The 144,179-nt window shown below is 41.4% G+C and overlaps 2 protein-coding genes and 1 long non-coding RNA gene across 3 annotated transcripts; all 3 read right to left on the bottom strand.

Moving 5' to 3' along the window:
- Positions 1-17,229: 17,229 nt before the first annotated feature.
- LOC126303635 (chymotrypsin-1-like) lies at positions 17,230-51,275 on the bottom strand. Its single transcript, XM_049991789.1, has 6 exons — positions 51,182-51,275; positions 40,432-40,588; positions 28,931-29,069; positions 26,676-26,792; positions 24,363-24,512; positions 17,230-17,425 (listed from the first exon to the last, which is right to left on the bottom strand). The coding sequence occupies exons 1-6, from the start codon at positions 51,261-51,263 to the stop codon at positions 17,288-17,290; spliced, it is 783 nt and encodes a 260-aa protein (XP_049847746.1). The 5' UTR covers positions 51,264-51,275; the 3' UTR covers positions 17,230-17,287.
- Positions 51,276-79,856: 28,581 nt separating this feature from the next.
- LOC126303801 (uncharacterized) lies at positions 79,857-110,725 on the bottom strand. The gene is made up of 3 exons (XR_007553156.1): positions 110,626-110,725; positions 101,838-101,987; positions 79,857-80,039 (listed from the first exon to the last, which is right to left on the bottom strand). It is a non-coding gene; the product is annotated as an uncharacterized LOC126303801 (long non-coding RNA).
- A 1,980-nt stretch (positions 110,726-112,705) lies between these two features.
- Positions 112,706-143,951, bottom strand: LOC126272559 (chymotrypsin-1-like). Its single transcript, XM_049975517.1, has 3 exons — positions 143,948-143,951; positions 124,913-125,069; positions 112,706-112,925 (listed from the first exon to the last, which is right to left on the bottom strand). Exons 1-3 carry the CDS (start codon positions 143,949-143,951, stop codon positions 112,706-112,708), a joined length of 381 nt encoding a protein of 126 aa, XP_049831474.1.
- Between the last annotated feature and the right edge of the window lie 228 nt (positions 143,952-144,179).

Raw genomic sequence — 144,179 nt, 5'->3', positions numbered from 1 at the left:
AGCGACGTGTTTTCAAGAAGTATTTCATCCCCCGTCTCATCCCATTAGGGACTGAATGTAGAAAAATTGTTCTTTAAACAACGACTAGAGTATAAGATAACGCCCTCTGCAAATGCCAAGTTTCTGTCCTTAGCGGTTTCAGCTGGACGATGACGAGTCAGTGACTGCGTCAGTCACGCGAGACACTGCCTTTTGGACAGGTTATGCAGATACTAGCTTTGAGCCTTCTGCTTCAATCGCGTTTACTGTATGGCGTGCAAGGATGTTTTTGTTTTTCTTCAATCGAATTTTCATGTTGTTCACAAATTACACCACCTTCTGACGTATTTATCCTAATCAGCGTCATGGAAGCATGATCTTTTCTGAAAGCACTTCTGTCCTTAAAGCAATTCTGATAGCTCGAGTCCAAGTTTCCTTTAATCATGCCTTTTGCGTTCTTGTGGTGATATTTCCGTAGAATCCTTCTTTCCATAACACATATTTCTTCACGTGTAACCCAGAAATCAAATACTGATATTCATAGATTTAGGTTTAAATCTTTTTTTAATACAAAGTAATTTTTTCCTAAAAATATTCATCACTTATTTCGCCGCTTAGGGGCTGAATTTTGGAAAACAGTGAAACATTTGTTCTTTTATTTCTAACCAAATAGTCAAATATCCATTTTCACAAATGTAGCTTTAAGAATAGTTTAGTATTTTTCATAAAGGTTTATTTAAAGAAAATACTTTCACCCGTTGTTTTACCCCCTTAATGGCTGAATATCGAAAAATACTGAAACGCGTATTTTCCTTATTTCTGACAAAAAAATCAAATACCAGTTTTCGTAGATCACCTTCAAAATTGTATCAATGGTTACATATATTCAAAAAGCCTTCCATTTACTATTTCAATCCTTCTAAGTGGAATTTTGAACAACCCCTTCTTAAACGACGCCCTCTCTGTATTTCAAGTTTCTATCTTCAGTGGTTTGGTAATGATGTGTCAATGAACCCGTCTGGCAGTGGCTGAATTCTCAAAAATAGTGAAACATGCATTATTTCACTTCTAACTGAGAAGCCAAATACCAGCATTCGAAGATTTAACTTTAAAAATGATATCGCAATGAAATATTTTCATAAAATATTTCAACCCCTGTTTTACACCATTAGGGGCTGAATTTCCAAAAAATAGAGAAATGCGTATTTTTTTAAATTTGTAACAAAGAATCCGAATACAATTATCATAGATTTATCTTCAAAAATGTTGGCATAATGAGATACATCCTTAAAATTTTACATTCCCTATTTCACCCGCATAGGAGATGAATTTCCTCCATCAGTGAAAGGTATATTTATTTGTTTCTGAGAACTCAAATTCAAACTTAAAAACATACAAATTTCAAGTTTCCATCCTTATCGGTATGTACTCGAGGGTTATGAAAGAGTGAGTGAGTGAATCGATCAGCCGGGATATTGCCTTTTATACTTTAGAGAAGATAGCAACAACTTTTTTGATTTTTATCTTCAGAAACTTTTCTTTTGATGTGAAGCAACGGACTATTGCGAAGCGTTTGAAGGCGGAGCTGACGCTGTTCGGCTTAGATGGGAGCTGCTAACATACCTGCGTGCTGCCTCACTGTTACGCGGGCGGATGCCACGGCGGCTGCGGGTGTGGCCCAGCTACCTGCTTGGAGCCGTAATTGCAGGCCGAGGCTGCGCCGTGAGAAAGTGTGTGATTCACTGCCGCATTTAATCCAGCCACCTCTTAATTAATCCGGGCGGAGCAGCGGCAACAGTAATCCCACCGTAATAGCTGAGAACGAAAGCGCAAATAGCGGAGCGTGCTGTTCGCTGAGTCGCCAACATTCGGTGCCTGACGATTTCATTACGATTGCAGCCGGCTTTTGTATTGTTTGCGTTGCGTACAGAATGCCTGTCTGTTCAGCTTTGTAGTACCAAGAGGCGCCGCTATCGGCTGCTGTAGTGCTTATCTCACGGACTGGGGTGAAACTGTACCTTAAGGAAATCACACACTCTAACACTTCTCATCCACAATGTAATGTTCCTCGAAAAATTCGTGTCTACCGAAAAGCATGTCCAGAAGGCCGTGGCGGTTAAAGCAACCGTTCTAGTGAAGCGGAGCATCTGGGTTCGAGTTCCGGTCTGGCAGAAATTTTTCTCTCTCACCGCTGCCCTGCCGCAGTACGCCGTGCGGCTGTAAGTACTTACTTTCTTCCCATCCCGCTTCACTTACGTTCCTTTCAGCCCCATTATTCTTGACCGTGGATTCTGTCAGCTGTATATCTAACAGAGAACATGTAATCAGCAGTATGATCATGAAATCAAGAGTGCCCTTTCTTTAGTGGTTGCTAAAAATGATAAGCTTACAGCAGAAGTGATACAGTACGTCGTCAGCGCTGTCTTTCTCACCGTAACAGAGAGCTTTAAGCACTAGCTGATTTGAAATGACGTCCAAGTAAACTCAAAACAGAATCTTACAAGAACAATAATTGCAGCTAAGAAGGACTTCAGAAAATCCTCTCCGGACTACCAAACCATTTCCATTAATCCGCAAGTGTTCAGCCGCTTACAGTCAACTATATAATCACTAATAACCTTGCACATTAACACACGTCAGCTTCTGTAAAACTTCGGAGCACGTCTTAAACTCTGGAAAACGTGACGGACTGTCTGAAACTAGCTATAGGTACACAGTAGTCGTTCATTATGTACTTAATGTTTCTCTTTTTTTTTAACAAAAGAAGCTCACTTCCTCTGTCGACGCTGTCGGAGTCAACATTTTGCTTGTCAAACCGACAAGAAAAAATACTTTTCGAACTACTGAACAAACAAAATTGGCTCTGAGCACTATGGGACTTAACTCCCAAGGTCATCAGTTCCCTAGAACTTAGAACTACTTAAACCTAACTAACCTAAGGACATCACACACATCCATGCTCGAGACAGGATTCGAACCTGCGACCGTAGTGGTCGCGCGGTTCCTGACTGTAGCGCTTAGAACTGCTCGGCCACCCCGGCCGGCACTGAACAAACATTTCGTTCGCATATTGCATCCTACAAATACTAGGAAATGACCTGAAGAGCAATACATAATGAAGGTGTATAGGATTAGGAACCGTATAGGGATCAAGACAATGTCCACAATTCCTGTTTTTCAATTTTATCCATGTGTCAACTGTTGTAACTCACTGCCGGTATCAGTTATATGCTGATAACCATCAGCTGTACTTAACTCCATTATAACTTACCTTTAGGCCCTCACCCAATTTTTCAAAGGCACCTCTACCAAACTCAGTTTTAGTTGTTTGCATTAGACGTGGGGAATCGACTATCGGATCCATGGAAGATACTTCCCTTAATCATCATGATATTAAATATCCTTTCTTCTACTCTAAAAACTTCAAAGAAAGCTCTGTTATATTATTGGTACATCGTAGACGTTATCGTATCTTCTTCGTCCCTTCGGTCCACACAGGTGGAATTTAGTTATACATTTTTTTTTAATAACCCATTTTCTGGTCCTTGTCCGTGGATCTCAGGTCATGCTAATTTCACTCAGGTCTTCGATAGTGAAATACAGAAATAATTGTTATTTCTACACTCGTTAGCAATACCTGACATGTTAACTGATGATGAATGAAAAGCTCTTTTTCACAAGAGCTGTGCGGAATTCTCTGATTGGGAACGACAAATTCTCGTTTTTGAATGAAGACTGTCCTCCTAGGCTAGATGAAACTGACTGGTAAAAAAAAAAGCATTGAGGTGCCGTAGGAGTAGCTAGGAGAAGATAACGTCCTTGACAAGAGAATTCATCTCACTTCGAAGATGTAGATGATGTAGGAATCGTGAATAAAAAAGGCAACAAAAACCGTGTTGCAACCCGTTTCAGAAGTTAGGTTTTAAATAATACCAACTACCACAATTTTTTGAGACAAGGAATGCCTCAAAATGCAGAAACCCTGGCTGTAAATCCAAGATAAAGAGACTTGTGCGTCAAATGTGGGGTGTTTTTATTTATTTATTTGTTCTGAGTCATCAGTTTTTTTACTGTTTGATGCGGCTCGCCACGAATTCCTCTCCTGAAACAACCTCTTCACCTCAGAGTAGCACTTGCCACCTACCGTCCTCAATTATTTGCTGAATGTATTCCAGTCTCTGTCTTCCTCTACAGTTTTGCGCTCTGCAGCTCTATATAGTATCGCAGAAGTCATTCCCTAATCTCTTAGCAGATGTCCCATCATCCTGTCTCTTCTCCTTGTCAGTGTTTTCCACATATTTCTTTCCTCTCCGTCACTGCGCAGAACCTCATTACTAATCAATACACCTAATTTTCAACATTCTTTTCTGGAACCATATCTCAAATGCGTCGACTCTCTTCTGATCCGGTTTCAAGTTTCCCGGTGTTGTCATTTCTGCTACTTCTCATTACTTTCATCTTTCTTCGATTTACACTCAGTCCATATGCTCTACTCATTAGATTGTTCATTCCATTCATAAGATCCCGTAATCTTTTCCACTTTTCCTGTGGATAGCAACGTCATCAACCAATCGTATCATTAACATCCTTTTATGCCGACTATTCTTTTATTTCCATAATTGATTCTTCGATGTGTAGACTGAACGATAGAGGCTATAGACTACACCCCTCTCTTCGTGCTTGGTCGTCCATACTTATTATTTCCTCTTGGCTCTTGTACGTGTTGTATATTACCCATCCCTCGATAGGGCTTGCCCCCATATTTCTCAGAATTTTGCATCTTGCACCATCTTATATTGTCGAACGTTTTTACCAGGACGACATATCCTCTGAATGTGTCTTGATTTTCTTTAGTTTGTTTCCGTTATCAACCGAAACGTAAAATCTGCCACTCCTGTGCCTTTAGCTTCCCTAAAGCCAAATTGATCGACATCCAACACACCCTCAATTTTCTGTTCCATTTTTCTCTGTCTTATTCTTGGCAGCGGCTTTGATGCATGAACTGTTAAGCTGATTGTGCGATAGTTCTCGCACTTGTCAGCTCTTGCAGTCTGCGGAATTGAGTGGATATTTTTCCGAAAGTCAGATATATCGCCATACTCATACATTCTATATACCAACGTGAATAGTCATTTTGTCGTCACTTCCCCAATAAAGCACTCCGTCTTCATGCCACTAGTGGCCTACCGGTACCATCCGACCGTCGTGTCATCCTGAGAGGAGGATGCAGATGGTAGGGGCGTGGAGTCAGTACACCGCTCTCCCGGTCGTAAGATGGTATTCTTGACTGAAGCCGCTACTATTCGCTCGAGTAGCTCCTCAATTGGCATCACGAGGCTGAGTGCACCCCGCAAAATGGTAACAGCGCATGGCGGCCTGGATAGTCACCCATTCAATTGCCGACCACGCCCGGCAGCGCTTAACGGGAATCAGTGCACCCACTGCGGCAAGGCCATTGCTGCCACTTCCCCCAATGATTTTACAAATTCTAATGGAATGTTATTTACACCTTCGGCCTTATTTGATCACAAGTCTTCCAAAGCTCTTTTAAATTCTGATTCTAAAACTGGATACCCTATCTCTTCCCTGTCGACTTTTTTCTTCTATCACATCAGGCAGATCTTCCTCCTCATAGTGGCCTTCAATTTACTTTTTCTACCTATTCGCTCCCTCTTCTGCATTTAACAGTGATATTCAAGTTGCATTCTTAATGTTACCACCCTCGCCTATTTTTAATTCTACATTGTGTTCTGTGTCTATATCTGGTCCTGGGAACGCCTTTCAATCCTATATCGGATTTCGGAATTTCTGTCTGACAATGATACAATTTAACTGAAATCTCCCCCTATCTTCTGGATTACTCCAAGTATACCTCCTCCTATTGTGATTCTTGTACAGAATATTCGCTGTTACTGGCTGAAACTGACTGCTAAACGCCATTAATCTTTCTCCTTTCTCAATTCTTGTACCCAGCCCATATTCTCCTGTAAGCCCTTCTTCTACTCCTGCCACTACAGCTGCATTCCAGTCCTCCCATGACTATTAGATTGCATCTCCCTTTATGTTCTGTATTACACTTTCAATATCCTCATATACTGTCTGCAACTCTTCATATTCAGTTTGCGACGTCGGCATGTATAGCTGAACTATCGTTGTCGGTTTGTTGTCGATTCTGACAAGAACACCCTGTCATTACACACTTCATTGTGACGCACTCGTTGTCCTACCTTTCTATTCATAACGAATCCTGCTCCCACTATACAATTTCCTGCTGCTGTTGATATTACCCTATACTCGACGACCAGAAATCCTTGTCTTCTTTCCATATCACTTGAATGAGACGTACTGTATCTACACAGAGAATTTGCATTGCCATTTTCAGATTTTTTTATCTTCCCGACTACGTTCAAACATTTGGCAACGCCACATCTGGTAGAAAGTTATCCATTAGTCGGTTAACCACAATCTTTTTCGAATGGTCATCTTCCCCTTGGTAATTCCCTGCCGGAGATCTTAATCGGGGACTATTCCGGAATCTTTTGAGAATGCAGAGATCATAATGAGACTTCTTCAATTACAGGCCAAAAGTCTTGTGGATACACGTTGTGTGTCTTTAATGCAGTGGTTTCTATTGACTTCTGATTCCTCATGCCATTGATCATTTCTGATTCTTCCGCCTCTAGGGGTAGTTTCCCAACGCAAGGACAGAGAGTTCCCTGAACCTCTCTCTCCTCCTCCTCCCTCTGTGACAATGAGGGTGAGTCCTTATGCCAGAAGTGTTCGGCTGCCAATGTTGATTATTAATCAACATTTAAGCGGTGGAGGGTTTCCATCGCAGGACCTATGGTGTTTTGGTTATTAATCAAAGGCGCTATCCCTAGAGCACAAGTTTTACGTATTGTAAAAAATAATTGTTTGAAACTTATCACAAAACGTACCGGAAAGATTAATTTAGTGTCGATAGCAAATTAATACTTGCCAGAAATAATTATATGCTTATAATTTTCTTGCATTTATGGGTATTGAACATCTGCAGAAATCTATATTGGAAGTCATATATTCGAAAAATATTAATGTTAAGAATTCTGTTTTCTGTGTGCATTCGCATATAAAATTTACTGTTTCAAATAATCTTATGTACATTTTTGCTTTGCACTTTCTTTCCCCTTTCTTCAGTAAAAACATTTTCCCAGTTGTCCAGTAGGAGACAAACTCCCTAGCATATGAATATTTTTAGGCGATCATCATACATAATTTTCGTGTGATGTTTCTAGAAGGTGAGTCGACTAACAGAACAATAGTAAATGAAATATCCGAGGCTATTGATACTAGAGCTTCAGAATCAATGGAAGGAACACAGCTACTGTCTAAGCACTTCCAGCGCTACACACCTGTGGGGACCATCAGTACATTTTTAACATTGGCTTTGGTCTGTCATGTACGTGGTTGTGTGTGTGCTTAAACAGGGGTACATAAAATTACTACCCTATCCCAGCAGTGTTGTGTGTATTCTTCTGCTAGACATTTAAATGTTTTAGAAAATTCATTTTAACCATCGGTTGTTTTACTTGACCTATATATCATCTATTGGTTTCCGTTAGACCTTTATCGCTGAATATGAGGTAGAAGAGATGTTGAAACATATCCCATTTTCCTTTTAGGTTGATACAATATCAAGTTTGTCATAGTGAAATCTCTTTTATCAGCTTAAAAGGAAAATGCGATATGTTTCTGCCTCATCTGTTTTACCTCACATCCACTGATGTTGGTCTATGACCGAAACTGGTAGATGATATATAGATCACGCAACACAACTGGTCATTAATACGCGTTTTTGAAGTACTTAACGGCTGTTGGTTCTCACCTGATGAAAACATTGAACTTTTAAAACTTTTCTACAGGTCCGTAGGCCATGTATCAAGCGGTGTCTGAACCAGTCGTACTGTTGTTGCAATTCTGCCACTGCGTGCTCTAGTGCTGTTGACTCCCATTTACTGCGTTTCAAGAACACCTACCTCATCAGCGACCGGAAGTTAACCTGTTCCCGTCGTCGTCTGTCCTTTGTCTGTGCTACTGACTCTTGCAGGTAGTCTTAGGCCTGCAAATTTCCAAGAGGTCCGTAATACTCAGATTGTTCTAACCTTGTTGGCCCGTGGCTACAAAAGACGGTCTCTGCGCTATGAAGATTGTCACTACTTTACCAATTGGGTTTTTCTACTTTTACATTGGCTTTTTTTCAGATAAAATTATTTAACATAAGATCCACCTGTTACACAAAACCTTTTTTCACATAGACCCAAAAACTGTTTCAAGATCTTTCTGCCATTATCAGTAGGTTTCCTTTATTCAAATCTGTAAAAATGTAAACACGTTTTTGGTGATACTTAATTTACTAGCAGAAGTTGTTTGTTGTTGTTGTTACTATCTTTGTTTTACATTAAGGGATATTGCAGGACTCTCCTTTCTTTATCAGAAAATTGTAGCTTCTCATTCGCCACTAAATGATGTTAAAGTGAATTTGGTTTGTGACTTAACACGTCAATTTAATACTGAACGTAATTTTGTTGTGCAAAGATATTTTACGACTGTATTTGATATTACTTACATCCGGATTTTGTATATCCTTTTTCGTCAGGCCTCTCATCAGTTTTTGAGAAGCACACACATTATGTAGAACTTCCTTTGTAAACACTACTTTCGAACTTTGCCAAAACACAGTGTAAATGTTGCTGTTGTGTGTACAGACCAGTTATTCTCATGCGAGTTCGGTGCCAAATTTGAATTTTGTTTACTCCCTCCCTCTTCACACCCTCTCTCCGTTTCCCTCTTATCTCCCTCTCTCTCTCTGTGTATGTGTGTGTGTTTTAGCCACTACTGTCATCCTTTCCATAAAGTTCCTTTAATGTGTGTCACTGAGTAGTGTGGTGTGGTTGTTTGTAAGCAGTTTTCCTCCTGCTAATACCTTCTGCAATGCAAGGTTTCTTCTATTGGAAGTTTATGGTCTACACTGTGGCTGGAGTTTAGTATCTTTATATCTGTTTTTATTGTAATAGGGCGATGGTTGTTGGTTATTAGGCGGTCAGCAAATGTTCCATGGAAGCAGCTACTTTTTAGAGCTTCCAGGTGATCTGAATGTCTTCTTCGAAAATTCGTTCATGTTGATCCTATATATACAGACTGATTAGTGTTTCATTTAAGTTTATATATGCCTGATCTATTTAATTTATCTGCGGGCTTTTCCTGTGTTCATCTACCCGTTCTGTACTGTATTTGAAGTACCTGTTTCTTTAAAATATCGTCTTTTCCGTTCATTATTTTATTACTGTATGTGAGTATTTTCCATTTTATTTTGTGCGTGGGCTGTAGGTCTGTTGTGTCTGACATATCGTCATTGTACATTGCGTTCATCTGTGTTGTCGTGCAAGGTCTTCAAAAGGCGACCTATTCAGTCCTTCTACGTTTACATATTTTTTGCTTTGGTGTCTGTATATTGTGGGTATGATAACAATTTTCGATTACTGGTTCTATTTTATTGTCTTTAACCCTTACGTGTAGTTCAGTCCTTCTACGTTTACATATTTTTGCTTTGGTGTCTGTATATTGCGGGTATCAATAATTTTCGAGTACTGGTTCTGTTATATTGTGTTTAGCCCTTACGTCTTGTTCAGTTTACTTATGGGGTTCTGTTAAACCTGTGGACTATGAATCTGAAGCTTACTTCTTTGTTTGTCAATTGATGGTTTGACTGATTGTGATTGGTTGTGCTCAGGGCTGCCGGTTTCCTGGTTATTATGAAATCGTTAGTGCTTTTTAAGTCTGTGTGTGGACAGAGCCACAAGATGTCTGCTTGTGTTTTTAATATGAAGTGAATTATTAAGTGCACTTCTGTTTTGGTCTGCAAATGAGAGACTGTAATCTTCAATTTTCGTTACTGAATAATTTAAGCTGCAGACACACACATATCCAGCGATAACTATCCCTGCAGACCATGCGCTACTTCCTAAAATTGCTTCCATTGCTTTCTGTTTTGTGCTAGATTCCTTCTGGTATCTTCAGTCTTCAAGGTTGCCAGACCCTTCGCAAGGTCGTCCATACTGCGCTGCCTGTTCATCCTATGTGGCATCCGGTGTTCGCTTACTTCTAACGCACCTTCATCTGTCTTTCTTGGTGACTGCCCACTGCATTGTTTTGATCTTCAGCTTCTGAAGCATTGTTGCTTGTTGCATTACATCTACATCTACATCTACATCCATACTCCGCAAGCCACCTGACGGTGTGTGACGGAGGGTACCTTGAGTACCTAAAGAGGAAGATTTTCTCGTTCTTCGCCCTGCTCTGTTATCCTTTATCTAAGAAATGTCACCATATCTCCCTCATTACTCTTCTTTCAAATATTAATAAATTTTTAGTTTTCTCGTTGAGTCATGCTCCATGTTTCGGAACCGTGCAAGACTGCTGGGCAAATCACTGTGATCTAGATTCTCATCTTCGTGTTTTCTGATACTGATTTTAGCCGAATGTCTACCTGGAGGAACACATGCATTTCATTCCAATTGGTGTTCTTCCATTATGTCCATTTCTGTGCTGTTGTCACTGGTAAAGCAAGACGCGAAGTGCTGGAGCTGGTGAAATCTCTTGACCCTAATGCCTTACACCTCAAGAAATTCTTCCTGTTCTTATTTTCTTCTTAATTGCATGAACTCTGTTTTTTCTTGATTTATCTTTAGCTAAAGTTTTTGCGCATAGTACGTTTCCTTGTACATGCCTTTCAACCCAGGATTTTATACATATAGCAGTACTACATCGCCCGCTTAGGCGAGAGAACTGAAATTACCACTCATCTGTTCTCCAGCCCATTCCAGCTGCCTACATCACCTTATTACTTTCCTTAAGATGACTTGAACAGAACACTCGGAAACGCACTGCTGCCTTTGGCACATCCGTACAAGTTCGCACCATTCTCACTAGCTTCTCAGGGAGTCTGAAGCCAGGCAGTGCACTGTATAGGCTGTTCCTGTGAAAGGTGTTGTATGCGCGTTGAAAATCGACGAACAGACTGTAGTTAACCCTGTCATATATCCCGCTGTTGTTGACATTAAATTCAGAGTTAAAACATTGAAGTTTTTTGTCATCAGTCTACTGACTGGTTTGATGCAGCCCGCCACGAATTCCATTCCTGTGCTAACCTCTTCATCTCAGAGTAGCACTTGCAATCTACGTCCTCAATTATTTGCTTGACGTGTTCCAATCTCTGTCTTCCCCCCAGTTTTTGCCCTCCACAGTTCCCTCTAGTACCATGGAAGTCATTCCCTCATGTCTTAGCAGATGTCCTATCATCCTGTCCCTTCCCCTCATCAGTGTTTTCCACATATTTCTTTCCTCTTCGATTCTGCGTAGAACCTCCTCATTCCTTACCTTATCAGTCCACCTAATTTTCAACATTCGTCTATAGCACCACATCTCAAATGCTTTGATTCTCTTCTGTTCCGGTTTTCCCACAGTCCATGTTTCACTACCATACAATGCTGTACTCCAGACGTACATCCTCAGAAATTTCTTCCTCAAATTAAGGCTGGTATTTGATATTAGTAGACCTCTCTTGGCCAGAAATGCCTTTTTTGCCATAGCGAGTCTATTTTTGATGTCTTCTTTGCTCCGTCCGTCGTTGGTTATTTTACTGTCTAGGTAGCAGAATTCCATAACTTCATTGACTTCATGACCATCAATCCTGATGTTAAGTTTCTCGCTGTTCTCATTTCTGCTACTTCTCATTACCTTCGCTTTCCCCGAGTTACTCTCAAACCATACTGTGTACTCATTAGACTGTTCATTCCGTTCAGCAGATCATTTAATTCTTCTTCACTTTCACTCAGGATAGCAATGTCATCAGCGAATCGTATCATTGATATCCTTTCACCTTGTATTTTAATTCCACTCCTGAACCTTTCTTTTATTTCCATCATTGCTTCCTCGATGTACAGATTGAAGAGTAGCGGCGAAAGGCTACAGCCTTGTCTTACACCCTTCTTAATACGAGCACTTCGTTCTTGATCGTCCACCCTTATTGTTCCCTCTTGGTTGTTGTACATATTGTATATGACCCGGCTCTCCCTTTAGCTTACCCCTACTTTTTCCAGTATCTCGAACAGCTTGCACCATTTTATATTGTCGAACGCTTTTTCCAGGTCGACAAATCCTATGAACGTGTCTTGATTTTTCTTTAGCCTTGCTTCCATTATTAGCCGTAACATCAGAATTGCCTCTCTCGTGCCTTTACTTTTCCTAAAGCGAAACTGATCGTCACCAAGCGCATTCTCAATTTTCTTTTCCATTCTTCGATGCATGAGCTGTTAAGCTGATTGTGCGATAATTCTCTCACTTGTCAGCTCTTTCCGTCTTCGGAATTGTGTTTATGATGCTTTTCCGAAGGTCAGATGGTATGTCGCCAGACTCATATATTATACACACCAACGTGAATAGTCGTTTTGTTGCCACTTCCCCTAATGATTTTAGAAATTCTGATGGAATGTTGTCTATCCCTTCAGCCTTATTTGACCGTAAGTCCTCCAAAGCTCTTTTAAATTCCGATTCTAATACTGGATCCCCTATCTCTTCTAAATCGACTCCTGTTTCTTCTTCTATCACATCAAACAAATCTTCACCCTCATAGAGGCTTTCAATGTATTCCTTCCACCTATCTGCTCTCTCCTCTGCATTTAACAGTGAAATTCCAATTGCACTCTTAATGTTACCGCCGTTGCTTTTAATGTCACCAAAGGTTGTTTTGACTTTCCTGTATGCTGAGTCTGTCCTTCCGACAATCATATGTTTTTCGATGTCTTCACATTTTTCCTGCAGCCATTTCGTCTTAGCTTCCCTGCATTTCCTATTTATTTCATTCCTCAGCGACTTGTATTTCTGTATTCCTGATTTTCCCGGAACATGTTTGTACTTCCTCCTTTCATCAATCAACTGAAGTATTTCTTCTGTTACCCATGGTTTCTTCGCAGCTACCTTCTTTGTACCTATGTTTTCCTTCCCAACTTCTGTGATGGCCCTTTTTAGAGACGTCCGTTCCTCTTCAACTGTGTTGCCTACTGCGCTATTCCTTATTACTGTATCTATAGCGTTAGAGAACTTCAAACGTATCTCGTCATTCCTTAGAACTTCCGTATCCCACTTCTTAGCGTATTGATTCTTCCTGACTAATATCTTGAACTTCAGCCTACTCTTCATCACTACTATATTGTGATCTGAGTCTATATCTGCTCCTGGGTATGCCTTACAATCCAGTATCTGATTTCGGAATCTCTGTCTGACCACGATGTAATCCAATTGAAATCTTCCCGTATCTCCCGGCCGTTTCCAAGTATACCTCCTCCTCTTGTGATTCTTGAACAGGGTATTCGCTATTACTAGCTGAAACTTGTTACAGAACTCAATTAGTCTTTCTCCTCTTTCATTCCTTGTCCCAAGCCCATATTCTCCTGTAACCTTTTCTTTTACTCCTTCCCCTACAACTGCATTCCAGTCGCCCATGACTATTAGATTTTCGTCCCCCTTTACATACTGCATTACCCTTTCAGTATCCTCATACACTTTCTCTATCTGTTCATCTTCAGCTTGCGACGTCGGCATGTATACCTGAACTATCGTTGTCGGTGTTGGTCTGCTGTCGATTCTGATTAGAACAACCCGGTCACTGAACTGTTCAAGTAACACGCCCTCTGCCCTACCTTCCTATTCATGACGAATCCTACACCTGTTATACCATTTTCTGCTGCAGTTGATATTACCCGATACTCATCTGACCAGAAATTTTTGTCTTCCTTCCACTTCACTTTACTGACCCCTACTATATCTAAATTGAGCCTTTGAATTTCCCTTTTCAGATTTTCTAGTTTCCCTACCACGTTCAAACTTCTGACATTCCACGCCCCGACTCGTAGAACATTATCCTTTCGTTGATTATTCAATCTTTTTCTCATGGTAACGTCCCCCTTTGCAGTCCCCTCCCGGAGATCCGAATGGGGGACTATTCCGGAATCTTTTGCCAATGGAGAGATCATTATGACACTTCTTCAACTACAGGCCACATGTCCTGTGGATACACGTTACGTGTCTTTAATGCAGTGGTTTCCATTGCCTTCTGCATCCTCATGTCGTTGATCATTGCTGATTCTTCCGCCTTTAGGGGCAATTTTCCACCCCTAGGACAAGAGAGTGCCCTGAACCTCTATTCACTCCTCCACCCTCTTTGACAAGGCCGGTGGCAGTATGAGGCTGACTTCTTATGCCGGAAGTTTTCGGCCGCCAATGCTGATTATTTATCAAAATTTAGGCAGTGGCGGGGATCGAACCTGGGACCGAAGACGTTTTGATTATGAATCCAAGACGCTACTGCTATATCACAGTGAATTACTGTCATTTAACGTTTTTGTGCAATTTTGTGCACCAATTAATGTACTGATGCGAATTTAAGAATCTTGTTTCACCCATAAAGTTAAAAAAAAGCTTTGTTAAGGTTCACTTTCAAATGAAATAAAGCGAATTTTGTCATCGCTGTCATCAGAGAAGTAGGAAAGGCGTTGAAGTGTGTTTCAGTAATTTGTGCAACCTTTTTTAGTCTAGTTTATTCACTTTCAAATATTACTTCACACAATGTTGCCTACATTTCAACATACCTTCATTGATAAGTTGGAGCGTTTTCGTATTCGAACGTGAAATAAAATGATAGATTTATAACTGAAATGAAATTCGTAGTAGGCAACTAGATATTTGTTAAATAAATAGTCTATCCTTAAGATATAAAACTTAATTGAGGTCGAGGTCTACTTGATCCTAAAAACACAATACAACACCAAGTTTTGACGAGTATTTTAAAAGCAAAATATCGTACCAACCACCTACGCAATGTGTTTCACATATAACAGTTAGCAATCGAAGCAGGAGGTATGAGCCGGCAAACACGTTCCAGGACGTAAAGACCACAAATTAGCCATTTACGAAACGGCGAACTCCGAAATGTAATTTCGAAGTGCCAAAAACATTTGGTTCCACTATCACAAACAGTATGAATGCGAGTTATGAAAATGTTGGTGTTCTAAAAAGATTCAGTTCCATTGTCACAAATTGTTTCGAAATCGTTGTTGTTGGAAATGTAGGGCGCAACACAATGATAGGACGACCAGTGAAGGTTCAGACAAGTTGGGAGGAAAGGTGTCTATAAGGTACTGGATGGGCAGGAACGTGACGCAGCCTCATGTATTGCAAGATATAAGATATGTAAGATATGTATTGCAAGATATAAGATCGTGTTATAAGTAGAACGCTGCCGCCACCTCCCTAATCACAAATTATCTCATGTTCATAAACAGTGCAGACTAAAATAGGTCTTTAAGCTATTAACGTAAATAAACATTGTTGAGTAGAGTTGTTTTAAGTAAACAGAAAATAGCAATTAAAAGCGCTCGGATTTGCCTCACCTCCAGATGCAACCAAGAACTCACCTCCTTAGGATATTGTAAGTGACGGATGAAAGTGAAATCAAATAGATGCTAAGTAAAACAGGATAGAAACCACAAAAGCAACGCTTCATGTGGTTAACAGAGCCCGTGTTATGTTTGGAGTAACATTTAAATCTAAAAGAAACACTCTCCTTTACAAGAATGTTTATACACATCTCCAAGTAGCTGTTATCCGTCTCTTGTAATTCTCGATGATCTTTCAGTTGCCTGGACACTTCTTCACTGCGAAGAAGTAACTGTTTCAGAGTTTTAACATTAACTGTGTAAAAAAATTCTTTTAAATGATGCCATGCAAAGATATCCGTGAAACCTAGAAAACAATAATATACGAAGCCTCTGTATATTCTGTAGGCACCATATGGCACAGGTAACCAACGAAACACAGCGGGATGGAAATGTGAAGCCCTTATCGCCACGAGCAATCTACCTTTTTAGTGGTAGTTGTAACGAAAGTGCGGAGATGCTTCTATGCAGAGAGTAGGCCGTTATGTAACAACCACCTCTGCAGAAAAAATGTCTTTCATACATTGGGTTAACAGTCCCTGCCATACAGTCACTTATTAGTGTCCACAGAAGGTTGCAGAACGTAAAAGGTGCGTCTTGATACTCCGTAACTGTGGACTACACTACCACACTCTTACGTTGAAGCAGGTAAAGTATCTTGTTTTATGTCCTTTTGAACCGCCTGCCGTTTTCGATTGTCATGATATAGATAGTGATTTCAAACAATTCTTTGCATGGTTTTTCAAAATTAATATTATCTTAACTGAAAAGTATGAGTCTGTACTTCATATCATTTTCCGGTCATCTGTATAGAACATGATCTGTAATGACGAAACAGTGACTGCAGTTAATCAACAGGAATATACTGCATATAGTGCACTAGCAGAACATTAAACGGTCCACGAAAAGTGAATAGTCCGTTTATGTGTAGAGATACATGACTTTAGTTAATACACATACGAATAATATGAGCGAGCTTAGACATATGAGACTACTGTTAAACCATGTACGGAAGCTATAATTTGTAAATACTTTGTATCATATCCTGAAACATGCTCCTTATTCTACAACAGATGGATGACAGTGATGTGGGACTGTGATTTTATTGATCCTTTTTCTTTTGTAATCAGCCTTTCTTTTTCTTCTCGCTTCTGTTTCTGAGTAGCTCTGTTGCATGTTTTGCTTTTTAATCTATATTGCTTGATTTCAGTGCCCTAATACCAGGCAGTAACTGTATCCTATTCCCAGTAGAGCTGACATCGTATCTTTCAGCTACGAGAAAGCTCGGCGTATATTCTCCGTCGTAGTCACTACTGGCTTCCCGTATTGTGTTACACACATTATTGTGCCGGAATGTAGCTCAAATTCTGCAGCAAAGTATACGCTATAACGTAACATTCGTCAGCCTGAACTGGGGTTAGTTTCCGCAGTGGAGCTCTACCGACTGAACCATTTAAACAGTATCAGAAGTTTCAGTCTGCCAGAGTAAACTCCACTACCCTCCAAAAAAATCTTCTGTCTGCCAGTATACATGTCAGAGTGAAAGTCCCCGTCAGTCACACAATTTCAGTTTCATACAAACTATAAAAAAAAAAGAAGGAATTACATAGCAGTGTGGCTAGTACAAAAGAAGATAACATGAACCCGAAAAATGATTGGGACAACATATAATGTAAAGAAGCTGTTAATTATTACGACAGCCAAAGGAAAACGATATAAATAAAACACTCTTCAAGTCGCCTATATTTCTCCTTTATTTATTGTTTGAAGGCGATCAACTATTGCGCGTTTTCTTTGATCCAGTCGACAAACACGGGGACCCTGGTGTAGACGCTCGGCGATTGAAAACAGTAGCGACTGAAAGAAACCAGGCCCACAAGTTGCTCGTTCACGTATAGAGGTCCTCCAGAATCACCCTGAAAACATATCATCGTATTACAAAATTGAAATAAAAGGCAAAACACTTGAGACTAATTCGAATGGTATTAGCGCAACAACACACTGTATAAGTTGCGTGCGTGGCTGCGATTGTTCTAATGTTATGATCCCTTGAACGCCAATGTATACTCATTACCTATTATGGAGCGGTGTTCACACTCAGATAGAAATTTTTATGAAATATCGCTGTCCCTTTCGATTGTTCTTATTCAAACTTAGTCATTTTCCAGGAGGAATTCTGCTACAGATTTCGTGCTTTAGCACATGTCAGAACTTAAAAAAGCAGTATACATGTTGAGGGATATTTTCAAATTTTTGTTTACGTTAAAGCACAATCCTCTTTTTCTGTTTTTACTTGATAATGCGCAAAGATCGAAGGTGCAGACGTGGAAATGATATATAAATAATTTTAAAAGTCGGAAAGAAGAATAGTGTATTTTAAAATGTAATGTTTTTCTTTGCATACCGAAATATACGGTTGCCGAGGTGTCAGTACCGTAAAAAATTTAATAATACCATGGACTAAATTATGTACAGATAAGAAAGAGAATGAAAACATACAATAGTCGTCGTAACTGTAGTAGCCAACTTGTCATAAGGAAGGTAACGTTCGAACTGAAGAAATGTTTACTGTGTGAGTGTTTCGATTGGTATTTGAGTGCTACATCCTCGTACATTATAATGGTGAATTTTCAACAGTCTGCCCCAATGAAGCGTAATAGGACGTCTGTTGCTTTCAATGTAGATAAAGACTTGTCAGTCAGGATTAAGAAGAGTCCTATTTCATCGAAAACTGACATTTTGACGCTGTGCTTCTGCATAAAAAGTAGGTTGATTCTTTCGAATGCGATAAACTAACACAAAAATCCCACAAACGTCAGACAACAAAGCGTCACATCAGACCATCACGCTGTTAGCACAAAAGACGGGAGAAAGCAGCAGAAAATATGTCCCACTACTATTTTATTACAAAATAAATTGTTTAAAAACACAAATTGTGCTTCCACACAACCGCAAACGTGGGCAGCCAGCCGTTAATAACTCAAAAAATAACAAGCTCCACACGAAAGATCGGGTATATGTAAACTCAGTTGCCAAAATTGTCGTTCCTACTATATGGGACAAACTAGTAGAAGCTTAGAAATTCGGTTCAAAGAACATTTAGAGTCAATAAGGTTGAACAAATCATTAAAATCTGCATTTCCAATGAATACAACTTACAACTGAAATGGAGTAAAAAGCATTAAAGACCACATCCAAATACTGCACCATGCTTAGAAAAGTAGAAATGAAGGTACATAAAAGCCAGTTACCACATCATCTCCTCAATGTACAGACAGAACTAGGTACAAACTTTCGATCACCTGCTTCCTACTTTGAAACGTGCAAAAACACTACTCCCTTTGACAACAACATGCAGTCAGTAATCCAACATATACACTACACTAAAATATAGCAGCTCTCTCAGTCACACCTTAATACAAATGTTAACTTTACTTAAACTGAGAACTAGCCATCTTGTGTCAATATAATTTCTACTGTTGCAATATATATTTATTTCTCACTACTTGGTTGGTTCCCTCTGTATACCACAGAATTTACATAATATTATTTAAGTAACATGTCCTAAGAAACTGGTTGCTACATTCGTTGACTTTATTTAGAGTTAATGCTCATTGAATGATAAATGTATGTAATGTAATTTTTATTCTTTGTAAATTTTCTTCTGCCAAATCAACGTATATATTGTAATGTCATTGAGAGAGAGTTTCTGTGGTAATGTTCAATTCGTGATATCGCCCTCTTTGTTTACACTTTCGTATGTGGCAAAAAATTCTTGCAAGCGCGCGCATGTCTGAAAGTGTGCGTATATATATATATATATATATATATATATATATATATATATATATATATATATATGTGTGTGTGTGTGTGTGTGTGTGTGTGATGTTTTACGCCTTGTGGTCATGCACAAATCAAACTAGTGCTGCATATACTCTACAGTATTTTGTAAATACAAGGCAACAACATACCAACACAATAACAGTGGATTTTCAACGTAAGTAAAATATAGCAACACCTTAGGCTTAAAGATATGGTCACACTGTGTTCGATCGTTATGGAGGATGCTTAAGTCCAGATAAGTCATTTCTAACATAGTTTTTTTATTGTAGGGCTTCATCATCCCAAGAATGTTTCATCACGAGGTGGAATAGACAGCCTAAAACTTACGTAAACTTCAGCAGCAGCACATCTTGACGTGAACTGCCGTCCGACGATGAAACTGTCGGTTCTAAACGGGTTACACGGTATTTAACACATAGCATTATCTTAAATTGTTGCTTGCTGTCTTCTTCTCTGAAATAATCCATTTATATTAGCTAAGATTGTTCGCTGACGAAGCAGTTGTTCAAGGACAGTATCGTCACTGAACGACCATAGGATATGCTGGGGAAGAATACAAGATAATGCTTACAACAAAGACAAATAACCTGACAGTAGCTGATTGCAGGGTTAGAGTGAACGTCACGTCGTATAAACATTTATAGGTCGGCACGAGAGTCTTTATTAAATGTTGTGTACACGTAAACTTAGCACTATGAAAGGGGAATAGAAGATTTAGAATAGTTGGAAGGATTCTGATAAAGTGTAGTGTTTTTGTGAAGGAAAGTACATAAAAGACAATAGTGCAATCGTTTTTACAGTATTAATCCAACGTCTGGAATCCGTGTAAAGTATGCATTACAACAGAGACCGTCCAAAATCAAAGATCGCAGCAGAATGGCATATAACAAAGAAGTTAAGAGGATTTAATTGGAAAACATGGAAAAAGGTTCTTTAGTTATTCCTGTTATATATATTTAGAGAAAGCTGAAGAATTCGCGACCCGTCTGCTGCCACCGTCAAATATCTAGTATAGGAATCATGAGAATAAGAGACATTAAGTCACTCACATAAGCCCCTGTGGACTCAGGATAGCGTCCTTGACGTCATAGGTCCCGGGTTCTAATCCACTCGCTGCTTAAATTTTGAGTATAAACCATCAGCAATGGTGGCCGAAGATATCCAGTATAAGAAGACACCCTCGTACTTCTAAGGGTCTTGTCAGAGACGGCAGGGGAGTGGACAAAGATTCACGGCACTCTCTTGCTCTTGGGGTGGTAAATTGCCCCTAAAAGGAGGAAGAATCAACGATGATTAATGGTAAGAGGATGGAGAAATCAATGGTAATCACTGAATTAAAGATACATGATGTCTATCCACAGGACTGTGACCTGTAATTGGATAGTGTGATGATTATATCTTCATTGGCATAAGATTCCGGAATGGTCCCCCATTAAGTTCTCCAGGAAGGAGCTGTCAAGGGAACGGTGACAATGAGAAAAAGACTCAATAACTAACGAGAGGGTAACGTAATACATTTCGGGTGGTGGAAACTCAGAATTTTCAACTTAGTAGGGAGGCTAGAAAATTTAAAAAGGTAAATGCTAAAGCTCGGCCTACAGGTAATGGGGATAAGTGAAGTGAAAGTGAAAGAAGAAAAGAATTTGGTGGTCGGGAGAGTATAGTGAAATATCAACAGAAGTACAACATTGTACAATGGGGTAGGATTTTTGTTAGAATAGGAAGATACGGTAAAGAGTGAGTTACTGTGAACAGTTCAGTAGCAGGCTTATTCTTGTCAGAATCGTCAGAAACCAACACCGACAATACGAGTTCAGGTGTACCTGCCGACATCGCAAGCAGAAGATGAAGAACCAGAGATAGTATACTAGCATCTGCAACGGGTAATCCACTATGTAAAGAGAGACCTAATGGTCACGGCGGATTGGAACGCGGGTTTCATGGGAAGGAGGACAAGAATGGTCTATGAGAGGACACATGCTTGGTAGTAGGAATGAGAGAGCAAAAATACTAATTGAGTTATTCAATTAATTTAATTTAGTAACAGCGACTACTCGGTGCAAGAATAGCAAGAGGCGGTATCTTTGGGAAATATCCGTACATACGGGAATATTCCAGTTACGTTACGGTCAGGCAGAGATTCTCAATTCAGATATTGGCTTGTAAAGCTTACCCAGGACGAGATATAGACATATATCAGAGTATATTGACGACGGAGAGTAGGCAGAAGTTTAAGAGATTAGTCAAGAAGAATCAGTGCTCAAAGATGTGGGATCGAAAACAATAAGGAATTGAAAGGCATGCTTGAAGTTCTCTGAGGTTACAGATATTGGAATAATTAATAGTTCAATAGGCAGTTCAATTGAAGAGAAAAGGATATCTTTACAAAGGCCAATCACAGAAGTTGTGAACAAAAACTTACGTACATGGAAGATAACTACTAGAAACCACGGGTAACAAAAGAAATACTTCAGTTGATCCACGAAAGAAAGAAGTACAAAAATCTACAGGAATACAGAAATAAAAGCCACCTAGGAATGAAATAAATAGAGAGTGCAGGAAAGCTAAGGGGAAATGATTACTTGAAAAATGTGAAGAAATCGAAAAAGAAATGATTGTCGGAAGGACTAAGTCAAAACGCAGAAAAGTCAAAAGAGCCTTCAATAAAGTTAAAACTACGGGCGGTAACGCTAGGATTGCAATGGGAATACCATTGTTAAAAGCAGCATATATAATGCATAGATGGATAGAGTAAATAGAAGGCCTCTATGAGTGGGAGGACTTCTCTTATCACGTAATAGGAGAAGAAACAGAAGACGGCAGGGAGGAGATAGGGTATTCGGTATTTCAATGGGAATTTAATAACTTGGGACGACCTAACGTCAGATAGGGCAGAAGGGATGCACAACATTAAATCGGACTTTATAAAATCGTGGAAGGAAGTGTCAACAAAGTGACTATTCACATTGGTGTGTAGCGTGCATGAGACTCGCGATATACCGTCGGACTCACCATCGTCCCCACAGTTCCAAAACCAGTAAGAGCCGACTTATGCGAGAATAGTCTAGCAATCAGCCTAACAGCTCATTTGTCTATGTTTTGACAAAAATAACGAACAGAAGACTGGAAAAGTAAGCTGAGAGTCCGTGAGATGACGATAGGTTTGGCTTTAGAAAAGGTAGAGGTAGCAGAAATGCACCTCTGACGTTCCGGTCGATAATGGCACCAAGACTGAAGAAAAATCGAGAAATGTTCAAAGGATTTGTTGACAAATTCTGAGAAAAATAGGGTTAAGCTGTAGGGAGTAGGGAAAGATAGATAATACCCTTTCTGTACAACAACCAACAGGGAACAATATGGAAGACCAAGAACGAAGTGTTTAATCTTTGCATCGAAGAAACAATGACAGAAATGAAAGAAAGTTTCAAGAATGGGATGAAAATTCAAGGCGAAAGAATGTCAATGATAAGATTCGATGATGACATTCTTATCGCTAGTTAAAGTGAAGAAGTAATACAGGATGTGTTGAATGGAATGGTATAATGAGTACAGAATGTGAACTGAGATTAATAGAAGAAAGTTGGAAGTTATGAGAAGTTGCAGAAATGAGAACAGCGAGAAACTTAATACGATAATTGGGAATCACGAAGCAGGTGAAGCCGCGGCATTCTTCTACCTAGACAGCAGAGTAACGCATGATGGAAGGAGCAAATACCAGAGCCAAGAGAAGTCTGTTAGTATCAACACTGGCCTTCATTTACGGACTAAATTTCTAAGATTGTACGTTTGTAGCCCACCATTGTATGGAAATTAGATATTGACTGTTGGAAAACCGAAACACAAGGGACTCGACACTTTGAGACATTTTGCTACAGAGGAATGTTGAAAGTGAGATGCAATGGAGGGTAAGGAATGATGGCGTGGAATAGAATATATGGAAACCACTGGCAAGAAGAATGGACAGCATGATAAGAATTCTGTCAATACATCACGGTATAGCCAGCATGGTACTGGCGGGAGCCACAGAGGTTTGAAACTCTACGGATGGACAGTAGAGGATAACAGAGATTGAAATACATTCTGAGAAAGATTGAAGACGTAAGTTGGATGTACAGTTTGTCGCAGGAGAAAAATTTGTGGCAGTTCGCATCAAAAAAATCAGACGACTGATGAGAAAAAAAAATACAGAATTTATATGTGAATGTATATGTGTTCTGTTTTAGAAATACGTATTCTGGACGCTGGTATTGAAAGGGTTATGGATTTATATTAAATTTGTGGTTGAATGGTTGATGTTGAAGGATGAAACGGGAGGTGAGGAAAGGTAACAACTAAATAAAAACCTGGTTAGTTAAGCCATGTAATGGTAATGTAAGTGCTTATATGTTCGTACTTAACATCCAGTCATTTGCACACACACGAGCATGTATGCACACACACACACACACACACACACACACACACACACACACACACACACACACACACACACTAAGGAATATAAAAATACAATATACATAAATAGCAAAAAAGTTTTAACATTTTCTTGCAGTTCGTCCAGATTTCAGTTTCATTTCTTCATTTCTGCTTTTCTTCGCTGATCTTCCTTTTTTCGTATCTTCAGAGTGAAATAAACGTATTGTAAATAAGAGAAATGGCAGAAAGTTTTGAACTTTTTCCAACAACCGGTCGTAAGTGGCCGCGCGGTTATAGGCGCTACAGTCTGGAACCGCGCGACCGCTACGGTCGCAGGTTCGAATCCTGCCTCGGGCGGGATGTTTTTAGGTTAGTTAGGTTTAAGTAGTTCTAAGTTGTAGTAGACTGACGAATTTAGAAGTTAAGTCCCATAGTGCTCAGAGCCATTTGAACCTGTTTCCAGCTATGTTTATTTAATTTTAACAATCTTCAGTAGAACAACTATTAGTATACATGGCAAATATTGGTCTCAGTTTATAAAAATGTTCATTTGTATAACTGTGAAAGTAAAAATAATTGAAATGGACTTACCCCACAAATCCCGGAATAACGGTCTGCTGCGCAAATGTGCTCTGGTAGGATTTTATTAAATTTGTATTCTTTCTGACATTCTGTGTTGTTGACGATGGTTAAGTTTGTTTTCTGAAGCCATGGCGCCAGCGTTTCGTTCCCATATTCATACTGCAAAAAATATTTGTTATTTAAGTTCTGCATATAAATACGAAATGTGTTGACAGGAACTCTGTTCATATGTTGACTTGGAAGTCAAAGATTGCGTTTTTTAGGTAAACAATTGACTTAAATATGGACACGGTCCCTTTTTAGCTCAGTACACATTGGAACAACGAAGGTTTTGCAGTAAGTATATTTCCCCACAACTGAAGTTCCAGAAATACTGCAAAATACGTAGCTACAGTTTTCATGAAGTAATTACTGGACCCAAAGTAGTGGCAGTCACAAGCTCTTTAAATTTAAACAGGGCTGGTAGTCATAGGGGTTGACATCCATTCATTTGTTTTGTCCAACTGATACGGAATACTTCCATTTATTGTTTTATTCCGTGCCAGAAAACTTCAGCTCCTTTGATGCAGGGTCATTGGCTCCCATTCTCCTTCGTCTGCTATTTCTGGGGTCTTGTTTCATCCATAGGGATAAACAAACATACTTTTCCAGATGCATTTTCCTTTCATGAAATTTCACTAAAGGCGCACCCTACATTAACAAAACATGCTCCTACTTAATCTTCATGTGAGATGCTTCTGATTCATTTATTTCAGCAGATATTTCATTACACTTTCAGTAATTCAATATCGTACTGTACATTGTACAGATTTTCTCATCCCTAACAGCAGTTTTGAAATATACAACAAGTGGAACATCTTTAAGAAAATGATTAACACTTTTGAGTTCAGAAGACAATGTATGTTCTGGAAATGAAGGAACAGATTCTTCATAAGACTTCGTTTGGTATTGCATTCTTACAACCAACTTGCTTTTGTGCTTCTTTATAAACTTCGCGGAAATACGCATAAAACAATCAGTCAAAAGAAACTTCTTTTATTATGCAATGTAAAAATGTGTTTTCCAAAAAATTTATATTTCTCATTTGGTAGAAGAATAAGTAAATAAAAATTTTATGCCTGTATCTAGCTTAAAATTATCCTTGGCAGCATACCACTTCACACGCATACCCATGCCCTATCAATAACAGAAACCAAATGTCACTAATATTAGTATCATATTTGTGCTGTTTGAGCATCTCTTCACCTTCCTTTGTATAAATAAAAATCAAAAATATAATACTTATAAAGCTGAAAAATCAAACAATTATAGTTGCGAAGGGCATATTCTTTCAGGAACTATTGTCTCTGCATATTATCAGTCTCTCTAGTTAAATATATGGAATTCAAACACACAATAAACTGGAATAAAAGAAAAAGAACTTTCAGAAATTAAAAGATGCACTGTATCTCATGAACTTATACAATTGAACCTTGATGTTTCAGGTCTAAGACATACCTGTAGAGTGATAAATAGAGAGCTATTGATCAACCGATACCAGATGGTGCTAAATAACTTTTACATGTTTCATCGATTCAGAGATGTAAACAGCCTTACAACTCTATAGTCTTAGCAACGATGTAAACAGCAATGACGACTTTTTGGGACCAGTAATACATCTTATCTTTCAATCTGCAAACACAGTCTTGAACGGTATCTTATCTTTCGCATATCAGAAAAGCGGGAAACCAAATACCACATAGAAGTGGTCTTTCAAAACATTGAAGAGATCGACTTACATTGTAAAATTATTTTAATATAAAATTTTTCATGGTTTTAAAAAAATAAGTACTTGTTTTGCAGAGTATTTCCATTTTGTTAAACAAATTTCAAAGAAAAAGTGAGGTGAAAACAGAGGATATATTTTGAAATTTTTGTACCTGGGTTCTATGTCTGAAATCTATTTTTCTTAGAAATATTGGATAATATTTGAAAACTCTTTGCTGAAATGATGAAAACCTTCGAAATTACTGTTGAAAGTACTTGTTAAAATGATGGAAAGTACGTAAAGAATAGTAAAAATACTTAAAAAGGAAGGATCATTTATCTTTGTTTAGATTTACCTTTGTTTAAATTCTGTGGTCATATGCTAGAATAAAAAAAAGTGAAATTCTGAGGAATTTCCAAGGAATTTTGTTTATTTGACGATTTGGAGAAAGTGAATTAGAACAAACATTTATACTTTACTCTAGGAGATCAGAGAATGTCATGTGGCAACAAATCATTCTTCCATTATTACCAGTCTAGCTGTTCAATATTCCAGTAAACTGCAGCTCTGCTTACCGACAGTTTGCCCCATCCAGCGGCGACAGCATTCGCCCCATCCTCCACCTCCTGGCCCTGCACTGGCAGCGTCACAGTAGAGATTGTTACTCCATCCACAGGTAACGGAGAAGACACCTGTACATGTGCATGATCAACGCTATAGCCAACTGCGTATGGAAAACAATGCTCCACAGTATCGGAAATTTACAAGTCTGCTGTGCTTATATATTAATTTAAAACTTCATGTCTTTTATAATCTTGCCTACAATGAAAATTACCACGTTCTCAAAAAGAGAAAAATAAATTATTTTTATCATTCTCAGATGTTCTGAGAGTGAACCTCTAACCAGATACAACAGATGTTAAGGCACTGTTTCACTTTCAAGAGATGCACTCAAGTGGGATAGAAGAGCTGTACTTTATGATTTATACTTTATCTTACCTGCAGTAATGGGACTCCTGAACTTCAGCTAAATCAATAAAACGAAATGAATGTAAACATCATCCTTGATAAAACAATAACTAAATGTCAGGCACATGTGTCCAGCAAAATTTTCCAATTTTTAGCCAACGGGTCAGAGAAATTTAGGAAAAATTTCAGCTTATCTAGCAAATTTCAGTTGCACTGAATTCAGCCTCTGTTCTCTAAAGTAAGTACCATGTGCTTCAAGCATTTCATTAAACGTAACTTTTTTTGATTGGGCACGTTTGTAATGCCTTCGTTTAATCTAGTTTCTCTTTCTTCCACTCACATATTACTGATTCTTCAGATTTTTCCTTTTTTCTTCCATTTTGTAATATCAAATAACACTAGCAACATTACTTCATTTTTATAATGTAAATAGACTAACAATATTAATTTACCAATTCAAGTTGTTCTATGAGTTACATCGAGCAGAATTTATCTCTTCAGACATAATCCAACCTTTCTAGATATAGATGTAACAGTTACTCTTGTCTAAATTTTCTACACCACCCAATAATTACAAAACGAAAAATCTATAAATTGACAGTATAAGCACAAAAAACGTATTTTACAAGTTTGGTTCTCTCTTACTGGCGCTCTCGTAATTTTCCTTGTGCTTCAAACTTACCTGCATTTCAGTTTGTCTTCCTGTATTTAACAGATTGGTGCAGGGTAAAATCAAATATTTAGGATATATTTCCCATTATATTCTATGAAATGTGAAATATGAATTCTTTGCTTGGTGTTAGCATGTAGAACTGCTAAAATTGCGGGATTTAGGGTTTTTTACTCTATATACTGAAATACTAAATTTCTTTTAATTCTGAGTAAAATTCGAAAATTTATTGAAACTGTGTTTACAAATGTGATACACAAGATATTTTTAATTTTTTTACCTCTTTTATAAACATCTAAATTTTCTGAAATTCTGTTTAATAAATTTGGTTTTCTCAGACTAAAGTCACCCAACTCCGATAATTTTGTGGTATATTAAATTTTTATGTAGAAATGTTTTTAAATTCCATAAAATTCTAGTTAACAATAGGGAAAACTTATCTGCCACAATATCAGACTACTAACCAGAGAAAGAATGACTGTGGGATAACTACACAGAAAAGGTGCTTGAAGAACCTGTTTTCTGACCACGCCAATGATCTGGCAGCCATCACTTTAGGTGCGAATGGTTGTTCTTTTACAGCTGGGGAAATTTTGAAACAGATTTGTGTTGTTTCTTCGCCATCATTAGTTGCGACAGTGCAAATACGAGTATGTCTGTGTACACACGTTCTGTAACAGCTCTGTTGATACAGAATAACTGACCGAACATGTGTCACCTAGAAAAGGTACTAATTGTAATCACTTTTGGAAGTAGGAGGAAGATTGAGTGAGTTTAAATATGATCATTACAAAAAGGCCACATAATTTCATTGTGTACAGAAAAGAAAGAGATGTCGGCCATGAACTTATCAAAAGAATTATCCAAACGATTAACGCGAGCAGTTTATGGAAGCCATTGAACACTAAATGTGAATGACTTGATGGCGATTTCAATAACTATCCTCTCAGATGTATGTCCAACTAGAACTGTTATAGGAGACGTGAACGGAGGATCCACATTCCACTATTTCGATAGTGACAAGTAAGTAACCATAAATTGACGATACTTAAAATTGGCTTTTGCATTATGATCTCGAAACAGTGAGTGATCTGCGACATTTCTCCTGCAGTATACCCTAAGTGAATACAATAACGGAATGTAAATAATTGTATGAAATCCACCATATTTGATGCATATTTGTAAACTCACCCGCAGCAATGCTATATCTGCAGATGAGGCCACTAGACCAGTGTAGTTCACATGTACGATGTTCTGCTCCACTTGGTGGATGGACCCTCCACTGGTCTGTGAGTTTGTGCCAGCCAGTATGTACTGCTGAGACGGTACGCTGGAAAAAATCATTAATTGTCAGAACGAGATATCTGCCAGAACACTGCCCTCACATATGCACTAATAAGACAAGCTGTCCGTAACAAGTGATTGTGACGATTCGCAAGCTGCAATTACTATTTTTTATTTTTTATTTTTTTCTGAGGAAATACTGCGATGTTAAGTCAAGACCAGTCTGATATGTACGTTTCGTTTTCTCCCACAGGTTAGCTTCACTGGCTCAAGGTGGTACACATCCTTGTCGTACCGAGAGGTCGTACTTCGCAAGTCCGGAATAGTTTTAAGCAGCGCACAAACAGGGAAAAGAGGTAGTGTTTTGACTTTGGAGAAGGGGGCGGAGCGTACGATGGTCAGGGAAGGTAGCCTCCGCTTGACGGGGTCAAATGCTGATTTCAACGCCCGAGACAGACAGGGAACGAGGGTCAGGCAGCCTTGTAACCGCCGCTGACCGGAACAACAAAGGTGAGTGCAACGTGCTGCTGCTGTCCAACAGCCCGCCGGTGCGGGGCGTGTAAACAGCATCGTGCTGAATACTGTGGAGCTGAAGTCATGTGTCCCACTACGAAAAGTACAAATAAAAATATTTACTGGTGAATAACGACACATCTGTAGGTAGTAGTAGGAAAGCAGAGATACTGCCATCAACAGAATAATGCAGATAGTCTACCTTCGAGCAAATCTGCCAATAATCCATAGAACAGCGGTTCAAAACAGAGTCTACTATACAGCCAAGTCACGAAAGTACGGTGAAAGAGAGGTAGAGCCTTCGACACAGTAGGATTCGAAGTACCTGCCAGCCGCCTGGCGTCCGTGTTTTCTCACCGATTTGATGTCAGTGGCCAGGTCAATATCACCGCCCTAGTAACTCTCACCGTCCGTCCGCCGGCTCAGACGTTGCTAGTTTACGTCGTAGGGTATCGACCTCACTTTCGGATGACAGAGATATAGCAACCCACCACCCTTGAATCGGAGCCCGGTCGATATCGTGATACGGGAAGGGAAGAAGTGTGAGTGGGCAAGACAGCCAAATGTTCGCAGGTCATCTCAACGTGTGGTATCACCGTGTCCTCTGCGGGCGCCATGTAAAGAAGTGCTGATCTTGGAGCAGGCTGGAAATGGTTTTCCGGTCTCCGGATCCATGCTCGCAATCAGTGGCGCCAGAGGTGCAAAAATGACCGATTCCACGAGTTTCCAACTCAAACGGTGCTGAATCTAGGGATGCAGGGATTCCAGGTGTGATAGTTATACCAAGACAGCTTTATTGGCGGTGTTGCTTACGTCGAGACAGATACAGGTAGGTGTGCTGCCAGTTGGTTGGGATGAGGCTTGCAGCCCCTTCCGCATCTATGTACATTTTAAAGGTCGGGACGAACTACACAGCTTCGCCGTTGGAGGTTGGGTGGAACGACGCTACTATAAAGTGAACTATTACGGTACGAGACACGGAATCGTGAAACATTCTGGGTCAACATTGATGCCTGTTGTCCGAAAGAATTGTTTCTAGAGTTTCTCCTTTGCTGGAGCGCCTCCATGGGTGCTACTATTTCGCCAAGCTTGGAATTCTTGCAGGGCATACTGGTCGCTTTGACGTGCAAGTCATGCAGGAGTACCTGCCCTCTCGATGTCCTGCAAGATGGTGGGGTGGGAGGCATGCCACCTTGTTATGGCCTACATTCGTGTCGTCACGCAGTGGACACCGTGCATGAGATTTTCACGTGCTCGTTATGTGGCAGCGAAAAGATCATTCGGCAGCGATCGTTGCTTGATGTAATCATCACTGCTCCTTGTACCATGAGGATCCTCATTTTTAGGGAAAAAATTCTTGGAGTTGCCGAAGGAAGTTGGGTAGTTGGCATAAGGAAAATATGGTTTGTTCAAATAGCTCTGAGCACTGTGGGACTTAACATCTGAGGTCATCAGTCCCCTAGAACTTAGAGCTACTTAATCCTATCTAACCTAAGGACATCACACACATCCATGCCCGAGGCAGGATTCGACCGTAGCGGTCGCGCGGTTCCAGACTGAAGCCCCTAGAACCGCCCGGTCACTCCGGCCGGCCACAAGGAAAAAAACATTATTAATTGTGCCTCATAATGTGAGGATAAGGTCTTCAGCTGTATCCTTAAGAACAGATGCAGCTGAGGAAGTTAGTTTAGTGTTGTTGACATTGTGTTCCGGAAGGCGTTTCTTTGGGCAGAACAAGAAAATTAAGTTACGTTTTAAGACGACGTTTTGTGTTGTGAAGGAGATATCACTTTTGGAAGCAAAATGTGATGACTAGTGCTTTTTTTCGATCTGTCAATAACTGATGACCTGAAGAACAATTTGGACGTGTATGCGTTGGGCTCTTCATGCTCATCATCGGTTTTGTGATAGAGATGGCGACGATCCATGAGACGCACAGGTAGCCAGATTAGGATTCTGATGAGTCATAGGTCACCTTACGAGGAACTTACTTCAGATAATGTTTTAAATAGTGGAAAGATTCCTGACATTGCCGTGGGCATTCATATTTTGCAGCGTTCTTGCTTAGGTAATTTAGATGTCTGGTGTTCTGTACGACAATTGGCATCAATAATAATTATTATTTTGCCAAGAAATTACTGAATGTCTTTTAAGTTCGTAGGCAACTGGACTTTTCCTATGGCTTCCGCACGTTGCTGCGACGGTTGAAGTCCTTTACAACTCAAAATATGTCCTAAGTACTCCACTTACTCTTGAACGAATTTGCGCTTTTGTAGGCTGCAACTTAGTTCATTGTCTTGTAGTGTCTGGAACAGCAGACGTCTTTCTTATTAACACTTACATATATCATCCAAATAAGTGCCTGTCTTCAGAACATTCTGAGTCAGCTTCTCCAAAAAATGCTGGAGCACTAGCAATTCTGAGAGGCAGCGCATTGTATCTGTACAATCAAAATGAAGTGTTGGTGGCCATGAATGGGCGTTTAAGGGCAGTTGTAAATAAGTTCCTGATAAACCAGTATTAGACAACCAGAAGGTCTAATTCGAAATTCAGAACACCTCTTAACGGTTCTGTCACTGATCTATCTCTGAAGTAGCGAGGCGCTGCAGATGCGTTAACTTAATGTCAGCTATATAATTATATGCGCACGTTAAAGCTGAATGGTAAAGCTGCTAATACGATGTTAACGTTGTCTATTATTTTAAAACTGAAAGAAGAAAATGCGTTCATCCCAAAAATATTTTGTGCATGAATTGACGGTACAGCCAGGAAAGTAATTGGACAGCTAATGTTTTTGTACAACGCCCTTACTGTGCATTTATCCTACAAAGCTGTGTGGTGCTTGCTGCAGGATTGCAACCTTTGCGATGTCTGCTGATGAAACGGAGAACCGATCTGAGGGTAGTTTTCCTCAGTCTGTGAAAGGGTTCTGCTATTTTTATAACCTATTTGAGCTGCGTTGTCGATGCTGTGCGGCTGTTGCAAGCTGCTGATGCTTGTCCCTCTTTACAGCACTACCCACAGAACGTTTCCCTACTCCGGGAATGACTGCGCTTATGTTTAACAAAACAAATTGAGCAACGTCCTGCTATTCCTATAGCGAGGCTGGGCAGGATGTACTCGCCGCTGCTAATTAATTGTTTTGGCTTTATGTCAAAGTCGATGCTAGGGATTGATGAGGGGGAAGATAAACTTCGTCCGCCTCAGTAGCTGCTCGGTGTCAGAGCGGCAGATTGCTCACCGGAGTACCCTGGGTTCGATTCCCTGGCGAGTAGGAGACTGGGTGTTGTGTTGTAATGTTCGTATCATCATGACTGACATTCCACTGTTGAACGGGTGTATGGGCACGTCCCAAAAGCCTGAAGATAAAAAGAAGAACTTGACGAATCTGTAAGTGGGGGATGTTGCTAGCAGACACCGGACAATATATGATGGCTGGTAAGACGAGCTTAATTGAAAAGGGGCGTTTACAAATCAAGGGGATGGTTAGAGAGTTCTCCTAGGAGGTGGGAATGAAGGTCATTGATATTTTGGCCACTGACTGTATTTTGCACCAGACGGCGTGCGCAAGGAGGCATGATGGTAGTGACATGTGATGAGTCCAAGGTGGAAGTGGGTAGTATGTGAAAGACGGAATCGTTAGATCAGCAGTTAGCTCTTTTAGAAGACTTACTGAAATATAAGAATAAAGCCAGTGTGTGCGGAGTTTCCGGGTGTAGTAACTGAGGTACTGGGGGTTCCGCGATTGTTAGAGTACTGCATCGAATTAATGGATAATGTTCCATCCAACAAACCATCCCAGATATAAGCACATCCGAGGATGAAGTTATTAAAGGAAAAATTGGAAAGGGAGTAGAACATAGTATAATTCTACCATATAAACCCTCATAAGCTGTTCCTTGGTTCTTGGTTCCTATATGAAAGGGCGAGACCAGTCCTGCATTAGATTACCGTGAATCAAACAAAAAAGGTAATATTGAGATAAGTACCGTTACTAGATTTGTAACCATGTTTCATATCGTTTAAGGGAGTGCAGTATTTACTTTATTAGGTCTTAACCAGACGTACAAATAAGTAACTTTGGAGGAGGCTTCAAAAGCGGTTACTGCATCCATAAAGGACTGGAACTTATTTTAGTTCAATCCTGTACGGCTCGGATTGGTGACATGGACGGTAGTTCCATCCAAGTTCGTGGATGCTGCATTTTTTAATTTAAGATTTAAGTATGTTTACCATAGTACGAGTGATTGGGTCGTCTAAAGTAGCTTGATCCCGGAACATATACAGAACTTGCGGGAGGTGTTCGAGCGGTTAAGGAAAACAGGACCATCAGTAAATCCTCAGAACGTGGTTTTTGTATGTTCTGTGAATTTCCTACGACACATGATTTTAGGGGAAGGAATCTGTATTGTAATGTTTCCGTAAGGTGAGGTTCAACAACCGGAAAGTAGTTAATAAAACGCATTTAACCATCAGCTGTTTATTTGTATCATTAGTCATCTGTTAGTTTTGGTTATTAACCATCATCCAAGATGTAGAGTACAACAGATTACCGGTAGTTGAAAGCATCCCATATTCTTTTGAAGCTGAATAATATCGAAATTATTCACATAAATCGCACAAAAACAAAATTTTTGTCAGGTGTTTGTTCAATTTCACTGGATAACATCGACACTGTTGTGCTTCAAAGGAATCTGTTGTACCCCTCATGCTCGATGATAGTTAATAACCCAAATCGGTAGATGACTAACGGGAAAAATAACGAGCTGAAGGATAAAATGCATTTAATAAAAGAATTTATGTTGACCCGGAGAAATTGCAAGCCCTAAATCAATTGCTTATAACTTCATAATATGAGGCAAGTTGCCATGTTTTCTAGGTTTGTCACGATATCAATTTTCTGTCAGAAATTTATTGTGGCTTTACACAAAATGACGCTCTCCTTAATGAACTACTTAAAATGGGATGTGAATTTCTGTGGAGACCTACGCACGAAGATAAGTTTATGGCCTTAAACAAGCGATAATATCCGCATCAGTACTGCAGAAATTTCACAGGGAAGCCGTTACAGATCCGTCATACATCCTGATGCCTCTCCATGTGATTTCCATACTTTTAGAGCCGTGAAGAAAGACATTCGTTGCCGACGAGATAAATGTGTTAACAGTTATGGCAAATTGTTTGGAAATAATAAACAATTTAACTAATTTTTTCCCATCTGTCTCTATGATATTTTATTGACATCGCCCCCCCCCCCTTTATTTTGTTGTTAGATTCATTGATATAGATGGATATGTCCACAAAATGTACTGCGAATAGAGTTAGTAGCGGAGTGCCGCTATCATTTTGTGAGCAAATCTGTGAGTATGTGTGAAGGAGTATTCCAGCAGTAGCTTGTAGTTGGCGAATGCGTTGCGGTGTCATTTCAGTTATAGCTACCGAGCTGTTGAATTTTTGCGAGAGAGGCCAGGTTCACTCGGCGAAACCCCCTAGCGCAGCATAATGCACAGCACAGGCATGGGGAATTCTGCACCAATGGGTTTCAGTCGTGTTGCCAAGAACATGACTAGGGGTGGCTTCAAAAATGGTTCAAATGGCTCTCAGCGCTATGGGACTTAACTTCTAATGTCATCCGTCCCCTAGAACTTAGAGCTAATTAAACCTAACTAACCTAAGGACGTCACACACATTCATGCCCGAGGCAGTATTCGTACCTGCGACCGTAGAGGTCACGCGGTTCCAGACTGTAACGCCTAGAACCGCTTGACCACCCCGGCCGGCTGCGGGGGGAGGCGCCATGATATAACATATGCTTTGCTATCTTGTGTACAGGGTGAAAAGTATTTAAACTGACAAACTCTAATGTCTAATTTCCTATGAGGATTATTTAAACCGGTGGAGGGCGCATTGCAATCTTCTGTCGTTAGAGGGCGTATTATTCTCTTCTTTTGTAGGCAACTGTTGTCCTCCAGTGTAGTAGTGCATTGTCTCTATTTACTAATGTTGCGATATACCTGGAGTGAGTACAATGATATGGTTGGTGCGTAATTCGTAGCGAATCAAAACGTACGAGCTGCACAACGGGTTTATCAACAACAATATCCTAATCGCCGTATCCCACATCATACGACCTTACCTGCTGTGTACCAACGTCTGCGTGAGACTGGGTCATTTAGCACATTACTTGGACAGGAACGCCGTCGCATGGTAAGAGGGCTGCAATTTGAGGAAGCTGTCTTCAAGCACATGGAGCGGGATCCTTCAATTAGCTCTCTTGCAATTGCACGTAGCATGGGGATGAATCAGACGAATGTAAGAACAGTCCGTCGAGAGCAATTATTACGATCATTTCACTTACAGCGTGTCCACAACCTGGTACCAGTTCATTATCCACCCAGAGCACAGTTTTCGCCCTGGTACCTGGAACAGTGTGAAATGCATCCTACATTTCAATCCTCTGTGTTGTTTACCGATGAAGCAACGGTCGGGTGTGATGGAGTCTTCAGCATGCACAACTCGCATGTTTGAAGTGAGGATTACCCACGTGCCACAGTTACTAGCGCCCATCAAGTGCGGTTCTTCGTTAATGCGTGTGTCGGTGTTGTTGGGGACTGTTTAATTGGGCCGTATCTGCTACCTAGGCCATTAAATGGCAGGCACTATTACAGTTTTCTCGCCAGATCATTGCCAGAATTGCAGGAAGATGTTCCGCTCCCTACAAGACAACGTGGTGGGGTGCCGCCACATTACAGTCGCCGTGTGCGTCAATTCCTGGACCGACGGTTCCCAGAAACGTGGGTTGGCAGAGGTAGTCCTGAACCATGGCCTGCTCGATCTGGACTTTTTTGTGTGAGGAGAGATGCGCAACCTTGTTGATGCAACTCCTGTTACATCAGAAGAGGATCATGTTGCCCGGATGGTAGTAGTAGTAGGAACAATTCAGGATACTCCTGGGGTTTTTGCCCGTGTCAGACAGAACATGATCCGATGGTGTAACCTTTGTTTACGTGTCAATGGAGGCATTTTTGAAAATATACTGTAACTGAAATTGGGTTGTGTTGATGTGTGGTCTCTTGATCATAAAAAAAATGGAAAAGTGTTTGTTGGTTTAATTAATTTCCCGCCAGATAAATTTTCCTTTGCCGTTTTAAATACTCCTCATAGGAAAAAATGATATTAGGAAAAAATATTTCTTTTGATGACCCGTACAACCTTCAAGAATTCGTCGGTTTAAATACTTTTCACCCTGTAAATAGCTGTCATTTTTGTAGCAGCTTAATCGGAAGTCCAGCGATCTACCCTTACGTGGGTGCTGTGCCACACGAGGCGACCACGCAGAGCTGCCGGCTTTCTGCATTAAGTCTTCCTCCCTCCCCCCCCCCCCCCCCCCCCACGACTTAGTGCCGCAGCGCATGGGGCCTCCCTAGCTCACTCCAGCAGCAGCCGTACTCCTCAGGAGATAGTGGGTCGCATCCGATGCACAACAGGCGACTTCCATCACCGGAGTCGACGCACCTCCGCACTGCACACCAGCGACCCCTGGGACACATCCACCATAGATCTGACTTCTACAGCGATACTGTCGACCATCTATGTGCGCCGTTGATGCCAGATATTTGTGGCTCACCTCACACAACAGGATCACTTGTCACCTGATGGGTACAGACACCAGCAAAACTGGGCGTTCGTGTTTCAGCAAGCTGGGCGTGAGCTAGCTGACATCTCGCCGGCCTTCTGGCTATATTCCCATGCAGTGGTGGCTTGGTCGCTACACTGCACCGACGCAGCGCTAATGTACGAGTACAGAGTGAAGTAATAATTTTGACAGCTACATTTTTCTGGGTCACCACTGCCCTGCCGCCGCGCCTCAGACCTCCGCCACGCCCCGTCCTGAAATTGTAGCCACCCACTGTTCTCACGGTGGATACAGTACTAAAGAAGTAATAAATTAAAACGTCTAATTTTTAAATTCACTCGATAATTATTTGAAAAACTAAAAATAAAAGGTCTGGTGTTTCGGAAGCTCTTAGACTGCCGACATAAAACAGCATTCGGCTGACTGGGACAATGTTTCATTCTTTTAGTAATAGAGATTTAGGATTCAGAGGAAGCAGTCAAGCCTCGCAGTAGTGCAAGGCAAATGCAAAATCCATCCCGATTTCCATAGACACACCTACAAAGCAGTTTCAAAGAGATTACTATTTCTGAATCTTCTGCGTAATTTTGACGCAAACGAATAATGGAAATCCATTTTCATAGAAATTCTATAAATTACTTTCCGCTATACCGCATATACTCTCCAAAAATATCACCATCTTTGTGTTCAGACGCTGAAATATAGGGCAGAGATGAAAGTTGTGGTGAAAGTTATGGCCTCACCTGGTGACTGGGGTTTACAAAGACTGAGCCCCCAATGAATCATGCCATAGATCCAACTTCCGGACTTCAAAAACACAATGTGGTGCCTTAAATGGCTGCAGTCGATCCGAGGTCTAATTTTCTGATATTCACTTTCGCTGACAATTTTTTGCAACTATGTGCACTGTAAGTGTTGATATATCAAGATACATTTTTGTAGCACAACCCTCAAAAGGCGCTCACAGTTACAATTGCTATTACATATGTTTTCCATTGTTTACAACCTACATTATTATCATTGGTATATTGTACGTACTGCAGGTCTATATGACTTTCCATAACACAATTTCACTCCGAAGAGACGCTTGGCATCAAGCATAAATGTAGTTAAATACATCCTCCCCTCACAAATTTAAGAGATGTGACGTTACAGAAGGAATTGCAAACATTTAGTTAATGATAGAATTAAGCTCTTTAAAGGACAGCGCTATTTTAATTTATATTATTATTAACTTAAAAGAGTTCTGCTATTTCGTATTAAATTCATTTGAATATATATTACTAATGTGGCAATCAGACTTTAATCTAGTATTATTATCACAAAAATGTCTCCCATATTATGAAAATAAATGAAATATATACGATATTTAACTCTCGAAATACCATGCAGGGCTACCATATGCCTATCTTTTGAAAGTATTACAGTCTCTTACTTTATGTTTCAACATTTGAAAAAAAAATTTATCTTTATGAAGACATTCTCCTATAAGGTTCCACATATGTTTCAAGTTTTTCAGTTACACGTAACCTAAAAACTTAAGTCTGATGTCACATTCACCAATAGATATCTCAAAAAATATTTCGAGATCCAAGGATTTACTTATCCACCGATATTTCTTTAAAAGGAATGTCGAGAGTAAAAATCAGCAAATATGAAAGAAATTACCATTTCTTTAATTTCTTGCTTTTTTCATGAAGTCATTAACACACGATATTGAAGGTGCACTGTTATTGCTATCAGGGTGCTAAAAGCTATTTTTCAAGTTCTGGACGCTACTTACACATCAGTAGTTCTTTAAAAAGTATGTTGTGAATATGTTAAACAACAATTAACGAATTTTTTCTTATTAGTTTAAAGTACCCTTCCCGCCTGGTAATGCGTGTAATGGAAAACGCCTTACTATTGCTAGTGTTAAGAAACACTGATAATCGAAGTGCTAATTGTCTCAGCTTAAAGGAGTTTTCAAGCTAATTCGAAAAATCGTCTCACCGTTTGCGAGTTTGTAATTTTTCTGAAGTTGTGGAACATTTCATATTAGGATTTATAGTTTAGTAATATTAAATCAATTGATGCGTTTGAATTACAGGTTTATTTTTAAAAAATGTGCTGAATAAAGGTTAATTTTCAAAACCGTAGTTTAATTGACTTTTAATTCGACAGAATGGCATCCAATGTTATGTCATGTTGTTATTGTGATCGTCAGTCCAGAGACTGGTTGCATGCAAGTTTCCATGCTATTCAATACTATGCATCTCCAAGTAACTACTGCAGCCTACATCCTTCTGAATCTCCTTATTCTATTCATCTCTTGGGCTCCCTCTACGATTTTTACCCACCGCGCTTCCCTCCAGTACTAAATTGGTAATCCCTTGATGCTCCACAACGTTTCCTACCAACCAATCCCTTCTTCTAGTCGATCTGTGCACAAATTATTCTTCTCCCTAATTCCAATCAGTACCTCCACCCATCTAAGCGGCAGCATTCTTCTGCAGCAGCATATTTTTGAAAGCTTCTATTCTCTTCTTGTCTCAACTATTTATCGTCCATGTTTCATTTTCTTACATGGCTGGACTCAATACAAATACTTTCAGACAGGACTCCGTGACATTTATGTTATCACTCAGTGTTAAGAAATTTCTCTTCTTTAGTAACGCTTTCCTTGTCATGGCCAGTCTACATTTTATATCCTCTCTACTTCGACCATCATCACTTATTTTGCTCCCCAAATAGCATCACCCACCTACCACTTTAAGTGTCTCATTTCGTAATCTAATTCCTTCAGCATCACCTGATTTAATTCGACTACACTGCATGTCATACGGCTTTGGAATTAGCCGAAAGAGTTGACCCCTCAACCAAACTTCTTACACTGTTATAGTCTTTAGTTATCGTTGATTCTGAAAGCATGGCAGTAAAACAGAGGGTATCGTATTATATAGGTTTCAATATTCGAAATATGTTTTTACTACAGGAAATCTAAAATACAATTTCGGAAGAATTGTACCGTATTAATGGAGTGATCAGGCAGTCAGTAATGCTATGCCTTTGTCATAAATATGTCTCATGTATAAAAATAAATGAAATGCATATTGTTTTTAGGTTAGAGAGTTTGTTGTTAGGTGTTGTGACTGACCGTTCCGATGATGGGCAATGTCATGAAATTATATTTCAAAATATAAGAAAATGTATTTTTCCGACTAGACAGTCTTGTAAGAGCTGCTGGGCACACAATTGGCAGAAGCGGTCTCTGGTTTACCTGGTGCTGACGCAGTGCGCGGCTGTGACTAGCCAGTACTCGGAGAGCACGTTGGCGCCGCAGTAGTGGCTGCCGTTCACGTGCAGAGACGCCAGCGCCGGGAACTCGTGGTCTGCCGCCGGTTTGCCGTTCACGATCCGACTCCCGTGTCCAGACACTGCATCACGACAAACAACTTTTGTATATCTACCACTACAAAAAAAAAGGTTCAAATGGCTCTGAGCACTATGGGACTTAACTTCTGAGGTCATCAGTCCCCTAGAACTAACAACTACTTAAACCTAACTAACCTAAGAACATCACACACGTCGATGAACCTGCGACCGTGGCAGTCGCGCGGTTCCGGACTGAAGCGCCTAGAACCACTAGGCCACCGCCAACGGCTCCATCACTACACACGTAGTGAAGAGTACGTGCTATTTATTTGCTACAAGGCCTTCAGAACTAAAATGTAGCGAACAGAATGACTTACGTGACGCCATAAATACGAGTGAAGTGAGACGTCAGCTTTTAGGAGCTACAGCACTGGATGAAATTCGGCAATGATTTCATGGCGAAATATCGCTCCGCTCTCGAGGATTCCATCGTCATTGGCGGAGAAAATGATACACTCAAGGCACAGTTAGATAACAGGATAGAGTAATATAAATGACATTATAAATTATGACTGCCTGGTGTGAACCTGCGGAATATGACACACAGAGCGTCAAAATTCAACAATTTTATTACTTTGGACAACGAAATCATAGCATTCGTTGGTTCGTTTGAATCACGTAGACATTTACAAAGAGCTTGAAACTGGTCATCCCTCGTTCACCTTCTATGTTAGATGTTCTCAGTAGATTTACTGTTACAGTCCTTTGAGCAGGTAAGTTGCTTGGTTCAGATGGCTCTGTGCATTATGGGACTTAACTTCCGTGGTCATCAGTCCCCTAGAACTTAGAACTACTTGAACCTAACTAACCTAAGGACATCGCACACATCCATGCCCGAGGCAGGATTCGAACCTGCGACCGCGGCGGTCACGCGGTTTCAGACTGTAGCGCCAAGAACCACTCGGCCACTACGGCGGGGGTAAGTTGCTTCTATAGAAGTTCTAATGCATCTTGATGTTCCAGTACAGACGATGTTCGCATTTGCCGACATATCCCACACATTTGGCTATTTAATGCATGTTCCTGAAAGGCACATAGTTACAGTGAACACGGCTCTAACGACAACGCTCACGACATAATTCTACGTTCATGTATCGCTGCCCGTGACAGAATGACTGTAATGGTATCAGGACTCCCACTTCGTGGAAAGATCTCCCACGTCAAAATAGCTGCCCAATCAGCTTGTATGGTGTCCTTCGGCAACCGTGATAGATAGCTTCGATTTGTGACGTACTTCAGCGTATAGAAATGCGTACTGCAAATCAGCAGCAATCCAGCCATCCATTTTGATGCTTGTAGCACGCAATGGTGGTGCTCCTCCGTTACTGAAATGGCTGTACTCCGTGATGTAAGTATGCAGCCTTCTTTACCCCAGTCAGCTCAAGATTGCAAGTTTCTTGCTGTTATCCAACCATGGACACAAAATTAAGTTGCTATGACGATGAAAATTCGAAATCGCTGTGCCTGTATGACCTCGTACGACGTTAGAAAAGCACAGCTTACCGAAAGACAGACACCGGATACCGTGCCCATCCTGTCAAGCCAACGACCAGTAAATGGCCTTACACCTTCTCAGTCAATTTAGCTACCGAACTATTCTGAATTGTTACACTTCCAACACCTTGACGGAACGCAATCAAATTTGTACTCTAGTGTTTCCAAGGCTGTAACGTATGTTGTCTAAAACTTCTGCCTTATCCGAGCTTATCTACAGTGCTTTCAGCACATAAAAAATCGTTCCTACAAACGAAATATGGTGTCAGTGCATTGGGCGAGTCTAAGGCTAGTGGAATTTTCCCGGTGAAGGTCTTAATACAGAAGTAAGGTACAAGCAATTGCCGACATCTTTCGGACTTCGTGAAAGGTAGAATCATCGGTATTAGGCACATAGTTGCATCCACATCTACATCACTACTCTGCAATACACCTTTAAGTGCTTGGCACAGGGCTCTTCGAACCACCTTTACACCATTTCTCTACCGTTCCACTCTCTTTCAGCGCTTCGGAATAATCGACACTTAAGACTTTCTCTACGAGTACTGATTACTCTTATTTTATTGCTGTAGTCATTTCTCCCTGTATAGTTTGGCGACAATATTTCCACATTTAGACGAAAAAGAAGTTGATTGAAATTTCGAGAAAACATCTCGCGGCAACGAAAAACGCCTTTGTTTTTACGATTGCCACCTCATCTTGCTTATCATATGCTTAACCTTCTCTCCCCTGTTTTTCGATAGTATAAAACAACTGCCCTTCTTTGGACTTTTTCGATGTATCACCATTTTCTGAAAGGAACGTAACTAATATGCTGTCTGGACTGGAAGTGTTTCCTTTATTAAGTTCTTTAAGTTGCTTCACTGCACCGAAGATATTTTCTTCTAACTGGATCATGTTGGCTGTTGTTCTTAATTCCAGTTCTGGAACATGTACATCATCTTCTTTGGTGATGGAATTTCGGAAAACTGTTTTTATTAACTCCGTTTTAGTAGCATCAGATCGATTCATCGGATTGATGGTTGGCTACAGTTGGAAACACATTACTGGAAGCTGTTTGACTTCTCATGTTGGTATGTGTCACTTAATGCGGACACTATACCCCAAACAATAGTGACACGCATAATGTAGAAACAGGCTCAACTGGGTCGATGAGTGTGTGGCATTCTTAGGCTGTTGTTGTTGTTGTGGACTTCAGTCCAGAGACTGGTATGATGCAGCTCTCCATGCTACTCTATCCTGTGCAAACTTCTTCATCTCCCAGTACTTACTGCAACCTACATCCTTCTGATTCTGCTTGGTGTATTCATCTCTTGGTCTCCCTTTATGATTTTTACCCTCCACGCTGCCCTCCAATGCTAAATTTGTGATTCCCTTATGCCTCAGAACATGTCCTAACAACCGGTCCCTTCTTCTTGTGCCACAAACTGCTCTCCAATTCCGTTCAATACCTCCTCATTAGTTATGTGATCTACCCACCTAAACTTCAGCATTCTTCTGTAGCACCACTTTCACAAACGGCTTCCTGACACTTAAATCTATACTCGATGTTAACAAATTTCTCTTTTTCAGAAACGCTTTTTTTGCCATTGCCAGTCTACATTTTATATCCTCTCTACTTCGACCATCATCAGTTACACATATCTGACAGGTTCTAGGCAATAACTCAGCATATTTTTAAAAATGCTGCTAATTTCCCCATTATCAGACCCTTTAAGTCTTGTAAATGTGTATGACAACTTCATTATGGGTGTTCGTGATCCCATGGTTCATTTTCAGGTCATAACGTTATTTTTATATACATTATTTTTATATCGATATTGTTTACCCCAAGTCCCCACTTGTCTGTATATTTTGACTTATTTTCTTTCTTGGTCATTATGGATCAACGTTAACCTGCAACAACTTCATCGCCATCTTCACATGACCTCATGTGTCCTATCATCTAATATCTGTCGTCATTTATCCCATTCCTTTCAAAGGAACCATTCCGGCACCTGACAAGCGATTTGAAAAAATCCGTGAAACCCATATGTGGAGGCCCTGACGGGTATTTCAGCAGTGGTTCTAAGCACCGCGCCACCTCTCCCGGTCCTTACCTAAGACCGAATTCCTGTTCCCTTCACCATGTCCATTACTTTACCTTTGTGTACTCTATGAAAACCCGGTAATGATTCGCTAACATTAAGCACTTTGTGCTTGGAGCCTTTTAAATGTGCAACAAAAGGGAAGGAGATACTGTTTGATACTGCCGTGTATTCTTTGAACCTATTTTTCTGTTTCCGCAATTGATATTATGTATTGCGAGAAAGCTCAAGGTTTAAGTGGTGTATGTCTGAACAGACATTGTACGCTGTTAGTTTTCCTGCAACTTCAGTTCTATATTCTTAAAGCTGTTTTGCTAGGAAACGTACCTAAATACGAGCTGATCCTACACACGTTCGATAGGGGACAGATGTGAGGATCCTGCTGGCCGCGGGAATACCTCAGCGTCTTTCATGCACTTCGTAGTGACAATTGACATGTGTGGTTGATTACTGTCCTCTTACATGAGGACACATGCAGAGCGATATGAAGTGGGACAAGCATGTAATGGCAGTTGTGGGGAGGGCGGATAGTCGTCTTCGGTTCAGTGGTAGAATTTTGGGAAGATGTGGTTCATCGGTAAAGGAGACCGCTTTATAAAACACTAATACTACCTATTCTTGAGTACTGTACGAGCGTTTGGGATCCCTATCAGGTCTGATTGAGGGAGGACATAGAAGCAATTCAGAGGCGGACTGCTAGATTTGTTACTGATAGGTCTGATCATCACGCGAGTGTTACGGAAATGCTTCAGTAACTCGGGTGGGAGTCTCTGAAGGAAATGAGGCGTTCTCTTCGTGAATCGCTACTAAGAAAAATTTAGAGAACTGCAGTACAATTTAAATGCCGCCAGCTTATATTTCGCGGAAAGACCACAAAGATAAGAGAGATTAGGGCTCGTACAGTGGCATATAGGTAGCCATTTTTCCCTCGTTCTGTTTAGGGGTGGAACAGGGAGAGAAGATGCTAGTTGTGGTACGAGGTACCCTCCGCCAAGCACCGTATGGTGGATTGCGGAGTATATATGTAGATGTAGAAGGTAACACATGAGGACGCACGATGTCTTTGTCGTATTGTTGTGTCGTCAGAGTTCCTCAGTCACTACCAGCCGTGACCTGAAGCCATCCCCGGTGACCCCCGAAACCGTGATGCCGTGGGTAACGCCGCTGTGCATCTCCAAAACATTGAGAGAATAGGACCTCTCCCCAGGTCGCCGCCATACTCGTTAACTTCTGACGAAGGTCATCCTGCTAATGCAGAGCTACGATTCATCGCGGAATCCAATACGACGCCCTTCATCGTCAGCGCTTGCTTCCTGGTTTTGGCTCCACACGAATTACAGCCGCTTGTGTTACCGTGTCACAGCATCATACTGTGCATGGGGCAGTAGTTCCCTAGTCTGGCTACTAGTATCCTCCCACTTGAGCAGGATGACACAAAATGTTGTGTGTAATACTTGTCGGATTGCATGGCAGCTTTAATGGGGTTATGATGCGGCTGGTGCGTAATACCGAGATCCTTCTTTGTGGTGGTCAGACGTAGTCAACCAGAACCTTGACAAAGGGTATGCTCACCCTGACGCTCCCATGCAGTCCACCATCGGGTCATTGTCACACGCGAATGTCTCGTGTATCTGCATATTCCACAATTCAACCAGACGGCTAAATGTGACCCAACGCGAGGTCCTTTTCAGTGGCTGACGTCACTGTATCACAATAGTACGCGGCATCTACGCCTCCTTGATAGTTATCGCTCAACATCTGATGCTGTTCACGCCTGATACACCCCACCAGTCCTGGTAACAACACTAAACACGGACAACACTAATCCGCTTTGGTAGCAGTTCTACCTGTCACAGACAAATGCAGCTTAAAGCATTTTCATACCCGCCCCGATGGTGTGTGCACGTAGAAAGTTAACGTTAAGGGGGGTAGGACGTCAAACGAGACGACTTGGAGCAGGAGAGCAGGAGAGGTACCACAGGACATTTTAATTTCCACTCTCTATATTTTTACGAATAAATTGATAAAACTTTGTCAGAATGGCCAGAAAGGATTCAGGATTTACACTCATAGCAGTGGAAGTTCAAAAATATAGGAAAATAATCATTTTTTATTTAAAAGTTGACAATTTTTCACTTACCATTGGCTGTATTTGTTGCTATAGGTACACTTTTCTTCATAAGTAAGGGAGATTCTACGATGAATTTTGCACAGCATACAAACCATACTTACAGGTGTATGAAACTCTAGAACTTTCCAAATCTATTGTAAAGTGTGGTAATAATTGAGATAATTAATTATAAAATTTGAGTTTTTTCTAAACACGAAGTTTAAAACGTAACAGGAAATTCATTTTTTTATAACTAAATAATTTCTATAATTTTTATACACATGTAAGTATGGTTTGTATGTTGTGTAAAATTCATCGAAAAATCTCTTGCTTATGAAGAAAAGTGTACCAGTAGCAACAAACGTAGCCAATAGTAAGTGAAAAAATAATGTAAGTTCACATGTAAAAAACATTATTTTTTAATGTTTTTTGAACTTCCACTGCTATGAGTGTGAATCCTGAATCCTTCCAGGCTATGCTGACAAAGTTTTATAAATTTATTCGTAAAAGTATAGACAGTGGAAATTAAAATGTCCTGTGGTGTCTCTCCTGCTCCAAGACGGCCCGTTTGACGTCCTATCCCCCTTAACATCCGAGCTTCACTTTTGTTGTCAGGCATTGTAATTTAGCCAGTCTTATCACTCTACAGTCCACATGAAGGAAAACACCCTTGTGCTTCATCTATGTACGTCTCCTTGGTACGTCTGTGTATACTTCAACATAATATCCTGTTAACGCTATTTCTTTAAACATTGTGCGCCCATAGCTGTACGTTAAGCTCAATGATATAAGCAATATAAAGTGTGGCGAGAAAAGTCATGAGATACCTCCTGACATAGTGCTGACCTTTCTTTCGCCCGGCGTAGTGTAGCAACTCGACGTCACGTGGTATGTACTCAACAAGTCCTCTTCAGAAATGCTTAGCCATGCTGCCCCTATGCAGTCCATAACTGCGAAACGGTTGCCGGTGCACTATTTTGTTCACGAAATGACCTCTCGATTATGTCCCATAACGTTCGATGGGGTACATGTCGGGCGCTAAGACTGGCAAAGTCATTCGCTCGACTTTTCCAGAACGTTCTTCAAACCAATCTCGAACAACTGTGGCCCGGTGACATGGTGCATTGCCATATATAAAAAATCTATCGTTGTTTGGAAACATGAATTCCATGGATGGCAGCAAGTGGTCTCTAAGTAGCAGTTGGACCACAGGACCCTGTCCATGTAAACACAGCTCACACCATTATGGAGCCACCACCATCTTGCACAGTTCCTTATTTACAACTTGCGTCCACCGCTACGTGGGGTCTGCGCCGCCCTCGATCCCCACCAGGAAATCGTGACTCATCTGCCCAGTCCACCAGTTACGTAGTTATGTGGAGTCGAACCGATATGATCACGAGCTCAAGAGAGATGCTGCAGGCGTTGCAGGTGCTGTTAACAAAGGCACTCGCGTCTAGCCTCTGCTGCCAGATCCCATTATCGCTAAACTTCACCGCACTGTCCCCACGGATAGGTGCATCACACGTCTCACTTGATTTCTTCTGGTATTTCATGCAGTGCTGATTATCTGTTAGCACCGACAACCCTACGCGAATGCCGTTACTCCCGATCGTTAACTGGAAGTAGTCGACTACTGTCTTGTCCGTGATGGTTGGTTCAAATGGCTCTGAGCACTATCGGACTTAACATCTGTGGTCATCAGTCCCCTACAGCTTAGAACTACTTAAACCTAACTAACCTAAGGACATCACACACGTCCATGCTCGAGACAGGATTCGAACATGCGACCGTAGCAGTCACGCGGTTCCGGGCTGAAGCGCCTAGAACCGCACGGCCACAACGACCGGCATTCCGTGATGAGAAGTAATGTCTAAAATGTGGTATTTTTGGCCACTCTTGACGGACTGGGTTTCGGAATACCGAATTCCATAACGATTATCGAAATGGAATGTCTCACGCGTCTAGCTCCCACTACCATTCCGCGTTCAGAGTGTGTTAATTGCCATCGTGCGGCCACAATCACGTCGTAAATCCTCTCACATGGATCGCTTCAGAACAAATAACCGCTTCGCCAGAGCATTATCCTTTTTTGCCTTGTATAGGCGATACTACCGCTATCTGTATGCGTGTATATCTCTATACCACGACTTTTGTCACCTCTCCATACCAGAGCGTGCTGAAAAGTAATGCCTCCGCATTTTAATGTGGTAACACCTTAAGCTTTTTTTAAGTAAAATAAACTTTACTAACATTTTATATTTCCATCTCTATGCAGCTATAGGTCTCCGAATTGCACCGTGTAACATGGCGTTGAGAAACACAACTATGTCGTTGCGTGAGACACATACTGCAGTAATCGAGTTTCGAATTATAAAGAGTTCGTCGACTCGTGGATCACCCTCACTTTCAGCATGGTAACACTAGAGCACACAGCAGCGCTGCGGCATCTGCAGCAATCCGAAGCTTCGTATTACCAATCATCCTCCATATAGTCCCGACGTGGCCCCAAACAATTTGCAGCAATTTCCAAAATTTAAAGAGCATCTTCAAGGACTTGATAGTGGTGAAGCGGCGCAAGCAGAGGTGACCCCATCAAAAAAGTCAAACATTCTGCACTGACGGTATCTGCAAAATGATGTCTCTTTGGAGAAATGTATTCGACGCAAGGATATTGAGAAAGGAATATATAGACGTTAAGAATAATTAAGTAGAAGGTTAATAATATTTTTAACTGAAAAGCTTTAAGAGTACGGTAAGTGCATTCATAAGCACAATGACGGTGGACGATATATAAATATATACAGGGGTACAGAGACTTGTATAGTATAACGTACCACCGACAAATTTGTGTAAAACAAGCTGTATTTATAGTAACACCTTTTAAGTTCGGACTTTGTACTATTTTAACTATTAATGGATTGCTAATACAGGGATATACATTGCTACCGTTTAATATGAGACTTGATTATGATTTAAGACCGCAGCTGTCTAATCTTACAACGAATGAAGAAAATAACGACATCTGCAGCTGTCATTTTTCAAGAGCTGATAACGCTCTATCACAAGAGCACTAGGCATCTCCGCCTCCTCCACAGTGATCACTCAACATCTAGTGATGTTCACGCCTCGTATATACCGACATGACTCGTAACACCACGAAAATTCATAGCTGCGGACTCAGTCACAGTAAACATCATAATATTAAACTGTATTGTTACTACCTTCATCTCAACTGGTGTCATCATCACCTCCATCGCATTTCAGTCCATCTCAAATATTGTGACATGACATTTCTCGTCTCTGTAGTTATCTGTACCTCTGTGGTCTCGATACATCCCTTTTCAGGTATGACACAAGCCTAACATTTCTTCGTAGTCTAAGTTAACAAGTTGTCAAAGGCACGCAGTCGGGAACCGAGCGACTGCTACGGTCGCAGGTTCGAATCCTGCTTCGGGCAAGGATGTGTGTGATGTCCTTAAGGTTATTTAGGTTTAAGTAGTTCTAAGTTCTAGGGGACTGATGACCACAGCAGTTGAGTCCCATAGTGCTCAGAGCCATTTGAACCAAGTTGTCAATGTTGTAGTTTTATCGCTTTGTTAACATTCAGTAACATTTTTACGTGTCCATTTAATAGGTCAGCTCTGTTTTGTACATGTTACATTGTAATTCTGTTTCAACTAGCTCGTCAGTAAAAATGACAGATTATTTAATAACTTCAGCAGTACACTAATCGGTCCAGGTGTGCTCTTTTACGGTGCTTACCCACGTTCTTCATTGTGATAACGCTATCTAGTCAGCCGTTGTTGGCGTTCAAAATAGATTTTTTTGTTGTCTTGTATAATGAGTAGCGATATGAAAACGAGGAAAATGGAAAAAAAGTAATGACACTCTTAAATCTTTCAAAAGTTATCGCCGTAACTGTTAATACATTTCATCCCATTATGATAAACGACGACCAATGCCTTTGTGGAAAAATATTTTGCGACTGCCTACGGAACCGTGATTGTACCCAGGAGTGAACCTGTTCATCCGAATCAAATCTACGGCCACGAATGTTTTTCTTCAGGGCTCCAAAAACATAGTCATCACATGGGGTGTGATCGGGACTGTATGTCTGTATGAGCTTCCCAGCGAAACTTCTGCGGCGTGCTCGTAGCCAACATGTCAACAAGGGATTAGTTTTGAAATAATAAGCACTTTACTTAATTTTTTTCTGTCAGTGTCGTTTTCATATGACTGCCCCTAAATTCCACTCTGCATTGATTCTGGAAGTCTTCGAATCCTTTTTTTAAAAATTCCGTAAGTGCACAAGCCTGTAAATACCGCCAATTTTACATTCCCAGATGTCAGTTGCTCGGCGGCAGTATTTAAAGCATTTGCGTCAGTCGCAAGATCGGCGTGTTTGAATCAACATTTTGCACTGGCGGTCCTGAAGTCGTGTGAAACGGGATAACAAGATTTCTTCCGCACTAGCAGTTAACCAACAGCCATCTCTCAAGAGATTCATTTATTAACATATTTAAAAATATACTGTCTGGTTCACACTGTCGTAATGTAAACACTCAATAGTAGCTTAAAAAATTCTGAAAACGTCACAGCCTCTGCAGCACCTCTTATAATGAGTTACAACAAAATATTAGAAAGTCAACGAATATGGACAATGGGAATTCTACATCAAGTTATGTGAGCACCTTAAAAGTTATTAATAAATGAAATAAGTAATTCATTTTTATGAGTAATGGTGCCAGTTGGCTTATAAATTTTTGTATTGCACTATTTCATGTAACATATTTCGGCTACTGCCGTCATCAGACTAAACTTCGAGATTCAACAAAAAAATTTGCGTCAATTTGAGATAAACTTTATCCAAAAGCATGAATTGAACCATAAAAGTCACTTACCTGTGGCCGTCGCTATCAGGAAGATACAAATTATCATAAAGCTCTTCATTTTCGTCAAATTCACTCTCTGACAAGATATCATCTATGTTCCCCTTTTATATACAAAGATTTGTTGCAATTTCCGGACTGCCAACAGCAACCTTATCTTCTGCGTAACTTCATATCTTTCTGATAACTTACCACCTGTACACTCTGTAGTTCAATTAAGCATTTCTATTATCTCTTGTCAGTTGATACTGTTTACCTTGAAAGCATCTGATAATTGCTATATCTTCCACCTTAATACTGCATGTTCAAAAATTAATCTGCACACAGGACTTCGTTCCCAATCTCCGTGTATGTTAACTTCCTTGCAGCAGCATGTACTTCATGCTGTACTTACATCTGGAATTCCGCTTTAGTAATAGAGTCATACGCTTAGGTGCGATAATCTACCCCTATCTGTGACAATACAACAAGAAGCAAAAAAGTGTTTTCTTTAGCAATGTAAACCGTCTTTGCTGGGTTGAAATCGGCTACAAGATCTAAAATACAATAAATAATTCTTATTTCATCATCCTTCCGTGCACTGAGTTCTATAATCGTGCCTGGCAGTAAGTAGTTACGTAATTGCAATACGTCACGATGTCGTAAGCAGTGTTTTGTGTTGAAATTGAGTGGAAGTCTAAAACTATGCGTTGAATTTGGACTCAAAACGTGGGACTTCTGACTTTCGCAGGGAAGCTGTGTTTGTGATTCTGCTATCCAAACAGACATGACTTAGCTTACCCCAGTAACTTCTGGTCCACTATCCAAACTTCTCAGAAATTCTCTTGCATATTTCACCTACTCTGCATACGCATATGTATGTGGCTAAACCACTTTCCTCGAGAAATATTCCTTCTGGCACAAATTACTGTCCCGCAAAGAGTTTACGACTCAAAGTACTGATATCATAGAACTCAAGGTATTTGTATCAGTGTTCGTGTCAGTGGTGGCGGAATGGGGGAAGGGGTTGGGGGGGGGGGCGTTGATAGCTCAGCTGATAGAGGGCTTGCCCACGATATCCAGAGGTCTCAGGTTTGAGTCCGTGTTCACAAAACACATTATTAATCTGCAATTAAGTTTAAAATCTATACACACTCCGCTGCAGAGCGAAAACTTATTCCAATGCTGATTTTCACCACTATAATTTACCAAGTTCATTTTCTGAAAATCGTTAGATCAACATCACGTCGTTGATTCCAATTAAAAGCCATCTGAAAATCCGGGACATCAATGCATTATCAGCAGGTGATCCCGGCGGAGATGTGCGAGGCACCGATACAGACGGAGAAGTGACGGAGCTGACCTGGTGTGCTGCACAGAACGGAGGCCATCTCACACCTTCGCAGTGGCACTAATGGTTAGAAGGAAGAAATGGAGATCCCGACTTAATGTCATTGATACCGAGGGCATTGGCACATATGCTAGGATTGTGGTAGAGTAAGGAACCAAGACAGAACAGCTCCAACGGCAGTAGAAAGTTAGACGTTTAGTATCGACGGAGATGTTGAGGAGACCCAAAGAATGTTTCATGATGAGATACAAAGAATTACTCACATAGTTAAGGGATACGGAAATGTAACTGTGAATATGGGGCTGAAATTTAATAACAACAAAAAGGAGAAAAGAAAAGAGAAACTGGTAGCAGAATATCGATTGAGAGGAAGGACTGCAAGGGGAAGCCACCAGGTAGAATTTTCCACAGAGCATAATTTAGTAATAGACAACACATGGTTAAAGGCACCGTGGCTGGATACTGTATAGGAGCATGTGACACGGAGATACCAGAACGTTTCAGTTAGATTAAACATATAATAGTGGGACAGAGACTTGAAACAAAATTTTTAAACGGCAAAACATTTCAGGTTGTAGATGTGTCTCTGAGCGTAGTTCCTTTGCTCATTGATTTTGAATTACAGATTATAAATGAATAAATTACACGAAGATACGACATTAAAGAGACAGCATGTGGAAAAATTCAACGATGCAGAGGTAGTTGAGAGCTTCAAATGGAGGATTAGGCAACAGTTGGAAAGAAATACAACAGAACACGAATGGATATTATTGAGAGATGAAACAATGAAGGGAGCAGAGAATGAACCAGGAGAAAAGGTTCCAGTAAATCTAAGATAGGTATCCTCGATGTTATTCTATCTTTATACTGAGCAAACAATAAAGGAAACAAAAGAAAAATTCGGAGTAAGAATTAAACTCCATGGAGAAGAAGTAAAAACTTTGTGGTTTGCCGATGACACTGTAATTCTGTCAGAGACAGCAAAGGACCTGGAACAGCAGTTGAACGGAATGGTCAGTGTCTTGAAAGGAGGATATAAGATGAACATCAACAAAATCAAGACGATGATAACGGAATGTAGTCGAATTAAATTAGCTGATGTTGAGGAAATTAGATTAGGAAATGAGACGCTTAAAGTAGTAAATGAGTTTTGCTATTTGGGGAGCAAAATAACTGATGATGGTCGAAGTAGAGAGGATATAAAATGTAGACTGGAATTGGCAAGGAAACCGTTTCTGAAAAAGAGAAATTTGTTAACATCGAGTATAGATTTAAATGTCAGAAAGTCGTTTCTGAAAGTATTTGTATGGAGTGTAGCCATGTATGGAAGTGAAATATGGACGACAAGTAGTTTAGACAAGAAGAGAATAGAACCTTTCGAAATGTGATGCTACAGAAGAATGCTGAGGATTAAATGAGTAGATCACATAACTAATGAGGAGGCATTGAACAGAATTGGGGAGAAGAGAAAATTTTGGCACAACTTGACTAGAAGAAGGGATCAGTTGGTAGAACATGTTCTGAGACATCAAAGTATCACCAATTTAGTATTGCAGGACAGAATGGAGGATAAAAATCGTAGAGCGAGACCAAGAGATGAATACACTAAGCAGATTCAGAAGGGCGTAGGTTGCAGTAGGTACTGGGAGATGAAGAAGCCTGCACAGGATAGAGTAGCATGGAGACCTGCATCAAACCGGTCTCTGGACTGAAGACCACAACAACAGTAACAAAAGGTGCTTAATTTAACTGTCGAAAGTAGAAAATATAAAAATGCAACAAATAAAGCATGCGAAAGATAGTACATACATCTAAAGAACTAGGTTGACAGGAAGTTCAAAATGACTAATCGTGAATGGCTGTTAAACTATGCATGACCGATGCCGGCTGTAGGAAAATTATAGAGGCCATTGGAGGAAAAAGAAGCAGCTATATGATTATCAAAAGCTGATATGGCAAGCCAGTAGTACACAAAGAAGTGAAACAAAACTAATTTATTTCGAAAGGAGTAAGGAAGCTGTTGGCTGGAGTGAAGATTTAAAATAGGGGCTGCTGTTCCCAGCTTATTAATCTCACAATTATCAAAGTTAACACAAACTTCACAAGATTTTATAGTAGTCGTTATTAACAAGAAAAAATAAACTCTGTTTGTGATTCCACAGAAATGATAATATTATAAAAAGGCTTCTTAAACAAATTATTTGTGTAGTTTAACATGAAAAGAATCTTCAGTACTACGATAAGCCTTCTGGCCAGACATCTACTAACAATGGCGACTATATAATCGTATACGTAACGTTCCTGAAAACCATGTTAATTAAACCCATAATAATTTAGCCACGTTTTGCATTCAAGTCGATATCTCACTCTATATTGAACTATAATGTTCAAACGAAAAGAAGGATGCAAGTCGCAAACAGAGTAACAGCTGTGCAGCGGATGCCAAGAGCAAGGCATTATTGTATTGCCTGAACCTGTACTTACGGGCCAGACAGGTGGACACAAGCACAGCTGTTTCACACGCTTCTTTCCTCCCCCGTTGCTGAAACGTTTGCCTCCTCGCTGCTGTCGGACACTCACTGCAACGCTGTCGAATACAGAGTATTCCGCGTCGCTTTGCCCTGATGGTTGAATATTCTCCGTTACACCCGTTGGCCCCACAACCAACAACGCGCCCATAGCAGCACAGTGGTTGTGCACAACGCGGGAATTTAAAATGTGCTAAATGGTGTGGCACAGAAGAAGAACAAGAAGAAGAAGCTGAAAGATGAAAGAAATATGCACAGGAACTATACATGATAAATTATACTGCTGATGTTATAGAAGGACAGAGGCTGGGAATTAAGTTCAGACAGGAGATTTGGTGCAGCGAGAAGAATTTGACAGATCAGTGATAGAGCTGTCGAAACAAGTCCCCCGGAGTAGACAACATTCCCTGAGAATTAGTGAGGTCCTTGTGAAGTCTAACCATGACAAAACTATTTTATCTTACGTGTAAAATACACGAAACAGTGAAACAGATTTCAAGAACGTAATAGTTCTAATTACAAAGAAGGAAGGTGCTGATAGGTGCGTGTATTATCGAACTAGTATTGTGCAAAATTTTACCAACATGCTACAATGTGGTGTTGTGTAGCCTTTTTGAATACAGGATTAGTAATCGTAACTGAAATGAATATACTGACTTAACTTGTATAAATTGAACAGTTTAAATGTCTTTAAACTTTATAATTAATAGTTTCACATTTCAAGGAAAGAAATAAAATTTAAAAAAAATGGTAGTAGCAGTTGACGAATTGTCAGTCGGTGTGCTTGACCACTTTTTTAACTGTAATTTATTGAGTATTATACACCTACAGTTAACTTACATTGTAATAAAGGAAATAATCATGTACATAAGACATTTTTAAAACATCAAATTAGAATTAATTAGAAGAAGCATAACTGAAGTAACTGAATACTCACGCACAACAGGAAATTCATTTTACTAAAAGCAGTTTATAATGGTCTTAGTCAGATTCAGGCTGGCGGGAACTAGATGGGTAGGAGTCAGATCCTGAAGCCTGTCAGCGATGCCTTCGCCTCGTCATTAAGCTGCTCCCTCATACAATACCAATGGTGCAGGAGGAACACAGAGCGAAAACAGAGGTACGAAAACAAAAACGCAATGAGGGCAGCAGCTGCAACCAAAACTATCCAGTGCCCCGACCTTGAAAGGTAAGATTCAGCATGTTGACGAAGAGTTCAAAAACTGGTGACGGAGAGAGCGTCGTTCATTTTCTAGAATTGGTGTTGCGATCTTGTCAATAATCGATTTCCAATTCAGAATAGTCATTTGGAGTGGATAACTGTAAACAACTCGCCAGTAATGTATATCGATTCACAGCAGTGACTCACGTGATTACAGCTACACCGAAACTTCGTTATTAAGAAGGTTAAGTTTGAGGTCGCTAACTGCGCTCCCAAGGCAAGGCAATAAACATTGATGATCGCCTTCAGCAGAGGTATATCTGCATGTCGCCGGAGTAAACACATCACATCATCAGTGTAAGTGCCAACAGCAAGGATCCCTCCAGAAAGTGTCCTGCCCTGAAGCTGGGACTCAATCTTCCAAAGCAGCTGCTCCAGAGATAGGACAAACAAAAACATCTAGAACGGGGTCCCCTGTAGCACTACCCAGCGGATGGTAATCGGGGACGTCAGTTGCATGTTGACGACTACCATAGCTGCAATGCCAGTGAACAAGTTCGGTAAAAGTCTATAGGCCTCAACAACAAAACAGATAATCTCCAAAATCCAAAGCAGAAATTTATGAGTTACACGACTGAAATCCCTATCAAAATCCAAAATCACAAAAGTACAACGGACAGAAGTAACGGCAGCAACCGAAACCACATCACGGTATTCGGCCACATGGCTAGCAATAGAGCGACCACTAAGACAACTCCTATAGTCGCCGATAACTGTCTCCAGCAGGACAGACATCGTGCAATTTACCTCAATCGCCATTGTCTTATAAGCAGAATTCAGTAACGTGAAAGGACAAAAATTACTGACAATGTAATTACGGGATGTTTAGGAATCAATACAATTTCTCCACCTTATAAAATACTGGATAAGGCACAGCATCCCTCCCCCCTCCCTCCTCTTACTGCCTCCCTCAACATAGACGTTAATGTGACGTCAAACAGGGACCAAAACGCACATAAAATTCCTTGGAGAGCTCGTCAATACCTGGCGATGTGTGAGAACAACAATTAACAATAAGATCATAGTCTTATAGTTGATAAGCGGTAAGGAATTCGGTACTCTGGTGGAATGAGAGTGGTTTAGCTACCGTCCCAATAGTGGGGTCTAAGGGAAAGTCACTGAGTGTATCCATATCGTAAAGATCAGCATAGTATTAACTTTCGGTATTAGTTTACGGCTTTCAGTTGCTGTGGTATGATGCCAAAGCAGATGTATAGATGAGTCAGATCCTCCACCACAAGTCATCGTGGTTTATAACGCATCCGCAGTCCTTTCATCTGTCACCGCTTCAACTGTAACCACTTTGCTTTAATACATCGCGTATTTGGAGTCCTCAAGGATGTGCAACCCATACTGTCAAAAAGCTCTCACAGGAGAGAATAATAAAATTCATAAGTTCTCCGAAAACACACCGTCCTAGCACCACAATATAAGGGATCGACGGAGCTTCGATTTAGTTGGGGTAGTCTACAATTGAAGAGTGGTAGAGTACCACTCAGCGGATCATGAAGAGAAGGATATGCCAGCTAAGCCACATTTAACATCCAGAGGACATAGAATAGTTTCACCTGTTACTGATCAAAGTTGGAGAGTAGCGGACAAGGCACAGTGACCAGAAAAGCTAGCAGGGATGAATTTGGCAGCAAGAATGCAATCGCACAACCAAACAGAATCGATCAATCCTGCTACTAGAAGTCGTGGTAAAATGCATAAATTGTACCGAATTGTATCTTTCACGTGCATCGAGCAGATCAACTGGTTTAAATCCCGACAGTAATTAAAGTGAGAAGACTGATGAACAGGAAGTGGAATGCAGTTAAAATTATCACCCAACAACAGAGCCAGAGGGCTCCTGCGTAAAAGATAAATAATCTCATCTTTACAAAAACGTGAACGTTCCACTGTTCCACCAGAAGACAACCAAGATGATGTCAGTGGTGGCAGAAACGTCCTGTGTCACATCATTAAGAGAAGAATGTGCCAAGTAAGCCACATTTAACATCCACCGTGAATGGAATAGTTTCGCAACGGAAGTCGCTTTAGGCGGCAAATCATGATCCCCATCGTCGGCCTACCCCTCTGTCGGATTCTAGCACCTCTATTACTGCCATCGGAACGGCTTCCCGAAACAAGGCAGTTGCCGTCGAAAATTTGGGCGGCACATCAAAAACAGTTCGAAATACATGGATGAGGATACTGATAAACCGGCACAAGAGTCATGAATAAACTGACGCAGCAAATCTAAGCCCAGCTCAGATTCAACTAGTTTGAAATTTAAAAATGTATATGCTTAAGCAATCAACAAAAAGTAGCAACAGGGCAGCATGACTACTCCACCTGTGGCTCCTCATAGTCCATAATGGAGTCCAACAACGAATCCGAGAGCGACGGGCGAGTATCGGCTCCAAATTAATTTTTACATTTTGGTGTTTTGTTCGCTGCTGCACGTACAGGCGAGACACATGCGTTCTCCGGCTGCGAGTCATGATAGCCACAGCAGTCGGCAACGGAATCTGATCTTGTACCACATCCATCGGAGTTTGTGACATTCCAGTGTCAGAGGCCTCGCCCACATAAGGGTCACGCTGTAAGGCATGCCGACTCTCCAAATGAGGACAGTCAGTGGATCTCAGACGGAGCGGAAGGCAACTCTGGGACAATAATTTCCGCAACGGGAGTCACTGTAGAAGGCAAATCGTGATCCCTATCGTCGACAGTAGACAAGAGTTACGGCCGCCGTGGCCGAGTGGTTCTAAGCGCTTCAGTCCGGAACCGCGCTGCTGCTAAGGTCGCAGGGTCGAATCCTGCCTCGGGCATGGATGTGTATGATGTCCTTAGGTTAGTTAGGTTTAAGTAGTTTTAACTCTAGAGGACTGATGACCTCAGATGTAGTGTGTAGAGCCATTTGAACCATTTGGACAAAAGAACTGGCCTTTCTATATTACCGACACACACTCACCCTGCGGAGTCCTATGTCTGTGGAGAGAGGACCCATCCCTGCAGCAGCAGGAATGACAGAGACTGCTTCCCCGACTTCCCCTCACCAGGGATATGTGGAGTAGCGGTAGTTGTAGGCGTAACGCATGAACACGGGTCAGGGGAGGTGCCACAGGAGAAGCGCGATTAATTCATGATCATTGGGTTCACCGTTGTCCAAGCAGCAGGCTTTGCATGCTACGGTGAAAAATAAACTTCAGTCATAGTGAAAACTGTCGGATAATTAATAGAAGGGAGGAAAGATAAAGCCCCAAGTTTGTTACCAGTGAGTACGAGCTCAGCAATCGCCATTTCAAGGCACCGTTCCAAGGAAGATGGTAAACCAGAAACTTTACGCGGGCAGTTGGTTCGAAGACGATCACTTTAGTAGCACAGAAAACACGTTGCCACGAGTCTGTTGTACGTAATATGAATATTATATTCTCAGATCTGCAGGTCATACGGATTGTTCTTTTTGATTTGCATTTCCACCGAACTTACGTCACTATGACAATGAAACCTGTGTTGTCCTGACCAAAGTTCACATCGAATACCTCTCACGTCACCATATTGCTCCAAAATTTTCCTGAGATAGATATCGTCTACCCCTGGACGAAGACTGAATATCCGAACATTCTTATATTCAACGTTTGCATTCGCAAGGTGCACCATACTAATCGAACCTTATTTATGCCGGAACGAACCTGATCGCCATGCTTTATAAGAAGGTTCTCTGGTTCAAGGGGTACCATGAATTTTACAAAGAACTCTTGCCTCTCAGTGTTAAAATTGGTGGTATTTACTTTGTCCGAGGTAACATGAATGTATCGACTAACCAGTCACTGATTTCCAAAAATCCGGGCTCCACGTTGCAACGTTTTCGGTTTATTGCAATCTGGTTACTTGTCCTGATTTTTCATGCATATCTGTGCTGTGCTGTTATGTGAATCTAAACAATGCAACTGATGTGTTAACATAAACAATATCTGATAAAAAGCTTTGCCTAATCCATCTGAATCTGTGTAACTGTATTGCACTTAACTTTTGCCCAAAATAATAATAAAACGTAAAACTGTATCCTAAACAAGCAGTCCTGTGAAATTCTGTGTTGCGTGGTGCAGTGAACAGTGCTACAAATCGTGACAGCACAGTATGTGTCTTTCAATTCCGACACGCAAGAAGTAACACAATAAAAATGATGCATAAAATTACAAATCGAACTTTGAAGGAGTAATTGTGCAAAATTGATGCAAAACTTGCTCTCTAACTTTACGTACCAAAACTGACTAAATAAAGTTCCGAGCGATAAATTACACAAACGCAAACACGCAACACTATAAGAATAAGAATTCTGACAAAGAAATGAAATCTAAACTGAACTTGATAATTATGTAATGCAAGGCATAACAGTGAATGATTTTATTGTGCCCTGACTGTGACGGTAAACTAGCCCTAACAAAATTTTGTGGCTCATCCATCGGGTAGACAACCTCGGTACTGCTCAAAAGTGATGAATGTTAACACGCAGCGCAGGAGGAAACCATCTAATGGAAAACCTCGCCAAGGTGCACTGCGAGCAAATGAAACTAAACTTATGTTTTCCACGCTTTACTTTGATTGAGTTTGTTCACGGCGACACACCGTTACAAAACAAATTTTTGTGAGGAGACAGTGGAGATAATCTAACTTACTGAATGACGTAGTAAAGATTTGCATTCAAAGAATTGTATTATGAAACTGTGATTCCTGAAAGTTGCAACAATCTTCATAAAATTAATTCCTTTAAAAAAATATAATTCTGCCATGTAATCAGTTCCTGGAATGGTATAAGGGTGGTGAATCTTGGCTCTGAGTGCAAGTCATATGTCCAGATAATGATGCTAAAATTTGCATCTTTTAAGCTCATCTTATCAAATAAAAAAAGCTCAAACTACATTTACGTGGAATATTCTTGGACGCCATGAGAAACAACAGGAGTTGGCTAGGCCGCTGTCAGCCACACTCAACGAAGAACGAGACGAGACAAACGACGATGTCACAAACGCAAAGGCACAAACACCACTGAAGGTTATAAAGTACTACATTAGAGAGTCGTTCAATAAGTAATGTCCCAAATTGTTTTCTCTGAACATATTTATTGTTAAGATTCAGAATTTACTGACAATATACATCAACATGTTTTGTCCACGTCCTACATTTCTACGTAGTCTCCAACACGTTCTGTTGTCATACGTCAATATTGCGCAGCAGTATGTATACTACTGGCCTTCAAAATTGCAACACCAAAAAGAAATGCACATGATAAATGGATATTCATTAGACAAATGTACTTTACTAGAACTGACATGTGATTACATTTTCACGAAATTTGGGTGCATGGATCCTGAGAAATCAGTACCCAGAACAACCGTCTCTAGCCGTAATAACGACCATGATACGCCTGGGCATTGAGTCAAACAGAGCTTGTATGGTGTGTACAGGTACAGCTGCCCATGCTGCTTCAACACGATACCTCAGTTCATCAAGAGTAGTAACTGGCGTATTGTGACGAGCGAGTTGCTCTGCCACCACTGACCAGAATTTTTCAGTTGGTGAGAGATCAGGAGAATGTGCTGGCCAGGGCAACAGTCGAACATTTTCTGTATCCAGAAAGGCCCGTACAGGACCTGTTGAAATGTAAGGTTTCGCAGGGATCTAATGAAGGGTAGAGCCAGGGGTCGTAACACATCTGAAATGTAACGTCCACTGTTAAAAGTGCCTTTAATGCGAACAAGAGGTGACCGGGAAGTGTAAACACGCCAGGTGATACGCCAGTATGCCGATGACGAATACACGCTTCTAACGTACGTTCACCGCGATGTCGCCAAACACGGATGCGACCATCATGATGTTGTAAAGAGAACCTGGATTCATCCGAAAAAATGATGTTTTGCCATTCGTCCACCTAGGTTCGTCATGGAGTACACCATCGCAGGCGCTCCTGTCTGTGATGCAGTGTCAAGTGTAACCGTAGCCATGGTCTCCGAGCTGATAGTCCATGCTGCTACAAACGTCGTCGAACTCTTCGTGCAGCTGGTTGTTGTCTTACAAACGTCCCCATCTGTTGACTCAGGGAGCGAGAAGTAGGTGCACGATACGTTACAGCCATTGGGATAAGATGCCTGTCATCTCGACTGCTAGTGATACGAGGCCGTTGGGATCCAGCACGGCGTACCGTATTACCCTCCTGAACCTACCGATTCCATATTCTGCTAACAGTCATTGGATCTAGACCAACGCGAGCAACAATGTCGCGATACGATAAACCGCAATCGCGATAGGCCACAATCCGACCTTTATCAAATTCGGAAACGTGGTGGTACGCATTTCTGCTCATTCCACGAGGCATCAAAGCAACGCAGGTCAACTGCTGTTTTTGCAAACTTTCCTCGCCGCCAGCGCCAACCTTGTACGAGTGCTCTGAAAAGTTAATCATTTGCATATCACAGCATCTTCTTCCTGTCGGTTAAATTTCGCGTCTGTAGCACGTCATCTTCGTGGTGCAGACATTTTAATGGCCGGTGGTGTATTCCCTGCTGGTAAGAATTCCTCTCCTGTGGGCGTAGCCATGTTTTCACTGCATGAGTGACACTCTCATCATCTTCGAAGTGTGTTCCCTAATGGTCTCAAAACGCTCCAACGATTCAGATGAAATGGCCTTTCTTTAAATCATGTGGTCCGCTTTGAGCATTCTTGGAACCCATCGTGAGCACCTCTTTGAATATTCGAGAGTCTCGATCACTGCAGACGCATTTCCAATGCCGACCGACAACTGTAGAGCCAACTGTTGAGCTGTGATGCGCCGGTCGGCACGAATAATGGCATCCGCACGATTCAGAATGTCTGGAGCAGTGGCTGTCACAGGACGACCCGAGTTTGGCTAATCATGGCGCTCAGTTTCTGCATTTCCTGAGGCTAAAACTTTCTTTACCCATCGCCCAACTGTACTCCTATCAACTGCAGCATCGCCATAACTGCCCACAAATGTTCATGGATGTTCACCACGGTTTGTTTTTCTGCACACAAGAATTCAATAACAGCATGCTGCTTGTAAAGTGAGTCGTATGTAGACGCCATTTTGACTCTATACTACGGCTCTGCCATCTGCCAGAACGGCTCGAAACCTCACAGGCGCACAGAACAAACATCAAAGTTGAAGCACCAACAAGAACATTTGTCTATATATATTAACGGCTTTCAAAAAAATATGGGGCATTGCTTACTGGACGACTCTCGTACATGCTAGCCGCAAAGGAGGAAACTTATAGACAACTACCAGCTCGTTCTGTGCACAAGGCGGAACTGTCACCCATGGCTCCGTTGAATCAATTGTTGCTCAAAAATTCACCATATTCCACGCTTGCACAATAGCTTATATGCACTTTCAAAGAAATATACTGACTTGGTACTGTGAGCTACGACCACTCGTAGTGCTCGCTCCAAATTATGAAGTCATATCAGAACATGCGCAGTCGAAAACAGGCCGCTGCATCCCTTTCTTCAGTTGATTTTAGTGCAGCTGATCATAGTTTCAGCACTCGATACTAGCTTCTAATTATCACAGGCAGAGCACAACAAAACATGTTACCCTTCACTTCACTTTCCGCCAAGCAAGCATTCGAGAAGAAGTTGCGTAATTTTAGTGATATTCCCTTTTCGCATTCGAAGAGAAATGTCATAATTTTGGCGTGATATTCGCAATGTGCTGCAGCACATTAGCCCATAGTAACTGGCCGCCGTTAGCTATAACATTATGATAAGCTGTTTAATAGCGTGTTAAGCCGGTTGTGCAGTTCAATACACCAACGATTATGTGTGAAGTGATTTCGACAAATCCTCTGTAGCTTTCCGAAAGTATGTAGTGGTAGCTGTAAACACAGGTGTAGCATCTTCCATATAAATTATAGGCAAGCAGTTTCTGGGCGCTCGATAGAATCGCAGATGTCTTCCACTGAGTTTCCATCAGGCGAATTTGTTGGTCAAGATACCAATGTAGGCTCAGTATGAAGTAGCCCAAATCAATGCAGCACGATTCTGACTTTGTGATACGGTGAGTTATCCTGCTGAAAGATGCCAGGGTCGTCATGACAGACACGAAGATCAGATCGGCTCAGTGGATGCAGGGGTTCCATATCAAAGTTCACTTATTCCACAGATGTCATGGCGCTTCAGATTACTACCACAGGTCCAGTGTAAACCAGTAGCGTAACACTGTTCATAATGGCCTGAGTCGGTGGGGTAGTGTATGATTGAGCAGCCGTTCGTCTGGATGACAATGTGTCGGGACAAGACCATCAACCTGTGTAAGTAGGTTGTTTAGGTTTTTATGTTGGTAATGTCACGTAGGGCTCTGTATGAAAATCACTGACGATGTTGTGTGCAGTCTGTGGCTGGTTCGCATTGTTGGAATTTGCTATTGTAGTGTTGGGCAGTTGGCTGTTAACAGCGCGTAGCGTTGCGCAGTTGGAGGTGAGCCGCCAGCAGTGGTGGATGTGGGGAGAGAGATGGCGGAGTTTTGAGAGTGGATGATCTGGACGTGTGTCCACCAGAGACAGTAAATTTGTAACACTAGATATCATGAACTATTCTCTATCAAAATCTTTCATTTGCTAAGTATGCCTATCAGTAGTTAGTACCTTCAGTAGTTAGAATCTTTTATTTAGCTGGCAGTATTGGCGCTCGCTGTATTGCAGTAGTTCGAGTAACGAAGATTTTTGTGAGTCATGAAAGGTATAGGTTATTGTTAGTCAGGGCCATTCTTTTGTAGGGAACACTGAGAGTCAGATTGTGTTGCGCTAAAAATATTGTGTGTCAGTTTATTGATGATCAGAATAAGTAAAGAGAGAAATGTCTCTCAGCACGTTCAGATTTGCTCAGCTGTTTGAAAATCAAATAACGTAAAGGGTTTGCCAGCGCAGTGATTCATATTTTTTTCTAAGGGGACGTTTCACCTGTTGTAGCAAGAAATGTGATTCATCCGATCAGGCAAACGTTTCCATTGATCCACAGTCAAGTCTCGATGAAAAAAAATGGCTCTGAGCACTATGAGACTCAACTGCTGTGGTTATTAGTCCCCTAGAACTTAGAACTACTTAAACCTAACTAACCTAAGGACATCACACACATCCATGCCCGAGGCAGGATTCGAACCTGCGACCGTAGCGGTCTCGCGGTTCCAGACTGAAGCGCCTAGAACCGCGAGACCACCGCGGCCAGCAAGTCTCGATGACTAAGTGCCCATTGCAATCGTAATTGACGATACAGTTAGACCAAGTTGAGAACATGTACGGATTGGCTGCTGCCGAGTCTCATGTTCAACATTTTGCACTGAACGATGGGCTCCAAAACACATCTCCCAGTAGTACTACTGCACTCTCGCATTAAACCCGCTACAGTTCGCCGCCTATCTTGTATACAGAGTGGGCAATTCTCCGACCTCAACGTACTGTGGTGTGACGCGAACGTTTAACACCTTGTCGCCTGCTCGTGGTTTTACTGCCCTTCTACCACGTACAGTAGATGCTTACGACAGTAGCACACGAGTTGATGACCACCATCGTCGTTTCTAAAATGCTTCTCCCTGGGCTCTGGATACGGTCGTTGTGGCCGAGCTGTTATAGGCGCTTCAGACCAGAACCGCCCAGCTGCTACGGTCGCAGGTTCGAGTCCTGCCTCGAGCATGGATATGTGTGATGTCCTTAGGTTAGTTAGGTTTAAGTAGGCCTCTGATGTTAAATCCCATAGTGTTTGGAGCCATTTGATAGGCGCTGGGCTGTAAGAATCTTCCCGTGATCAAAGTTGCTTACGTCAGTGGATTTTCCCATTTGCGGCTTGTGTCGTTCACTGAAATGATTCCCCGTTCGTCCTTGCTTTGCTTACGTACCTCTCTTACTGTATCACGTGGCCACATCGCCATCACGCGGCATTCAGTCTCGTGATGGATAACAGTCATGAAAATCATTATGACCTTTATCCTCGACTGGCTTTGTACACTACCTCAGTCAATTGTGGCCCCAGGACACAAATATTATGGTCACGACCAAGGCAGTCTTGTTGTTTATTTCTTTCAAGGAACTGCTACAATTCGGGAAAGTTCGATGATTGTTTCACAGAACCCTTTACGCACGTTCTGAAGCCAGCTTATTTGCTTTCAAATGGAAATTACACTCAAAGACAAAAAATAAAGAAAGCGATGCACCACGAGGGAATTATCCGAATGTGACGAATTCGATAGATGTGATCTACACGTACAGCCAAACAAATAATTGCAACTTCAAAAAAATTGGGTGGTTCATTCAAGAGAAAGAGCTTCATAAACTGACAAGTCAATAAGGCTTTGGTCCAACTCCCTCCCTTATGCGAGCAGTTACTCGGCTTGGGACTGATCCACAGAATTGTTGGATATTCTCCTGAGGGATATCGTGCCAAATTCTGTCCAACTGGCACATTAGGTACTCAAAATCCCGAGATGGTTAGAGGTCCCTGTCCATAACGCTCCAATATTTCTGAACTGCGGAAATGTCCAGCGACCTGGCTAGTCAAGGTAGAGCTTGGAAAGGACAAAGAAAAGCGTTAGGAAATTTCTCCGTGTGCAGGCGGTCGTTATTTTGCTGAAAGGTAAGCCCAGGATAGCTTGCCATGAAGGGAAAAGCGGGAAGAAGGATATCGTCGACGTACCGCTGTGCGCTAAGGATGCCGCGAAAGAAAACCAATTGACTATCACTCCTTGTTGTCGGACCGTAGGCGAAATTGAGGTCTGTATCCCAACTCTGTCCGGGGCGTCTCTCGAAACATTTTCAGCTGGAAGCTCATTGACATGGCTAGAACTGAAATTGGATTCCGTTACGAAATCTGTATAGCAGGACCGCACAACAAGTATTGCTAGTAAGGGACAATACTGTTTGTTCGCATACATTGGAAACCGTTTTCTGTTATCGCAATTCGACTTCAATCACAAAGTGATTGTCCTGAGGTGCAAGACTAAGTGTGTCACACCCTAAAAGAGGAACATCGCACTAAAATACTAACACTGCTAATCAAAAAGCAGGTCCGAATATAAGCCACCAGTCTGGAGATAAATAAATCACGTATTGCATTTGTAGGAAAAAACTAGTACAGAAGTGAATGGAGTATCTGTTCCGGGACAGTTATTCCGAACTGCATACGAAAATGAAATAAAAATATTGTCTGTAGTAAAACCTGTAAATTAAACTAAAATAACTGCCATAGGGATAGAAATTTCTCTTGGTAACTCACGATGCATTGATTGATTCAAATGTTTTAATCCCTCTTAGTATGAGATAGAATCACAATCAACGAAAATGTATAATGATCGACCACCAGCTGACGCGTTACATCTTAATTTTACTCAAGGTCTCATCACGTTAACTGAGGAACAAACTTCTCAAGAAAACGTACTTTTGAAAAATAATGTCCTTCAGCACTAACTGCATACTCAACGTATGGTTTCTCAGATCACCACCGAAACAGATGATTCCCTAAGTCTTGGGTGATTGTCGAAACGTAACTTTTAATCGAAACGTGATTCTAATCCCATGTTAATCTGTAAGTCCGCTATCCCTTGTTGGATAACTAGGGTAAGTTAGGAACACGCCAGTGTACAAACCGGCCGTCACTTTAGCTCAGCCTGCTCGGCCAGGGTCTGGCAACCCTCAAGAAAACTGAGTGAGGTTCTCATCGATGAAATGCAAGGAATGTAATGCGACAGTGGCACAGAATTGATGAAGAAACAGATAGAGAAAAAAAATGGCGGCCAGTTGAATGATGTGCTCCAAACCATTGAGCCGCACGAAATAACTTTTACTTCATAGCAAAATAATGATTTCCTGAAATTTTCTAGAAATCTCTTTCAGTAAAGAGGGGAAAAAGTTCAATAATAACAATCTTGTCATGTGTGGTGACGAAGCAGTCTTACGTGTATATTTCCTGAATGTCCAAAGAACGGTATGTAACTATTTTCCGATGTTTAAAACTGATGAATACATCTTAAATGAGCTCATACCCAAATAAAAATTCTTTACATAAAATGACAACTATTTTTGTCGACACAAGCTGTGATGCATGTTAGTTAACTGAGATACTGATTCCATGTCAGAGAAACAGTCCTCCTTAAGACCTGTGAGCATAAGAAGGAAACCTAAACTATGGAACCTAAATCCACTAGAACACCTTATGCTAACTTGGAACTCTGTACAAAACACAAAAAGAATCTTTCGAAACCACATTTCCTACAAGCCAGTAGAATGTCTGATCTGGGGTCCTGTGGAAAAAGTATTGTTGTCTGGCATGTGCCGACTAATAGTTACCGCAAAACATCGCTTCCATTTTCAGGAACTGCATCAGCACTGCACAATGCCCTAAAGCTTACTTGGAGGACGCACAAAAATAAAAACCATGGATGCTAGATATGAGTGGTGTATGTTCTGCCGGACATCTCTAATATCTGTAACTTTACAGACGTGAATGCTGTTTGATGAAAACGTTTCAGTGCGGATGCACAACCAAGATCCGCACTTCTTTGAGAATCAGAGATTTGCGAGTAGGTGGCTAACGGGCAGCGACGTTACGATGCGGAGTGCTAGACGTTAGAATTTTGGTCTGACGGAACGCATGTCCGCACGGTTAGGGCAACCGTCCAAGAAAAGTAGAACATCCGAGTCCCGGTCCAGTACACACTTTCACCTGTCGCCGTGGCATTGCCGCAGTGCCCTGTGCCGCTGGAAGTTATTATTTCCTTCCTATCTTTTCCCCATCGCGTTTCCTTTCCGTTTCTTTCACTCTAGTTACTCATGACCATGGATTCTCTCAGAGTTGCAGCTGCAAGAAAACATGTAATTATCAATAGGACCATAAAGTCTAGCTTGTTATTTCGTTTAGAGGTTGTTAAACATGATAAGTTAACATATCAGGTCATAAAGCTCATGGTCAAGCCACTCTTATTCACCGTAAGACAGAGCTTCTAGCACTCGCTGATTGCAAGTGTCTTCCTAATAAACTGGAAACACAGAGTTTTACGAGAATAATACTAGCAGCTAAGAAGGACATCAGCAAATGACTTTCGGACCAACAAACCATTTATATCAATCCACTGCTGTTCAAGCATTTATAGTCAAGTACACAATCACAATTAATTTTCGATGCTAATACACGGCAGGTTCTGTAAAATTTAGGGGCAGGACTGTAAGTCTGGCAAAAATGACAGACTGCCTGAAATTAGCCATAGGCATTCAACAGAGATTCATTGTGTACCTTTTTTTAAGGAGAAAAAGCTAACTAAAACAGTCACCACCTTCGACGTCAATGGTTTTCTCGCGAAACACACAAGAAATTTTTTTTTTCCATCTACCGAAAAATCATTTCGCTCACATATTTCATCCTACCAGAACCGAAGAACAATGAGTAATGAAGGGATGTAATACAAGGCGTCGTGTGAGGTTCAGTACAACGTTCATTACTTCTCTTCTTCAATTTTAACCATGTGTCAACTGTTGTAATTCGCTGTCGGTATCAATTATACACTGACGCCACAAAACATTATGACCATTTGCATAATAGATTGTTTGTCCATCTTTGGAACGCAATAAATCATCCGTTTTGCGTATTACGGATGCTACAGTTTGTTGGTAGGTTTGCGGATGTATATGGCACCGGATATCTATGCACAACTTATGTAATTCCTGTAAATAACGGGCCTCAGATTTGTGTATTTCGTGATGGCGCCCAATAGTGACATAGATGAGTTCCATAGGATTTTATATCAGGCGATTTGGTGGCCAGGATACCAACATGAGTTCACTATGATACTGCTCGAACCACTGTATCACGGTTCTGGCTCTGAGGCACATACAATTATACTGCTGAAAGATGACGTCACCGTCGGGGAAGTTGTGAAGAATGAAGGGATACAGGTTGTCCGCAGCAGTCAGTGCGTTTTCCATTACTACCACAGGTCTCTTGAAAGAGCAGCAGAATGTCTCCCATAGCATAATGCTGCTACTACTGGCCTGCGCTCGTGGCACGATGCACATTTCATTCCAACATTCACCTTGATAATGGCGTTTATGGAGATGACCATCGACCTAGTGTAACAGGCAATGCGATTCGTGTGCCCAGGTTACAAGTTTCCATTAATCCACGGCCCGATCCCGCTGCCCCGTGCAAACGTATTTGACGATGTGATTTCTTAGACTTAATTTCTTAGTCTTAACTGACGATGTCAAGCAAACATGTGAACATGTAGGGATCGTCTGCTGCGGTGGCCAATGATCCACAATATACGCTGAATGGTGTGCTCCTAAACACACGTACGTGCACCGGCATTGTATTCTTTCGCCGGAGATGCCACAGATTGCCATCTTTACAGAGCAGACCAGCCACCGAACACGAAATTCTGTGAAGATTTGCGGACGTCCAGCCATTTAACATTTAGTAGTACTTTCAGCGCTCTTCTAACACTTTCTACAAGTGCTCAAAACTGTAACACGCGGACATTTGGCCATTTACGCCATTTTTGAGATACTCTTTTACAGGCTCCAGATAATAACAATCTTCCGTTTGTTTAAGTCACTTACGTCAGTGCATTTGCCCATTAGCTACCTATATCGTCGCAAGAATGATCCCCGTCCATCTCTGCTCGACTTACATTCTGTCCTTATCGCGTCATCTTCCCGCAATGCTTCCAGGCGATTAATGTTCTGGGTTGTCAGTCTATGCTGACAATAATCAGTTGTACTTAAATCCATTACGAATTAACTTTAGTCCATCACCCGGTTTTTCAAGGCTGTCTTTACCAAGAAGTGAGAGTATATGTCGGAATGTGCTGTAAACAGCGCTGGGAAAGTAGGTCGCACACAGGATTTATGGGCACTGGAAATATGCTGAAGCACTTTCTCATGTCGAAGCGTAAACAAACTCACTCACGTCACATTACTACAGAATATCTTGCTTAGTCGATGGTCAACAGCTTGCAGAAATTTTGAAACATGCAGACTATGGTGTCTGTAATGATGTTGTTTTAATTTGCTACCAGTTTATGTTCTGAACCGTCGACGAAGGCAGCTGTACGACTTACACAATTGTACGAAGTGACAATGCCAAGCTAAATAATAAAAAACTGGACAACCCACTAAATCAATCAAAATAGTCCGAAAACTTATCACAGGTGTATCAAATATCATACACGTTTGGACATACGTTTCCATAGAAAACCATAGTTGCCAAGCAAAATTAAAAATTATGACAAGTTTAAAATATGGTTGCACACTGACGTAAGGTCAACATGTTATGTACACCAATGCTAGTCAAATAATTTCAAAGACAAGGACGACAGTCCCCATCGAATCCAAAGAACCTGCCATTAAATACTTTAGTGATAATCAAATTACCAAAGTGATGTATTAAGAATTTTATGCTTGATTGAAATTATATAAAAAGACCAATAAAGTCAGGATTGATGAGTTTAAGAATATAGAATACTTTACTACACTAGCTACACAGATTGGAATTAAAATCAATCAAGACACATTTGACGAAAAAACACATTGAATTAAATTAACATGGAGAACATACAAGTTGTAGGACTGAAGGAAAATATGACTAATTAGCACACAGACAAAAATTATGAAAGAAGAACAATACTTAGTTATAAAATCAAAATACAGAGAAATAATCATATTTCATGACAATATGTTTTAATTAAATGGCAGAACTAGGGGTACAATAGGAGAAATAAGTGAGAACTTTTAACCCTGACATTAAATTTCCTGTAAAAGCAATATAACTATGAAAATAATACAATATTGTGGTGTTGTTGAGGTGTTTATAGAAAGAGGGTAAGTGAAAGGAATCAAATATGTGATGACACTTAGTCATAATGTCATTATCTCAAAAATTAAAACAGTCAAATAGTTACAAAAGTACAGAACAGAGGGACATTGCACCTGCAAAGCTATGGAACTTACAGAAATGTTAAAAACAGAGAGTGTAAAAATTATCGCCAATCTGACAGAAAGTAAATAAAAATAGAACACAGATGACAATGTATAAAATTTGATCACTGTTAATGAGCAATAAAGCAAAAGCCATTTATGACTATATTTACATTCAACAATGATACTAACTAAAAGTTAGGAACATGGTTAACAAATGTCACTTATAAACAGAACAATATTATATCACATCAATTTAGAAACTGGGAGATGAGACATAAACTGTAAAAAAATGAAAATGAAATAAAGGGTGATGGGAAAGTTGTTGGTGAGGAAAGGGGTGAAGGGTTACTAGGACAATGCAATATTTTTCCATGAAACACTGTGGATAACAGAACCACAACTTTTGATTTGGGGTGATGAAAAGTATAATAAAAATGATTAAAATACACAGGATATACAATTATATGTAAAGTAATTCACATGTTATTTATCTATTAACAATCAGACCAATTAATAAAAATGAACATTAGAAATATAATATAGATATAGAATATTAGAAATAGAATATAATGTGTAGCCCTTCAGGATGACAATAAAGCAAAGTAAAACATAAATGAAAGAAGCCCTGTAGGCTGAAAAAGAAGAATGTGGGTAAAAGCAAGGTTTTAGGGGAATGGTTCGTTATAAATAAAATAATAAAAGGGGGGATAATTGAGGAGAGTTGTAGATTAAGGAGGTTCATTCAACTATTTAAAACGGCAATGGAGGAGGAGGAGATTACTGTTTAACGTCCCGTCGACAACAACTATTCAACTATTTAAAACGGTAATGGAGGAGGAGGAGATTACTGTTTAATGTCCCGTCGACAACAAGGTCATTAGAGACAGAGCACAAGCTCGGATTAGAGAAGGATGGGGAAGGAAATCGGCTGTGCCCTTTCTAAGGAACCATCCTGGCATTTGCCTGGAGTGATCTAGGGAAATCACAGAAAACCTAAATCAGGATGGCCGGACGCGGGATTGAACCGTCGTCCTCCCGAATGCGAGTCCATAAAACGGCAATGAAATTGTTTCAGTAACTTCTGTTTTTCAGTTTCACCTGCTCATTGGGAAGTTCTTCTAGAGGAAGAATACCATTTGAAAAAGTCTCTGTTTCTTGAAGAAGGTTCATAATCACACTCTTTTCAGCTTTATGTAACATCTCCATCCGATCAGTAATTCTGTCCAGTGTATAACTGTGTGATCTTAAATGCATATTTAATGTAAAGGTACTACTTGGATAGGAATGTTCATTAAATATGTATAATATATATAATTTTTAATTTCTTTCCTGTTTGGACAACATACATTTTGCCACATTGCAAACAAGTAATTTTATATATGCCTGACTGATAGTAAACTGATTCTTGATGAATCCTGTGTAATTTTGCCCTAAATTATCTCCAGTTTGAAAAGAAATTATTGCATTATTTTTATATAAATATTTTATTTTAATCAGATACTTTACCAGATTATGGAATAGCAGCTAATCTCAAATTAGGCCAATTTTTTCTCTTTTACAAAGTGATTTGTTCTCTACATAATGTCTCTTTAGCTTTGATTTTTTGTAATATAATTTCTGTAATAACTCAGCATTACAACCAATTTTGATTTTAATACATTTTAGGATACTTAGTTCTTTTTTTAAGTTTTGATTGGACATTGGCAATCTAACAACTCTGTCCAGAATAGAGTTGAAAAAGGCGTGTTTATAAGTTGTTGGGCATGACTAATCGTTAATTATTACATCAGTTGTTGTAGCGTTTCTGTATATGTTAAATTGATGTTCGCTATTGTACTTTTCCACTCTTAAATGTAAATAAATTATTCGTATGTTGTCTTCGGTTTCAGCATTGAACTCCAAGGATGGATGCATATCATTAAGAACACTGAGTGCAGTCATGAAATTTGTGGCTGGTCCTGGCAGAGGTTCGAGTCCTCCCTCAGGCATGGGTGTGTGTGCTTGTCCTTAGGATAATTTAGGTTAAGTAGTGTGTAAGCCTAGGGACTGGTGACCTTAGCAGTTAAGTCCGATAAAATTTCACACACAAAACATTGAGTAAGCTTTGACATAATTATGGTCCCCTTTTATAACAAGTATATTTGCCACCTTAACATTGCTACTAAGTAATTTACACTCCATATGATCAAGAAAAATGTTGGCAAAAGTGCTAGCTAAGCAACAACCCATTGCAAGCGAATTTTGTTACTTAAATTATTCATCATTAAGGAAACAATAATTCTGGGATAAAAGAACAGTTAAAAGTTCAATGAACTCAATAATCTGTGGAACATCTGACTCTTTATATTTTGGCTGACTATCTCAATGGAATCTCAATGGAATATATTTGTAAACAAGTTAATCACATCAAAAGAGCATAGTGTAGTATTTTGAGTGATTTCAATATTATTAAAAATCTATTAATTCACTGGTATTTTTAATACTGCAGTTTTGTTGGAATGCATAGTTATAGTTGATGACACAGTTAAGTCTCTCACAAATTAAACATCCTGGGCTATTAATAAAATTAACAATGGGGGCTTAATGGAATATCATTCTTGTGTATCTTGGGTTAACATCTAAGCTTTGGTGATGTATGATTCATTACCAGAAATCTCTTTTTATCTTTTTCACTAACAGATACTAAATATTATTTATTCTAGCTCTTAGGGTCCTTTGGAGACAGTCAGTGTGATCACCATCTAATGTTAGGAGCTTTAAAGTATTTATATGTTTTGCTAATATAAACTATCTGTATACATGACACATCAGCCTTGTTTTCGTTTTCCATTAGTTTAGAGCTACTTTTTTCCATATTGCATGCAAAACCATTAATTTTAGACCTCTTATTATTCATTAAGTTGTGTTGTGTGAATTTAGCCACCTTACTAGAAATGAACTTTCTTTTAGCAAGGGAGCTATCAGTTTGATCCATTGGCATCTTTGTACTATCATTCTCGTTAGATTCTTGTCACTAACATTAGGACATAAATTGTAAATAAGACCTTTTTCAAGCATTCGGACCTCCTCAATGTAAAACAAAATATCAGTTAAATTTGCCAACCTATCGTAAAATTTAAGATCAGGATCAGTATCTCTAAAAGCAGAGCACTGTTTTAAGCATTTCAGTTTCCTTGTTACATCTCTCTATAACAGATTGCCTCTCTAAATTAACAAATTCATCCACAACTTCAAAGACAATATCAAGATATAAAATATTTTAAACCTAGTACAAAAGGGCATCTTGACTTTTTTGGATTACCTACTTTTTTTAATATATCGTCATTCAAAATTTAGAACAGTTGGTATACATTTTTCATCTTGCATTGTGATATCAGAGGGATGTGGCTAGAAGTAGTGTTTAGGTCTAGCAATGTTCTATGAATGTCTAAAATCTGGTAACATTGTCTATGTATCCTTATGTTCGTGATTGTGTGTTTGCTTAAACAAGTAGACAAAATTTCTTTCATATCCCAGCAATATTATGTGCGTGCTTATGTTAGACTTAAACATTTTTCGCATAATGTTTCATCGTTATTTGTTCTTATATGACCAAAAGGACAAGATTAAAATATTTTACATATATTCACAGAATTTTTTCCCAATTACCAGTAAGCAGACTAGTATGTAAACCTATTTAGGCAACTGTCATGCAATAATTTCGTCTTATGTTTCTAAGGGTGGTGCTCGACTAACAGAAAAATTGTAAGCACAATATTCGAGGTTGTTGAGCTTGGTGTGTCAGAGACAATGGATGGAGCACAACTAGTACTAAAGTAGTTACAGTTGTACACGCCTGTGGTGAACTTCACTCCACCTCATCATTAGCTATGTATCCATATGTTCGTGATTGTGTGTGTGCTTAAAGAAGTAGACAAAATTTCTTTCATATCCCAGCAATATTATGTGCGTGCTTATGTTAGACTTAAATGTTTCTTTAAAGTCGCTTAGGTGAGACACAGTATCTGGAAACGTCAGTACCATGTTGTACTTTTCAGTTCTTGTAATTCAGCTTCGGCGTACTCTACTACTGTTGATTCCCATTTATTACGTTTAGTACAAGTCTATTTTGTCACAGACAGGACATGAAATTCTTCCCGTCGTTACATGATCACGATCTAAGCTCTGTATATGTTGTTCAAACACACTCTTGCAGATAATCTTAGGTCGACAAATTTCCAAGTTGTCTGTAATAGTTTGTTTAAAGTTTTTGGGCTGTGGCTGCAAAAAAACAGTCTGTGCATTTTCAAGACTATCACTTGTTCATCAATTTAATTTTTTTGCTCATAGATTGATAGCATTGGAATATAAAATTAATAAACCTGAGGTGCGACTGTTACGTAAAACACAGTTTTCTCACACAAACCCAAACATGTTTCAGCACTTTTCAGTACTTTGTTTTACACTGTAGGATACGCTGGAGCCACTGTACATTATCGGGTACTGATAGCTTTTCATCTGCAGCTAACTGACGTCAATGCGAATTTGTCTGGGGAGTTAACACGTGATCTAATACCTGAAAGTAATTCTGTTGTGCAAAGATATTTCGTGACTATGTTTGATATTACTTACTTTAGCTTTCTCAAATCTTCTCCCATTTGGGTTCCCAAAAGTTGTTGAGAAGCACTCAGAAACACTACCTCCTCCCTCTCTCTTTCTGAATGTGTGTGTGTGTGTGTGTGTGTGTGTGTGTGTGTGTGTGTGTTTGTGTTTAGCTGTTGGTGTCTTCCTTTCTTCAAATAGTCCTCAGTGTGTCAAATAATGTGCTACTATGTAGTGTGGTATAGTCCTTTGCAATCAGATTTCCTTCTGCTAACACCTTCTGTATGTGGGACATTTCTTCTGTCGTAAGTTCATGCTCAAGACTGTGACTGGGTTTTCATATTTTAACATCTGTTTGTATATTATTTCACTGATGGTTACGGTGGTAGGAGATCAGCGAACTTCCCACGGGAGCAGTTTTTAGAGCTTTCTGGTGTTATGAACACTTGCTTTAAAGTGCTGCCTGGTTATCCTATGTATGCTGACTGACAAGTGTTGCATGTACGATTTTATGTGCCTATTCTGTTGCATTTGTATGTGAGTGTTTCGTGTGTTCTGAGCTTTTATCTGTGATGTGTTATCTGTCCTGTATCCTATTTGAAATCCCTATTTCTTTAAAATGTTTTGTTTTCCTGTGAAGTAATAGCTGAGTATGTGGCATTTCTTTTGTGTGTAGGCTGTTGGTATGTTGTGTCTTACATTTCCTCATTGTCTCAGTGTTGTGCAGTTCTGCGTTTTACAAGCTCTTTTGTAGATCTGATCCGTTCATCCCTTTTCATTTATATATTTTATGCACTCCTTCCTGTTGTAGACTTCACCTATGATCAATTCTCGTATCTTCCTCATTACTCATCTTTCAAATATTAATAGTTTTCACTTTCTTGTTTAGTTATGCTCCAAGTTACTGAACCATAAATGACTGCTGGATGTATTACTGTGTTATATTTGGTTATATTACTGTTCGCTGAAATTGATTTTGAGCAGAGCGTCTCCCTGAGGGAATACATGTATTCCACTCGCACTCCTATTCTTTCCCTGATGTCCATTTCTGTGCTGTTGTCACTGATAAGTCAAGATCCCAAGTATTGGAAATGGTGAACTCTCTCTTGAACCTAGTGCAATTTATTTCAAAGAGTTCTTTCTGCTCTTTTCTTCTTCCTAGTTGCATGAACTCCCTTCTATATATAGTTATTCATTTTCTGGTTCATTTCGTTCAGCTCACTGACTGATTCACTTACTAGTACTGTACCATCTGCATAAGCGTGATAGCGAAAGTTACTATCCATCTGTACTCCTGCCCACTCCTGTTGCCTACATTCCCTTAGCACTTTCCCTAAGATGACGTTGAACAGAACACATGAGAGAGCATCCTGTTGTTTGAGACATATCTCTGTCTTGCCCGTGAATTGACCTCTCGGAAACGCACTGCTGCCCTTGATCCATGCTTTCAAGTTTGTCTCATTCTCTACAGCTTCTCAGGGATTCAGAAGTCAAATAGTGCATGCATAAGCTGTATTTGTAGGTCTCGTATGAACGTTTAAAGTTGACGTAAAGGTTTTTAGATATCTTTAACATATTCCCAGACGTTATTGATATTAAATTCAAGTGCTACATGTGTTAAAAAGCAGTACAGTGTTATCTTTTCAATATTTTTAATACGTCTTTTTGCAGCGGTGAACGTACTGAAGAGAATGTAAAAGCTTGTTTCACTCATATAAAATAAATTATTTCAGCGTTTAAACATCAACTGTGTAAACTATGCCTTTTAAATGATTTCATACGAGAAGTCCGTGGAGCCTAGGAGACAAAAATACAGGTAACCCTCTGTCCATTCATTATGAATTATACCGCCCATGCAATTAATGAAACACAGCGGGATGGAAATGTTGAGCTGTATCGTTCCGGGAAATTCCTCATTTTTAGGGACAGTTCTAATGAATGTAAGGAACGAGTGGAGACGCCCTTGTGCAGAGAGTAGGACATACATAACAACCAGTTGTGCAGAAACAACTCTTTCATATGCTGGACTAACTGCCTAACTCATACAGTCACTTCCTAGCGTCCTCAGAAGCGTTGTGTGTTGAAATTCAGTAACTGTGGACTACACTACTACACTCTTAAGTCTCAGAAGGTAAAATACCTCAGATTTACATTTTTTTTGAATCGAATGCCATTTTAATTTGTTCGTCATCTAGATAGTAATTTAAAACTGTTCTTTGCATCGAGAACCCAATATTACGTTAACTGTGAAGTTTAAGTCTGTAGTTGACATCACTTTCAATGTCACCCGTAAAGATGACAACAACTAGTGACGAAAGAGTTTCTGCTGTTAATCAACAGGAATACACCGTATGCAGTGCAACTTGCTGAAGGAAAGCACATGGTGCTCGAAAACTGTTAACACACATACAAATTCAGTTACTTTAGTGCCCTGGTAACAGTAACGATAAACTACTCTCAGTATAGCTGACGTTTCTTTAATCTGCGAGAAAGATCGATATATCTCCCCCGTCGTGGTCACCACAGGCTTCGCCCATTGTGCTCCACATATTATTGTGCCAGAATGTGGCTCCCATGCTGCGAAAAAGTTATATGCTTTAACGTAACTTTCAGCAACTTCAACTCCGGCTGTATTTCGCAGTGGAGCTCTACTGTCTGAATTATCCAAGCTCTCTCCTCTCCAAAGTTTCAGTCTGCCACTGTACTCTCCACTATGCCATAAAGCTTCAGTCTACCAGTATATACACCAATGTAGAGTATACCATCCAGTCAAGGAAGTATCCTTCTTCTCAGACTGTCATTCTCCACAACACGGACCTACCTGTGATAGACTCAGGACAGTTTCCTCGAAACAGCAAGGGACCACGCAGGAATTCCTATAAGCCAAGTAATCTCATACAAATTACGAAAGAAAATGAAGTGACTTGGTAATGTGGTTACTACAATATAATGTGAAACAATATTGAAAAATGACTGGAATGACACATAATTCAAAGACGTTTTTAATTATTGCAACAGGAAATGAAAAACGATATAAATAAAATGCCTCTTCAGTTCATATTACATATTTCTCCTTCATTAATAGTTTGGAGGCCATTCATTACTGTGCGTTTTGTTTGATCCAGTCGACAAACACGGGAACCCTGGTGTAAACTCCCGGCGGTAAGAGGCCAGCACAGTAGCGAGCGAATGAGAATATACCCACAAGCTGCTCGTTCACATACAGAGGTCCTCCAGAATCTCCCTGGAAACATGTTATTGTATTACAAAATTGCAATAAGAAAAAATCAACTTGAATCTTATCTAGGTGATACACCTGCGTATTGTGTGCGTAAGCTGTCATTGCTCTAACGTTATAAGCCCTAGAACGCCAATATACCTATATTCATTACCTGTTATTGGGCGCTGCTGACAATCAGATCAAACATTTATCAAACATCGTAATCGTTTTTGACTGTTCAAATTCAAACTTTGCTTTTTTCATGTGGAATACTACCACAAATTGCGAGCTTTAAGACATATAAGAACTTTAAAAAATCATATATACGTTATCAGTTATTTCCAAGTTTGGAATTGCGATTCACCACTTTTTTTTACATTTTAATTTACTTGATAACTCGCAAACGAGGAAGGTGCAGCCACAGACGTGATAAATGAATGATTATAACAGTTGAAAACAACAATGATATCTTTTAAAAGGCAATGTATACACTTTTGCTTCATACACATCTCCAAAACAAATGCCTACTGAAGTATCAAAACTTACAAAAATTTGAAAAGAACATGGACAAAGCCAGGTAAAGATAAAAAAGAGAATGAAGAAACTAAGTGATTGTAATAACTGAAGTGGTGACCCTGTAAATAGGAAGATACTGTTCAAAGTAGAAAAAAGCTTACTGTAATGGCTAAGTTAGTATTTCCTACTACATAATTATGATGAGTGTTCAACAGTCAGCCCTACTGAAGCCTGATGTTCTCAACACACGTAAAAATTTGTCAGTAGCAGTAAAGATTACGTTTGGTCGAAAACTGACATTTTGAGGCCGTGCTTGTGTAAAAAATATGTTGTTTTTTCAAAGAAGATATGTTGTTGTTGTAGTTGTTGTGGTCTTCAGTCCTGAGACTGGTTTGACGCAGCTCTCCATGCTACTCTAGCCGGTGCAAGCTTCTTCATCTCCCAATACTTACTGCAACCTACATCCTTCTGAATCTGCTTAATGTATTCATCTCTTGGTCTCCCTATACGATGTTTACCTCTTCGCAGCCCTCCAATGCTAAATTTGTGATCGCTTGATGCCTCAGAACATGCCCTACCAACAGGTCCATTCTTCTTGTCAAGTTGAGCCACAAACTCCTCTTCTCCCCAATTCCATTCAATACCTCCTCATTAGTTAAGTGATCTACCAATCTAGTCTTCAGCATTCTTCTGTAGCACCACATTTCGAAATCTTCTATTCTCTTCCTGTCCAAACAATTTATCGTCCATGTTTCACTTCAATACATGGCTACACTTCATATAAGTACTTTAAGGAACGACTTCCTGACACTTAAATCTATACTCGATGTTAACAAATTTCTATTCTTCAGAAACGCTTTCCCTACCATTGCCAGTCTACATTTTATAACCTCACTACTTCGACCATTATCAGTTATTTTGCTCCCCAAATAGCAAAACTCATTTACTACTTTAAGCGTCTCATTTCATAATCTAATTCCCTCAGCATCACACGACTTAATTCGACTACATTCCATGATCCTCGTTTTGCTTTTGTTGATGTTCACCTTATATTCTCCTTTAAACTGTCCATTCCGTTCAACTGTTCTTCCAAGTCCTTTGCTGTCTCTGACAGAATTACAACGTCATCGTCGAACCTCACAGTTTTTATATCTTCTCCATAGATTTTAATACCTACTCCGAATTTTTCTTTTGTTTCCTTTACTGCTTACTCAATATACAGATTGAATAACATCGGGGAGTGGCTAGAATACTGTCTCGATCTCTTCCCAACCACTGCGTCCCTTTCATGCCCCTCGACTTTTATAACTGCCATCTGGTTCCTGTACAAATTGTAAATAGCCTTTCGCTCCCTGTATTATACCCCTGCCACCTTTAGAATTTGAAAGAGAGCAGTCAATATTGTCAAAAGTCTACAAATTCTAGAAACCTAGGTTTGCTTTTCCTTAACCTTTCTTCTAAGATAAGAAGTAAGGTCAGTATTGCCTAACGTGCTCCAACATTTTTACGGAATCCAAACCTTCCCCGAGATCGACTTCTACCAGTTTCTCCATTCGTCTCTAAAGAATTCACGTCTGTATTTTGCAGTTGTGACTTATTAAACTGACAGTAAGTTAATTTTCACATCTGTCAACACCAGCTTTCTTTGGGATTGGAATTATTATATTCTTCTTGAAGTCTGAGGGTATTTCGCCTGTCTCATACATCTTGCTCACCAGATGATAGAGTTTTGTCTTGACTGGCTCTCCCAAGACTGACATTAGTTCTAATGGAATGTTGTCTACTCCCGGGGCCTTTTTTCGACTCAGGTCTTTTAGTGCTCTGTCAAACTCTTCACGCAGTAGCGTATCTCCCATTTCCTCTTCATCTACATCCTCTTCCATTTCCATAATATTGTCCTCAAGTACATTGCCCTTGTATAGACCCTCTATGTACTCCCTCTACCTTTCTGCTTTCCCTTCTTTCCTACGAACTGGGTTTCCATCTGAGCTCTTGATATTCATTCAAGTGGTTCTCTTTTCTCCAAAGGTCTCTTTAATTTTCCTGTAGGCAGTATCTATGTTACCCCTAGTGAGATAAGCCTCTACATCCTTACATTTGTCCTCTAGCCATCCCTGCTTAGCAGTTTTGCGCTTTCTGTCTATCTCATTTTTGAGTCGTTTGTATTCCTTTTTGCCTGTTTGATTTACTGCATTTTTATATTTTCTCCTTTCATCAATTAAATTCAATATTTCTTATCTTACCCAAAGATTTCTACGAGCCCTCGTCTTTTTGCCTACTTGATCGTGTGGTGCCTTCACTATTTCATCCCTCAAAGCTACCCATTGTTCTTCTACTGTATTTCTTTCCCCCATTCCTGCCAATTGTTCCCTTATGCTCTCCCTGAAACTCTCTACAACCTCTGGTTCTTTCAGTTTATCCAGGTCCCATCGCCTTAAATTCCTACCTTTTTGCAGTTTCTTCAGTTTTAATCTACAGTTCATAACCAATAGATTGTGGTCAGAGTCCACATCTGCCCCTGGAAATGTCTTACAATTTAAAACCTGGTTCCTTAATCTCTGTCTGACCATTATATAATCTCCAGGATTCTTCCATGTATACAACCTTCCTTCATGATTCTTGAACCAAGTGTTAGCTATGATTAAATTATGCTCTGTGCAAAATTCTACTAGATGGCTTCCTCTTTCATTTCTTACCCCCCAAGCCATATTCACCTACTATGTTTCCTTCTCTCCCTTTTCCTACTCTCGAATTCCAGTCACCCATGACTATTAAATTTTCGCCTCCCTTCACTACATGAATAATTAGTTTTATCTCATAAAATCTCATAAAATCCTGAAAACATCAGACAACAAACCCTGACAGCAAACACCTCTGAGTTAACACAAGAGAGAGTAGAAAACACGAGGACATATGTCTCACTTCCTTTCTTACGTGTCATATGCAAACATATACAAAATCCATTTAGAAACACAAACACGAAAGTATGTTTCCACACAATGCACGAACTCCAGCTGGCAGCTATTCATAACTGAAGGAATAACAAGCCCCATACAAAAGATCGGGTATATATGAACCCAGTACGCAAAAGTGTCCCTCCCACTATATAGGACAAAGTGGGAGAAGCTTCGATATTCGGTTCAAAGAGCATTTAGACGCCATTCGGATTAAACAAACCATCAAAATCTGCATTTGCAATACATGCAGCTTTTGACGAACATGGAGTGAAAACCATTTAAAACCAAATCAAAATACTGCATCGTTCTGAGAAAGGTAGCCTTATGAATCTACTTGAAGAGATAAAAGTATATGTACATCAAAATCAATCATCATCTCCTCATTGAACAGACAGACTTGTCCAATGTAGCCTTCTTAAAAAATTCCACTCGACTTTTTTCCAATTTGAAACATGAATAAAATTACTTTCTATTTGTTGTATCGCCATCTTTGTGTACATTTTCTCATGTAACCAAAATTTTTTGGTGTGTGTGTGTGGGGGGGGGGGGGGGGGGGGGAGTGGTGCTTTGAGCAATATGGTTATATATAAAAATCAAATTAATGCTACATATACTGTACTGCACAGTATTTCGCGAACACACGCCAACAACATACCGACAAAATGCCACGAGATTTTCAATTCAAATAAAATAAAACTATTCAGTCTTAAAGATTTGTTTATACTGTTCTCGATTGTTATGAAGGGCAGATACGTTAAAGTCATTTCCAACATCGTTTTTCACTGTAGAGCGCCAGCATCGCAAGAATCATTCACCACAAGGGGAAGTAAAGAGCCAAAAACGTATGTTAACTTTCACGAATGTGTATCTTGGCGTGAGCAGCTATCTGAAGATGAACCTGTACGTTCCAAACCGGGTAACCGCTATTTTAGGAAATAAATAGTTTTATGAATTGTGACTGGTTGCTGTCTTCGTTTCTGAAAGAATCAAGCTACATCAGATAGGACTGTTCACTAACGAAGCAGTCGTTCACAAGAAAGTATTTTCAATGTATGATGGTAGGGAAATGCTGTGGATAAAGGTAACAAATAAAAAGAGCCTGACAGGAACTGGTTACGAGGTTACTGTGAACATCTAGATCACGTCACGTCGTATGAACATTTATCAATCTGTAGATGATTTGTTATTAAATGTTGTCTACACGTAGACTCAGTGCCAGGAAAAGGGAAAAGAAGTCTTCGAATAGCTGGAAGGGATCTGGCAAAGTATAACGTATCTATAAAGGAAACTGCATAAAAGACGATAGTGTGACCGTTTTTAGAGTATTGTTCCAGGGTTTCGAATCTGTATACAGTATGCATTACAGAAGATACCGTACGAAATGAAAGACGCAGTGGTCGTATCGCAACGGAGCGGTCTACCCAGTATGACGAAACAACAACAAAGTAAAGGGAACATAAATGTAAACCATGGAAAAAAGTGACGTAGTTATTTCTCTTAGGTGTAATTAGGGATTTGGTTAGCTGTAGGTTTTGCGATCATTCTACTTTCACCGTCGTATATCTAGCGTAGGAATCATGGAAATGAGGGAGACTGAGGCCACTACACATGCACACGTGGCCTGGGGCAGTCTGGCTTTAGAGGGTGAACGGTGCGGACGCCAGCCTGCCTTATTTACTTTACGGACTTGAGACTCCACTTGATTGCGACGGGGAACATGGCCAATCGCTTTAAGAAAGCTACACTTCCTTTCACCTTTAATAATGAATACAAACGACCTACAGCGATGGAGGTAAAACACTTCCTCCGTGATGAGGCCCGATACCGCCATAGGAAATAATTATCATACACCTTTCCATTCTTAGTCAAGGTATTTGACAAGATGGTTTGTGACAGAATATTCAAATCTGTTCAACGCGGCCTTCTTTTTTTGTAACGCTAACGGGAACGTCGGCGCGGTAACAGTGACGGATGCGCGCTTGGGCGTTCGCACCGTAGAGCTGACAGCGGAAGAACACATTGCGGCTTTCGGCGATGCGGAGTGCTTCAGGATCGCTGCAGAGCGCTGGGTCCAGTTGAACACGCACTTCCTTTTAAATAGGGCGCGTCAGATCGCCAATGACCTCCGTTGTCATGTGCAGATATGTCGCAGTCGTTATATACGACGGTCATTCCAAGACCTGCTCTGGGTACGGCAAGGAAGATCATCGCCATTCGGAATGCCTACATATGCACGTCACTCAACTGCCGTCAGGTGACATGCCGAGAGATACTCCACTAGCGCCTGCAACCTTGCCTCCTCCTACCACATTCGCGCCCGTCGACCCCTTGTCGAACGTCTCGTTGAAAATTTCATTGTTCACCGTTCCTGTGACAGCTTTTGTGCTCGAACGTCGAGAGTGCCTCTCGTCTTCAGACACTGAAGGTCGTGTGCGCAAGCAGCTGCCACCCAAGAAGCGCAACAGTACCTCCAACCGGTATGCCTTGCTATCCATCCGGGACCTTGTGACCGATGGCCCTGGTGAAAAATCAATGATTTCTTAAGATTGAAAGGACAACGATATCACTTTGGCCGACCAAGAACAGCTCCGCTCCATTGGCGGCTCGGCTGTTCTGCAGATGTTGTCGTCGATGTTTGCGGTAAATCGTATGGATACATAAGAGACGCCGCGGGATTCGTGGAGGGATTTGCGGCGTCCGCAATGGACTAATAAAAGTCTGGCTGCAGCGGTGGATTCCAAGGACACACGTCGCGCGGCGCTGACCGCTGGCGCCGTTCTTATGCCTGCTGGTAGGATCCCCGCACGCCGTGGGCCACAGCCCAACTTCACACATACAATTAACAACACCACTTGGGTAAAACTCCAACTCCTTCCGGAAATGATTTGACTTCGCTACACTGACGTCGCACTGCCTCGGTAGGTGCTCCTGGCCGCTCTGCTGTATGTGGAAGGTTACGCCTCGTACTCCTCTCCCTGCGACGACGCAGTGGACGCGGAGTGACCGCGTATGTTCCGGGGGAGGTCTCCCAGTTGTCATTCACGAGGTGTCTACATCTACATGATTACTCTGCAATTCACATTTAAGTACTTGGCAGAGGGTTCATCGAACCACAATCATACTATCTCCCTACCATTCCACTCCCGAACAGCGCGCGGGAAAAACGAACACATAAACCTTTCTGTTCCAGCTCTGATTTCCTTTATTTTATTTTGATGATCATTGCTACCTATGTAGGTTGGGCTCAACAAAATATTTTCGCATTCGGAAGAGAAAGTTGGTGACTGAAATTTCGTAAATAGATCTCGCCGCGACGAAAAACGTCTTTGCTTTAATGACTTCCATCCCAACTCGCGTATGAAATCTGCCACACTCTCTCCCCTATTATGTGATAATACAAAACTAGCTGCCCTTTTTTGCACCCTTTCGATGTCCTCCGTCAATCCCACCTGGTAAGGATCCCACACCGCGCATCAGTATTCTAACAGAGGACGAACGAGTGTAGTGTAAGCTGTCTCTTTAGTGGACTTGTTGTATCTTCTAAGTGTCCTGCCAATGAAACGCAACCGTTGGTTCGCCTTCCCCACAATATTATCTATGTGGTCTTTCCAACTGTAGTTGTTCGTAATATTAACACCCAGGTACTTAGTTGAATTGACAGCCTTGAGAATTGTACTATTTATCTAATAATCGAATTCCAAAGGATTTCTTTTGGAACTCATATGGATCACCTCACACTTTTCTTAATTAGCGTCAACTGCCACCTGCCACACTATACAGCAATCTTTTCTAAATTGCATTGCAACTGATACTGGTGTTCGGATGACCTTACTAGACCGTAAATTACAGCATCATCTGAAAAAACAACCTAAGAGAACTGCTCAGATTGTCACCCAGGTCATTTATATAGATCAGGAACAGTAGAGGTCCCAGGACGCTTCCCTGGGGAACACCTGATATCACTTCAGTTTTACTCGGTGGTTTGCCGTCTATTACTACGAACTGCGACCTTCCTGACAGGAAATCACGAATCCAGTCACACAACTGAGACGATACCCCATAAGCCTGCAGCTTGATTAGAAGTCGCTTGTGAGGAACGGTGTCAAAAGCTTTCCGGAAATCTAGAAATATGGAATCAACTTAAAATCCCCTGTCGATAGCGGCCATTACTTAGTGCGAAATAAAAAGCTAGCTGCGTTGCACAAGAACGATGTTTTCTGAAACCATGCTGGTTCCGTATCAATAGATCGTTCCCTTCGAGGTGATTCATAATGTTTGAATACAGTATATGTGGTGCTTACTATGATGGGCACTGTAATATGTAAGCTCGTTCTGGCCGCAGAAGGGAAAGAGCGCCATTTTACTCTGAGGAGATCGCGCCCGTCTTTCTCGGCCGCTACGAACATTGCCTGCTTGCCGACGGCTTCAATTATGTTTCACGTCGAAAGGACCAACAACCCCACTTAAACACCTGTCAGGATCTGTGGTCCATCGTCAGCGAGCGTCCCTTCTGTCATATTTGGGATTTTCGACATGGCATTGCGCAGACACATACACTGAAGCACCTAAGAAAATGATGTAGGCATGCATATTCAAATACAGAGGTATGTAAACAGGCAGAATAAGGAGCTGCGGACTGCAACGCCTATATAAGTGTCTGGCGCAGTTGTTAGATCGGTTACTGCTCCTACAACGGCAGACTACCAAGATTTAATTGAGTTTGAACGTAGTGTTATAGTCGGTGCACGAGCAATGAGACACAGCATCTCTGAGGTAGCGATGAAGTGCAACCACTTCACGAGTGTACCGTAAATATCAAGAATCCGATAAGACATCAAATTTTCGACATTGCTGCGCCCAGAAAAAGATCCTGCAAGAACGGGACCAACGACGACCGAGGGGAATCGTTCAACTTGACAGAAAGGCAACCTTACCGAAAATTGGTTCTGATTTAAGTGCTGAGCTATCAACAAATGGCAGCGTGCAAACCATTCAACGGAACATCACCGATATGGGCTTTCGGAGTGGAAGGCCCACACGTTTACCCTTCATGATTGCACGACTCAAAGCTTTACGCCTCGCCTGGGATCGTCAACACCGATATTGTACTGTTGATGACAGCATGTCGGACGAGCCTCGTTTCAAATTGTATCTAGCAGATGGACGTGCATGGGTATAGAGACAACCTCATGAATCCATGGAACCTGCGTGTCACCAGGGGACTTTTCAAGCTGGTGGAGGCTCTGTAATGGCGTGCTGCCCCTGATAGGTGACGCATACATAAGTATCCTATTTGATCATCCGCTTCAATTCATGTCCATTCTGCATTTAGAAGAACTTGGCCAATCTCAGCAGGACCATTTGAAACTCACACGTCCAGAGTTGCTACAGAGTGACCCCAGAAACACTGTTCTGCGTTTAAACACTTCCGCTGCCCACCAGGCTTCTCAGACATGAACATTATTGAGCCTACCTCGCATGCCTTTCAACGTGCTGTTCGGAAGAGATTTTCACCCTCTCGTGTCAGTTCTCTCTAATACTACTTCAGACATTGGTCGAGTCGATGCCACGTCGTTGATGATGACCGTGTTTGGTTTGTGGGACGCACAACTGCGTAGTCATCAGCGCCTGTAAAAAGTCCCAGTTTTTACACATTCCAATTTTTACACAGTCCTTTCTAGCAACTGTGACGAATGATGATGATCATGATAAAATGATGAGGACAACAGAAACATCCAGTCCCTGGGTAGAGAAAATCCCCAACCCAGCTGGGAATCTAACTCGGGACCCCATGATCCAGAGACTCAATCGCTGGCCATTAGACCACGATCTGAGGACATGCCCCGTCCTGGAGCGGCACTTCTGCGTGCTCGCGGGGCCTTACAAGGTATTAGGCAGGTGCACCAGTTTCTTTGGCTCTTCAGTATACATGTCATATCGAGCACTCTGCGAGTTGCCTGGATAGGCTTTATGTCTCTCAGGGCCTGTCACTGCTGTTCAAGATAAAGAACCATTGGCATCCTCGAACTGCTGTGCATAAGTTAGCACCGCCTTCCTCTCACAGCGTTCAATGTGATGCCGTCATGCACTGTGGAAATTAAACACCACACATATCTTTCTAATGGCTAAGAAAATTGCTCGGTGGCTGGAGTGCACCAAGCCTGCGATACGATGAGTCTTGATGCAGGTTAGCAGGAGGTGCCTGCGTGGAACCACCATTCAACAGCCTGCTACTTTGCTGTGTTCCAAGACCTTGATATGCAACCACACTGTCTGACCAGATGGACTGCCACAGAATCGAGGCTCTCGTAGTGCGCTGGCACGTCGCAAATGACATGGAATGGTCTTGAGGACCCACTGTCAAGATATGGTGTGGCAGGAAGACTCCTCAGTGCACCAAATTGTCACTGCAAGAAAGCACCACTGACAACTGGTCTGAGAGCTCGTCACTCACGGGGAACATGGGGAAGATATCATCGCTAGCTGTGGAACACTTTCGCCACATTTTCAATAGAGCTATATGAAATGGATGACATGGATCTGGTTTTGTCCAGCATAATTTGCACAGTCTTGGACATAAGGGCGGAAAACTCCGTGCAGAACATCACTCGTGACCTCAAGGATGCGATACCAAAGGGCACTCCAAACAAGTCAACTGATGTGGATGGTCTCCCTGTGGAATTCTACTGGATTTGGTGGTTGCCATGTTCAAGAACTTTTGATGGAGGGCGCTACGCTTCCGCTGGAATTTATCGAAGGTATCATCCAACATCACAAGCTGTGGCAGGGGACTACTGTTGCCCAAGTCTGTCCCTAACCTTACTCAATATCGAATGCAAGATACTTGCACGTATTTTGGCGACACATTGCTGTCGGACCCTTCCGAGTGTGACTTATCCTTCCGAGTTTAATATTCAATGAACAAATGTTGCCAGGAGAACCAATCAGTGCCCCAACAGCCACTTGTGATTGTCGAAATGTGGCTGCTCTAACAGCTATGTGCGATCTCTGTGCAGCATTGGTGGCTGTTGACTTCGACAGTGCTTTTGTTCAGGTGCGAGATGGGTTGTCATCGTGGAGCAGATGGGCTTTCTGTCCCCCTTCACTGGTGTCCTATGTCGTGTCTAAGCCAGTGCCTGCGTCCTTATCCAAGCTACAGATCGTATCGCGAGAACGGTACCAATACATTATTCGTTACATAGATGCTCCTCTTTGCTATCACCCTGTAGCTGCTTGTAGGCTTGTCTCACTACACACTTGTCAGGATTCATCCTGTGGCAATACAAGTTCTGCTGCCACGCCTACGCAGATGACCTGTTGCTGGTAGTGCAATCGTGGGAAGAGACCACACGCATACTTGATCTGAAGTCCACATACGGGCTGTGGCGAACAGTGCTTTGAGTGTTGCTTAATCTATGGCGTTACCAACTGGCTGCGTACTCGTCCGAGAATAATTGACGGATGGCCAAGTGCACCTCCAAAAGCAGCGCGACACGAATGGCAGAAGATCATATCATTTCCTGCAGAAGTTGGAGTTTCACCTGCGTACTAATGTTACAGTTGTAAATCGTAGCCGCATGGTATGCTGCACCAGAGAGGTCAACATCTGCTGTACCCTCCAAGGCACCTATCTGGCCGTTTGGTAACGTTGACTCCATTGCCTTGGTGCATAGCGACTTGTGGAATGTTTGAACGTCCATGTATTTGGTTCGTGCATAAGTTCGTAGGATTTTTCCATAACTTTCATAAACATAACAGACACACGTAACAGATTAGCCGCATGGTATGCTGCACCAGAGAGGTCAACATCTGATGTACCCTCCCAGGAACCCATCTGGCCGTTTGGTAACGTTGATTCCATTGCCTTGGTGCAATGTTTGAACGTCTATGTATTTGGTTGGTGCATAAGCTCGTAGGATTTTTCCATGACGTTCATAAACATAACAGACACACGTAACAGAGACTTCAGTCGTCAACAGTATGTTCTCATTCACTATTTAATAGAGTCTTCCAACGCTGGGGTAACTTTTCAATTCAACGATTACAGAAACCACGTGATTTCGAGACCAAGAACAGATCGAACCATGGCTGGAGCGCACTTTCATCCAGGAAGGAAGTCCCTTGAATATTATTCTACAGAGAGCGGAAAACATGAAAATCTGAGGACACGAGAGCAGATGAATAAGGTAGGTGTGGAATGACTTCCCAATCCAACTCTTGTATAGTGTTCTTTGTCAGTCTAGTAGAACTCGGGCAGGCAATTTCGTGGAGTAGTATCACTTCATACATTCTTCCTGGTCGTTGTTCTTCGATTGTGTCTGCAAGACGTCTCAGTCGTTGACAATAAAGCTCGTCAGTGATGGTTACACCTTGGGGAAGAAATTCGTAGTATACCATACCTTCACTGTGCCACAAGATACATAACATACCTTCTATGCATGTGTACAGGTCTTTGTTCAGGGAACTGCTGCTTTGTTTGGGCTCAACCACTCCTTTATTTTCCTGATGTTAGCATAAAGAGAGCATTCCCCGTCACCAGCATAAATACAGGGTAGGAATGGTCGGTGTTGCTCACGAGCCAATTGATAACAAGTACTCGCAGATGAACATATGGCCGTATGCTGATTTCTGTGATTTTCACTTGGAGCGTACAGTATCCACACACCAGATTTTTTAACCTTCGCCACTTCATGCTAATGTCATACAATGGTGGAATAAAGACGGTTCATCATATTCGACAGTTACCGAGTACACTGACGTAGAGCGTTATGGATTTAATGCGTTTATATGATCTTCATCAAATCCCAAAGACCTTCTTGAAAGTGAATTGTCACTAACGTCAAAACGATCCTCCCCAAAACGAGAAAACCATTTTCTTGCCTCGCTTTGTCCAGTGGTATTATCCGCATACACGACGCAAATGTTTTTGGCTGTCTCCGCTGCTGTCACACCTTTACTGAACCCAAACAGAAGAACATGTCGAAAATGCTTAGGTTTCTCAATACCTAGCGTCCACAGTTTCACTTTCTCGAAATGACAAAACGATTATGTATAAACTCAAATAGCAAAAGTGAGCTACAAATAAAAAAGACAATCGATCAATAGACCCGTAAAACGGAATATCAACATGCGAAACATAAACGCTACGAACTTACGGATAAGCTAATAGTTTTCAAGCTGGAGCCCATAGCACAAGTCCTTCCGATGTCGTCTGCCTACAGGCCGCGTTGGGGTACTTGGACAGATGGTAACATTTTTAATGTGAAATAAGATACACTCACGCTCCCCAGGACGGCTGGGGACTTGGAATCTACAGCGTGTGGTGTCGCATGGTGGGCTTATATCTGATCACCATGAACGAACAGTGGTTGGGCACAGGGAGGTCACTCAAGTGACAACTGTTGGTCATCTACATACCAACCTCTACATCCACGCGCCTCTATTCGCGCATGTGTCTGGTAATTTCGTGTATCTTAGCTATGTATCTGTGGGCCTGCTATGCACGCACTCCACGCATCCGAATGATTTCTACATTCAGTTACTGCGCAACGTCTCTTTCAATAACATGGAGATCAAGTAGCCATTGACGAGGTGGACTGCAGATGGTGGAACGTTCATCAGCCGCTCCTCCCAACATCAGTCCTAGAGACGTGTTATCATGTCACCTGTGGAAAATTTGCCACTAACCAGCATTTTCATCCAGTTGGTATGATCAACACCCTATGCTCCAACTGTCACTCGGTGGGCGATGGCGTCCGACTCTTGACCTGCACCGTTGTTCGTGAAATCTGGAAGGCAAATGGTCACTGTTTTCTTCGTGCCTCTACATCCATGGTCGAATGGTACACTTTCGTTTTCCAAGAGAACGTTTGTTTCCCTGCAACCAAGACTCATGCGACTATATAGGTCAATGGACGGACAGTAGCTTACCTATATGGAACGGGGTGAAATCGCGGCTCGGTCTTTAGACAATCCTGCAGAATAAACGTTCAGTGAACTAACGACGTCTACGTGTATTTCGTTCGTCAGTTACTTCGGTGGAGTTTTGTGCAACCATCCACCCAGCAGGAATTTGCCTGGTGCGAGTGGCTCGACTTCTCTCAGATACACCACTGACACTCCTCATGTTACCCCAAGGCCCTGGCGGTAGCAGCAGCTGACACCACACTGTCCTTGTTTTCCGTTCTCCCCTCTCCCTACCCACCACTGGCGTGTCTAACGATGGAATTTTAGGATTACAGTTGAGTATCTCCTTCCGTGACTGTCCCTTTTTATTGGCTTCCAGTTGGTTAGTGGTGCTGAGGACGCCGCGACCACGCCTCCTGATTTGGAGTCCAGGTCACTCTGACCCCCGCCCTGCCATCAAGAAAGAGACGACCCACATGTGCTCTCTCTCATGCCAACTCCCGTCCGCTTACGAGGAACGCTCAGTTTGCATTTTACGGTATTAGCCCCTGATTTGCTGTGTTTTCTTTTTTCCGAAATAAAATTTATATTTCCCTCAGTTGTCACCCTGAAGAAAACAAACCGAGGGAACATTCTTGACCAGTAACCAGAATGTTCTGGGTCCCGGATTCGAAACATGAACTGCTTAAATTCTGAATAAAAATCATCTGCAATTGGACGGAAGCCTTCTGGCATCATAAACCATTCTCTTTCTGCCAACGGACTTGTGAAAGAGGTCGGAAGAGAGGGGAGAGATTTGGGGCACTTTCTTGTCGACGGTGTGGGAAACTGCCCCTAAAGTTGGAATAATCAGTTACGATCAACACCATGAGGTATCAGAAGGCAATTAAGACGCAAAATGTGTATCCACAGGACATGTGACTTATGTGTGACTTATGTGTGGTAAAAAGTTCCGGACCCTTATTCAGATCTGTGATTAATCGATGGAAGGGTAACGATCTACAGATCGAGGTGCAGAACATCAGATGTTTGAACATAGTAGCAAATATGAAAAGACAAATTATCAATCTAGATATATTCGAAATGTGAACTGGAGTGGGAAGAGAGAAATGATTTCTGGTCCGAAATGTAGAGGGTAGTATCAAAGGCAACAGAAAATATTCTAACGAGAGTAGTGCTCTTTATGGTAAGGATGGTGGGGGCAGAGAGTGATTTACTGTGAGCTATTCAGTGACAGGGTTGTTCTCATCGGAATCGACAGCAAAACCAGCACTGAGAATAATACTTCAGGTATACACGCCGACGTCGCAAGTATTAGATGAAGTGGTTGGGAAAGTATATGAGGATATAATTCGCTGTGGAAAGGGAGATGAAAATATAACAGCCTTGGGGGATTTGAACACGGTTGTCGACGGTGGAGTGAAAGACAGGATTACAGGAGAAAATGAGCTTGGCAGCAGGAGAGAGGCGAAAGACTGATTGAGTTCTGTTGTAAATTTCAGCAGATAATAGCGAATGCTCTGTTTAGGAGTCACAAGAGGAGGAGGTATACTTGGGAGAGGCCGGGGGATACACGAAGATTCCGAAATCAGTTATTGGACTGTGAGGCGTATCCAGAAGCAGATATATAATCAGATCTCAATGGAGTAGTGGTGAAGAAAAGGCTGAATTTTAAGAGAGTAGTCAGGAAGAATGAATACGCAGAATAGTGAGGTATGGAAGTACTGAGGAATGATATACTCTTCGAGTTCTCTGAGCCGATAGATACTGCTATAATGAATAGCTGTACACTGTCTGTTTAGAACGGCGACGGTATCTTCTGTACGGCATCTTGGCAGCGTTCAATGCAGTTGCCTGTGCAGCAGCAGCAGCGCGACTGAGCCGCTACGCGGCGCTCGCTCTCTTATATACAATCCGATAACGCGTGGCCTTGAATCGGACTTAGAATATTTCACACTGCTAGCGGAGTCCAGTCGAAGAAGAATGGATATATCTAAAAACGGCAGTCACAGAAGCCGTAAAGAAAACTATAGCGACACACAAGATAACTGCAAAGAAACCGTTGGTAAGAGGAAAAATACTTCGGATGATTGACGAAAGGAGGAAGTACAGAAATATTCAGGGAAATTCAGGAATACAGAAATATAGGTCACTTCGGAATGAAATAAATAGGAAGAACAGGGAAATTAAAGAAAAAGATTCGGTGAAAAATGTGAGAAAACGAGAAAAATTGATTGGCGAAAGGTCTGGTTCGGCGTATAGAAAAGTCAAAACAGTCTCCGTGAAATTAAAAGCAAGAGACATAATATTAAGAGTGTAATGGTAATTCCAGTGTTAAATGTAAAGGAGATTGCCGATAGGTTTGAAATGGTACAATGGATGCATCTGGGTGCGAGACGAATTGTCTGCTCACGTGATGGAAGAAACAAGATTCGACAGGGAAGAAACAGAGCATCCGGTAGAGGAATCAGCATTTAAAAGAACTTTGGAAAAGTAAAGAAGGAATACGGTAGAAGAGATACACGAGATTCCATCGGAATTTCTAAAATTATTGGTGGAAGTGGCAGAAAACCGACAGTTCACATTGGTGTGTAAAACGTATGAGTCCGGTGATATACTATAGGACTTACGGGAAAATTATCATCCACACAATTAAGACGACGGCAAGAGCCAATAAGTTCGAGAATTATCGTACAGTCAGCTTGACAGGTCATACTGTCGAGATGAATAATGCAGAGAACAATGGAAAAGAAAAATGAGTATTTGTTAAAAATAGATAACGATCAGTTTGGCTTTAAGAAAGGTAAAGGCATCAGAGAGGCAGTTATGACGTTGGGGCTGATAATGGGAGCAAGAGTGAAGAAAAAACGAGACACTTTCATTGGATTTTTCGGCCTGGAAATAGTGTAAGATGTTCTAGCTATAGGGAGAGACACGTAATAGACAGGGTGTCCCAGCTATCTGGTCCACCCAAAATATCTCTGGAACAATAACAGCTATTGGAAAACGACTTTCATCGGTATCAATGTAGGGCTGGGGCCCATGAATGTACATATTTGGAAACATTCTAAAACAAAAGCATATGTGTTTTTTAACACAAAATTATGTTTTTTTAAATGGACTTCCTATATTTTTTCTTCAGCAATCCACACCACAAAGCACTAACACGACGGCGTTGATTGCATCGCAATATCCCCATTACATCCCGAGATATTGAGACGCAAAGTTGACGCTTGAAACGCCTAACATGCGCTGCTAGCTAGCGCACGTCCTGAGGCTCAGGCGTGAACCTCATGCTGCCCGTAATCGCGATGTGATTGATATGTGTAATCACAACTCCATACTTATCAAGAGGTCCGAAACGAATAATACGGTCTGCTGCCATCAACTCTCATAAGCACATAATGGTTTCCCTCTTGCACGTTTTACGTACCTACGTACACAATATGAACCAGCATCGATCGGTGTACACCCGTCAGGTTGTCTTATTTATCCTGCACACCGAAAATAAGGTTTATCTAATGCGTTATATGACCCATTGTGCCTGTCGCGCAGTGCCTGGCTCTACCTAGTCAAGTGTCCAACGTAGTTCCCACTACTGCCACAGTTACCACTTCGCCTTGTTTATGATTTGCGACCCATGCAAACTCCTGTACTCCGTCACCCTCCGAGCATCCCATTTGTCGTTGCTTTGGCGTGCAGTACACCGCTGGCCAGTGTAGTCGTGCATCAGAGTAATCTAGTGACGGCACGGAGGTAGTACATATTGTGAATAAACGTTGTGTTGTGGAACTTATACTGTACAGTATAATGTACACACATGAAGATATGGTAGAAATGCTGCTGATCTATGGAGAATGTACGTTGACGGGAAATACGTTATGAGATTGCTTGTTTCTTCATAGTACTGTTAGCGAACATTATGATTATTAAATTAATATGTCTGATTTCTACCCTATTCTAGCTTAAATCTAAGCTTAAATCCAAGACCTCGACATCGTCCTAGAACACGCACAGATGAACGTGCTGACGTTGCTATGCTCGCCACCATAGCTGTGAATCCTCAAATCAGCACACGTCAAATTGAACGTGAAGTTGGTGTGTCGAAATCAAGTGCACGGGGTATTCTTAAACGTCATAAATTTCATATTTACCGTGTTCATTTACACCACGATATTCATGGAAATGACTTCCGCAATAGGGTAACATTTTGTCGGTGGGCTCAGCAAAAACGTCTGACAAATCCAAATTTTTTGTAGATGTTCTCTTTACCGACGAGGCATCATTCTCTAACAAAGGATTTGTCAATATGAGGAAGATGCAGTATTGGTCCGCAGACAATCCAAAATGGCTCCGTCAGGTAGAGCATCAACATCCGTGGAAAGCTAATGTTTGGTGTGGGATTATTGAAGATACCATTATTGGACCTTTCTGTATAAATGGCATCCAAAATGACAGACAATACTCGAAGTAGGTTACAGTACGCTTGTTCGCCCAATGCTTGAATACTGCTCAGCAGTGTGGGATCCGCACCAGGTAGGGTTGATAGAAGAGATAGAGAAGATCCAACGGAGAGCAGCGCGCTTAGTTACAGGATCATTTAGTAATTGCGGAAGCGTTACGGAGATGATAGATAAACTCCAGTGGAAGACTCTGCAGGAGAGACGCTCAGTAGCTCGGTACGGGCTTTTGTTAAAGTTTCGAGAACATACCTTCACCGAAGAGTCAAGCAGTATATTGCTCCCTCCTACGTATATCTCGCGAAGAGACCATGAGGATAAAATCAGAGAGATTAGAGCCCACACAGAAGCATACCGACAATCCTTCTTTCCACGTACAATACGAGACTGGAATAGAAGGGAGAACCGATAGAGGTACTCAGGGTACCCTCCGCCACACACCGTCAGGTGGCTTGCGGAGTACGGATGTAGATGTAGATGTAGATGTAGATTTATACGATACAATCTAACTGTTCTCTTGGACACCGTACCTCTGAACCGGAAAATGGACATGTGGTATCAGCATGACGGATGCCCTGCACATAACGCTTTACGAGCACGCCGACTTCTGAACCGTAAGTTCCCTGGTAGGTGGATTGGACGAGGTGGCCCAGTTAGGTGGCCTGCCCGATCTACGGACCTTACACCGCTGGATTATTTTCTTTGGGGAGCAGTGAAGGATGCTGTTTACCAACATGAACCAACAACACCAGAGGACATGAAGCAACGCATTATTTATGCTTGTACAGCCATCAAAGAGGAAACAGTAGCACGAAGTAAGGCATCCTTCATCCGCAGAGTGACCCTATGTATGCAAGCCAATGGGCATCACTTTGGGCATGAGATGTGAACGCTATGTTTAGTATGTAGTGCTGGTATCACAGTTGAAGTTTCTACAAAGGGCCATATTACCCAGTGATGTTAAGAAACATTTGTTTGCAACAATTTGTCATTTAACGCATTAGATAAACATAACATTGATAATTATATAATAATGAAACTAATTGGTTAAAACATGTTTACATTCATCTTCTATGTTCTACCTGAACTTCCCAAATCAAAATATTTTTACCTAAACAACGGTACAACTCTTGCTCGTTTCACTAAAACCATCAACATGAATTTTACTATTACGACTGAATGATTAACTGTCACTTGCGTAAGATCTACAGTAAAGTAAAGTTTTACCGTTGAACGGCATTACCTTTTTAGTAACGAATTAACGATAAGCGAAGTTAACTTTATGACTAACGTTGCGGTTCACAGATATGTTACAGAACCGCATCACCCATAGCCTATGGGATAAATACCTGCTGGAATTTACGACGTTAATGCAGGATGGCAGCAGACCGCATTATTCGTTTCGAACCTCTTGATAAGTATGGAAGTGTGATTACGCATGTCAATCACATCGCGATTACGGGCAGTATGGGGTTCACGCCTGAGCCTCAGGACGTGCGCTAGCAGCGCATGTCTGGTATTTCAAGCGTCAACTTCGCGTCTTAATATCTCGGGATGTAATGGGAACATTGCGATGCCATCAACGCCATTGTGTATGTGCCTTGTCATGCTATGGATTGCTGAAGAAAAAATATAGGAGATCCATTTAAAAAACATAGGTTTGTGTTAAAAAACACATATGCTTTCGTTTTAGAATGTTTCCAAATATGTACATTCATGGGACCCATCCCTACATTGATACCGGTGAAAATCGTTTTCCAATAGCTGTTATTGTTCCAGAGATATTTTGGGCGGACAAGATAGCTGGGACTCATATAGGGTGTATACGTACGATATCAAGAGGTAATAACAAAGAACGACCATGAACGAAGTGCTCCGATTAATAAGTGAGTAAAGCAGGGATGTAGCCTTTCGCCCCTACTGTTCAATCTGTACATCGAAGAAATAATGACGGAAATAAAAGAGAGGTTCAAGAGTGGAATTAAATTTCAAGGTGACAGAATGTTATGATATAATTCTGCATCTACATCTACGTCTACATTTATACTCCGCAAGCCACCCAGCCATGTGTGGCGGAGGGCACTTTATATGCCACTGTCATTACCTCCCTTTTCTGTTCCAGTCGCTTATGGTTCGCGGGAAGAACGACTGCCGGAAAGCCTCTGTGCGCGCTCGAATCTCTCTAATTTTACATTCGTGATCTCCTCGGGAGGTGTAAGTAGGGGGAAGCAATACATTCGATACCTTATCCAGAAACTCACCCTCTCGAAACCTGGAGCAAGCTACACCGCGATGCAGAGCGCCTGTCTTGCGGAATCTGCCACTTGAGGTTGCTAAACATCTCTGTAACGCTATCACGGTTACCAAATAACCCTGTGACGAAACGCGCCGCTCTACTTTGGATCTTCTCTATCTCCTCCGTCAACCCGATCTGGTACGGATCCCACACTGATGAGCAATATTCCAGTACTCAAGTATTCGTTGATGATACTGCTATCACCACTAAAAGTGAACAAGAATTACAGAATTTGTCGAATGGTGCCAACAGTCTAATGAGTGCAGAATATTGACGGAGAGTAAATCGAAGAAAGACGGGACCAATAAGTTGTAGAAATGAGTACAGCAAAAAACTTATCAAAACTGGGGATCGCGAAATACACAAAATCAAGCAATTCTGCTATCTAGATAGGAAAACAACGAAGGATGGATGGAGCAAGAAGGATGTATGAAACAGACCATCATAGGCACAAAGAAAATTCCTGGTCAAAACAGAAGGCTATTAGTATCAAACATAGGCCTTCATTTAAGAAAGAAATTGCTAAAAATGTAAGTTTGGAACACATGATTGTAAGGTAGAGAATTATGGACTTTGGAAAATACGAAACACAAGAGAATCGAAGCGTTTGAGATAAGGAGCTACAGAAGACTGTTGAAAATTAGGTGGACAGATAAGGTAAGTAACGACGAGGTTCTCCACAGAATCGGCGAGTAAACGAATACCTGGAAAACACTGACAAGAAGAAGGGACAGGACAACATTACATCTATTAAGACATCAAGGAATAACTCCCTTGGTTTGTAGCGAGTGGTATAGAGGTAAAAATTGTAGAGGAAGACAAAGGGTGTAATACATTTAGCAATCAATTGAGGTTGCAGGTTGCAAATCTGCTCTGAATGTTGTTGGCACTGGAGTGGAATTTGTGTCCGGCCGCATCAAATGAATCAAAAGACCGATGACCCAGAAAAAAGCGTAAGCATATGTGATTGCAGTTCGTCACAAAATCGCCAGTGTTTTACAAAATCCAACTAGCTGTGCGTTGTAAAGTGGCTTGAGGAGTTTATATGGAGTTGTACATGTATGTGACCCCGTCTTCAGCTATTTTGTTGGTACGTATGGCAGATGTAAATGCGATCGATAAAGAAAATTAAAAAAAAAAACAAGTTTTGGAGGCTGGTATTGGAGGATCTATATTAAATTTGTAATTGTATAGTTGATGTGAAGTATGAACTGGGTCGTTACCAAGGCAACGAAACAAAAACAGCTGGTGAGTTGAAGCTGTAAACGTCGCCACTGTAAGTGCTTGTATTCCTTGCACGTACGTCCTATCATTTATACATAAATACATACACGAGCACATACATACATACAAAACATGCAGTATAGAAATACAGTATACATAAATAGGAAAAACGTGCTACCATTGTCTTACAGTCGTGCAATTTGTGAGTTCTACATCTTCTGTTCGTCATTATTTGACCGATCTTTATTTATTTATTTTTTCATTTCGTTGGAGTGAAATGGACGTCCCGTAAATAAGAGCGGTCACGATAATCTCGAGAATACTGTTTCCAGCTACGCTTATTTAATTTTAAGAGATGTCAGTAAATCCCCTCTCAGTATAAACAGAAAATATTGGCCTCATAGTTGCCAGAAACGTCCGTATGCATAATTATAAAAGTAAAAGGGAATTGGAAATTACTTACTCCGCAAGTCCCAGAATAACGGTCTCCTGCGCAAATGTGCTGCGGCAGTATACCATTAAACTTGTAGCCGATCTGACACTCCTGGTTGTTGATGATGGTTACGTTGGTTTTCTGAAGCCATGGTGCCAGCGTATCGTTTCCATATTCGTACTACAAAAAAAAATATAATTTAAATTCTGCATATAATAACGTTCAATGTCAAGGATAACATACGTTGACTTTGAAGTAAAAGACTAATCGTTTTAGTTAAAAATTTACTCTTATATATTGAAACAGTCTACGTTAGCACTCTATGGACAGTGACAAAAGTTTTTGCAGTAAGCAGATTCTCCTACTGTCGTGTACTACAAAATATATATCAACAGTTGCCACAAAGAAATTTCTGGACTCAAAAATAGAGGCAGCCACAAGATCTTCAGACGTGGGCAGGGATCTAAGTCACATGGTTCGATCTCTAGTCAACTGTGTGGATATTATCGCAATTTGTATTTCATATTCCTCAGCATTCCCATTACCAAAGTGACTTTGTGCGTGTCTCTGTAGTCCTTATGAAATTCGTTTGCTTATGACTCAATACGCTGTTTCTTTCGTCCTTATTGATACGGAGTACTTCCATTTACTGTTTTACTCTTTGAAACAAAATTTCATGTCTTTTGGTGCAGGGCCATCGGCTCGTGTCCATTGCTACACCTGCTGTTTCTGAGGTCTAGTTTCATCCACAGAGATAACATGGATACAGTTCCAGCCCCATGATTTTTTAAAACGTCCCAAAAGTTTTCGGCAGAAGCGTTTTCGTATTTTCCTTCGGTGAAGCTTTATTATAGGAGACCTGCATTTGCAAAACACGCTCCTGGTTAGTCTTCAGGTGAAATGCTTCTAATTTGTTTATTGTCTCATACGTTTCATTACCCTTTCAATCGTCCATCATTCAGTGTCGTGCACACTGTTTCGATTTTCTCATCCCTGATTGCTGTTTTAAATGTCCAACACGTGGAACACCTTAAAGAGAGTGACCGGCACATTTGAATTAAAAAGGCCACCATATTTACTGTTCTAAACAGACAGTGTACAAAACCATCGAGAACATTGAGTTTGCTACAACAGCTGGAGACAAGAAGAATCGTATACCAATCAAGTCTGTCGCTGCTCAAGCCTTGCTGGACGGACCTTCTGTTTTCTGTGGTTGCCGACTTAATTTTAGTTTAGATATTAATGATTCATTTGGTCATGGTAACGGATGGTTTACTGTAACTATTGTTCGTGGAGGTACAGGAGTACCAAATGTTCCTGCACTTGAAAGTTTTGTGGACAGAGACATTATTGCTTTTCGCACCTACCATATGGCTGAACTTGCTAATAAAGACTTTGGTAAATCAGCGTATATGTCACCTTCTTCTTTGTCTTTATATACACGGAACAGGAGGAAAATATCTGTAAATGAGTCTGTATTCATTTGGGTAAAAGGTAAAGGTGTATTCTTCACAAAACTGCACCAGTTCTGGTTGATACTCCATTACTACAGTGAATTTCCTTAGTGCTAGTTTATATATTTTGTGGAAACTGCTCTAAAAAGCCCTCTTACATAATGAAATGTGGAAATGTGTTTGCCAACAGCTTTATATTTATCATTTTATAGAAGAATAAACAAACAAAAATTTTGTATTAATACCCTGCTTAATATTGTTCCCAGCACCCACTTACCAAACAACCACCACACTTCCTTATCAGTAGCAGAAACAGACTTTCATTGGTATTAGCGTCATCTATGTGCTACTTACAGAACTCTTCACCTTACCTTCACATGATTAAAAAGCACAAAAATAACGCTTACCTTAAATAACAGAATACATCAAACAGTTACAGTTGTGAAGGGCATAATCGTCTGCACCTATCTTCTGCGTACGCCATCAGGCTGTATAGTTAAACATATGTAACACAAACATACAATAAACTGGAAGAGAGAAAGAATTAATTGAAAAGTTGAAAGTTCCACCGCATCTCACGATTTATTTTTTTATTTTTTATTTGTTTATTTTGACTTAACCACGTTGCTTCAGTTTAAGACACAGGGTGATAAATAAAGTGCTATTCATCAAACAATACTAGTCAAACAATGGTGCAAAATAACATTTCCATGTTTCGTCGATTCTGTAAACACAGCCTTATGGTCTCTGTAGCCAAGCAAGCAAAAATGATAATTTTTTTGGGCCAGAAATATATCTTGCTCATGAATTTCAGAGTAGACCTCATATCGAACACGCACTTTCCAATCTGTAAACACAGTTTTCTTCTTCTTGTGCACTTCAAGCCTTAGGCACTTGTGCCTGTTCCCTCGTTACCTTTCATCGCCAACTCATTCTGGGTCTTCCTACATCCCTTCTTCCTTTCCACTAGTATAGTACAGCAAGACGTGGGATTCACTCTGAACTGATTCTTTGTAGTTAAGGTTCCCACAACGTTTTATTTTGTTCAATCTTTCCATTAATGTTACAAATATCTAGCCCATTCCCAATATCTTCATTTCTTGTAGTGTATTCTCTCATAAAGCCTTTCATTATCCTAAAAATCTCATTTTATTGCTTATAGTTTGCAATTATCGTTTTTTATGGATCCATGACTCACTAACATATAACAATACAAGCGCAGCCATGGTTTTATAAAATTTTAATTTTGTTTCTTTCTATATTTTGTTCTTCAATGTTTTGTTTTCCTCCTGCATGTTGACAGATATTTGTTAATCTTATTTTCTGTGTCCCTGTCCATGTCATAATTTATAACGCATTCTAGAAAATTAATGTCAGAGGTCAGCTCAAATGGTGTTTTTATTTTTGAGTGTATGATGTATTTCCAGTGATGAGTCATGCTTTTAGTTTTCTGTGTTGACATTCGAAGGTTATATTTGCTTTTCCCAAACGTGCAATTTATAGCTCATTTTCAGTTTCTTCCAAAATAATTTATATGAGCATTAAATAAGACTTTTGACAGGCTGCAGCCTTGTTTCAATTCCTTATTGGTAGTTTTATTGTTACCAACATATTTATAATTTTTGTGTTCCTGTGTAAGCTTCTTATAGAATCAATAACATGTCGAAGATATGCAGCTTTAATCCTTATGTCCCATAGTTTCTTTCTGTTTACACTGTTAAAAGCTTTTTCGAGGTCAATAAAAGCTATCAGTGTTTCTAAACTGAATTCCCGTCGTTCCTTTAAACTTCTTTTCATGGTGAATATGTTGTGACTGCGTGAACAGCCTTTGCAAAATCCACACTGTCCTTCAGCTAGAAGAGTGTCTGACATGATTCTTAAACGATTATAGACTATTTTTCAAAAAATCTATGTTTAGGAGGCTAATTCTTCTGTAATTTTCGCAATTTTTTCTTTTACTTAAAGAAATGATATAGCTTCTGATACTTTCAATGCGTTTGTGATTTCACACCAGTACCAACATCTTTAAATAGATGTACACATCTAAACTCACAAAAGGAACAAGCCTATTTCAAATTTTTCTTGTTAATATCACCTGATCTATAAGCTTTCCTATTTTGATCCTTTTTAAAACTATTGGCAGTTCTTCCTTTGTGACTGAGTCCATCGTACTATTATGTGATGTTTCCCCTCCTCGTCCTTCAATTTTGGATCTTGTATTTGCCACAACTTCTTATATAATTCTTTGCACTGACCTTGGTTAGTTATATTTATTTACATTTGTACAGTCTAGCATCTAATATGAAAGCAGAACACAGATCACATCTTTCATCATTCAGTATATCGGAAAACAGAATACTACATATAGAAAAGGTCTACTGCTGTTTTCGTCAACGCAGGGTGAACCACAACTCCACCGACAATATTTCAAATGTTCCTAGGGAAAATATCTAAACATTTTCGCACAAGGAGTCCATGATCTCCAACATATCACAACACAGTAATCGCATTTCATTTGATTTTTTACTCCATTATATTTTGCATAGAAAGTATCTATATAACAGTGAAAATGTCAACGCTGCTTCTTCTTTAGAAGTAATACTCACTATTCTGTCATTTTACTTTTCTATCTGAAGCATGTATCCAGAACTCCTCCAACATGTTTCAGGTTTATTTTCGGTAGTATTAGTTGTACGTTAACAGTGACACAGAAAGAAGTGTGGATAGGTTTACTGTTGAAGAGTTGGTGGATATGCACCTTGGGTACAGGTTCACTAAAGCTATGGAAGAGCTTCGCACAGATGCTATGCGAACCTCTTGCTGCAACCACGGCGACCATTCCACAATACTTTTGCATCTGCCCTTAGGTACCTAAGAGGATATGGATCCTTCCTTGGTAGAAGGTGTTGCAGATTACTAGTTTTTCATTGTTGTGAAGGCGTTTGCACAGAAACGTAGGTGAAAGACGTAACAGTTCGAGTAAATCGAAATTACTTTATTTCTCTATGACGACCCACGGAAGACTACTTGTCACTAATCCCTAAAAAATGTTCCTATGGAAGCCTCGAAATTGTGTCGGTAGAGTTCAGCTTCAACCTGTATGCAAACTGCATTTAAAAATATAAACGCTCCGGTGGTAACAGGGTTTGTCGTACCGTGACTAACACTGCAAAAAGAACGTTGAATGTCCAGCGAAACATTGTGACAAATATCACAAGCTCAACTTGCTTCTTTAATGAAATGTGGGAGAGCAGTAAGCAAGTATTGGATGTTACTCATCCCTAGATGCATGTTTATTTGTTTATTGCATCTCACGATAAAGACGTTGCTTTTCTGCGTCTGGGATGACGTTACTGTATTTAATATGAAAGTTACACTCCTAAAGTCGTATATGATTCATTATTACTTCTACTTAAAATTTAGCATGACGCAGATTTATTTACCGTGTTATTCCAAATCTATGTAATTAATATTATTTTGGATGTTACGATACGTTTAGTGTCGATTTTCCCCATACTGAAACGCCGTTGACGAAAGAAAGTTTCTATCCCATAATTCGACAACATCATATAAATTTTGATTCATTTCTCAGTGTGCTATTACTGAGGTTATAAATTTCGTTACTCCTTTTATTGCACTGGAAACCGACGTTGTTTGCAGTCAGACATTGTTTACTCTGCCCAGAATAGGTTGCTGTCGAGCAAATGACTGAATTAAAATGGATTAACCAAGAAAAATCGTCACGATACGGATTATTTGGGTACATCTGTGCTCAAGACCATGTAAACACACAGAAAACCTGAAGTAGTAACCAAAATCATCAAATCAGCTTGCTATTTGCTAATGTATTGTTTTTGGTCCATGTAATTGAATATACTAGTAGACTTGTTTGGCAATGTAAATATCACGAAATGAACGTCATCGAAAGTGATCATCCGTCAAAATACAGGTGATTCGCGATAGTTTGAATGACAGAAGCTAAAAAAGTTACAGCTTGTTATTTGATATCCAATAGCATCGTAAGAAACTACACTACAATGTTACTTGGGAAATTATATATGTGAGAGGCTTCTACACGAAATCAGACCGGACGGGAACAAACGAAGCGAGAGGTGGCCCTATCTCCCTACAAAGAAGTTTACCAATGGAACTCGCATAGTAATTAAAGAGTACAATTTAAATATTTCTGTTCAGTGAAACGAATGATTTTTGTTCATGGGGAAGGTGTAACCAAATTTATAGAGCAATGTTACTGCTACTTCAGGTTTCTTAACCCTGTAACTACCATCGTGCCTCACAGACCCGTCCGCAGTTTTTATTAGCTTCTCTGTTAGTAACTATTCATTTTATTTTATTGAAATTTGAGGACGTATACTAATAACGACTTTGAAAACTAATTACCAAAGTTTACCTATGGCTGTGGGTTAAAATGTTTGTCTACGTTTCCTCCCATACAGACCTAGCAAACACTTGCTGTTAGAAACAGTTTTTAAATAAGCAGATTTGTGTCTCCACAGTGTCTGTTACGTCATTTGCTATTGTTGACTCGCCTTATTATTCTCTCATGACTCATCAGCCCATCTTGTGATAAGAACATCTTTATTTTGGTGCAACTTTTCATAACCGTTGTCTGTCTTACAAAGTGAAAATGTTACGGAGGATTATCAGATGAGGATATAAGGGAATTTTTGAAGCAGTTTTCTGATTCAGGAGACCCACTAGTGAATTAGAAATTTCCAGTGACAATGATAATGAGGTAGAGGACGCTGAAAACGCAGAACAACACGAAGGCTACAGTGACCATGAAGAATTCTTTTACGAAAAAGAAGAACAATTTAATGCAAAGTCTGTTGAAATATGAGATACAGCCCCTGGGGCTGGATGTTTTGGCAGGCAGAGCAAAAAGGATGTATTGAAAGAATGCCAGGGACGTAAAAGGTGTTCGATTAGAAACTGTGATAATGAAGAGTCTTGTTTAATGTTCTTCTTTCGCGTCCCCCTCATCGAGAAAGTGTGTGTGTGGACCAACAAAGGAGCTCTAATCGTCTACAAGGACTGGTGGATATACATTTGCATGGAATTCAAAACTTACTTGGCGTTCCGATGCTGACTGGTGTTTACAAGTCAAGAAATGAAGACATCACTCAGCCTTGGGGTGTTAAGAATGGCCTACCACTCCTGTCCTATTCTGAGCGTGTTGCACTTTGGCACTGCAGCAACCCGATGTGAACATAGGTCAAGTGGTAAACTGTAAAAAAATCAGAGATGTTTCCGAGATGTGGGAAAGTATCCCAAGTGATATGTGATTCAGGGTTTTTCGACGTAATCTAATGATGAAACGTTCTCAGATGATCAGTACAGTAGTGGCGTCGTCTTGTCGCAACGTTTCGCTGACTTTTGTATCCATTATTTTCGCTTGAATATGATGGGTGCGAAACTCATGGAAACTTTACGACAAGACGACGCCATCACTCGGTTGATCTCCCGAGAGGATTTCATCAGTACCCTGACGGAAGCCTCAATTCCATGAAGGCCGATGTCCTTGGATAAACAGTTAATCGTATTTCGAGATCGCTGTCTTTTCGTTAATACATTCCATCAAAATCTGGGAGATAAGGAATAACGTTCTGGGCAGTTTGTGACAGTACAACGTGTTGTTGCTGGAAGATTAAAGTATATTTCTGGGAAGAGGAAGAAACCAGAGCCGTGCAACTTGGAGATAATATAGTGAATACCCTGGAGACTGAAGTCAGAAGGTACTCGTATCGCCTGTATGTGTGTCTCTTTTTTACGTGTCTCGGCTTAGCTTATTATTTGTTGTCAAAAAAGCTGACATCACATGGTAATATCCGAAAAAGGAATGGTGAGCTGCCTGACGGTTTTGTCACGGCTAAACTATGTGAAGTACGCCCTACCAAATATTATGACAGACTCTTATGTTGCCAAGAAGAACAAAGTTGTTAACGTCCTTAGCTCTCTTCATGACCAACCAATGGTATCACTATCAGGAGTAAAGAAACCTAGGGTTGTAATAATAAGAGCCGGCCACTGTGGCCGAGCGGTTTAGGCTCTTCAGTGAGGAACCGCGTGACGCCTGCCGTCGCAGGTTCGAATCCTGCCTCGGGCATGGGTGTGTGTGATGTCCTTAGGTTAGTTAGGTTTAAGTACTTCTAAGTTCTAGGGGACTGCCTACCTAAGATGTGCTCACTACTATTTTTTGTAATAATATGCAATGCCGCGAAAATCGGCATCGATACCATGGACCAGAAGAAGTGTTGCTACAGTGTGAAGAAAAACATAGGGCGCTGGTCATTGGTAAATTTCTTCAAAATGATCAATGTAACCTTAATGAACGCATACGTAAATTTGATGTTGCTGACTACCGATAAAATATTAGACGTTGGCCTTTCGCCTTCAATTTGAGAAATCAACTAGTAGGAACAAGGAAGTCAATGACATCTTTAGTAGCACCAGGTCCAGAAAGGGCAGAAAAACTTCCAGCTAAGAAAAGGAGAACATGAGCATTTTGTGCAGAGAAAAAAAAAAGAAACAGACGAATTACATGTTATAAGAGCAGCAAACCTGCATCCTCGGAACATTCTGCTATTATATGTAGACCCTGCGCAAATTTGCTATGAGAGCTGTATTATAAAAACACTTGGTGTATAATGAGAACAAACTGTAATTAAAAAGGTGCTAGTATAGGTATAAAATTGTGTTTTTAAAAATGTCAATTTTAAACAAACAAAATGGAGGTTCAAGCCATAATCAGTGAAAATAGAGTCAGCCTATGTCAATTCAAACAACACGACCCTGAGAGGCACGACTGGTAGGAAACATTACACAGATTTTCTGGCAAGCAGAGGGATATACATAGCGAAGAAAAATGTTACAATATTGTTTACAGGATTCCGAATGAAGTGTTTAATACATAGAATAATCTAAAATTTGTCACCGACATACAGTAGTATTATGAGATTTTCAAAGCTATTGTAATGGTTGCTGAAACTGGGAATGAAATACAAATAAATAATAGAAATAGTAAATGAAAGTGGGAAAGCGAACATTGTCTTACGTATTACATCATTTTGTCTATTGGAACTCGGAGTAGCCATATAAAAAAGAAAATCAGATAGTATTTGCTAAACGGCTGGAATCAGTAACTTAATCAGCGATATTAGGTACTGAAAACGAGTGGATAAGTATCCAGATGTGCAGTCAGCTACTAACGGAGCGCACTGACTCCAGAGAAGTAGCAGGAAACAATATTTAGGACCTGCGACTGTAATATGGTGACAAGTCTCTCTGCCATCTTTCACAGTGTAGCTGGATTCACCCTTCCGACAGGTGGTTGCTTTGCTTACCGACAGTTTGCCCCAGCCAGCGGCGACTGCGTTAGCTCCGTCTTCTGTCTCTTGTCCCTGCGCCGGTAGCTTCACCGTGGAGATGGTCACACCATCCAGAGCTAGCGGAGGAGACACCTGCACATTGACGAGACTACAGTTATACTCAAGTGTGTGAAAAAAAACAGTGCATTCCACAGCAAGACAATTTACAAGTACATACTCATTACACATTAATTGGCAATTTCATTAATTTTATAGTCATACCTACAGCGAAAATTACCACCTTCTCAAAGAGAGAAAACTGAAAATTTGCAATATCCTCAGACGCTCTCAATATGAATCACTTTCCAGTATGACAGACATTAAGGCTGTATTTTACTTTCAGTACTCATGTAAGACAAGTGTGCTGTGCTTTATAGCTGCAGTAATGAGTCTTCTCAATAACGGCTAAATTAGTGAAAATGGGTGGATGTAAACTAGGTCCTTCAAAAAACAGTAGGAAAGTGTCAGCTATACTTGTGCAGAATAGTTGTCCAGTTTTACGTGGACGTCCCGATAATTTTATGAAGAATTTCAATCTATACTGTGAATTCTAGCTGCAACGGATTTATACCTTGTTCGTTAAAGTAATTTCTGAGTTCCTCCCATGTTTCATCAACTGTAGGTCTTCTTCTGTACATTGTTTACGTTCTTTACACACTTAGTTTAATCTAGGTTCATGTTTCCTTCTCTCATGTATTTCTATTTCTTCCGAGTTCTCAAGTTATTCTGTGTCTTAAAATTCACAGAATATATCTTTTCTGCCTTAAAACAACTGTTTTGAAAGTAGACATCATCATACACTTTTCTACTTTTTCTAAAACGTCCAAATAATTAACTGCTGGTAAAACACAGTTTACAAGTTTGCTTCTACCTTTCTAGCTTTCTGGTCAATTGCCTTGTTTTCTAGTAACTTATCTTTACTACTGTTTCCCCAATAAATATACTGTAAAAACTCCTCAGACAGTACACAAGAGCTATTTCGCAATTGTGTTATTGCAAGTTTCTTCCAATGAATCTGTAACACATAGGATTTCTGTCCTGGATGTCAAGATGTAAGACTGAAAATTGCGCAATTTCGGTTTTTCTTTTTTTTTTTTTGACTATTTTTACTGGAAACCTATTTTTTCTTCCAATTCTGAGTACAATTCTAAATTTTCTGATTCTATGCTTGGAAATTTAGTGCTTGAGATACTCGTGGCTTTTTTAAATTTTTTCAAAAATCTCAATGTTCTGAAATAGTGTTTAAAAAATTTAGATTTCTCGACCTGAAACGTCGCAACTCTGAGAGTTCTGCGATATTTTACAATTTTTCTCTAAACACAGCTAAATTTGTTTCCCAACTTTCGTGAAATACCGGTTAATAATGTTAAAATTTTTGTGCCGCAAATTTCTCCTCTTCCGTCCCTCAATGAAGACTACTTAGACAAGTCGAATGATGACAATGGGACGACCGTACGCAGAAGGTGCAGTACGAACCTGCTATCTGACCACTCCATTGATCTGCAGACATCACTTTAGATACACTTGGACGTTCGTTTGCTGGTGGGGGAATTTTGAAGATAAATTTGTACTATTTTCTTCTGCACCGTTAGTTGTAACAGTAAATTCATTTCTAACTAAACTTTTATGTAATTGCTCTTTTGATTTAGAATAATGACCCAAAGAAGTGTCGTGTAGAAAAGCCACTAAATGTAATTTCCTTAGGAAGAAGGAGAAAAATTGATTAGGGTTTGACGAAGGTCATTAGAGGAAAAGGCCACAATCTCAGACTGTGTGAGATATGGTGTCGGCCATATCCTTTTCAAAGGACCAAAGAAATAATTAACTTGCGTGATTTACGTTAGCCATGGAATGCTAAACGCCAATGACCTAATGGTGATTTGAATAACCATCATCTCGAACGTATGTGCATTCAACACCGTTATAGGAGAGATGAAAGTACGATCCACACTCCGCTATTTGAATGGTCACAGCTGACAGTAGAATGAAGAGACTTAAATTGAGCTTTTGCACTGTGATCTCGAAACACTGAGTGATCTGCAATGTTTGTTCGGCATTACATCATACACGAACACAACAAAGGAATGTTAAGAAGTACACGAAATCCACCATGTTTGATGCGTATTTGTGAACTGACCCTGAGCAATGCTATGTCTGCAGCTGAGTCCACCAGTCCAGTGTAGTTCTCGTGTACGATGCTCTGCTCCACTTGGTGGATGGACCCTCCACTGGTCTGTGAGTTCGTGCCGGCCAGTATGTACTGCTGAGACGGTTTGCTGGAAAGAATCACATCTGACAGAATGATATGTCTTACAGCTCGCTACGCTCCCATATGCACGAAGAAGACCAACTGCGCATAGCAAACGGTTGTGATGATCCACGAGCTTCGATTCCTCCCACGGGTGGCTATGCTGGCGCAAGGAGCTGCACGTCCTTCTAGCGACAGTGTGCTCCCCGCGGTCTGGAATACTATTAAGCACCGCACAAGCGTTGAAAGGCGGTCTTGTTTTGATTTGTGAGAAAAGGAGGAGCGTGCGACGGTCAGAAAAGGAATCCTGCGCTTGTCGGGGTCTCGTGCTGCCTTCCACGCCCGCGACGGACACGCAGAGGGGCAGGCAGTCTCATAACCGCCGCTGGCCGGAAAAACACACAATAGTGCAGCATGCTGTGGGTAGCGGTGTGGAGCGAGTAAAGCCATACAGTGCTGAAGGCTGTGGTCTTCCTCTCGTCTCCGCCGTCTGATTAACGGCGAGAACTCGCCGGATACTCCATTTCCAGTGACGTTTCTTCGGTTTGACTCAACCCTTCAGTTCAGTTGGCAGTTAGGGTGTCAAGTGCCAGTGATGTACTATGGTCGTTATTTTGTGCTTTGGGGTTAAAAGGTGAAATTGCATGTTGCACTTATGGAATGCCTGAATATCAGCGCTGGTTCTGTGAACACTGAATTATAAATACTCCTTCCCTCTCTGTATTCATGAGATGTTAACCATCAGTTCATCATGGTCGTGATTTGCTAAAGAGTTAATTTTTCTAACTTCCAGTTTCAGCCATGGCAGCGCTGGATAATACTGTGAATCCACATATGATTATGTTGCCTTATGGTAATGTGTAAATTAATTGCGTTTCTCTCTCCGTTATACACTCCTGGAAATTGAAATAAGAACACCGTGAATTCATTGTCGCAGGAAGGGGAAACTTTATTGACACATTCCTGGGGTCAGATACATCACATGATCACACTGACAGAACCACAGGCACATAGAACAGGCAACAGAGCATGCACAATGACGGCACTAGTACAGTGTATATCCACCTTTCGCAGCAATGCAGGCTGCTATTATCCCATGGAGACGATCGTAGAGATGCTGGATGTAGTCCTGTGGAACGGCTTGCCATGCTATTTCCACCTGGCGCCTCAGTTGGACCAGCGTTCGTGCCGGACGTGCAGACCGCGTGAGACGACGCTTCATACAGTCCCAAACATGCTCAATGGGGGACACATCCGGAGATGTTGCTGGCCAGGGTAGTTGACTTACACCTTCTAGAGCACGTTGGGTGGCACAGGACACATGAGGAAGTGCATTGTCCTGTTGGAACAGCAAGTTCTCTTGCCGGTCTAGGAATGGTAGAACGATGGGTTCGATGACGGTTTGGATGTACAGTAAACATCGATGTACTGTGGAGACCTCACGCCCCACGTGTTGAGCAATTCGGCGGTACGTCCACCCGGCCACCCGCATGCCCACTATACGCCTTCGCTCAAAGTCCGTCAACTGCAAATACGGTTCACGTCCACGCTGTCGCGGCATGCTACCAGTGTTAAAGACTGCTATGGAGCTCCGTATGCCACGGCAAACTGGCTGACACTGACGGCGGCGGTGCACAAATGCTGCGCAGCTAGCGCCATTCGACGGCCAACACAGCGGTTCCTGGTGTGTCCGCTGTGCCATGCGTGTGATCATTGCTTGTACAGCCCTCTCGCAGTGTCCGGAGCAAGTATGGTGGGTCTGACACACCGGTGTCAATGTGTTCTTTTTTCCATTTCCAGGAGTGTAGATTTATGTACTAATTTTGCATGCATCAAGGTAACATTGCCAGGATATGGGCACAATGGTGGATTGCATAAGTGTCTGTCTGAAGTAGCCAGATATGACAGGGCAGACGCCATTGATCTCAATGGGACAACGGAACCATTGTCTGTACAACTGAGTAAAAAGCAGCGTGTGTGATGTCGTTAGGTTAGATAGGTTTAAGTAGTTGTAAGTTCTAGGGGATTGATGACCTCAGATGATAAGTCCTATAGTGCTCAGAACCATTTGTGCCATTTTGAAAGAGCAGCGTCAGATTTAAATTTAACGAACCAATGTGTTTATTGATATTACTATTCCTCCGACTGGAATACTCTCTTTCAAATTCTGAAGGTGACAGTGTTAAAATACAGGGAGCGAAAGGCTATTTACAATTTGTACAGAAACCAGATGGCAGTTATAAGAGTCGAGGGGCACGAAAGGGAATCAGTGCTTGGGAAGGGAGTGAGACAGGGTTGTAGCCTATCCCCGATGTTACTCAATGTGTATATTGAGCAAGCAGTAAAGGGAGAAAAAGAAAAATTCGGTGTTGCAATTAAAATCCATGGAGAAGAAATAAAAACTTTGAGGTTCGCCGATGACTTTGAAATTCTGTGAGAGACAGCAAAGGACCTGGAAGAGCAGCTGAACGGAAAACCGTGTCTTGAAAGGAGGATATAAGATGAACATCAACAAAAGCAAAACGAGGATCATGGAATGTGGTTGAATTAAGTCGGGTGATGCTGAGGGAATTAGATTAGGAAGTGAGACGCTTAAAATAGTAAATGAGGTTTGCTATTTGAGGAGAAAAATAACTGATGATGGTCGAAATAGGGAGGATAAAATATGTAGTCTGACATTGGCAAGGAAAGCGTTTCTGAAGAAGAGATATTTGTTAACATCGAGAACAGATTTAAGTGTCAGGAAGTCGTTTCTGAAAGTATTTGTATGGAGTGTAGCCATGTATGGAAGTGAAACATGGACGATAAATAGTTTAGACAAAAAGAGAATAGAAGCTTTCGAAATGTGGTGCTACAGAACAATGCTGAAGATTAGAGGAGTAGATCACATAATTAATGAGGAGGTATTGAATAGAATTGGAGAGAAGGGAAATTTGTGTCACAACTTGACTAGAAGAAGGGATCGTTTGGTAGGGAATATTCTGAGGCATCAAGGGATCAGAAATTTAGTATTGGAGGGCAGCGTGGAAGGTACAAATTGTAGAGGGAGACCAAGAGATGAATACACTAAGCAGATTCAGAAGGATGAAGGTTGCAGTAGGTACTGAGAGATGAAGAATCTTGCACAGAGCTGCATCAAACCTGTCTCCGGACTGAAGACCACAACAACAACTATTCCTCCGAGTCTCTGTATTTTTATTTTCCCCATTGTTATTAGCTACTAAGATTTTGGTTTAATGACTTCTAAAAAATGGCGAAACTTAATCAGACAGTGTTAAGCAAATGGTAACGGCCAGCCGTGTATTATAGGTCTGAATTCCTTACGGAGTAGCGTGCTAATCAGAGCTTTGGGTTTCAAAGTTTTGAGTAATGTGATACCACTCGATTTCAGCTTAGATAATTGAATTTCGGGTTAATGCCTCAAATAGTTTTGTTATTGCAAGCCTGGAATAGATGTGTAGAGTTCATTTATGAAAACAATTGTTTAGTGACTGTATAAGATCTTAACAGTTTTAGGGCCAAAAGCCCGTTGTCCCTTCCTAAGACTTGTTTGAACACTTTTATTATTATTTGAATTATTAACTTTTTTAGAACCAAAGGCCATTGCCCTATCACTATGTTTGTTTGAGAATATTAACAATCGAATGAGATTGTGTCTTCAGGCACCAATGTTTACAATATTTTAGCCTTGTCTTTTTGGCAAAATAAAATGTTCAATTAAAAAATCAGCTGCTTACATTGTCCCCAAAGGACAGTTATCCATGTTCGAGTCAGATTCTGCCAAGCGGACCGCTACCAAAACATACAAATGAAAGGATTTAGTAGTGCAGAACGAAGGTACTAGACGGAAAGCAGCAATACTATATTCACTTAACGGTCGGATAAACATATCACACTTGCTAAGGTGCAACACATTCTTTGTTTTACAGAAAATATAGAAACTCCATAATTACCTGATTTTTACAGTTCCATTCAGCGCCAGATCGTCGTAAACTGCACAAGAAACTAAGAGAATAACTCAGGTAGTCGAGGTTCAAGCAAATCTGTCAATAATCCATAGAACAGTAAACTAGAACGTAGTCCAGTAAGGTCACGAAAGTATTGTGCAAACGGGATGGAGACTTGAGCAGAGCATGCCTCGTAGTACCTTGCAGCCGCCAGGCGGCCTTTTTTTTCCAGGTCTGACCTCACTGGCCAGACCTGTAGGACTGCCTGCTGGAGTCTCTTAGCGGCCGCCGGTGTTGTCAGCAGGTATCGTTGCAATCGACCACACTTTCAGATGACAGAGCTTCGTAAAAATATTCAAATGACTCTGAGCACTATGGGACATAACATCTGAGGTCATAAGTCCCCTAGTACTTAGAACTACTTAAGCCTAACTAACCTAAGGACATCACACACATCCATGCCCGAGGCTGGATTCGAACCTGCGACCGTAGCAGTCGCGCCGTTCCAGACCGAAGCGCCTACAAATGCTTGGCCACCCTGGCCGGCCAGAGCTTAGGGCCAGAAATACCCCGGTCGATACCGCGATCGCTGTACAGGAAGGGGTAGGTGTGCCTGCTTAAGCCGTCCAAATGCTCCCAGGCCATCTCGACTCGAGGTAAAGTTGTGCCCTCTACTGTGACATGGGGAGCAGTGCTGATCGTGGGGAAGCCGGAACTGGTGTTCCGGTCTCCAGGTTTGTGCTGGAAGTCAGAGGTACCGGAGGGGGAAAAGGATCCGATTCCACTGTGTTTTCAGCTGCAATGGCGTTGAACCTGCGGATGTGGAGATTTCTGATGTCTGAAGTGATATCGAAGACAGCTTTTGGGGTGGTGGTGTCTGTGTCGAGGTAGAAGCCGGTAAATGTTGGCTCAGTTGGCTGGCATGAGATTGAAGCAATTTCCACATCTGCAGTTAAAAGGTGCTGATAAAAGGTGCGGACGAACCACTTGGCTTCGCCATTAGAGCCACGTCGCCAAGTGCAATATGACGTTGCGACAGCAAAAATTCTGAAACATACTGGATAACAACTGGAGCACATTGTCCGAAACTATTGTTTCTAGGTTCTTTTGAACGACGAATTTTTTCTGTAAGGCGATGTAGAGTCTCCCTTGTTATGGTATTTGGCTTTCTAGCTCCGTGAGGAAATGTGGATAATAGGTCTGTCACAAGGGCAGACATCTATGTTATGAGAGGTCCAGCTGAGTCCACATGGACGAGCTCCAATGTGCGCTGTGGGGCTGATCAGAAGTGGAACCGTTGCAGGAGTGCTGACTGGGTTGAGGAGCAGGTCTTGCTGCAGTAGTCTGTCCTCTGGATTATTTTCAAACTCAAGATGTAGTTCGCAATACCTATGTGCAGCGTCTCTTAGACTCACGAGCTGTTTTAGTTCTTCAGTTAGCCAAGATGCAAGTATCTGTTTTACTTTTCCAGTCTTTAATGGAGCATATTTGTCGTATAGTTCAGTAAGTTTGTTAGTAAATCCACGAGGCCTTTGGTTTTTGTCCGAGAGAGGAATAGAAGATGCCCCACAAACCATTTTCGCGACTCGCAGTCAAATTCAAATAGATTTATGCTTTTAAAGCCTCGGTTCACCGTCAATTGCAGTTCCTTCCGGCAACATTCTAGAGAGTACGCCATGAAAATTATGTCATGGGTGGACATACCAGGTACAGATGTTTGAGAAGTACCAATTACTCTGTTTGGAGATTACGTTGCAGAGATATTAGTGAGAGAGCGGCTACTGTTGGTAGGATGGGTAGGAGCAAGTGGAAGCATCGACACATTAGGAAAAGAAAGCACTCGCTTAAATTTCACGCTGCATGGACTACTGTTTAGATAATTTGTGTTCCAACTGCAGTTATATGATCGTAAGCTTTTTTAAGACTTGAAAGAGTAGTTTTGAAGCAGAAAAATCCATGTACATTAGGTTTGTAGTTGACATCTAAGACGCACCTTGTGTAAAGCTATTTGATCTCTATCAACATCCGTTCCACTTGTTTATTACCTTAATTATTGTTGGGTGTTTACGACAGAGTATCTGATAACCCAGAGCGTATATACGACCTTACTCCGTCTCATGGTCGGTTACATCTGTCGTGTCTTAGATACATTCAGCCGTCTACATTTGCCGATATGACCGAACTCGCCAAAATGAGACTGGACACCTGTGTGTGAAATGTGTGGCTTTGTGCTTTCACGCGCAAAGCTCGTACGGATGCTGTTGATAGATGTTAGCGACTCTGAACCAGTTAGGGCGAGGAAACAAAGCACACGGGACCGCTCTGGGAAGTATGGGTGGGAGGTGAGTGGGGTTCCAGGAAGTGAAAAGCGACACGTGTCCACAGAGAGAGGGCAGGAATTGTGGGCGAGGCCAGCTGGTCCTTCAGCATTGGTCTAGAGACAGCAGAAGGCTCTACAATAATCCGTTCGTAACAAAACTGAAAGCAAGACGAGCAGAATATAGATAAAGTGTATTAATGATTCTGGTGATGAGTAACAACAATAATATGATGATAAATTGCTAAATGGAAATGGAAGGAAGATGGTAAATTAATCGTCTGAGTAAGCGACGTGCGAGAACAAAGAAATAATATCGAAATAACGCACTATATAGGTATTGGAAGTATGAGAACTGAACAGAAAATTTAAAATTGGCGCTAAATGTAAAACTAAACAGACAAATAATAACATGAAACTGCTGTAAGGAGACTATTACAAAAAATAATTGTTTCTTTACAAAACAAAGACACAAAAATGAACGTACAAACTGGAGGCGGCAAGGGTTAACATGTTTTTAGCTTCTAAAGCAAAGGCATTCGAGTTCATATGCACTGTATTTCCGGTCTTCACTATTAGAATGCCGTCATTTGTTCACAAGTTCTATAGCCCAAATCCCGAGATCGCACTGTTCGAACGAAATCTTCAGTCTTCCAGAAGTGAGATCCTCGCGTCTTGTCAGAACTGACTTTGCGAGTTTCTTCTTTGTTGTGTCCAACTTCTTGAACACTGAGGTGGCTAATAATAATTTTGTTAAATAGAGCACACTGAATAATTAATACTTTATTAATTACAACAAAACTTATCTTTGTAGCAAGGCTCGGCAGTAAGTATGAAACTACATACGTGGACTTGCGGTTCAGAACACACTAAATAAATGTAAATGTAAATGTAAATGTTATGTGGCTAGGGCTTCCCGTCGGGTAGACCGTTCGCCGGGTGCAAGTCTTTCGATCTGACGCCACTTCGGCGACTTGAACGTCGATGGAGATGAAATGATGATGATTAGGTCAACACAACACCCAGTCCATGAGTGTAGAATTTCTCCGACCGAGCCGGGAATCGGAACCCGGGTCCCTTAGGATTGACATTCTGTCGTGCTGACCACTCAGCTACCAGGGACACACTAAATGAGCCACGATTACAGAATGGCGAATTGATACAAGTTCGGAATGGCTGTATTATGATTTCACTACAGTCACTAAAAAACACAAGTCCGTAGACATCTGTTGACACACTTCTGATAGAATTGGCGCGTAGGCATAGTTCACTGCAGACGATGGTTGACACGAGTTGTGCTACGGCACAACGATGTTACTCCGGCAGGAAGTTCCTAGAAGTGGGGAGCATCCGGCCTCGAACCGAACTCGCCTCCTGGCCCCTGGGGACGTTATTTCATGTCAGAGGCGCGCCTCGGAACTACGGGAGGCCCAGGTTCTCCCTAGCACTTCACTGGCGCCTCGTGATACCGCTTTGCTGATCAGTATCTCCGCAGTTGACACTTCTTGCACCGCTCTCGGCCCCCGACGACACCACATACTTCGCTCTGAAGATTTCGCCTCTATTACTGAATGACACAAACTTCGCTATTAGGAGTCGACATCCGAAAGATCCTGGCTTCTTATGCTCTGCTCTGTAACTTTTATCTATGTCATTCAGTGTCACCTGAGGTCCAAGCTTCTCTCAAACACAACTGGTCGCTTATTTGTCGATAAAATATTGTTCACGTTCGTTAGATTTCTCGATCAGCTTGTATTCGAGCATTCATCGCTTACCCTCACCTTCGCTCGCATTCGTCTACAGACTTTATTGTATTTTGGCCGTCACTGCGACTGCGTTAGTGTGGGCCTACGGACGATCCAGAGCGCGTCTTGCGGCTAGAGCGCCCAACTCTCCTAAGCGTTCACGAGCGCGGCGAAGCGACGTTGTGGATGCAGGGCGATGCCACAGCAGCTCCCAGTGCCACTGAGATGCTTTTGTTTATTGTTTATTTCTTAAATAAATATTTGGTTACAAGAAAAAAAGTGTCGGCTCGACTCCGGCCTGGACGTTGGCGATGCTGCTCGTTGCTTGACAGGTATCCATTTTAAATTCCATTCCTGCTTACAGATATTCAGAATCAAACACTGGCCCCTCTCCACAGGATTCTTGCACGTGCGTTATGTTATGTTGTTGTTGTTGTTGCTGCTGCTGTGGCCTCCAGTCAAATTAATCTCTCCTTGCTACCGTACCCTGTGTACGCCTTTTCGTCTCCGAATAACTATTGCAACCTACCCCTTGTGAATCTTTTTACTGCATTCATATCTTCGTCTCCCCTATGATTTTTACACCCCACGCTTCCCCTCAGTACTAGATCGCTAATCCCTTGATGTCTTATAATGTGTACGATCAACCTAGCCCTTTTTCTCGTCTGGTTGTGCCACACACTTTTCTTCTCCCCAGTTCATTTCAGTACCGCCTCATTACTTACGTGATCTACCCGTCTAATCTTCTGCATTTTTCTATAGTATCACATCTCAAAAGCTAATGCATTGTCCGTTTTCCAAATCCATACCTGGCAACACTCTATAAAATACTCTTAGAAAGGAGTTCCTAAAGCTTAAATCAATATTCGATGCTAAAGAATTTCTCTTCTTCAGAAACACTTTGCTTGCCATTGCCAGTATACGTTCTATATCCTCTCTACTACGGCCTTCGTTTGTTATTTTGTTGTCCAAACAGCAAAACTCATCTACTACTTTCAGAGTCTCTTTTCCTAATCTAATCCCCTCAGCACCATCTAATTTAATTCTACTACATTCTATCATCCTTGTTTTACTTTTGTTGATATTCATCTTACAACTTCCTTTCAGGACACTGTCGGTTTCGTTCAACTGCTCCTGTAAGTCATTTGCTGTCCTTGACAGAACTGCAATATCATTGTCAATGTACAGATTGAATAAAGTCGGGGATAGGCTACAACCGTGTCACACTCCCTACTCAACCACTACTTCCCTTTCAAGCCGCTCGACTCTTATAACAGTAGAAGTTACAAATGCACAAGCTGTAAATATCCTTTTACTCCCTGCATTTTATCTCTGCTACATTCATAATTTCAAAGAAAATATTCCAGTCAACCTTGTCAAAACATTTCTATAAGTCCATACAAGCTATAAACGTAGGTTTTTCCTTTCCTTAAGTTTTCTTCCAAGATAAGTCGTAGGATAAGCATTGCTTCACTCGTTGCTATATTTCTCCGCGTTCCAAACTGACCATCCCCGAGAAGTGACCACTGCAATGGCGAGCGCATTGTAGACCGGCAATAAAGCAGAGCATGGGCCCTTGTTACGCAGGAAGCAGACAAAACAACTTCGAGCTTTCTGCGAATTTCCGTGGGACAGAGCCACTGGCCCCCGGACGTCCACAAAACATTTAGCAAGTTTATGGCCGTTTTTTGGAAACTTTGAAATGGCCGCAACAGGGGAGATAACAAGGTTTTATGGAGGGCTGTAGTTCCATCCTGGTCATGTTGTTAGCAAAAGACACGGTGTAACCGCGAGGGAAAGAGGTCGCGAAGTTGAATGGTTTTTCCTTTTCTCCCAATTTACTTTAAAGCCTCTGATTGGTAAAATCGGTGTATGCAGAGCAAGGGGCTCTCTTCGAGCTTCGAACACCGTGCTCCAGCTCGTAATTAACTTGTGCTAAAGTTGGGGAAGTCTAAGAGGTAAAATGTGCCTTGCTACCGAGCTGGTAGAGAGAGAAGAAAACACTCTTGTACTGGCGCTTCGCTGGTAAAGAACTGCAGGTCTCCACCTAAACTGCGAGACTTGTGTTCTTTGCTAGTGTGCCACTTAGAGCCTGTGCCAGTCGCCTTCTGAAACATCAGAGGTACTGCTTGTATCATCTTGGTCACAACGAATAATGAGTGGGTGTACTTACTTGTCTTGAGTCGGGCGTCCAAACATTTGACATATTCCGTCACGCATAGTCGTGGAATGGAATCAAATTGGTTTGGCAGACCAGCAAACGGGCCACCTGCACACTGGAATCCACCGGGTTTCAGAGGATCATAGGAAAGTACCTGCGTTCCGAATCAACCAAACGTGAGACCGCGTACTTGCATTTTCCGGGCGCGCGCTATTAACAACAGATTCCAGCCGTCCATTAGTTCAGTCGCCGAACTGATCGGCGACCATGGCCAAAAGCGGACTGTCTCTAGTCTCTCAGTATGGTACTGCCTTCTATATTCATAAAAATTTAGTAGATATCGTTACGGAATTCGAATCATGTTCCAGAAAGACTCTGTGTTCTCACAGTGCAACGCACTAATAAACAGTGCACCTTTGTTAATTCGTAGACTCCAATTAATGATGACAATATGAAAAATCCAAGTGACGTAGAAGCATTTTCGGAACTTTTGGAAGACGAAATATCAAAATTCCATAATAAATGTTCTGATTTTATTGGATGATTTCAACACACAAATAGGGAGAGAAAATAGTTATGAAAAAATCGAAGGGAAATATCCAGTCCATAAACGAACGAACAAAAATAGCACAAGACTAATTGATCTTTGTAAAACATTTCAGTTGAATGCCAAGAAAAGCAGAAACGTGGATATCTGCAAATATAATGCCATGGGACTTGCCCTTAGATCACGTGGCTGTTTCTCAAAACAATATTGAAGGAATCGCGACTGTCTAAATAACAAAATATTCAACAGGAAACAGAAAATTTGATTCTGATCATTACCTGACTAAACTTAAACTTCTCTGTAATAAAAACCAAACAGACAAGTAAATTGATTAAATGTAACGCATACATGCTCAAAATAACAAAAGAAGCAAATGGTTCAAATGGCTCTGAGCACTATGGGACTCAACTGCTGTGGTCATTAGTCCCCTAGAACTTAGAACTACTTAAACCTAACTAACCTAAGGACATCACACACATCCATGTCCGAGGCAGGATTCGAACCTGCGACCTTAGCAGTCCCACGGTTCCGGACTGCGCGCCTAGAACCGCGAGACCACCGCGGCCGGCTCAAAAGAAGCAAGAAAACATTTTGAAGAAGAAATTGAAGGAGCTAAATCAGGGAAATGGGAAGGATTAGCCAAAAAAATCAACAGGACATGGAAGAATGTATATGTATCAACAAAAAACGAAGAAGAAAGACTTCTTCGATGTGCTGTATGTGCACAGGTACCATCTCTTAACGCTCCAAATTGCATTTTGTATGTTTTCAGGACGTTTATTATCGCGCTTTATGTACTGTGAAGCCAACTGTAATGTACGTTGTGACACACTATATGTATACTCGTTTTTAATATGCTGAGGGCTGAAGGTGGCATCAATGAGACATCGAAATCGGTAGTCTAAATAAAATAACTTTTCAAAAGATACGCCTGTTTGGCGAAATCGTTGCTTCACATTCGTTGTTAGGTATTGCGAAAAAATGGTTCAAATGGCTCCAAGCACTATGGGACTTAACTTCTAAGGTCATCAGTCCCTTAGAACTTAGATCTACTTAAACCTAACTAACCTAAGGACATCACATACATCCATGTCCGAGGCAGAATTCGAACCTGCGGCCGTAGCGGTACCGCGGTTCCAGGCTGTAGCGCCTAGAACCGCTCGGCCACCAAGGCCGGCAGGGTATTGCGACTGACTTTGCTTCGATGATGGATATTATGAATTAGTACCACATTGTGTACGAAAATGTACTTTTCCGATTGGACAACGTTGTAAAAGCAGGTGCGACAGCTGCTTTACCTGGTGGTGACGCAGTGAGCGGCGGTCACCAGCCAGTTCTCGTTCAGCACGTTGGCGCCGCAGTAGTGGCTGCCGTTCACGTGCAGAGACGCCAGCGCCGGGAACTCGTGGTCCGCCGCCGGTTTGCCGTTCACGATCCGACTTCCGTGTCCAGACACTGCATCGGAACAGATAATTCTGAATGTCTATGACTACACATATAGGGAATATTACCTACTACCCATGTGCAAGACAGCATTCGGACTTATTATTTTGCCGGCCGGAGTGGCCGTGCGGCTCTAGGCGCTACAGTCTGGAACTGAGCGACCGCTACGGTCACAGGTTCGAATCCTGCCTCGGGCATGGATGTGTGTGATGTCCTTAGGTTAGTTAGGTTTAATTAGTTCTAATTTCGAAGCGACTGATGACCTCAGAAGTTAAGTCGCATAGTGCTCAGAGCCATTTGAACCATTTTGAACTTAAGTCTGTCCTGTGAATGAATATCGTATTACGCAGCGTCCAGCAGATACTAAAATGTAGTGAGATGTGCCACTCCTTTTGATGAAATTCAGCGACAATTTCGTGGCTACATATAACTCACCTTCTCCTCTTCCTTCCCTCCAAGAAAGTTATCGTGCTCAGATTATTATTATTATGGGACTTAACATCTGAGGTGATCAGTCCCTAGAACTTAGAACTACTTAAATCTAACTAACCTAAGGACATCACACACATCCATACCCGAGGTAGGGTTCGAACCTGCGACCGCAGCAGTCTCGTGGTTCCAGACTGAAGCGCCTAGAACCGCTCGGCCACAACGGTCAGCTTTCAGGTTGTTCTCGGTACCAAGAGCTGCATGAAAACCAGCAGGAAGACCAGAGATATTTAGTGGCTTACAGATCGTGTGTCGGGAACATAGATTAGACTACATAGGAGGGGGGGAGGGGGGAGAGTTCATTGCAGTTGACAAATTTTTTTCTATATTCAGGTCGAATTTGTGATAGACAGTGAATTTATCTGATCACGTATAACAGCTCCATGTGAAACCAAGTTTCCAGCTGGATGTTTTTCCCGCCCACCCGATTCCACTGTAACAGTTTGAGTCAGTCAAAGAAAGTCTACGGCCAGTAGTACGTAAATACACAGACTATGCAAATGTTAGTTCAACGACCTCTTAATTCTCTGAATATAGACTGAGACATCCATGGATTCATTGCAGAAGGTAGAGGCAGAATCTTGTAAAGTTTTAGAATTCGTTTTCCGAAAACTGTTTTGAGGAGCTAGTTCGACAACCCGCATGCAATGGAAGTATTTTAGACCTTAGACGATAGCCTCAACTTACCGACGGCGTCAGCATGATGACAGGGACTAGTGATCATGGAATAGCCACTTTGGTAGCTAAAACTAATAAATCACTCAAGAAGGCCAGGGGAATATTTTGCTATAAAGAGTTGAGCATCTCACTTAGACAACAAAGTAGCATCTTGTAGTTTCATTATGATGGGCGTAGAGGAATTATGGGCAATGTTTAAATGGGTTGAAAATTATACTCTGGAGAAGTATGTGCCAAGTAAGTGGATTCAGGGACGAAAAAAACCCGTCATGGTTTAATAACGAAATTCCGAGCTCGCTGAGGAAGCACGGAGAGAACCAGCAAACGGCGACAGGAAAAGTTTAATAGAGATTCTTACGTCTGTAAGATCTATGCGCGAGGCTACCAACGTCATAAAAAATGGTTCAAATGGCCCTGAGCACTGAGGTCATCAGTCGCCTATAATTTAGAACTACTTAAACCTAACTAATCTAAGGGCATCACACACATCCATGCCCGAGGGAGGATTCGAACCCGCGACCGTAGCGGTAGAGCGGTACCAGACTGTAGCGCGTAGAACCGCTCGGCCACTTCGACCGGCACCAACGTCATACTAACACAGGACATGTCCGAGAATCTGAAAAAAATTCTGGTCTTATGTAGAATCGCAAAGGGGCTTCCGTCCAATCATTCGTTGATCAGTGTGATATGGCAGTATAAAATAGTAAAAAGAAGTCGAAGTTTTAAATTTCGCGTTTGAGAGGTCGTTTACACAGGAGAAACGCGCAAATACTCCGTCGTCTGACCATCAAACCGATTCCTGCATGGACGACATAATAATATTCATCCCCGGCGTAGAGAAACAACTGACTGAATTGAAAACAAACAATTCTACAGGTAAAGGGGGAATCACAATTCGGTTCTATAAAGATTACTCTATGGCACTGACTCCTCACATAGCTTGCATTATTCGCAAATCTCTGACCCAGCGCAAAATGCAAACGACTGGAAGAAGGAAATAGTCAGATTCCATATTCTAAATTTCCGAAAACCGTTTGATTTGGTGCTCCACTGCAAACTGTTAACGAGAGTACGAGCATATTGAATTCGTTCCCACATATGTGAGTGCCCCGAAAACGTATTATTAAGTGAACCCAATATGTAGTCCTCGACAGTGAGTGTCCACTACAGACAAGGGTATCGTCAGGAGTGCCCCAGGGAAGTGTGTTAGGTCCGCTGTTACTTTCTTTATATGTGAATGATCTGACGAACAGGGTGAGGCAGCAGTGTGTGGCCTTTTGCTGACAATTCCGTGGGGTGTGGGAAGGTATCGTCATTGGGTGAGTGTGGGAGGATACAAGATGACTTGGACAAAATCTGTAGTCAGTGTATTGACTGACAGCTAGCACTAAATGTATACAAACCCGTAATGTTCGAATAAAGAATCAGCAGTATGGTGCTTGATACAGTCACGTCGTTTAGACATCTGAGCGTATGATTGCAAATCGATATAAAATATAACAAGCACGTAAGGACTGTTGTAGGTGAAAGGTCGATTTAGGGTTATTGGGAGAATTTTAGGACTCTGTGGTTCGTACGTAAAGGAGACTGCATATAAGTCGCCAGAGCGACATATTCTTCAGTACTGTTTGAGCTTTTGTGGTCCACACCAGATGTTAGAAAAGAAGGATAGCGAATCAGTTCAAACTAGAGCTAGATTTGTTTTCGGTAGGTTCGAACAACACGCTGTTATTACGGAGATACTTCGGAAATTCAGACAAGAAATTGGAGAACCACCGTTTGAAGCTGAGTGCAGAAAGATCCTGCTTGCACCAACGAGCATTTCACATAAAGACGCACGATGATAAGAGAGATTAGGGCTCATTCAGAGGTATATAGACAGTCGTTTTCCCCTGCCTCTATTTGTGAATCGAACAGGAAAGGAAACGACTAGTAAGTGAAATATGGTAGTCTCCACCACGAACTCGCTGAGTATGTATGTAGATCGGGATTCAGATGTAGAAGCCTCCATCGTCGTTAGAGTAAGAAAGTTTCAACCTTGGATGACGCAGTTACACAACAACACGGAGCAACAGCAACAATTATGTCGGTCTAGTGTGAACATGCTGAATGTTACATGCTTAGAGCTACATATCATGTGTTAACACCTTGGAAACGAAATCGTAGCATTCCTTTGCTGACACTGTACCCCTAAAACTTAGTACTAATTAAACCTAACTAACCTAATGACATCACACACATCCACGCCCGAGGCAGGATTCGAACCTGCGACAGTAGCGGTCGCGCGGTTCCAGACTATAGCGCCTAGAACCGCTCGGCCACTCCGGCCGACTGTGTACATTCCACAAAGAGCTTTAAAACTGGTCATCTGTCAGATCACCTGGTATATAAGACGTTTTTAGTTTTTTAACTCCTACAAGTTTTGAGGAGCTGATCTGTTTCTGCCAATACACGAGGTACACGTTTGCCGACGTAGTACATAGTTGTAGCTATTTAGTGCATGTTCCAAAAGACATATAAGACTGACCAGTGCTCTTCATGCAATCCACACGGCAGAACTGTATTTTCATATGTTGTTGCCCATGACAATACAACTAAGGAACTGTTATTAGCCTCTTTTCAATCCATGGGAACATCTCCAACGTGGGAATAACTGCCCCATTAGCCTGAATGGCATCCGTCGATAAGCACGGTTGTTCGCTTTCGTCTTCTACGTACTTCAGCATGTACCAACGTGTACCGCAAATCAGTAATTCAGGCCACCTAGTTTAATGCTTCAACCGCCCATTGATGTTGTTCTTGCGTGCTGCAAAGTAAGTCCCCGACGGGGCTTTCTGTACATCGGAGGCAGCAGTTAGCTCAAGGTGAATTGACAAATGGTTGCTGTGACTTTGTAACGTCGAAAGCTCGGCACCTATGTAACCTCGCACATGATATCCCATGCATTTGACCAGCAAAGTGTAATGGAAATGCTTTGGTACCGAACATAAAGCATATCCTATCACTCCGACGACCAGTAAAACGCTTCACGCAATGCGCATCACGCTACTCACGTAACCACATTGACGGAAATTGAAAGTGAAGAACACTTTGAGACAATGAGATCAAGCTAATACATCAGCATTTCCAACGCTGCAACGTATGTTGATTAAAATTTCAATCTTATTAGAGCTTATTTGCCGCCAGAAAAATTCCGTCCCTACGGATGAAAAGTGAATAAGAGGAAGCCGCATTGTAGACTTTTACACAGAGCGTAGATTAATCGTAGCTAACACAGAGCATAACTCAATCATAGCCAACACTTTGTTTAAGAATCATGAAATAAGGTTGTGTACGTGTAAGAGACCTGGACACACTGGAATGTTCAAAATGGCTCAAATGGTTCTAAGCACTTTTGGAGGTCATGAGTCCCCTAGACTTAGAACTACTTAAACCTAACTAACCTAAGGATATCACACATATCCATGCCCGAGGCAGCATTCGAATTTGCGACCAAAGCAGTAGCGCGGTTCCGGACTGAAGCGCCTAGAACCGCTTGGCAACAGTGGTCGGCGCAGGGAGATTTCAGTTAGATTATATAATGGTAGGAACTAGGTTTTAAATTGTAAGACTCTGACCACAATTTGTCAGTTGTGGACTGTAGATTAAAACTGAAGAAACAAAAAACGAGGGAGAATTTAAGGACATGGGATATGGATAAACTGACAGAACCAGACGTAGTAGAGTGTTGCAGAGAGATCGTTAGGGACCGGTTGACAAGCACGATGGAAAGAAATACAGAGGCAGAAGAATGGATAGCTTGGGAAATGAAATAGTGAAGGCAGCAGAAAATCAAGTAGGTAAAAAGAAGAGAACTAGCAGAAATCCTTGGGTAAAAGAAGAAGTATTAAACTTAATCAATGAAGAGAGAAAATATAAAAATGCAGTAAATGAAGGAAGCAGCAACGAATACAAACATCTCAAAAATGAGATCGACAGCAAGCCCAAAATGGATTAGCAAGGATGGCTACAGAACAAATAAAAAGAATGTAGAGGCATATATCACTAGGGGTATGATGGATACTGCCGACAGGAAAATTAGAGAGACCTTTGGAGGAAAAGGAACCACTTGTATGCATATCAAGTGATCAGATGGAAAACCAGTTCTAAGCAAAGAAGGGAAGTCAGAAATTTCGAAGTAGTATATAGAGGGTCTATACAAGGGCAACGTACTTTTGGGCAATATTATGAAAATGGAAGGGGACGTAGACGAAGATGAAATGAGAGATATGATAGTGCGGGAAGAGTTTTACAGAGCACTGAAAGACCGAAGTCGAAACAAGATCCCAAGAGTAGCCAACACTCCATCAGAACTATTGATGTCCTTGGGAGAGGCGTCCTTGACAAAGCTCTACCATTTGGTGAACAAGGTATATGAGACAGGCGAAATACCAACAGACTTCAACAAGAATATAATAATTCCAATCCCAAACAAAGAATGTGTTGACAGGTGTGAAAATTATCGAAATATGAGTTTATAATTCAAGGCTGCAAAATACAAATTCCTTACAGCCGAATGGAAAAGCTGATAGACGCCGACTCGGGAAAGGTCAGGTTGAAATTTCATTGAAATGTAGGGAAACGTGAGGCAATGCTGACTCTAGACTTATCTTAGAAGCTAGATTAAGGAAAGGTAAACCTACGCTTCTAGCATTTGTAGACTTAGAGAAAGCTCTTGTCAATGTTGACTGAAACATCACTTTCAAATTTTTAAGGTGGCAGGGGTAAAATGCAGGTAGTGAAAGGCTATTTACAATTTGTACAGAAACCAGATGGCAGTGTTAAAAGTCGAGAGGTACGAAACGCAAACAGTTATTGACAAGATGTTATTCAATCTGTATACTGAGCAAGCAATAATGGAAAAAAAAATTTGGGAGTAGGGATTAAAATCCATGGAGAAGAAATAAAAACTTCGAGGTTTGCTGACGACATTGTAATTCTGTTAGAGACAGCATAGGACTTGCAAGATAAATTGAACGGAAGGTACAGTGTCTTGAAAGGAGGATATAAGATAAACATCAACAAGAGCAAAACGAGGATAATGGAATGTAGTCGAATTAAGTCGGGTGATGCTGAGGGAATTACGCTCCTAGAAATGGAAAAAAGAACACATTGACACCGGTGTGTCAGACCCACCATACTTGCTCCGGACACTGCGAGAGGGCTGTACAAGCAATGATCACACGCACGGCACAGCGGACACACCAGGAACCGCGGTGTTGGCCGTCGAATGGCGCTAGCTGCGCAGCATTTGTGCACCGCCGCCGTTAGTGTCAGCCAGTTTGCCGTGGCATACGGAGCTCCATCGCAGTCTTTAACACTGGTAGCATGCCGCGACAGCGTGGACGTGAACCGTATGTGCAGTTGACGGACTTTGAGCGAGGGCGTATAGTGGGCATGCGGGAGGCCGGGTGGACGTACCGCCGAATTGCTCAACACGTGGGGCGTGAGGTCTCCACAGTACATCGATGTTGTCGCCAGTGGTCGGCGGAAGGTGCACGTGCCCGTCGACCTGGGACCGGACCGCAGCGACGCACGGATGCACGCCAAGACCGTAGGATCCTACGCAGTGCCGTAGGGGACCGCACCGCCACTTCCCAGCAAATTAGGGACACTGTTGCTCCTGGGGTATCGGCGAGGACCATTCGCAACCGTCTCCATGAAGCTGGGCTACGGTCCCGCACACCGTTAGGCCGTCTTCCGCTCACGCCCCAACATCGTAGAGCCCGCCTCCAGCGGTGTCGCGACAGGCGTGAATGGAGGGACGAATGGAGACGTGTCGTCTTCAGCGATGAGAGTCGCTTCTGCCTTGGTGCCAATGATGGTCGTATGCATGTTTGGCGCCGTGCAGGTGAGCGCCACAATCAGGACTGCATACGACCGAGGCACACAGGGCCAACACCCGGCATCATGGTGTGGGGAGCGATCTCCTACACTGGCCGTACACCTCTGGTGATCGTCGAAGGGCACTGAATAGTGCACGGTACACCCAAACCGTCATCGAACCCATCGTTCTACCATTCCTAGACCGGCAAGGTAACTTGCTATTCCAACAGGACAATGCACGTCCGCATGTATCCCGTGCCACCCAACGTGCTCTAGAAGGTGTAAGTCAACTACCCTGGCCAGCAACATCTCCGGATCTGTCCCCCATTGAGCATGTTTGGGACTGGATGAAGCGTCGTCTCACGCGGTCTGCACGTCCAGCACGAACGCTGGTCCAACTGAGGCGCCAGGTGGAAATGGCATGGCAAGCCGTTCCACAGGACTACATCCAGCATCTCTACGATCGTCTCCATGGGAGAATAGCAGCCTGCATTGCTGCAAAAGGTGGACATACACTGTACTAGTGCCGACATTGTGCATGCTCTGTTGCCTGTGTCTATGTGCCTGTGGTTCTGTCAGTGTGATTATGTGATGTATCTGACCCCAGGAATGTGTCAATAAAGTTTCCCCTTCCTGGGACAATGATTTCACGGTGTTCTTATTTCAATTTTCAAGAGTGTAGATTAGGAAATGAGACACTTAAAGTAGTAAAGGAGTTTTGCTATTTGGGGAGCAAAATAACTGATGATGGTCCAAGTAGAGAGGATATAAAATGTAGGCTGGCAATGGTAAGGAAAGCGTTTCTGAAGAAGAGAAATTTGTAACATCGAGTATAGATTTAAGTGTCAGTAAATAGTTTCTGAAAGTATTTGTATGGAGTATAGCCATGTATGCAAGTGAAACATGGACGATAAATGGTTTGGACAAGAAGAGAATAGAAGCTCTCGATATGTGGTGCTACAGAAGAATGCTGAAGATTAGATGGGTAGATCACGTAACTAATAGAATTGGGGAGGAGAGAAATTTGTGGCACAACCTCATTAGAAGAAAAGATTGGTTGGTAGGACACGTTATGAGGTATCAAGGGAAGCGCGGAGGGTAAAAATCGCAGAGGGAGACCAAAGCATGAATACAATAAACATATTCAGACGGATTTAAGTTGCGATAGTTACTGGGAGATGAAGAAGCTTGTATAGGATAGAGTAGCATGGAGAGCTGCATAAAATCAGTCTTTGGACTGAAGACCACAACAACAACAACAACAACAACAACAGCTACTGGACGTTTTTAAAGTTTCTAGTGTTTTACAGATGGGGGATGCACACGTGCAACTTACAGTCATCTTTCGGACTATGTAGAGGCTAGAATCATTGTCATTAAGCACATAGCAGGGTCAGGCCAACAAATCACACCGATAGTTGGCTAGTAGTGCAACGGCGGAAGATGAACTCAGGACAACAGTGTGGTGAGAAGAATAGGTACGTGTGTTTGTGGAAGGTCTACATCCCGAGAACGTCGTGGGATTGTTCCACTGTCTCTTATAAGTAGGCAGACAAAAGCAGCAGTAATTTGGGAAGATGTTACGAAGTTAATGTGACGACGAACCATTGGAAGCAGATTAGTGTAAGCTGAGTTCCCGAGTTGTTGCGTTTCGCTTACCGCGGACACTATACCACAGACAACAGGCAGTTGTTTAATGTAGTACCGCATCGACACTGTAGATGACGTGTGAAATGTCACATGAATCAGCGATTCTCGAGACGCGTACCTCTCCAACTCCTGGAATCATGTGGCCATTATGCTCTGGAAAATGACAACAGGACTGGTAGATGTTGGCTTATCCCTAATGACCAGGTATTAAATGGCATATTTCAGCATGATAATGCAGTACTCTACACTTTGTTTCGCACCACGAACCCACTGAGAAATATAAGGATCACAGGCTGGTTCGTCATCTCCCCTGATTTGTCAGACACACAGAATGACAGGTGCCGGGGGAAGACGTAACTTTCATACCACCTACCAGCAACTTTGCGATCCGAGACCATGTGTTTCCGGCTGACAATAAATTGCTCAAGATGACCTTCAGAGGGTTTCTTCTTCCCCATCTAAAAGAATAAAAGACTATTTTTGTGCCCAGGACCAGGGACACTTTGATTACTCATCAAAGAAGTTATCCCTAAACCACAGAATAGGCGGAAGAGAGACTGGGGAATGTGGGCTTAGTATTAGGAATGATGGAGAGAAAAAATATAAGTTCTGAAATAAATTTCAGCTAGTAATATCGAAAACACCGTTCAGAAAGCACAAGACGAGGAGGTACACCAGGGAATGACCGTGAGACATGAGATAACTGCAGCCAGATTACTCGGTGATCACACAGAGTTTCCGAAACAATATATAATATTGTGAGGTACACGCAGGAGAAGATATACACTAGGATCATAATTGATTAATGACGAAGAGTAGAGAATTTTAAGAGAATCGTACAGAACCATCAAAGTGGGGAGAAATGAGAGGCCGAAATACTGTGAACGATGAGACATATATGAAGGTTTCTGCGTCTGTAAATACTGCAATAATGAACACCGTAGTAGGCAGTTCAGTCGAAGAGAATCGACGTTACAAAACAGGGCACTCACAGAAGTTGTATAAATATATACACAAGAAATATTACAGCGAATAAGAACTTCAATTGATCGTCGAAAGAAGAAAGATCCGGAGTGCGGCAATATACTTAATTTAGGAATGAAAGATAAAAAGATATGATCTGCGGAGTAACCAGGGAAGAGTGACTGCAAGGAAATAAATAGAAATGGAACAGGAATAAGCGTCGAAAGAAGCTTCTCAGCGTAGAGAAAAGTCAAAATAGCCTTCGGTGAAATTAAAAGCAACGGACTCTACATTAGGAGTTCAATGGAAAATCCACTCTAGAAAATAAAGGTGTGAACGAACAGGTTGAAAGAGTACACTGCAGATCTCTACCTGAGGAAGATACTCCCTGATAACGTGATAAAAGTAAATATGGGGACAAATATGGAACACCGAAGTGGACACATTATTGCAGTGGAAGTTTAACTGAGCTTCGGAGGACTAGCGATGAAATAAGCGAGAAGATAGAGATAACATTTTTTCGGAATTATTAAAATCACTTGGGGAAGTGTTAACTGAATACCTAATTGGTTTGGAGACATACTAGCGCACTTTCGAAAAAAATACATCCCCACAATCCCGAAGAAAGCAAGTGCAGATAAGTGTGAGAATTATAGCACGATCAGCCTGACATCTCATTCATCCGAGTTGCAGACAATACAGAAGAATTTAAAATAAAACTGAACATCGTGTTAAAGACAGTCAGTTTGGCTTTGGAGAAAGTAAAGATAACGAACAGGCTGTTCCGACATTGAAAATAGTTATAATATGTTCTAAATTGTGAGAACAATAGCTGCAGGAAAAGACGGATAAATACATAGCATGTATATCGAGCAAGAGGTGGAACTGAGAATGGGAGATCCAGCATGATTACAAACAGTGTAAGGGAGGGGTGCAGCCTTTCGCTCCTATTATTCAGTGTATACTGAGTTGACAAAGGTCATGAGATATCTCTTAATACCTCGTCGGACCTCTTTTTGCCGGTGCTAGGCAGCAACTGGGTGTGCCCTGGACTAAACGTTATTGGAAGTCCCATGCAAAAATATTGAGCCTTACTCCATCTATAGCCGTTCATAATTACGAAAGCATTCCTATTGCAATACTCAGTGCACGATCTGACTCTCGACTGTGTCCCATAAACGCTCGTTGGGATACATGCCGGGCAATCTTGGTGGCCAAAATATTCGAATTGTCCAGAATGTTCTTCATCAATCGAAACAATTGTGGCTGAATGACATAGCACACTGACATCCATAAAAATTCCATCGGCATTCGGAAACATGAAGCCAATAAATGTCTCCAGATCGTCTTCAGATAGCCGAACATAATCATTTACAATCAATGATCGGTTGAGTTTGACCATGTAAATCAGTCCATTCCATGCAAGCGTAGCTCTCATTATTATGGAGCTGCCACCAACTAGCACAGTGCGTTGTTCACAACTTGGTTTCATTGCATCTCGCGGTCTGGCTACACTAGAACCCTACCACCCGCTGCTACCAACTGAAATCGGCACTCATCTGATCATGCCACGGGTTCCCACTTGTCCCGGGTCCAAGGGATATGGTCACAGGCCCAGGAGAGGCGCTGCAGACCATATCATGCTGTTAGCAAAGACACCCGCATCGGTCGCCTGCTGCTGTACCCCATTAACGCCAAATGTAGACGTACTATCCTAATGATTACGTTCGCAGTATGTCGCAAATAGCTTTCTGAGCTTATTCCACGCAGTGGTGCTTGTCAGCACTAACAACTCTACACAAACGCCGGTCCGTAACTGGAGGCCGTCGGCCACTGTATTGTCCGTTGTGAGAGGTAATGTCTGATATGTGCTATTTTCGGCACAATTTTGACACTGTGGTCTCAAAATAGTCTCTAAAAATTTCCGAAGTGGAATGTCCCATTCACCTAACTCCTACTAAGAATTCAAGTTCCAAGTCTGTTAATTCCGGTCGTCCAGTTATAATCACGTCGGAAACCTTTCCACACGAATGACCTGAGTACAAATGACATCTATGCCAGTGTACTGCGGGGTGTTCAGAAAGTCTGTCCGCAGTGCCGTATGATTGTCAGCCGCGCATGGCGTATGATTGTTCGCCTGCCTGGGTTACTTCCCTTCAAGTGGACTCTCCCAACATTCCACTTTTTCGTTTACCTCAGCCAGCGTCAGTAGTGTCGTTGGTCTGTGTCGTTATAACGTTGACGTGAACGTTTAAGTGTAGTTCCTTTGCTAGTCTGTTTCGTTTTTGTCACTGTTAAAATCCTAACCATTGAAGAACGCGTGTTTTTAGTTGAAAAAGTGTTCAAAGCTGGCGGTAAATACGCTGTTTCAGTTCGTCAAACGTTTAATTCAGTTTTCCTGGAGACAACACTCCCATATCGCGATAATGTTTGAGATCTGATTTACAAATTTCGAAGTTCGGGTTCAGTGGCAGATGGTCATTCTAGCGATTTGTCTGAGGATAAACTACTCGATATTTCTGATAAAATGTCCATGAGTCCGAACAAGTGAGTAAGAAAACTCGCCCACGAAGTCGATGTTAGTGTCGGAGCGGCCCACACAGCTGTGGGGAAAAAATTAGAACTTTTCCTATAAAAAGTGACAGTCGTGCAAGAACTCAAAAATACTGATAATGGCAAGAAGCTGCATTATTGTCAATGTTTCAAAAATTTCGTTCAACAAAATGGAAGGGATATTCTCAATGGAACGTTTTTCACTGATGAGGCGTGGTTTCATTTATCCGGGGACATGAACTCGCAAAATTCTCGTACGTGAACTACTGCAAATCGATTGTGTATTCATGAGGAATCATTTCATTCTGTGTAAATAGGAGTTTGAATTGCAATTTCTAAACGTCTAATTATGGATTCCACATTTTGCAACGAAACAATAAAGGCACAACGATATTGCAGTCATATTCTGTACCCATTCATAGAAGAACTTGTCTTAAGTGAAATACTGAACGGTTATTTTCAACAAGATGGTGCAAAAGCGCATACTGCTCGCGTTTCAATGTCAATGTTTGCTGAAGTTTTTGCTGATCGCATAATTTCACACGACTTTGGCCTCCACGAACGCCTGACCTACCACCAACTAACTTTTTTTTCTGGGGTGCAGCGAAAGCAAGTGTCAATAAAAACCGTCCTAAATCCATCGATGAATTGAAAACTGCAATATCCACTTTCACTGCTTCTGTCACAGAAGAAATGTTACAGCCTTGTGGTTGGAAACATGATTAGACGAACTGAACTGAGTATTCAACAACAGGGGGGACACTTTCAACATTTAATGTGAAAATTTGTAAGTAAAATTGAATACTCACTAAATGAATAACTTGTATTTCACTGAGTTTCATTTCGGCATATTCACTGTGGCATACGGTACGCGTGGCTAACAATCATAAGGCACTGCGGAGAGACTTTTTTAACACCACGTACCTTGTGTACGCGATACTACCGCCATTTGTATATGTGCATGCTGGTGTGCCATCAGAGTTCCCGCAGTCACTACCAGCTGTGAGCTGAAGTCATACCCGATGGCTTCCCAAATGCCTTGGGTAACACCGCTTTGCATTTCAAAAACGTACTTCACAACCTATTCGCTGACAAAGGTCAAAGGCCATCCTGCTAATTCAGAACTGCGGTTCATAGCTGAACCCAATGCGACGACATTCATTAGCAGTGCACACTTCCCGGTTATGGTACAACTCAAATCGGAACCGTTTGCGCTGCGTTTTTAACGTCGGCCTACTACGAGTCGACAAGCAACTCGGTAACCTGGTTGCAGCTAGTCTCCGGCTAATGGTGTAGATGACACGGAATATTGCAAGAGTGTATCACTTGTTCTCGGATGGCGTGGGCGGCTGTGAAGGGGTTACTATGTGCCTGGTGTGGAATACGACCATTCTGATGGTCACACGTGTTCAAGCATAACCTTGACAAAGAGTGTGCTCGCTGTTACATTCCCATGCTGTCCAACATCGGGCCACTGTCACACGCGAATGAACCACGTATCTGGATATTACACTACTCGACCAGTCGGTCATACGTAGGCCCACAACGAGGCCCTTTTCAGGGCCTGATAACACTGTATCACAAGAGTATGCGGCATCTGCGCGTCCTTCGTTGTGATTTCTTAAGATCAGTTGCTGTTCACGCCTCATACGTCTCACCATGCCCAATAACAACACTGAACACGATCAACACTAATGCACAACGGTGGGCGTTCTACCTATCACAGAAAATTACAACTTAAACCATTTACTTACCCTCCAATGGTGTTTTCACGTGTGGAGTTACATTTGCATCGGAGCTTGCTTTATGTGTCTTTCACTTTTGTTAACTAGTGTTATCATTCTACAGCCCACGTGTAGAAAAACACCCGTACGCTTCGTATATGTACGTCGCTTTAGTATTTCTGTGCACTTTAACATAAGATCCTGATGACTCTAACTTCGTATCCGCAAGCCTACGTTAAATATTTAAATTGAAAATTAAGCCTGTGAAATTTTGATGTGAGAGCTCTTTTGGCTTTTAAACTAAAGCAAACCTTCCCTATCGGCATGACGAGTCCAGACCACACCCGAGTTCCGCGACATCTGCAACACTCCAACGCCTTGGGTTCACTGTCATCGATCATCCTCCATGAAGTACCGACATGGCGCAATCCGATTTTCATCTGTTTCCAAACTTTAAAGAATACCTTCGAGGACTCCGCGTTCATAGTTATGATGCAGTGCAAGCAGAGGTGAGACTGTGGCTCCGCACTGATGGTTTCTACAAACTGGTATATCGTTGCGATAATGTATTCGTTGCCAGGGTGACTATGTTGAGTAAAAATATGTAGACATAAGGAATAATGATGTAGAATGTTAACAAAATTAGTTTAATTAAAAATCTTTAAGAGCATTCACTTAAAAATTTCTGAGGTATTAATTTTCTGCACGCTTTTGTATGATTTTGAAAATGGTGGCGTTCAAGCGAGTCAACGGTGTCAGTGATTTCAATTTTATGACGACTATGTCACCTGAATTCGTATTCACGTTGACGGTGGACGATACTTAAATATGCGCAGGTACAGAAAGTTGTGTGGCGTACACTAAGGTGACAAAAGTCCTGATATAGCTATGAACATGTACAGAAGCGGGTACTATTAAGTACAAGATGTATATAACATCTGTGCATTGGCGGAGATGTCATATGTACTCACGCGATTCATGTGAAAAGGTTTCCGACGTCATTTTGGCCACACGACGGGAATTAAGACACACTGAAAACAGAATGGTAGTTGGAGCTCGACGCATGCGGCATTAAATTTCAGAAATCGTTACGGAATTCAGTATTCCGAGGTCAAAAGTGTCAAGAGTGTGCCATGAATATCAAATTTCAGGCACCAGGAACAACATAATGGCCAACGTTCTACACTTAACGACCGAGAGGCTCGGTGTTTGTGTAGAGCCGCCAGTGCTACCAAACCAGCAGCACAGCGTGAAACAACCGTAAAAGTTCGAGGTACAACGAATCTATCCGTCAGGACAGTACGGCTACATTGGCCGTTAATGGGCTATGGGAGCATACTACCGACTCGAGTACCCCTGCTAATTGCACGACATCGCCTGCGGCGCCTCTGCTGGACACGTAACCATATCGGTTGGATACTAGACGACTGGAAAAACATTGCATTGTAGGTGAATCCCTATTTCAGCTAGTAATATCTGATGGTAGTATTCGAGTGTGATTCAAACCACACGAATGTGTGAACCTAAGTTTTCAACAAGGCACTTTGCAAGCTGCTGAAGGCTTCTTAATGGAATGGACTGGACCTCTCGTCCAACGGAACCGATCAGTGACTGTAAATGGTAGTGTAAAGCTAGTTGGAGACCAATTGCAGCTATTCCTGGATTTCAAGTTCCCAAACAACGATGGAAATTTTATGGATGGCAGTGGGCCATGTCATCGGTTAGAAGGACATTCTGAACAATTCGAGAGAATGATATGGGCATCCAGATCATCCGATATATATCCCATCAAAAATTTATGGAAGATAATCTAGAGGTTGGTGAACAATCCCTGCACTGCCAATACTTTCGCAATTGGGGATGGTCATAGAGGCAGCGTGGCCAGGTATTTCTGATGGGAACTTCCAGCGTCTTGTTGCGTCCATGCAACGTCGAGTTGCTGCGCTGAACTGATGACTTTTGAACACTATTAAGGTAAAGACATTGTTTGTTCTCTATAAACATCTTTCTTTTGCTAACTATGCCTATCAGTAGCTAGTGACTTCAGCTGGCTGGCAGTATTGGCGCTCACTGTATTGCAGTAGTTCGAGTAACGAAGATTTTTGTGAGGTAAGTTATTTATGAAAGGTATAGGTTATTGTTAGTCAGAGCCATTCTTTTGTTGAGATTATTGAAACTCAGATCGCGTTGCGCTAAAAATATTGTGTGTCAGTTCAAATGGCTCTAAGCACTATGGGACTTAACTTCTGATGTCATCAGTCCCCTAGAAGTTACAACTACTTAAACCTAACTAACCTAAGGACATGACACACATCCATGCCCAAGGCAGGATTCGCACCTGCAACCGTAACAGTCGCGCGGTTCCAGACTGTAGCTCCTACAACCGCTCGGCCACACCGGCCGGCATCAGTTTAGTGTTGATCAGAATATGTAAAGAGAGAAGTGTCTGAGTACGTTCAGTTCTGTTCAGCTGTTTGAAAATCAAATAACGTAAGGGGTTTACCAGCACAGTAATTCATTAATTTTTCTAAGGGGGTAATTCAGCTAAAATAAGGATGCGTATTGCCTCAATTTAATACGACACGTGATAATTGTTATGAGCGAAATCGTCAATCGCAGAAAGAATAAAGGAAATAAGGACAGATGCAGTCCCCATTGAATAATTTTCAGAAGCTGAAAACAATGAACCACAGGAGTTTGCGGCATTTCTGCCTCTTTTACAGCAATCCCTTAATATCCTTCAAGCCTCATATACACCACCAGGCCTGGTAATGTGGTGCCTGCCCACTCGTGTAATATAGGGTGCCTAGGATGCTGCTTTCTTGGATAGCTAAACAACAATTCAAGCAGTTCACAATACTGTTTTTTCATTACACTAAAGTAGATTGACAATACTTAGCTTTGGGTTGCAAGCATTTGGCGAATGCAAATAATCAATGTCCTTCGCTATATACAATGCCCATGCAAATTTATATCTCAAGTTCAATTGGATAATTGCCTGCCGGTGTGGCCAAGCGGTTCTAGAAGCTTCAGTCTGGAACCACGCGACCGCGATCCTGCCTCGGGCATGGATGTGTGTGATGTCCTTAGGTTAGTTAGGTTTAAGTAGTTCTAAGTTCTAGGGGACTGATGACCTCAGATATTAAGTCCCATAGTGCTAAGAGCCATTTGAACCATTTTTTTTTTTGTTTTGGTCACAATTCATCACAATTCATGGCTCTTCCAATGCTTCTCTTCTAGTGCGCGGTTTCTAGTGTCTCTCTTCTAGTACGGGTCTGCTAGTGCAGCAGCGGCTATGCGGCGTGTCGCTTTTATTCCCTTAGTGTATTTACCACTCCTGTCTAGGTGACGTCCTAATCAGCGTACAAGTGGCTGACCTCTTCTCACAGCCCTCTCTGTTGTATTGTTCTCGATGTTCGTGCCAGCGCTTGTCGTTACGCCGGAACATCAAATAACACTAAACACCGTAGCAGCGGACTCAGCCTCAATGAACATCAAAATATTAAACTGTTATTATTACCACCTCCGTCACATCATCTCCATCGCGTTTCAACCCATCTCAAATGATCTAAGATTCTTCTCTCTGTCGCTACCTGCTACTCTGTGCTCTTCCATACATACCTTTACAGATATCAGACAAGTGTAGCATTACATCACATTTCAGTTACCGAGTTCCCAACTTTCTCTATTCCCTCCAAATTCAGTTCTACTAGGACGTCAATGTAAATGAGAAATTATTTAGTATCAGCAGCAGTACATTAAACATTTCTCGTGTGTGCTTTTGTGGCGCTTACCAACGTTCTTAATTGTGATTATGCTAGCTAATCACCTGTTGCTGCCCGTCAAATACATTTTTCTGCTGACTTGTATAAGGGGTAGTCAAATGAAAACGAGACAGACCGAAAAAAGTAAGTAAACAGTTTATTATTTCAAAATTATAATCGCCGTAACTGTTAATTTATTTCTCCCACTGTGAGTTAAACCGGTCATTGCCTGCATGGAAAAAGTTTACAGTTGCCTATGGAACAATAATTGAACCGAGCTTGCTCCAAGTTTCCGTATGCAGGATGTGTAAGGGCTTCCCAGCGAAACTCCTGCAGGGTACTCTAAGCACCTTTAGCAATAGGTGGGCGAAAGATTACTTTTGAAACAATTAACAGTTTACCTACTTTTCCTCATCTGTCTCGTTTTCATTTTAGTGCTCCTTATACTATTTACGTTCCTCGCTACAATCATCCTCTTAGTGTCTGAACCCTCTTTTTATGCATTCTGTAAGAGCATAATCCTGACAATACCATGTTTCTCACGCTCGGATGTCAATTACTGGGGACCGGTATTTTAACCATTCGCGCGTCACGCGACCGGCGTGTTGCTGTTATTACTATGCACAGAAAGTCGTGATGCCTTGTGAAACCAGCAAAGGCAGCTGAGTTTCCACAGCCAACCATTTTTACAGCCAGATGTACAGTCATAATACAGCAGCCCATCACTCAACGCAGTCATTTACTAACACATTCAGAACCATATTGCCTCGTTCGCACCCTCGAAATGTAAACAAACAATAGTAACTCAAAAAATTGTGGAACCATCACAGGCTCAGTAGCGCCTTTGACAGTGACTTACAACCACTCGAAAAGTAGTCGGATGTTACCCCGGAAATATCAGTCATTCAAATTTTATCTCCATCGTTCAGACACTGATGAAATTTCAATTAACTTGAACAATGGAAATACTAAATAGGGCCACTGGGCACCATACAAGTTAATAATAAAGGAAATTTAAAAAAATCTACCTTACGAATAATCCTAACTAGAGAGCTTACAGATTTTTTGTATTACAACATTACTACTACATCTTTCAGCTGTTGCCATCATCGGAGCCCAACTTAAAACTTGAATAAAAAATTTCAGCGTCAATTTCAGAAAGACCTTATTCTGAAGCAGGAAGTGATCCATTAAACTCACTTACCCATGGCCGTCCCTCTCAAGAAGATACAAATTATCAAGAATCTCTTCATTTTGTTCAAAACCTCTCTCTGACAATACATCTGCTGTCTTCCCCTTTTATATATATAAAGAATTTCGGTGTCTCCCACGGCAACCTTATCTTCTGCTTAACTTCACAGATTCCTGATAATGTATCACTTGTACACTCCGTAAATCATTTCAGCATTTATTTGCCATAGTTTATCTAGAAAATA

The sequence above is a fragment of the Schistocerca gregaria genome, chromosome 1, assembly GCF_023897955.1.
Source record: "Schistocerca gregaria isolate iqSchGreg1 chromosome 1, iqSchGreg1.2, whole genome shotgun sequence".
In the NCBI taxonomy this organism is placed as follows: domain Eukaryota; kingdom Metazoa; phylum Arthropoda; class Insecta; order Orthoptera; family Acrididae; genus Schistocerca; species Schistocerca gregaria.
Note: the sequence above shows the minus strand (reverse complement) of the source record. Positions and strands in the feature narration are given on the sequence as shown.

Coding starts and splice junctions, on each gene's coding strand:
- LOC126303635 (XM_049991789.1), bottom strand. CDS start 51,263: ATGATATCTTGTCAGAGAGTGAATTTGACGAAAATGAAGAGCTTTATG. Junction 40,589..51,181: donor CCTGATAGCGACGGCCACAG/GTAAGTGACTTT, acceptor GTCGTGATGCAG/TGTCTGGACACGGGAGTCGG. Junction 29,070..40,431: donor GCGCACTGCGTCAGCACCAG/GTAAACCAGAGA, acceptor GATTTTTTCCAG/CGTACCGTCTCAGCAGTACA.
- LOC126272559 (XM_049975517.1), bottom strand. Junction 112,926..124,912: donor GCTCACTGCGTCACCACCAG/GTAAAGCAGCTG, acceptor GATTCTTTCCAG/CAAACCGTCTCAGCAGTACA.